The 123010-nt window shown below is 37.2% G+C and overlaps 2 protein-coding genes across 4 annotated transcripts; both read right to left on the bottom strand.

Moving 5' to 3' along the window:
* Positions 1 to 2012: 2012 nt before the first annotated feature.
* GluRIID (Glutamate receptor IID) lies at positions 2013 to 29604 on the bottom strand. The gene is made up of 15 exons (XM_073960551.1): positions 29251 to 29604; positions 29019 to 29179; positions 28742 to 28958; positions 28487 to 28677; positions 24271 to 24574; positions 22591 to 22754; positions 16333 to 16563; positions 16066 to 16269; positions 15831 to 15915; positions 15243 to 15519; positions 14982 to 15183; positions 2837 to 3077; positions 2664 to 2776; positions 2414 to 2563; positions 2013 to 2354 (listed from the first exon to the last, which is right to left on the bottom strand). The coding sequence occupies exons 1-15, from the start codon at positions 29369 to 29371 to the stop codon at positions 2148 to 2150; spliced, it is 2868 nt and encodes a 955-aa protein (XP_073816652.1). The 5' UTR covers positions 29372 to 29604; the 3' UTR covers positions 2013 to 2147.
* A 117-nt stretch (positions 29605 to 29721) lies between these two features.
* Nep4 (M13 family metallopeptidase neprilysin 4) lies at positions 29722 to 95790 on the bottom strand. Of its 3 annotated transcripts, none has more exons than XM_073960547.1 (5): positions 94795 to 95790; positions 54552 to 57203; positions 42704 to 43060; positions 42230 to 42640; positions 29722 to 30095 (listed from the first exon to the last, which is right to left on the bottom strand). In XM_073960547.1, the coding sequence occupies exons 2-3, from the start codon at positions 57196 to 57198 to the stop codon at positions 42735 to 42737; spliced, it is 2973 nt and encodes a 990-aa protein (XP_073816648.1). In that variant the 5' UTR covers positions 57199 to 57203; positions 94795 to 95790; the 3' UTR covers positions 29722 to 30095; positions 42230 to 42640; positions 42704 to 42734. The 3 variants fall into 3 exon arrangements, with proteins under 3 accessions (XP_073816648.1, XP_073816649.1, XP_073816647.1); XM_073960548.1 differs by having other exon boundaries at positions 54552 to 57260; positions 94795 to 95165; XM_073960546.1 differs by lacking the exon at positions 94795 to 95790 and having other exon boundaries at positions 54552 to 58800.
* Between the last annotated feature and the right edge of the window lie 27220 nt (positions 95791 to 123010).

Below are 123010 nucleotides of genomic sequence, written 5' to 3'. Positions count from 1 at the left end.
GAAGGAAGGACTGCTTCCAAATAACCTTTTCCGAAGAAAAGGCTGCTTCCATAAGACCCTTTCTGAAGCAAAGACTGCGTGCATAAGAACCTTTTTGAACGAAAGTCTGCTTCCATAAGACCCTTTCTGAAGGAAAGACTGCTTCCATAAGATCCTTCCTGAAGGAAAGGCTGCTTCCATAAAAGCAAGGGTGCTTCTATAGACCCTTTCTCAAAGAAATGGTGCTTCTATGGACCCTTTCTTCTTCCATAAGAACCTTTCTTAAAGAAAAGACGCTTCCATAAGACCTTTTCTGAAGGAAAGGCTGCTTCCATAAAACCCTTTCTGAAGGAAAGACTTCTTCCATAAGACCCTTTCCAAAGGAAAGGCTGCTTCTAAATAACCCTTTCTGAAGGAAAGGCTGCTTCCAAATAACCCTTTCTGAAGGAAAGACTGCTTCCATAAGACCTTTTCTGAAGGAAAGGCAGCTTCCAAATAATCCTTTCGGAAGGAAAGGCTGCTTCCATAAGACCAATTCTGAAGGAAAGACTGCTTCCATAAGACCCTTTCCGAAGAAAAGTCTGCTTCCATAAGACGTTTGTGAAGGAAAGACTGCTTCCATAAGACCCTTTCCAAAGGAAAGGCTGCTTCCATAAGACCCTTTCTGAAGGAAAGACTGTTTCCATAAGACCCTTTCTGAAGGAAAAGCTGCTTCCATAAGGCCAATTCTGAAGGAAAGACTGCTTCCATAAGACCCTTTCTGAAGGAAAGACTGCTTTCATAAGACCCTTTCTGAAGAAAAGGCTGCTTCGATAAGACCCTTTCTGAAGGAAAGACTGCTTCCATAAGACCCTTTCTGAAGGAAAGGCTGCTTCAATAAGACCAATTCTGAAGGAAAGACTGCTTCCATAAGACCCCATATGAAGGAAAGGCTGCTTCCAAATAACCCTTTCTGAAGGAAAGATTCCTACCATAAGACCCTTTCGAAGAAAAGGCTGCCTGCTTCCATAAGACCCTTTCTGAAGGAAAGACTGTTTTCATAAGACCCTTTCCGAAGAAAAGTCTGCTTCCATAAGATCCTTCCTGAAGGAAAGTCTGCTTCCATAAGAACATTTCTGAAGGAAAGACTGCTTCCATAAGACCCTTTCTGAAGGAAAGACTTCTTCCATAAGATCCTTCCTGAAGGAAAGTTTGCTTCCATAAGACCATTTCTGAAGGAAAGACTGCTTCCATAAGACCCTTTCTGAAGGAAAGGCTGCTTCCATAAAAGAAAGGGTGCTTCTATAGACCTTTCCCAAAGAAATGGTGCTTCTATGGACCCTTTCTTCTTCCATAAGACCCTTTCTTAAAGAAAGGGCGCTTCCATAAGACCTTTTCTGAAGGAAAGGCTGCTTCCATAAGACCCTTTCTGAAGGAAAGACTTCTTCCATAAGACCCTTTCCAAAGGAAAGGCTGCTTCCATAAGAGCCTTTCTGAAGGAAAAACTGCTTCCATAAAAGCAAGGGTGCTGCTATAGACCCTTTCCCAAACACCAAAGAAATGGTGCTTCTATGGACCCTTTTCTGAAAGCAAGGGAGCTTCTATGGACCTTTTCTGAAAGTAAGGTTGCTTATATAGACTCGTTTTGAAATAGTGCTTCTATGGACACTTTCTAAAAGTAAAGTAGCTTCTATGGACCCTTTCTGAAGAAAGGGTGCTTCTATGGACCCTTTTTGAAAGTAAAGGTCCTTCTATAGGCCCTTTCTGAGAGAGTGTTTCTATGGTCTTTCTGAAAGAGTGCTTTTACGAAGTTTTTCTGAAAGAAAGGGTAGTTCTATGTAGCCTTTCTGATAGCAAGGGAGCTTCTGTATACTCTTTCTAAAAGAAAGAGTGCTTCTGCTTTCTTTCAGAAAGGTACTTCTATAGTCCCTTTCTGAAAGGGTGCTTCTGAAGGCGCTAATTCCCTAAAATCTTTGGGAATGCTAAAAAATCTCATATCTTCTAGGAAGAAGATCTTTCGATATTAATTTCCGTATATTTATATCATACGAGTATTTTGCTATAATTATCGGCTCTGCTCGATTTTTTCATTATATCATGATTTTATTGTTATTTATACAAATTTTATTATAAATTATTTATAGCTATTAAAATGGGTTGTTATAATTTCAAATATATTATTCATTAATTCATTCTGGACTTCCTTCTGTTTCCTCTTCACTTATGCTACTACCACTACAATCCTCATCCGATTCGGTGGTAAAGGATTCAATTGCTTCCAAAGATGAATTGCGACTGCGTGAATAAACTGATGCGGCACCTTTCAATACTCGCTCATTGTTTCGAACATCAACAACAGCCTTCAATTCTTCCCAAAATGCCGAACCATAGGATACCTATGAAAGAAGTTTTCATATTTAATTGGCCATGCAATCATAAAATATATAAAACTTACATCATAAGTACGAGCCATTCTCCAGACATGGCATAGCCAGCAAACTATGCCATATACAATGGACATGCCGGAGCCAACAATCAAGACATAGTAAATACCTTCTAAATTATTGACAGCCAGAGGATTGGCTGAACCACTGTCCGATTTTGACTGAACATAATTGTGTGAAAAATAGTTATTATATTGACTTATTGTTATTGAAAATATATGGGTTAAAATGATAAGTTAGCCTCCTTTCTCCAACACTTACCGTACATACACCGGCACCCATTTCATTCCACCATTTTTGTTTGAGTTTCGCCAAAACCCCTTGTTCTTGTAATTCCAATAAGGCATTGTTGAATTTATCACGATAGGGCCAATCTGGAAATGGTAAAATATATTTTAGAACAACCCTAATATCCAATCAAATTGTAAACTTACTCTTCTTCATTGCAATGCCATAACCTTTTTCATCCAGCGGTTCGCCGACCTTTTGCAGTTTACAATTTCTCACTGTGTGATATTCAATGGATGTTGATTCCATTAAAAAGGCATAGGTTGTTCCACTCTTAACATCACTAGCTGTAACCTTGTCCACACCTTCTTGATTACTTGAAGTTAAAAGATCTGTGTTAGCCATCATATATTCGTGCATTTTCATATAGGTGGGTTCTGAGGAGGTCTAAAAATAAGAAATAAATTGTTAATAAAGTGAAAGGTTCAAAATATAGTCCATATACATTACATTAGGGTGATCCAAAAAAATGTTTTTGTTTATTTCCTACCGCTAATTTTTTTCAATTTGATCCGAAAACCTTACATATGAAATTTTATGGCGATCGGTTAACGTTAACCAGTGCCAACCTAGCGATCTTTGTTTCCATAGTAATTTGTATGGGGCCAAAGGCGCATTTTCACGAAAATTCTCTAAATGCCACAATTATGGTGCGATCGATGAAAAAACTTTAACATTTCATTATTGTGGCTTACAAACGATTAAAAAAATTAAAATCGGATGGGATTTTGATATAGCTATATAGGGCCCAAAATCGGCCGAAATACCCAAAATCGGAGTTATATCAAAATCCTGCTCGATTTTCAATTTTTTTTGAAATCGTTTTTTTGCCACAATTGTGAAATGTTAGAGTTTTTTTACCGATCGCACCTTAATTGTGACATTTAGAGGTAGACGTTGGTGACGTAGGGGATGAAAGATACCAAGGAACGGTCCTGACCGACTTGAACATGGCAAAGCCCAGGATTTATTTTGGTCCCTCTTTCATCTCAATTGGACACTGACCTCCCCGTGGTGTCACCTGGGGAACTGCCTTTAACACCCGTTAAAGGTAGTGAGCTAACATGTGCCGCGCGTTCACCCATAAGAACGTTAAAAACTTGGGTTTGGGCGTCGGGTTAGTAACCCTCCCCTAGAAAAAAACAGCCTACTAAGAAAAAACGAAAGAAAAGAAAAACAAATCCCTCAAAAGTTGACGACCCCCGTAAACGTTTTAAGGACCATGATCTGCGAATCTGCACCTGGAATGTTCGCCCTCTATATATAGAAGGTGCAGTTTACGCATTGGCAGATGTACTTGAAAAGTACAAGGCCGACATTACTGCCATACAGGAAATACGATGGATTGGGAAAGGCGTCACAACAACACCTAAAGGTGACGCACTGTATTATAGCTGCCATGACACAATGCATGAGTTTGGTGGGGATTTGTAGTTGGTCGGAGGTTAAAATATCCGGTCTCAAGCTTCACCCTAGTGACTGAAAGACTCGCTGCAATTTGGTTAAAATCAAAATTCTTCAACATCAGCTTTATTTGCGCTCATACTCCCACTGAAGACATGGACGAACAGACCAAAGATATATGTTACGAGCACTTAGAAGAAACGTATGACCGTTGCCCTGCCCATGACATTAAAATTATACTAGGCGATTTTAATACCAAAATTGGAAAGGAGAATATCTTTGGCCAAACAGTCGGTGAATTCAGTCTCCACAGCGAAACACGTGACAATGGTATGAGGCTGATAGACTTCGCAGCTGCAAAAAACATGGTGGTGAGCAGTACCAGATTTCAAAGAACAAGAAATCAAATTGATGACGTTGTGATAGATGGAAGACATGCATCGAGCGTGTTGGATGTACGATTGTTCCGAGGTGCAAACATTGATTCGGACCACTACCTTGTTGCAGCAAGGTGCGAACAGACACAACACGGAAGTTGGACATCGGTAAGCTGCAATCACAACAGATAGCCACAGCATATTCCACTCAACTGACCCAACTGCTTAATCAAAGCACTCCTCATCCCGATAACATATCAGGACAATGGCAAAACATTGCCCACTCCATGCAAACAGCCGCAAAATCTGTACTTGGATACAAGAGACCTCCACCAAATAATCCATGGTATGACCAGGATAGTGTGCTAAGGATATGAAAAGAGCATTTTTCCAAACTGTTGGTATCCAATAGTAGCGAAGTCGACGAAGATACCACAGATCCAATCACAGAAGATGGTATTGAATATATACCACCCGGCCAAGATGAGGTGAAGACAGCAATAAACCGGCTGAAGAATAACAAGTAAGAACGGTGTTAAGTTCGGCCGGGCCGAACTTGTTATACCCTCCACCAATACAGTAAAATGGGAAAAAATAGTTTCAATTCAATTCAATTCGTGAAGAGGACTTAATATAAAATTTCAGCAATTTCGGGAAAACAATGTGAGGCACCGTTCTATCGGGGGTATTTTAAAACGTCGATCTATACCGACAAATATCTGACGGAAAGTTTTTAGACTCAAAGAAAATTCAATACCAAATTTCAGCCATTTTGGTGGAATATTGAAGCCACAATCTTCAAAATACCGAAAATCGAGAGGTACCTTTCCATGGGGGCTAAATGAAGGCGTGGACCTATAACGGCAAATTTAAAGGGAAAGTATGAGTATCCCCAACCAATTCTAAATACCAAATTTCAGCCATTTCGGATGAAAATTGAAGCCACTAACTTCAAAATACCAAAAATTGGGAGGTACCTTTCCATGGGGGCTATATGAAGGCGTGGACCTATACCGGCAAATTTAAAGGGCAAGTTTGAGTATCCCTAACCAAGTCTAAATACCAAATTTCAGCCATTTCGGATGAAAATTGAGGCCACAATCTTCAAAATACCGAAAATCGGGAGGTACCGTTCTATAGGGACTATATGATGGCGTGGACCTATACGACAAATTTCAAGAGGAAAGTTGAGAACCCCCTAACCATGTCTAAATACCAAATTTCAGCCATTTCGAAGGAAAGATGAGGCCACAACCTTCAAAATACCGAAAATCGGGAGGTACCGTTCTATGGTGGCTACATGAAGGCGTGGACCTATACCGACAAATTTATAGGTGGAAGTTGTAGACGGACGGACGGACAAACGGACATGGTTAAATCGACATAGAATTTTATGCTGATCAATAATATATATACTTTATAGGGCCTCCGACGAATATTTGGATGTGTTACAAACGGAATGAAAATTTAATTATATCCTCCATACGGTCGAGGGTATAATAAGCCGAGCTGTTTAAACCGGAGGCGACACTCTGATAAGGTGTATACATCAACTAGTTAGCTGCATCTGGCAGGAAGAACGCGTACCCGACGATTGGAACCTGAGCATCCTGTGTTCCGTCCATAAAAAAGGAGATAAGACTTTATGCCCCAACTATATGGGCATACGTCTTCTCCCTATCGCCTACAAGATAGTGTCAGGGATATTGTGCGAACGACTAAAGTCCATGGTCAGGGAAACAATGCGCTTTAGACCTGGCAAGTCCACTGTCGACCAGAGACCAAGAGATGCAGATCGACACCTACCACCTTTTTGTCGATGATAAAGCAGCCTTCGACAGCCCGCTACGTTCAAAGGTATTCCAAGCAATGTCTGCATTTGGTATCCCCGCAAAGTTCATTCGGCTTTGTAAAATGACACAAGATCTTCAGTTAAAATAGGAACATCTCCGATGAGTTTCTACCAAAAGAGGTTTCAGACAAGGAAACAGCCTTTCGTGTGATGTTTTCAACATCCTGCTAGAAAAGGTTATACGAGAGGCAAACGTCAAAAGAAGTGGCACACTCTACACCAATAGACACATGTTACTTGATTATGCTGATGATATAGACATCATGGGACGATCAGTAAAAGAAGTAACCGATACCTTTATGAAGGTCGAAGGAGAATTTGCTAAAGTCGGTCTGGCGGTAAACGGCGAGAAGACCAAGTTGATGGTGTCGACGCGCAATGCGTCCATTGAGCTCGGACCAACTGGTTCCTATAATTTTGAGGTAGTAAAATACTTGGTATACCTCGGCACCGCCGTAAACACAACAATCGACATCAGTTGTGAAAAAAAGAAGAATTGTATTGGCCAATAGATGCTACTTTGGTTTAAGTAAGCAGTTTAAAAACAAAGCCACATCTAGTCAAACAAAAATAACGCTGTACAAAACACTGATACTACCCGTGCTGATATATGGTTCCGAAGCCTGGGTACTTGCGCAAGCAGATAAGGCAGTGCTTGGCGTGTTTGAGAGAAAAATTCTTCGAAAGATCTACGGAGCAATCTACGTTAACGGTGAATATCGACGTCGTATGAACCACGAGCTGTATCTGCTATACAACGATATCAATATAGTTAAACGTTTCGAGATGCAGCGATTGCGTTGGCTAGGCCATATCATAAGAATGAGCGATAATGAGCCAGCTAAAAAGGCGTATAAATTCGGGCCTCATGGCGGTGCATGCAAATTGGCAGGCCAAAGAATAGATGACGCAAACAAGTGGATGAAGAGATGACAAGGCGCGGTATCCCAGAAAGCGAAGCACTAAACAGAGAGAATTGGAGATCTTTTCTTAGTTCGGTCATGGGCCAGCTAAGTAAGTAAGTAGTCCTAGCACTTTTCCATGAACAATTGCCAACATATGTAATAACATGTTTTGGTAAAGCCCCCAAATATAACAGTACCTCCCGATTTTCCGCATTTTGAGGATTTTAGATACATTTTTTGACTGAACTACCAGTAATTTGACATTTCAGATACTGCGATAGATGAGGAATGTTTTCCATAATTGTTAATGACATTAGTGACCGCATCTGAGTCTTGTGGATGACATCCACTGCAACACTCAATCAATTATTGCAACGAGAGCATGTTTTTGTGCTGAAGTACGGAAAAAATATTGGTCTCAGGAGTCATGAGAGTGGGAGTACTTTTCCAATGTGTTTTACTTGTATTAGCGGAACAGTTCCAAATGATTTCCTCTCCCTGGGTAACATTCTGTTATACTTCTTGTTTCAGATTATTCAACGTGTCGAAAATAACTGACTTATTTTTCCACCCAAGGCCGGCATAAACTCATACACAATCCCACGGCAAAGGGTTCTTTCGTACCGTATTGACTCGGAACCACACAATACACATGTTCCGGCCAGTGGGTGCCTCTTCAGTGTACATATGTTTGCATTTGCATCGTTTTTCTGCGTTGGGAGCAGCATATTCCGGAATGCCTTCTCCGGAATTTGGTACGAGCCGAGACGGAGGAGAACTCAGGCCCAATTTATATGTGCTCATTTTGTCACATCCACCACACTCATAGTTCGGTAAGATGCAATAGATGTCGGGAGTGGGTGCATCTCAGGGGTTGTTGTGGACTTGTCCATGTGAGGGACTGCAACAGGGACTATGTTGCTGCGTGAACATAGTCTGGGGACTGTCACTGTGAGCCCTTGACATCATCAGAATACGTGACTCCCCTGCAGTCCCCACAACAGCAGCCGCACACCTAGCACTTAATACAAGCTGTTGTTGTTGTGGTCTGAAAATGCGTCATTTTTACAATTTAATTGCAATGGACTCCGAGGTAAGATCGAGCGTACAGCGTTGTGATGGTTACAACGTAATGAGAAAGGATCGCACCAGAAGTGGAGGTGGGAGATTAGCTTTTCTATTGCACCAGTCTGTTCGATACAGATCGATCTTGAGCCTGGCTCTAATGACTCGAACAGTCAAGAGTGGAACTGCTGAGGTAGAGTTGCTGAACGTATACATCCCGCCGATAACTAGCTCTACTCCATGCGTGTTCTTTCTCATAGGCGGACCAAGTTCTAAGATAGGCTATATCGGATCATGTTTTAGTGTAATCCCCTGCATTTTATACAAATTTTCACTAAAATATTTCAAATACTTCCATGTTTTGGTACCTTCCCCATATAACGGTACCTCCCCATTTTAGGCATTATGAGGATTTTAGCAACATTTTTTAACTGAATTAGCCATAATTTGATATTTAAGGTTCTTAGTAGTCCCAACACTTCTCCATCTAATGACCCGAACATGGAATGTATGGGGTAGCAGTCAGGTGTGGAACTGCCGAGGTAGAGTTGCTAAACGTATAAATTATAGGCCCAGCAATAGCCCGCTTTCAGAAGATCATAACCGTCCAGAAGGGTATAGTGCTGGCTGAGTAGATTGATAGCACTACGTTTTTCACGGTCAATGAGGCCACCCATACCACAATTAACGAAGAGAGTCACAGTTCGTCAGACATAACCATCGTGTTATCTGGTGTGACAAATGACGTCACCTGGTAACCCGTCGTTTCTCTTGGATCACACCATCTCCCGCCCGATTCATCACCTTTGAACGGCGCACTTTCTCCGATCATGGGAAAGCTAATTGAACCAATTTCAGAGAGTTCAATAATCACCGCTTCAGAGATCTGCCCAACCCTTCTGATGTTCGGATAGCAGAAAGAACGTTCCGAGACATCACTGCAGCAAAAGCTCGTCAATACCCGAAGTGAGATCAAACTTCCCAGACGATGCGACGGTATTAGAAAATGAACGTGATGAGCTTTGCTGTGCCAACTCCAGTTATCCCAGAGTCAGGGAGTTGACATTGGAAGTTTACAGGTTGATCGGTGAGTATAAGCGGAACAAGTGTCTAAATCATATGAAGAGTTACAACATTGGATGCGGAATAAGTAAATTGTTGACAACGGTTAGGTAATTCTCCAACCCTGGTAAAAAGGAAGATAGAACCTCTGTCACGTTTTGCGACTTTACGCTGACTGATGCGAAGAGCTGTGCAAGTTATTTTAATCGCACAAGTTAATTTAATGCGCAAATTTGTCGAGTGACAGGGCGAAGAAAAGAGCACGGGATCGCTTTAGATTTCTTTCTGCCAAGGATGAACCACCACCATTTACAATGAATGATGTTGCGAATGTCATCGGGAACGCTAAACTAAAGCGTTGCGCTATGGTAATGCTGAAGCAGTTGGGTGTGCCGGAAGTCGGGTATCTCACTAAAGTTCTCAACCTATAGCTAGTCACCCGCATTGTTCCCGAATTATGGAAAATGAACGGGGTGGTCTCGCTATTGAAACAAGACAAGGATGTCAGCAAAGTCGAAGGTCACACTAGAGTGTTTCATTGAAACAATTTCATGAAAACAAGGGTTCCTAGGTCGAGCTTCACAGTAGAGTGATATCATAAAGTTGCTGTAGTGGGGAACTCGATCTATAAATACCTAAAACTTTCAATGAAACCACTCTAGAGGGACCTTCGACAAAGGTGAATCATACTGACCGATTTCCCTTTTGTCGCCCATATCAAAGACACTTGAGGCTTTACTCCTCCCCAGCTTCCTGTTGCCAATAACAAGCATTAGTTCCGTAAGCAGTAAAGCTCGATAAAAGCGCAGTACGCCATCTTCACACATATTAGTCGAGGACTCAACCAGAGCAAGCCCTGTGATATAGGGTGTCCAAAACCGAAACCGGTTAACCGGTTAACCGGTTTTGAGTTAGAAAACCGAAACCGGTTTTAGCAAAAAACTTCATTTTCGGTTAACCGAAAAAACCGATTATTTGTGTCGGTTAACCGGTTTTTAAAAAATACTAATATTCTTAATATTTCATTGCAACTGTATTCTTGAAAGTAAATTAACACAAGGTAACGCAAAGTTATGAATGTTAGATACCTTTAAATTTGAAAAATCTTTTGTGTAAAATGTAGAGTTGTGCCAATCTAGTTCACTACCCCCACATCGTTTGTGGGCGAATACGCAATATTCTTCTTCTTTATTTGCCTATTCGTTTTACGAATTTATGGCGATCAGTGCAATTACATAAAATATATTACATTATATTAAGTGATTATATGTATTTATAAGTTGTTTATTATTTCAGCAAAAGATTGTCGATTTCTGCACCTGCTGAGTAGAGTTGAGGCATCATTTATGCCGGTCCATTCCTGAATATTGTTAATCCAAGACTTCTCTTTTCTTCCCCTGGACTGTCTGCCTTCTATTCTGCATCGGATGATGTTTTGAAGTAGTTTGTATTTGCTGTTTCGCATGATGTGTCCAAGATATGCTGTTTTTCGTTTCTTTATTGTACGTATAAGCTCTTTTTCTTGGTGTATTCTTCGCAGTACTTCATTGTTCGTTACAAACTTGGTCCATGGTATTTTTAGAATTCGCCTGTAAGTCCACATCTCGAAAGCTTCAAGTTTTTTCATGTCAACGGCCTTCAGGGTCCACATTTCGACTCCATATAGCAAAACAGACCATACATATGTTCATTCTGCCCGATACCAATGGACGTAAGAATCTCTATTAACTTGTCGTGCTGTACTGTATCGAAAGCCTTTTCGTAATCAATAAAGCATATATATACATCTTTTTGAACAGCTTTGCATTTTTCAACTAGGATTTGTAGGGAAGAAAGAGCTTCGCGGGTTCCCATGCCTTCCTTAAAACCAAATTGGGAAGCACCCATAACTTTTTCACACTTCTCATATATTCGCCCATGAATTATTTTTAGGAAAATCTTCAATGCATGGCTCATTAGACTGATAAGTCTGTAGTCACTGCAGTGTTTCGGCTGTGTTTTCTTTGGTATAGTTATAAACTTTGATCTCAGCCAGTCATTTGGGTATTCCCCGGTCTCATATATGTAATTAAATAGCTTGTTCAGGATATTAATGTTATCTCCGTCTATTAACTTCAATATTTCCGATGGAATCTCATCAGGACCACATGCTTTTTTAAGTTTTAAGGATTTTACTGCTGACTCAATTTCTTGTTTGGTTATAGATGTTCCTTCTGGCGGTTCATTCGTCATCATCACATATGTTGATCGGTTCTGGTCGGCAAAAAGGAGCTTTATGTACTCCTTCCATATTATCATCTTTTCTGATATATCAAAAATGGGTTCATTTTCCTTATTGTATAGAATTTTAGGTATTGATTTGCGGTATACACCTGCCATTTCTTTGATCTTTTTGTGAAGATTGAAATCGTCATTTAATTGTTGCAATCTTTCAATCTCCTGGCATTGCCTGTTTATGAGATTATTTTTCGCAATTCTGATTGCGGATTGTATTTCTCTATTTAATTCGTAATATAATTCGTAGTTTCGATTTTTATGTCTTCGACGTTCCTCCATCAGATCTAGTATCTCCTTTGTCATCCATTCATTCTTTTGTGGTTTTGTTGTGATTCCTAGATTATTGTCCGCTATGGATTTTAGCGTATTTTTAACAGAATTCCACGTCTGTTCACTATCTGCAGCTTCAATTTTTCTAAATTCTTGATCAATGATCTCCCTCATTCTTGTCCTTACCCTTGGTTCCTCCAGTTTTCCAGTATTGAGTTTTCCACGTGTTTTTCTCTTTGCGTTTCTCTTCAATTTTGCTCTTATTTTTGTCATTAACAGGATATGATCCGATGGAACATCTGCCCCTGGATATGTGGATGTCTTCATTACACATGAAGAATAGCGTTTATTGATCAAAATATAATCTATCTGGTTCCGTATTATATTTGTTGGTTTGTCCTGAGGGGATTTCCAGGTATACAATCTTCTTTTTGGCAAGCAGAACATTGTATTTGTAATTTTCAGTCCATATTCTTGACAGAATTGAATAAGTCTGTCACCTCTATCATTTCTCTCGCCTAGTCCAAATTTGCCTGTTATGCCTGGTACAATATCTTGTCCAACTTTGGCATTAAAGTCTCCTTGGATGATAGTTATATCATGGGGTTTTGTCATATTTATTAGGTATTTTACATCTTCGTAAAAATCTTCCACTTCTTCTTTGCTCTTGTCTGCAGTGGGCGCATATACTTGTATAATATTTAGTTTTAAGGGTTTTGTTTCTAACTTTATAAGCATTGCTCTGTCAGATTTTGGTACAAATCCTGCTACGCATTGTGCTATGTGGTTTTTTAAAATGACACCTACTCCGTTTCTATGAGTTCTATTCAGGTTTCCTGAGTAAAATATTTTGACATTTTGAGATGCAAATTCTCCATTATCAGGCCACCATGTTTCGCAAACTCCAAGTATATCAATATTCAGTTTATTCATCTCATTAATGGTGTTAGCTAATTTTCCAGATTCATATAGGCTTCGTACGTTCCAGGTACCAATATTCAGGTTATTTTTTGTTTTACCTCCGGGGATTCTTAGCACCCTCGTTTGGCCGGAGACTGAGGGCCGTTCATTATTTATATTCATAAATTGCATGATTTTCATGGGATAGTACTCCAGGGGTTTCCCGTTGCCTTCTGAAGGGTTTACAGTTTTCCATCTAGTTTTCAGCCGCTCCTCATGGAGTTCAGACGCTGTTTGCTGCCGCTTTACTTAAGGACAGACGCAGCAACCTGTTGGTCCGCGGGACGTATTTGATTTCCGTCCTACCACCCATATCTGGGAAGCATTCCCCTATACGCCACCTGGGGACGCGCCCTATAGGGGTTACAGGTTCCCCGAAGGGCAATACGCAATATAAGACGATTAAAACTAATATTAGTCATTATACAACAAACCGCCGAATTTTCCGATGATGCATAATATTCACTCGGATCAGCTTTATTAGGCGAAGTCTGTGCATAATTAACACAATCTTTAGTCGAATGTCAGGTTATGAAGGGTAACGATAACAAAATGTATGTTTGAGTCAGGCATTTCACGACTATTTTAGTTTGGCAACGCAAGGCAAGAGTTCGGGTGCCACCGTGGTGCAATGGTATGGATACCCGCCTTGCACGCTGAAGGTCGTGGGTTCGATTCCCCGGTCAGTCAACATCAAAATTTTCAACGGTAGCAAAATACCCCTCAGCAATGTTGGCGACATTTCCTGAGTATTTCAGCCATGTAAAACTTCTCTACAAGTCTTGTCTTAAGACACGCCGTTCGGACTCGGCGATAAACAGTAGGTCCCAGCTCATATGAATCGGGGTGCACTCATTGATATTAGAGAAGTCTCCCTTGACTCGTATGAGATGTTTGTGGAACAATTATCTTTATAAGGGCTTTTATTATTCTAAGAGCACAATTTCTGTCTTAATTTCGCTGTCCCCACTTCGAGAATAAATGTCCAATAAAAAGGATATCATGAGGTAATTATATAATAATGACGTCGGTATACTTAATTTATCCCTTGCCGTACATTTTGATTCAAATACTTATCAATTTTGTACCTATTTGACAAAACCGGTTTAAACCGGTTAACCGGTTTTGAAAATTTTTGAAAACCGAAAACCGGGTTTTCAAAAGATTCAAAATGTCGGTTAACCGAAAACCGTTTTGTTTGGAAAAACTGGTTTTTTGGACACCCTACTGTGATAGAACAGTTATGGTGGCGCTTGATTTATCAAAAGCCTTTGCTACTCTGTCAAGCACTCCTGGCTGTTTGAAGACATCGAGCAGACAACCCACCGTCAAAGTTTGAAACTTTGGATAATCAATTATATGTGCAGATGCAAGTCGTACGTGGAATTCTGAAACAAGAAGTCCAAGCCCTGTAGAGTGAAACAGGGAGTTCCCCAAGGTGGGGTGATATCTCCGGAACTGTTCAACCTTTACCCCTCCTGTATTCCGGCCCCTCCAGATGGTATTTACATCGTAACGTATGCGGATGATTTTACGATTTTGGCGACAGGTACCTTCCCTGATGCCATTTGTGAAAGGCTGAGCTCCTATTTGACTGATCTTTAACCACCTTTTCCCATGCGAGGAATACCCAAATATCCGCCACTACATCTACGGTCACTCTGTTCACCACATGGACGGTAATTGAACGGAAATTTTGCCAATTGTAAAATTGTTTCCAAACGTATGTCAAGTTCAGAGATTGTCCATATCGGACAACACCTTCGGGTACCTCCATCAGAAAAGTTTCAAAGTTTTGCTTAAGTACGGTTTAAGGGCATTTCGAGGATCATTTTGAAAAGTTCACGGAAGGTACTCCTTGTGCTGCAGTGATAGTAATATAATGTTTATCGTGGGCAAGTCCATGCATTCTGACTTACTGGTGCAAAAGATCTGAAAAATTCTACGGTGATCGACTAAAATTGCTCGTGGGCACGATAACTATCGAAATGAATGACTCTCAAAATTAGATCCTGTTCCAAGATGAACTATGTCGGTCAATTCACGACTAGTGAAACCTCTTTGAAAAAGAGGGACGTCCATCCCTTATTCATGCCCTTATATTTGCTTTTGGACTTACCGCAAAGAAATTACGTGTTGCACCATTCTTTTTGGCACCATATTGTACACCGCCCTTATTCTCAGCTAAATCTTTGACATTTTCCAAAACTGTTGTTGGATTTTCAATGGTTAAGAAGGCGGCTAAATTAGCGGTATATGAAGATACAATAATCAATGTAAAGAAACACCAAATGGCTGCTACAGTGCGGGTCGATAAAGCTCTGAAATAAAAAACAAAATAAGTTATTTTCACAAAATTTCGAATGATGTAACAACTCACTTGGGTGCTATTTCCGAACCCTGTTGTAAAAATGCACCAGTTGTAAACCACAAGGCACTGTTGATGGTAAATTGATTTTCCAATTCTTCCGGTTCTTCAATGCAGGGATAGGGATTATCCCATTCAGTTGGTGATAGGCGACCCAATATAAAGAAACACAGGGACACGGAGAGAAAGGATATACCCAAGTACTTCCAAACTTGCTTGGAAAAGGGGTCCATGAAGGAGAAGGTTGTGGGTTCGCTTTTCTGCGGCTTTAAATATAAAATTGCAATGCCTGGAAAGAGAAGGACAGTAAGAAGAGCGAGAAAGTGAAAGGTGGATCCATGTGTTTTGAAACACCCACAAAGAAGGAATATTGATGAATTAAGTATAATTTATGAAATTGCAGCCATCATATATTTTGTGGCAACACCATAATGCCGCACAATATATGGTTGATCCACAAATATATATTTTTACATATTTACAACATTCTATGTTGTTTTTCGAATATATTTGTTTCGGCAACATTGCTTTTATGTGTTCAACAAAGCATCATACAAATATTATATCTGTCGGAGGTCACCATGTCATAAAATAATTTACCTGTATTCATGAAGGGAATGGTAAAGTCCACCACTTCTTCTCGTTCTGAGGTAATTGTCAAATCAGTAATGGCCAAATCGGCTTCCTAAAAATATATCGAAAACAAAGTTATTTCCTCAAAATGCAAGCCATGTTTGAGTTTTTATTAGAGAGGTCAGATAAAGTAACCCTATTTTCTTTTTCACTGTTTAAATGTGAAGTAAAACATTTTTACTGAAATTAATTTTCTTATTACCCCATCAATAATTTGTTTCAACATTCCCGTTGTTGTATTTGTGGTCTTATTGAATGATCCATAATCGGAACCACCATTTCTCAGGGTAAAATTAAAGCCCAAAATATCTGCTAATTCCTTAATTAAATCCACACCATAGCCTTGATACATATTGTTGCCACTTAATTTCTTGTGTGATTCCACTAAACTGGCATATGGCGGGTTCTGGAAAAAATTCGAATATTAATATGAAAAATAAACAACTGGATTTCAGATGTTACAACTTACCGGCACAGATATCAATACCACATAAGTTTTATTCACCATGGAATTGTCATCAAGTAAAACTGCTTGTTTTTGTTTTTGAGGTCTTTCGAATGTGAAATTTTTATTTTCTTCCCAGACACCAACTTTTACCAGACCTGTGGGCTGCAGTTCGATAACATCCAGTTTGTAGCCCTTTCTTCGAAATCCGTCAAAGTAAATGCGGCCGGTAAGTGTGTTTTTGTCAAAATCAAGCTGAAATGAAGTTAGGAATACATTAAAAATATATTTTGAAAAATCCGTTGATAGCTAGCGGAAGATTTGATTTGCATTGTGGAAATTCAAGTAGAAATATTGGATAGCAACAAAATATTAGGTCCATGGCGGACAGTCAGAAGATCTGCGGAAAGGTAGAAATAAATACTTGATGTTCAACGACCATGAGAAATCCCCTCCCGCACCCAAATTTAACCAAATAAATATTGTGATGAGTCAATGAGGTGCATATTCCATAAGCTCACTTGGAACAAGCGATGGAAATAACCGTTTTTCCGTAAGATGTCAGTATAGAAAATTGTAGACACGATGTCAGTTAATGTACCTAAAATGTCTTCATTTAAATGTAAAATTACAGATAGTTCGGTTAAAAATTGTATATAAAATCCTCAAAATACCGAAAATTGGGAGGTACCGTTATATGGGGGCTATATCCAAACATGGACCTATGTCGACAATTTTTGATGGAGAGGCGTGGTGACCACTAAAAACTTAAAATGTCAAATTACGGCTTATTCGGTTGAAAATTGTAGCTAAAATCCTCAAATTACTGAAAATCGGGAGGTACCGTTATATGGTGGCTATATCCAAACATGGACCTATGTTGAAAATTTTTGGTGGATAAGTGTGATGACCCCTAAGAACAGCTAATTCGGTTAAAAATTGTAGGTAAAATTCTCAAAATACCGAAAATCGGGACCGATATAGCCCATCATCGAACTGACCTGCCTGCAGACAAAAGACACATTTTCCCAAAATCTCAGCGTCCTATCTCCATTTTTGTTGACGCTAGAGTGATTACCACAGACGGACGGACGGACATGAACAGATTGACTCAGAATTTTACCCTGATCAAGAATATATATACTTTATATGGTCGCAAATGAGTATTTCAATGCGTTACAAACGGAAAAACAAACTTAATATACCCTCGATACTATGGTGGAGGGTATAAAAACATAATCCAAACCCTATGGATTATGTTTTTATGTAGAACATAAGTACCCTCAGTCTATGACTACATAAAAAACAATACCAAGAGTGGGGGGCATAAATTGGAGCGAACATTTTGTACCCTCCACCATAAAATAGTCTTAATAAAAAGGGAATAATTAGTTTCCTTTCACAATTTTAGGTGGACAATTTTTGGACCATGAATACCCCAAATGCCGAATTTTTGTCTAATCTATTCTAAACAAGTAAAAAAGTATCCGTCGGCTTTGCCGACAGAGATATACCCTCAGCCTGTGCAAATTGAAACACTTTTTTCCCAAAAAAAAAAAAACTTATTTATTTAGGGGGTTTTGAGAATTATGGATCGACAAAAATGTGGATTGGGATTAAAATTCAAAAGTGTTGCGGAGGAGGAGAAATGGACCGACATAGTCCATTATGGAAGTGGATCTTATTTTGGGAGTCATATCTTTTCGATAGATATCGCTCCCACTAGTAATTTCAGTTTGGACCAGTATGCCAGGAAGCATGGACTTGTCCACGGAAAACATAATATCGCTGTAAACAGGACCACAACCAACATATTAGGAGATCCAACGTTTGGTCCAAAATGGTTGCCCCGTCCAAGAGATATCGTGCATACCATTTTAGTGTCACTTTTTAAATATTGGGAGGAAGTACCGAAAGATGGGAACCGGTAATGCCCATCTTCGAACTGAAACTAAGTTTGTATAAAATCTGCCGAAGGCCAAATTTTGGACCAAATCGGTTGATCAGTTAGAGAGTTTTCGTGCCGTCTAGCCACTAAATATGGAGCCATAGGGGGTTTCTACACCTTTTGGGCTTTTTTCTAAAGAAGTATGGACTTGCCTCTAAAAAAAAAAACTGTTACCGTCGTATTTAAAACAGCGCATGCAAGTGGCTGCAACAAAAACCAAAGTGATCCGAAAGCAGGTCTTGAAGTGAACTTATCCGAAATTTTGTGAGAGAGTTAGCTGAAGGAGTGGACAAATATAGTCAATATTCGAACCTGATCTATATCTGGTAGATATATTAGGATGCGTAAAGTATGGACCAAATCGGTCATTCCCTTCAAGAGTTATCATGCGCACAATTTTTCCGAACAGTTTTGAACTTTTGTGGGGGAAGTACCTAAAAGAGTGGACTGATATTGCTTATCATCGAACTTAAACTAAGCTTGGGCAAAATATTACGAAGGCTATATTTGGGACAAAATCGGCATATCCGTGCGAGAGTTATCTTGCGCTCCAACCACTACAACCGGTGTCATAGGGTTTTTTTAAGTTTCAGGCTATTTTTCTCAGGAAGTGTGGACTTGCCCCTGATAAATCTTATACCGTCGTATAGAGGGCAGTGAATACAAGTTGTTACGACAAAAATCAAAGCGATTCGAGAGCAGTTTCTAAACTGAACTTTTCCGAAATTTTGTGTGGACTGATAGAAGGAGTTCCGGAGGAGTGGACATATTGGGTCTGGTAGAAATTTTACTATGTGCAAAGTATGGACCAAATCGGTTACTCCATTCAAGAGTTATCGTGCGCACACATTTTCCGAACAATTTCGAACTTTTGTGGGGGAGGTACCTGAAGGAGTTGACCGGTATGGCCCGTCTTCGAACTTAAACTAAGTTTGGACAAAATATTACGGACGGACATTGCTAAATCGACTGCAAATTGTCTGAAACGGATTTCGTCCAAACATACTAGGGGTTTAAAACCATTATTTCGATGAGGCACATTTTGTCCGTATGAAAGTGTATATACCCTCGTTAGCATAAATGCTGAGGGTATAAAAATGTTTTCCATTAGGTGAAAGGGGCTTTATCAAAGTGTCGACCTAGCTTTACAATTTTTGGTGGAAAAGTTTTATAACTGCAGGGAACCTCAAAAGTCAAATTACGGGTAGTTCCAATAAAAAAATGTAGCTAGACTCTTAAAATACCGAAAAGCGGTAGGTACCGTTATATGGTGGCTATACCAAAATAGGCACCTATGTTGACGAATTTCGGTGGAGAAGTTTCGTGACCACTGAGAACCTCAAATATCAAATTGCAGCTAGTTCGGATAAAAATTGTAGACAAAATCCTCAAAATACCGAAAATCGGGAGGTACCAAAACAAGAACCTATGGCCATAATTTTTGGAATATAAGTTTGTTGATCATTAGGAACCCTAAATATCAAATTATAGCTAATTCGGTTTGAAAATGTGACTAAAAACGTAAAAATGCCTGAAATCAGTCGGTACCAAAACGTGGACCGATATAGCCCATCATCGAACTTGACTTGCCTGAAAACAAAAGAGGCATCTTCCCAAAATTTCAGCGTCCTTTCTCCATTTTTGTGTATGCTAGAGTGATTACCACTGACAGACGGTTGGTCGGACAGGCATAGATGGACTCAGAATTTTACCCTGATCAAGAATATATGTACTTTATACCCTCCATACTATGGTGGAGGGTATAAAAATAAATAAATTTTCATATGTGATAAAATAAGTTTTCGGTTTCCAGGGTACATTTTTAGGTTAGTTTAGTTAATTCCACAGGTGACCTTAAACAGGATTAAAGTTGATGAGGAGAGGATCGACATAATCCATCTTAGAACTAGATCTAATTTTAGGAGTCATTTCTTTCGTCACGAGCCATTTTAGTTAGTTACCGTAGGAATTTTTAGGCCATTACGTTAGGTGGCATGGACTTGCCTACGCAAAATATTATATTGATGTCAACAGGGCCAACAGAAGTATTATTGCTATTTAAAAACAATCCTCGAACAGCTCTTAAACTGAACTTAGGTGATAATTGTAAAATTTTGTGAGAGAGATACCCCTATCGGGCAGCAATAATAACTTTCTTGGAACTACGTTTACGTTTGCACATTTTAAGATGTGCAATGTTTTGGCCATACCGGATACTCAATTATTCATTAGTCATTTTAGTTGGTACCAGCAGGAATTTTAGAGCATTTGGGCTACTATCTCTAGAAGGGTGGATTTGCCACCGAAAAAATGTTACTCTTATAATAGGAACCGCGAGGACAACCTGCTGCAAAGAATTTCAAAACGATCCGAGCCATGAACTTGAACTATAATTTTTAGAAAAAAATAAAACCCGTTTAAAGGCATCAATATAGTTCATATTCAAAGCGGATGTTTGAATATTACGATGTACAAAGTTTGGATCAAATCTATTACTCCCTTTGGAAGTTATGAAGTAGGTTCCTGATATGCCACAACATTGAACTTTTTGTAAGTTTAGACAAAATATTACGACTCCAAATTGTCTGACAATTATTATTTCGATGTAGCACATCAAAGTGCATGTACGCTCGCTCCTTAGCCTATAGATTGAGGTTATCAAAAAAAAAAAAAAAAAACAAAAAGTTCGGCCTGGCCGAACTTTTTATACCTTCCACCATTATTTATAAATTATATAGATATAAATTATTATTATAAACCATTTTCCCGCTATTTCGGTTAGATAATTGGGAGCATGTTCGCCCAATCAGTGCACTCAGAAGGTCTGCGGTTTAATCCCTGACCAAAACATCACACATTTTCGGTGGTGGCAAATCTTCTTTTGAATTACATTTCCTGAGTATTTTAGTCATGCAAAACTTCTCTACGTGTGGCGTGGTAAGACACGCCGTGCGGACTCGGCGATAAACAGTAGGTCCTATATCATTGAGTCAAAATGAACTTGCGTGCATTCATTGATATGAAAGAAGTTGAACCTTCGGGGATGATGTGGGAACAAATGTACATTACATATGTATGTACATTTAGCCGAATTACATATGCTACTAAAATCTTAAAAATTTCCATACCCTACCGTATGTCAAAACGTGGATCTGTGCCGATTATTCTCTACGGAAATGATTTATACATTTAGACATGTCAGCATAATAATAATGGGGTATATATGGCAACATGGGGCGCCTTCGCCACTGGGGCGACTACGCCAGCGCCGATTTTCTTGCAAAATGTCTTCCATTTCGGTTGGATAGTGTCTAAACGCTTTAAAATATCGAAAATGTAGATCTACCGTATTATGGGGGCTATATCAATTCTCAGCTGCAATGTTTTATAGTGTTTATAACCTTCGAAATTCTCAAAACTGTGTGGTATATATAAATCAAAACTTGGACCGAAATTACCAAATTTCAATATAAAACATTCTAGGAGTAATATAAACATCTGTACCAAATTATATACCGACTTAGTTTATGCTGATTAAGAGTAAGTATTATTAATTAATTGAATTAATCGAGCTAACATGGCCTAAGGAGTTTGTATGGAAAAATGAATTTTAGCGAAATACCACACACCCAGCCATTATGCTACGATCGTTGGTGGTGGTTTTAAGCCAGCTCATCAAGCTTATTTGAATGTAAAATTTGTAGATAGGAAGTATTTTTAGAAGTCTTTTTCTATATCAAGTCACCCTAGTGTCTTGTATAGGAATAGGAAGTCACTATCAATCTATCATACCAACAAACTTCTTGATATGATATCAACAAAACTTCCGAAATGGAACCCCCCCTTCGATTGTACATGTGTAATGATTCCTAGACAATACACTAGGGTGATTTGATAAATAAAAAATACTTCATATCTACAAATTTGTAAAAATGGTTGTAAAAATAGAGTTTATCAAAATCAGCTTTTTGTCTTCTAGCCATTTTACATTCAAATATGCCTGATGAGCTGGCTTAAAACCACCAGCGAAACGATCGTAGCATAATGGTTGGGTGTGTGGAACTTCGCTAGAATTCATTTTTCAATACAAACTCCTTAGGCCATGTTAGCTCGATTAATTCAATTAATTAATTAAAAACATTCATATATAATGGCCTTCGTCCTAAAAAGACAATAATAAATAAAGAATAAATATACTTTATAGGTCTCTGAGGAATATTTCGCTGTGTTACAAAGGGACTGACAAAGTTAAGTTCACCCTCCATCCAACAAGTCCAAGTTTTTAATATGCCTAATTATTATTTCTATTCTGCAGCTTCAGTTCTCAATCTTACCGATCTCATGTAATTCTTAAACGTCGAACCATCCTCTTGCACATTATCTGCTTCCAGTTTACAATCCAATGGTTGTGGGACATATTGTATATTCTTAGTAGCTTCAGCAAAAGCTATGACAGCATCATATAGTAAAGCCATTTCCAAGGTTATGGGACAGGAGCCTACGAAAAACAATTATTTTGATTACATTAATACATTAAGAAATCATTATTCGTCTTTGCCAAAACAAAAATAAACGATGCAAATAAATATATTAAAAAACGGAGAAAAATTTGCCTTGTTGATAGTGGAAGTTTTCGTATCTTACAGGGTCTTGGAAATAAGTACTCCTTCACCGGGGCAGCTTCTTTGTAAATATACAATTACACTTCTATCAAAAATATATGGTAACATGGGGCGCCTTCGCCACGTTTTTGTTCAATATGTTCTCATATCGACATCATTAAAGTTTTTCCAAATATTATTTTTGGTAAGAATATTAGCATGTCTTGACTATAAGTTTTGATATATAAATGATTATATTTTTGTTTTTAAAATATTATATTTGAGAATGTACAAAGTGTCTAAAAAGTGGCGAAGCCTCCCCACCCATGGGGTAGCTTCGCCATCGACATAGGACATATATCAACGGACTCTAAACTGGCATTCACCATACTTCCTCCCCAAATATCAACATTATGCATAAAATTTGATTGTTAAATAGAAAACATTATTTAATAATCAAAAATGATTCTAAAATTTACAAAAAGAAACATATTCTAGCCGTTAATTGAAGTAGGTACCTTGAATTTAGGCATAAACATAAAATTTTTGCCAAATTAGATAGGTTTAGCACAATATTTGATTTCAACTTCACATTATAGCGTGGTATATCAATAGCATAAACAATTTAAGTTAAACCTGATAAACCTGACACCCCTATCAAGCGTAGCCGCCCCACCCCCTACATAGTTCATAACATGAATATAATGACATTTATAATTACTTTTATCATGCAAATTATTTGGATTTATATTCTTCAGTAGTTGTCTATTAACGGTATAAAATATAATTTTGATATCACAAAATGTATACAAGACATTACAAAATATACCTACCATGAATATTTTTCGCAATACCCCAAAAACATGAAACCGCGTTCACCAGCAATCATATATTTGATAGAAATGCCAATTTTTGGGAGATGAAAGATCTTCGTTAAACTCACAATTTTCCCTTTAACGGCATTTCTGTAGCAGTTATAATTATCAAGAAAATCGGCGCTGGCGAAGGCGCCCCGGTGGCGAAGCCGCCCCGTGTTACCATATATACTTTGTGAGATCTAAATGATTATTTCGAGGAGTTACAAACGGAATGACAGAGGATATATTTGTAGAGGATGTAGCTGAAGGAATGGACAATCAACAATCAATCTTCTAACTTGATCAATTATCTCAGGAAATATTGACATCCTCAAGAAAATAATTACTTCACAAAGACTAAAGTTTCAAACCTACATGAGATAAGCTGGAGATAAGCCAGATATAGACGGACTGACATGGGACTCCAAATGTGCTGAAGGGGATTGGATATTAACATCTATGTGGTCTAATAAGACAGATTTTTTACCGTGTCACATTTTATATACATTCTTTAGCGATAAGACTAAGGGTTAAGTAAAATACACATCTTCCTTACCATTTCTAATAATTTCATTATCAATTTCCCTTTGTCGAATACGATTCTGAGTTTCTACATCATCAACATCAATTTCTGAAGTTTCAATTCGATCGATTTCATTATAACGTTCATCATCTGATAACTTTTGTAAGTAGCCCATTTCACGCATAAGATTTTGAACTTCAGGCTTTTCGGCAGAGAACATACGGAACCCAGTTATATTGGCATCACTATATTTGTATTCTTCCAAATCGAAGGTGTGGAAATCCAAATTTCCAATAATGTAGGTGTAATCCTCGTTCATAATGCCAACTTGTTGGGCCTGCAATACAAAGATTGAAAAATTTGATTAAACAATTTAAAAATAAACAAGTAAAAAAGCGTTAAGTTCGGCCGGGCCGAACTTTTCATACCCTCCACCATAAAATATTCTGAACTAAAATGGAATAATTAGTTTTCATTCCTGTTCCCAACTTTAAGGGCGTACGTTAAAATGTCAGATAATGTACATAAAATGCTTCCTTCGGGAGGCCCTTTTTTATGGTGCCTATATGGTAAAATTCAAATTTCCTTTACAATTCCATCGAGAAAAAAATTAAAAAAATGTTGACAAGCACATTCACGATTTTTGTTACATGGGTTAAGAAAAAAATCGTGGTTTCAAATATGTTCGCGTTCACAAAATTGGATGCTGCGCCCAAAAGTTATGGGGGGTTTTATTCCCTTATAAAGAAAAAATATTTAAAAATTCCCTTTGTGTTGCAATACCAAAATTTATATATAAATCGGTAACAACATTTAATATCTATCCGTAGACGCCTAAATATTAGCTAAATTTATTTTCATTTTCGCGGAAAATCAAAAAATAATGAAGGAATCTTGGAGTAAATTTTATTTATTCTTTCTCAGAGTCCATAAAAATCTCTAAAAAATAAATTAAAAATACGTACAGAATCTTGACAATGTCCAGAAAAATGTGAGACCAAAATTTTATTGATTAGGATTTTAAATTGCATATTGCAGCTACAACAAAAGACAAAAGTTTATTGTTGGAACATTATTTCAAGAATATATTTTTTGGTTTAATACGAAACATTTGAGAAAATTTTTTGGAGTTTTTCTACTATTTCGCTAAATTTCCTAACAAAACCTGAATTATTTTGCTAAAACCTCTTGAAGGAAAATAGTTTATCATCGTGAAAGTATATTTGCATAGTGTGATAAGCAATAGAATTAGGAAATAAAGAGTGATATTGATATTACAATCAAAGAAAAAACATAAAAGTTAAAAACCGTATAACGCGCGAAATAGTTAAAATCAGTTGAGGCGCATGTGCTTTTCGCATAGAGCGAGTGCATCATTGCCAATATGTTTGCATTTTTCCATGTTTCATTTAACCGCAAAAGTGTGCCATCAGTTGCATCTTACTACACCAAAATGCTTCATGTGGGTAAAAATAACGCGATGTTCATATGATTATAAGGCGCATCCGATTTCAGTGACCCCCTGTTAAAAATACGTCAATAAGACAAATTTTATACAGATTCGTCAAGAACCGCGGATGTGCTACCTGATTCTATTTTTGGTTAAATACGAATACTACTCCCGAATCTCTGAAATTCATGACACCCCTTTTTGACAAATATTATAATCGTGCATAAAGGATTCAATTTATGTAAAAAAATTCAAGGGCAATCGCGGTTAAGTATGCGGATTAGTCAAAATAAAATTTTGCTTATTTTCCTATTTTCAGGGTATCTATATCAGCGGTTTTAGTGGATGGATTCGATCGCGGTAGGGCTCATTGAATCCGGCGCGGAAAAAAACTAAAATCACGCGGGGTTCAAGGGTACCTGAGTCATAGTTGTAAATTTTGAAGCCAAAAAATAGGTTTTTAAAGAAAAATTACGCACCAAAAATTCGACTTTGGACTCTTATTACTAGGGAGCTGTGGGGAGCACACTCATGAGATATACATCAAATGACGTGGAATCACGAGTTCTACAATGCAATAAATAGATTAGGTCATTATCTGGTTGCGCCCTCCAATTATAAGAAAAATTCAAAAAACCCCGATTTCAAAACTTCAAAATGTCAGCATCGATTTAAGAGGGATGCACTGTATATATCGAGAAGTCACACATTAGCATCATGTTGCCCAAGGGGTATTCTTCAATCCTTTCTTTGAGCTCAGGTCTGAATTTTCCCTCGTTTGACCAGAAATCAAGAAAAAACACAAAAAAGCTTGCTAACTTCAACACATTTTTACCCATTTTTTTATATTACCACCAACGCAGCTTCCACGAAAATTATTTGTTATGGTCCATATTATAAGATCGTGGCTAAAACACTTCAGTTCATGAAAACATATTCATATTTTATAAAATATATTAACAGTTCGCGACTTATTAAATGGTGAACCTCAACTTCAACGATTGTAAAACATTTTTGAATATTACCATATCTAACTATGTATGTTGACAATTTTTGGGGGGCTAGAAATTAGGAGGTATCGTTATATAGGGGTTATAATAAAACCTGGACCTATGTTGACTGTTTTTGATGGGAGCCTTTGATGTCAAATAACTCCTAATTCGGTTAAAAATTGCAGCTAGAATCCTCAAAATACCGAAAATCGGTACATAACTTGGGAACTTCAAATGTCATTAACAGCTAGTTCGGAGGTATGTGGGCTATACGAAAATATGAACTTAAATGAACAATTTTTGTTACAGAATTTTTGTTGGCTTTTAAATTTCAAATTACAGAAAGTTCGTCCAAAAAATAAAGCTAAGGTACGAAAAATCGGGAGCTTTGTTTTGGGGCTATACCAAAACATTGACCTACGTTGGTTAAACATTTTAAGTAAAATCCTCAAAGTACCGAAAATCGGGAAGTATCGTTATATTGGGGCTATGTTGAAAATTGTTGATGCAGATGTGTGGTGACCACTATAACCTTCAAATGTCAAATTACAGTTAGTTCGGTTAAAAATTGTAGCTAAAATTGCAAAATTACTGAAAATTGGGAGGTACCGTTATATGGGAGCTATATCCGAACATGGACTTATGTTGACAATTTTTGATGGAGAGGTGTTGTGACCACTAAGAACTTCAAATGTCAAATTACTGCTAGTTCGGTTTAATATTGTACCTAAAATAATCAAATTGCTGAAAATCGGGAGGTACTTTTATATGGGAGCTTTATCAATACATCGACCTTTCTTGACAATTTTTGGTGGAGAGGTGTGGTGACCACTAGGAATTTCAAATGTCAAATGTTCAAATTACAGAAAATTCGGTTAAAACTTGTAGGTAAAAATCTCAAAGTACCGAAAATCGGGAGGTACCGTTATATGGGGCTATACCAAAACATGTACCTATGTTCATAATTTTTTCGAATATAAGTTTTTTGGTCACTAAGAACCCTAAATATCAAATTATAGCTAATTCGGTCTAGAAATGTGACTTAAAACGTCAAAATACCTGAAATCGGGCGGGAACGTTATATAGGGGCTATTCCAAAACTTAAGAAATTAAGAACCCTAAATGTCAATTTATAGCTAAATCGGTCTGAAAATGTAGCTAAAAACGTCAAAATACCGTAAATCGGGGGGTACCGTTATATGGGGGCTATACCAAAACGTGGACCGATATAGCCCATCATCGAACTTGACCTGCCTGCAAACAAAAGACGCATTTTCCCAAAATTTCAGCGATTACCACAGACGGACGGACGTGCACAGATCGACTCAGAATATATCAAGAATATATATACTTTATAGGGTCGCAAATGAGTATTTAAATGCGTTACAAACGGAAAAACAAACTTAATATACCCTCCATACTATGGTGGAGGGTATAAAAATATATAAAAAATAATACTATTATTACATATTAATAATAGTGGTAGTAATAGTTGTAATAATAATTGTATCAGAATATTATTAATAATGAATATGTATAATTATAATAGTAATAATAACTATATAATTTTAATAATAAATAATTATAATAGTATTTATTGTAATTGTAATAACAAACATAATAATATTTATAATATTGTATAATAATGAAATAAAGATAATTACATTAATAATTATTATATTATTATAATAAAATAACTAATAATAATTATTATATATTATTTATTATTTTTGTTACTGTTATTATTATTTTATATTATTATATATTATAATTACAATAATAAACAAAAATATTAAAAATTATTTACCTGTTTCAAAACTTCTGCAACAGATTCCGAAGAACCCACAACAACTATACGGCTGTCCACAGATTTTCGCACTCTTCGTAATACCGATTTATAGTTACCATTTAAATTTAAATCATAACGTAAAACGGATATGACAGGTCCATTACTACCATAGATGGTCATGAGAGCATTTAAAATGCTGAGATAGGCAGCTGTAGTAAAGAAGTCATCAACAATTTCTAAGTCTAACAATTAAATTCAACTGAATGTATTTACCATTTTCATATAGAAATATATAACGACTCCATTCAAACGCTGATATGACAGCATGTAAAGCTTGGGCTATATCTGCAGGATGAGGATGTATATTAAAGCCCTCATTGGCCTCACTCATGTGCGCAAAAATATATGGAACATCTTTGCTGTCACAGACATTCATCAAATGCAGACCGGTTGATAAGGCCGAAGGACCAAATATACCACCAATGCCACCCTAAAACAAGACAGACGTTAGATATATTTTTTTATTAGACAAGGTAGTGATTTTACACACCTCCATCATACGACATAGACGATCAACACCTTGCATTGAATTTCCATAATTTATTTCAGCATGCTGTACTTCCAATTGTATTGTCAATTCGGCATTGATAATGTTTGTTGCATTTTCAAAGGTGTAACGCAGTACTTCCGAATTTAGATCGGTAATTAGGCCTGAATGTGAAAAATAGAATACGTGTTTGTTACAAATAACCATGATTTGTGTCATTTTGTGCGATGCTTACCAATAGGTATACGACCACCACTTGCTATTCCAGCATAATTATAACTATCTCTTTGTCCTTTTGTAGGATATAAAATAAATAAAATTGTGATTAAAATAAAAAACAAGATTTCACGAAACATTTTCTTTTCACAACAACATCAAACGTTTTTTTCGTAAAACATTTCACATTCTCCGTTTTGATATTTTCTAAATAAAAAACTATTTTTAACTTTGCCGACAATGGAGGGAACAACAACAAACAAACGATAACAACAACGTGTCAAATCTCATGCAACGATTTTCGTCAACAATATCGCCCGTGTTCCGTGGCAGTTCCCACACAAATGCATGGGCGAAGAGTTCAATAATGACTGATCTCAAAAGAAAAATTCACGAAAAAAGAGACAGTTTTTCCAGTGACTAAGGAAAGAACTCAACAAAAAGCTCTTTGGAAAAGTGAAAGTTTTGGAAATAAATTTTTAAACAGTAGTTGGTTTTCTTTTGTTTTTTATTTAAAAATTATCACAATAATAAAAATTATGTATTAAAAAAAAACTAAAACTTAAATATAAAATATATGTATATATTTGTGTAAAATACTTGAACATTATTTCAAATAAAGGTTTTCTAAATTATAAACAAGAAAACTATTGTTGTTTACAATTTATTCTAATGTAGTGGAATACTAACTAATAGTTGCAGTTAAACTAAATTTTTATAATACAATTTGTGGCACATTTCTTTGTAGTTTTGTTCTGTATTGTAATGTGTTTTGTGGAGATATTTTGATGGGTTTTAATCTTCCTCTCGCTTTGGTCTGATACGTGGCATTAATGTTAGTGCTGCAAATTTTCTATTGAAGACCTTAAAATAAATAAAGAGAATTTTAAATAATCAAATTTAAACAAAATTTGTATATTGTAAAAACTAGTTTAAAACAAATTTAAATATAAACCAGTAAGGAAAAGACCAAAGTCGGGCGCGGCCGACTATGTAATACCCTACACCAGTCGAAGTATGTAAAAATGGAATAATTAGTATACATCCTAATACGCAAATACTTAGCTTAGCGATGTACCGATTTCGATATAATTTGGCATATTTATCTATAAATCTAATTCCGTCACACATTCCAAATTTCATCAAAATCTGGCAGATATGGCGTGTTTGGTGCATCAACTACCAAATCGGCCGATAATATATATGGGAGCTATATCAAAATCTGAACCGATTTCGATATAATTTGGCACATTTATTTATTTATAGATCAAATTCAGTCACACGTTCCAAATTACATCAGAATTGGACAGATATAGGGTGTTTGGTGCAAAAAATACCTTAAATCGGCCGAAATTATATATGGGAGCTATATATAAATCTGTACCGATTTCGATATAATTTGGCATATTTATCTATAAACCTAATCGGGCAGATATGGCGTGTTTGGTGCATCAAATACCTCAAATCGGCCGAAAATATATATGGAAGCTATATCCAAATCTGAACCGATTTCGATATTATTTGGCACATTTATCTATAGACCGAATTCCGTCACGTATTTCAAATTTCATCAAAATCGGGTGGATATGGCGTGTTTGGTACATCAAATACCTCAAACCAGCCGGAATATATATATATACTAGCAAATGCCCGCTACTTCGTATGCGGAAAGGGAACAAAATATATATAAACAATATTTAATACGGGAATGGTGAATACTGGAGATTCTGTTGTACTAAGACCTATTTTTATTACCAATATTTTTTTCGATTGTAGTCAGAAGAAAAAAATCTGAAATATCGCATCCCTACACAACTACCATATTTTTTATTTCGAATTTCCAAAACTACGTATCATATTGCAAATTTCAGATTTGACTCCTGGTTTTAACCTTTCACTAACACAGCATTCTCTTTCAGTACGAATTTCCAAACACTAAACTTTATCTCACGCCTTCACAACAACAATCACGCACATTTACAATGCACGGTTCTAGCTTTAGCGGTTTCGCCCAGAACCCGAATAGGTCTGTTAAATTTTCGGCATTCAAAATGGCCATAAAACTCCAAAATGACCATAAAAATCCACCTTTTCGTATATCCCCATATAACGGTACCTCTCGACTTAGTGTATTTTAAAAGATTACTTCCTAATATTCAACATATATCCTAACCCCAATGCACTTTTCCAGCTTTATCTGTTCTCCTGAAACCCATTATAGTACTATTTAGTACTTTTTGTATAAATAAGTACGAATTTTCAAAACCTCCTCCCTACCTCCACTCTAAACACCAATTGCTAATCTAGTACCGAATTTCAAAATTCCAGTTCTACCCTTTACAAAGTCACAAATTGTACAAAATTCTCTATCATATAGCAAATACCAAAAGGTACCAAATTTTGTACCATTTAGCACTTTTCGTACACGATTTTCCAAAATGTACTTTGATATCTCAGCTCTATCCGTTCACCTAACCCCAATTTATAGCCAATGTAGTTCCATTTAGCACTTTTCCATAAGTATGAATTTCCAAAACTACCTCAATCCTCACTCCAACAGTAATCTGTTCACGCAAATACAGCGAATTCCGTACCAGTTAGTACTGCTTCGTTCGCATTAGTACCATTTTCCAAAGCTTCCTCCATATCTCAAATCTATATTCTAACAGTAATCTTAGTTCCAAATTTCAGGATTCCAGCTCTTCAAATCCAAATCATACTAAACTCACTACCATTTAGGACTTTTCGACCTTTGGTACATCTTTCTTACTCTTAATCAGTGACCCCCATTCCAAATTTCAGGATTCCGGCCCTATTCGTTAACCCATATTTAAATTGTACTATATTTAGTACTATTTAGTACTTTTCGTATAAGTTTAGTTCGAATTCCAAAAACCTTTCATTTTTACTCTTCAACAGTGATTCTCATTCCAAATTTCAGGATTCCAGATCTATCCCTTCACCCAAATCCAAATTGTACTAAATTTAGTATCATTTAGTACTTTTCGTGCACTTATAGCTCGAATTTCTAAAAACCTTTCTTTGTTACTCTCCATCAGTGACCCTCATTACAAATTTCAGGATTCAAGCTCAATCCGTTCACCCAAATCCAAATTGTACTAAATTTAGTACCATTTAGAACTTTTCGTGCACTTATAGTTCGAATTTACAAAAACCTTTCTTTGTTACTCTCCACCACTGACCCTAATTTCAAATTTCAGGATTCCAGCTCTATCCGTTCATCCAAATCCAAATTGTACAAAATTTAGTACCATTTAGTACTTTTCGTACCCTTATAGTTCGAGTTTACAAAAACCTTCATTGTTACTCTTCATCAGTGACACTCATTCCAAATGTCTGTATTCCAGTTCAATCAGTTCACCCAAATCAAAATTGTATTAAATTTAGTACCATTTAGTACTTTTCGTATCCTTATAGTTCGAATTTCCAAAAACCTTTCATTGTTACTCTTCATCAGTGACCCTCATTCCAAATGTTTGTTTGTCCGTTCACCCAAACCCAAATTGTACTAAATTTAATACCATTTAGTACTTTTCGTGCACTTATAGTTCGAATTTCTAAAAACCTTTCTTTGTTACTCTCCATCAGTGACCCTCATTACAAATTTCAGGATTCCAGCTATATCCGTTCACCCAAATCCAAATTGTACTAAATTTAGTACCATTTATTACTTTTCGTACACCTACAGTTCTAATTCCAAAAATCTTTCATTTTTACTCTTCATTAGTGATCCTCATTCCAAATTTCAGGATTCCAGCTATATCCGTTCACCCAAATCCAGATTGTACTAAATTTAGTACCATTTAGTACTTTTACCCTTATAGTTCGAATTTACAAAAACCTTTCATTGTTACTCTTCATCGGTAACCCCCATTCCAAATGTCTGTATTCCAGCTCAATCCGTTCACCTAAATCAAAATTGTACTAAATTTAGTACCATTTAGTACTTTTCGTACCCTTATAGTTGGAATTTTCAAAAACCTTTCATTGTTACTCTTTATCAGTGACCCTCATTCCAAATGTCTGTATTCCAGCTCTATCCATTCACCCAAATCCAAATTGTACTAAATGTTGGACCATTTAGTACTTTTCTGCACTTATAGTTCGAATTTCCAAAAAGTTTTCTTCGTTACTCTACACAATTGACCGTAATTTCAAATTTCAGGATTCCAGCTCCATCCGTTCACACAAATCCAAATTGTACTAAATTTAGTACCATTTAGTCATTTTCGTACACATAAGTACGAATTTCCAAAATCACCCTCATGTCTCAATCATACACTTCAACAGTAATCTTAATTCCAAATTTCAGGATTCCAGTTCCCAAATATAATTTGTACTAAATTTAGTATCATTTAGTACTTTTCGTACACATTAGTACGATTTTCCAAAAACATTTAATTACATCAACACCACTTCCCAACCTTGATTTCCATGACAAATTCCATGATTCAAGCTATATCCGTTCAAAATATACAATTGGTACTAAATTTTGTAAATTTTAGTACTTTCCGTACGCTTAGAGGTCGAATTTCTAAAAACCCTTTGGTACATCTTTCTAGCTCTCCATCAGTTACCTTCATTCCAAATTTCAGAATTCTAGCTCTTACCGTTTGCCTAATACAAAGGATACCATATTTAGTACTTTTCGTACACTTCTAGGTAGAATTTCCAAAAACCCAGCCTTATCTCACCCCTACACACCAACAGCAACCTACACCCAAAATTTCAACTTTCTAGCTTCAGCCGTTTCGCCAGGGCGTTGATGAATCAGTCAGTCAGTCAGTCAGTCAGTGAATACCTCACCTCACTGCTCTTTTATATATATATATATATATATATATATATATATATATATATATATATATATATATATATATATATATAGGGACGTACGCAGGATTTCATTTCGGCGGGGGCCCAACTTGACCAAAAATCATGAAAATTGAAAATGGTGTGTAGGGTTACGTATAGCCTTTTTTAAGGTTTTGCTGTTGATTTTATATGAAATATTGACACAAAGTATACAAATTCAGTAGAGAAAGATCACAATATTAAGGATACAATTTTAACTTTTTACAGAGTATTAAATATAAGTTAAATATAAGATATTTAGATTTGAAATTGAAACCACGATTGGTATAGTCGCCATATAAAAGTTGCGCCCCGTTTTCAGTATTTTGGACCTATATGATTAAAAACAAGTAAAAAAGTATCAGTCGGCTTTGCCGACAGAGATATACCCTCAGCCTGTGCAATTGAAACACTTTTTTCACAAAAAACTTATGTATTTAGGGGGTCTCAAAATTTTTGTCGTATGAACCCACAAAAATGAAAGCACACAAAAAAGGTACTTAAAGGAAAAGTTGGACCGACATAGACAATGGGGGTGCAATAGGGGGTTTTTACACCCTTCGGGCTATTTTTTCAGAAAGTATGGACTTACCCCTGAGGAAACTTGTACCTTCCTATAGGGGACAGTGAATACAAGATGTTACAACAAAAACCAAGGCGATTCGAGAGCAGGTCCTAAACTGAACTTTTCCGAAATTTTGTGTAGGAGGTACTCGAAGGAGTTTACCGATTGACTCCATATTGTAACCTCATCTAAGTCTGGTAGAAATTTCATAATGTGCAAAGTATGGAAAAAAACGGTTACTTCCTTCAAGAGTTATCGTACTCACAAATTTTCCGAACATTTTCGAACTTTTGTGGGGGAGGTACCGGAAGGAGTGGACCGATATAATCCATCTTTGAACTTGAACTAAGTTTGGGCAAAATATTACGAAAGCCAAATTTTGGACCGAATCGGCAGATCCGTTCGAGAGTTATCTTGCGCTCCAACCTCTACACACGGAGTTATAGGGTTTTTTGTAACTTTCAGGCTATTTTCTCAGGAAGTATGGACTTGCCCCTAATGAAACTTACAGCGTCGTATAGAGGACAGCGAATACAACTTGCGTAAACAAAAAACAAAGCGATTCGAGACCAGGTCTTAATCTGATCTTTTCCGAAATTTTGTGTGGGGGGTACCCGAAGTAGTGGACCGATTGAGTCCATATTGGAACCTCATCTAAGTTTGGTAGAAATTACACGATGTGCAAAGTATGGACCAAATCGGTTATTCCCTACAAGAGTTATCGTGCGCACAAGTTTTGCGACAATTTTTGAACATTTGTGGGGGAGGTACCTGAAGGAGTGGACCTATATGGCCCATCTTCGAACTTAAATCGAATCTGGACAAAATATTTCGATACCCAAAATTTGAACCGAATCGATTGATCCGTTCGAGAGTTATCGTGCGCACCAGCCAGCCAGACAGACAGACAGACAGACGGACGGACATTGCTAGATCTACTCAAAATTGTCTGAAACGGATATCGTACAAACATACTTGGGGTCTAAAACCATTATTTCTATGAGGCACATTTTTGGTCGTATCAAAGTGTAAATACCCTCTTTAGCCTAAAGGCTGAGGGTATAAATATAGGTCAACGTTTTGGTATATCCCAGAATTTTAAAAGTACAGAGAATTGCCATTATTTCTGCTATCGCAAGATTTTCAGTATTTCAAAGCTCTTAATCTAATTTTGAGAATATCAGCTGTAATACAGATTTTGGGATTCCTTTTTGTGAAAGAGCCTCCATGCAGAAAGTGGTTAAAATATATCCACGTTTTAATCCAATCCCTACTTAACTATATTCGCGAGTGGGACGAATTGAGTTATACAGGAGTTATGGGGTATAGGGGTATAGTTCGACCGGAACATAACGCCTCATTTTTTTAATTACATATCGAATTACCTTTAAAAAGAAGAATAACACGAATCTGCGAGCACAGATTGGACTTCTATATCTAGCTATTGTGTCGATAACCTAAGAATAAACTATATATATAAAAACACCAAATTTGATTAATTAAAAACTTTAGAAATTTAAAAACGGACGATACAGACTACGATTCATAGACTCCAAATCCTTCTCAGAGTACTGTTTGAGACTACAAAACTCATGTTTGGACTAAACCCCAGCATGGTCGATCAAATATCTCAGAAACCAATTGGCAAACTCTAGCTAAGTCGTGACAAAATAATATAAGTCGAAAATTTTCATGATTGTTGTTCCGGCTGCATTCTTTACTTTTGGTATAATGTTAAAGAACGCCTTAACTAACTTTAATTGAAAGGTGCTTACACTTGGGAAGTTTTTGCAGTTTCTGAAACTACAATGTTCATAGATGAGAAAAATCCAAAAACAAGAAAAAAATCGCTGGATGGATTTTTAAATAAATCGCGGTCAAAGTTCACATCTTTAGGTGTCTTTTAGGTTTTCACGGTTTTGCTTGGAAATTGCAAGTCCTATCGTAATGGGACTAACAAATGTTGTAGCTGTAAAAATTCTCTACAAGATTGGCCTTTACTAATTTTTCCTAAGTTTTACCATTTTTGAGATATAAAAGTTCAAATTGGGACAATGCGCTGACTGTATCGCCTCCTTATAAAACAATGCCATGTATGGTGGCCTTAACTAACTTTAGTTGAAAACGGCTTACACCTGGGAAAATAGATGGAGGGGTTTTTAAATAAATCGCGGTCAAAGTTAACATTTTTAGGTTCATTTTAGATTTTCAGGATTTTGCTGGAAGCGGCAATCCTATCGAAAGGCAACTAAGGAAAATGTTGTATCAGTGAAAATCCTCTTTAACATTTTCTTTAGTCCCATTTCGATAGGACTTGTCGTTCTCACGCAAAACCATGAAAACCTAAAATAACCCAAAAAAATGTGTACTTTGATCGCGATTTATTTGAAAATTCCTCCGGCGATTTTTTTTTTGTTTTTTCTCATCTATGAATAGTTACTGCGCCCACAAGCCATTTTAGTTGGTCTCCGTAGTATTTAGAGCTTTGAAGCATGGACTTTCCCCCTCAAAATTTGATATCGCAGTAAACAAGACTACAAATGTCAAAAAAGTCCAAAGGATCAGTCTTAAGCTGCACTTATGTTGAATTTTGAGAGGGACGAAGTTGTTGTACATTTGGAAAAAAAAATTATTTGAATAACTGGACCGATATAATCAATTTTGGGTTCGATATATTTCTGGAAGAAATACTGCTATGTGCAAAGTTCAAATCGAATTGATTACTACCATTTTAGCGAAATTTTTTTCTTTAAGAGATCCAAAACTTTGATCAAATCGGTTGATCCGTTTGAAAGTTATCATGCGCTCCAGCCTGCCAGAAAACTGAGATACAGACGGACGGGCTGTCCGTCCAAACATATCGCTCATTTACTCAAAGAGTGGCATAACTCAAAACGGGTTTTTGAGTTAGCAATTTCTATTTTTTCTACGACTTCTATTTTACCTTGTGTCAAATTTTCATGTTGATATCTCTAAAAATCAACGAGTTATTTGTTTTCTAGGAGTTTGGCATAAATCAACAAAAAGGTTTTTTGAGGTTATAAAGCACTAAAACAATTCGAATCATGCTTGATCTTGCACAGAAATTAAGCACGAATATTTGGCAAGATCTGTACAAAAGATGATCCCAATAGTTATTTTATTTTTTGTGTTTTAACCTTTTTAAGTTGGGAAGTCAAATTTCATTCCGCAACTTAAAACGCGTTGTTCTCGAAACTTGATTTTTTGAAATATAAATGAGCGATATGTGCAATTATAGGGAAAAAATGCAAGTGAGTATGCTACATATAGCAGATTTTAGCAGTTTTTGACGAACACAAATTCATTTTTCTTCATAATGTTCTCCTCTAGTTTAGCAACAAGTAAAAAAAATGTTGGTGAAGGCAGCGAAACAAATTTCTAATTGGCTTTCAAAATATAGTCCACGAAGAACGCTTCATACATTTTGTCCAATAGACATTTTTCATGCACTTCCATTCCCACAATACTTATTTTGGATTCAGGATGAGTGTAAAGCCTCGAGACCTCAATATAGCTTGAATAAGACATAACAAATATGGAGCATATTCATTACAGAATTCGTATTTAATAGTGGAATGATGTGGCATGAAGACGTAATTCATATTTCATTGGAAGTTTCTCCCAAAAGGAGTATACAAACAAAAAATTTGAAAAAAAATCTTACATAACTTGAATTGATGTACATTTTCTGTACAGAAACTTCATATATATAAGATAGATATATAAGTTTTCATTTGAAATCTCCTAACATAAAAAATGTTTATGACAAAGAAAAAAATTTAATAATTAGTTACAGTAGCTTAATAAATTTTGTTCGACCAAACCATTTCGGGGGGGGCTCGGGCTCCCCGTGCCCCCCACCCCTGCGTACGTCCCTGTATATATATATATATATATATATATATATATATATATATATATATATATGGGAGCTATATCCAAATCTGACCCGATTTCGATATAATTTGGTACATTTATTTATAGACCTAATTCCGTCATAAATTCCAAATTTCATCAAAATTGGACAGATATAGCGTGTCTGATGCATCAAATACCTCAAATCGGACGAAAATATATATTGGAGCTATATCCAAATCTTAACCGATTTTCACCAAAGGCAATTGCGTTCTTCCGACGGCTAAAAAAATTTTCAGCCAAATCGGGCAACAAATGCGACGTGTACGATGCGAACGGACGGACGGACGTACATGCATAAATCGAGTCAGAAAGTGATTCTATGCATACCCCTAGAAGGAAATATGGGTCTATCTCTTTTCCTTATGCATGCACTAACACATAATACCCCTTACCACAGTGTGGTGTAGGGTATAAAAAAAGTAAAAAGGCTATAATCAGTACGGAGTCGCCTCTATAGCATGCTTATACCCACACACAGAAAAATATATGTTAGAAATATGTTTGCATCCAAACAAATATATGCTTGGAGCTGATTGCAAACAAATATATGTTTGCAACATTTTGTAATATATGTATCTCAATTTTATTTGTTTGGGTACCAACATATTTTTTATGTTAGAACATATTTTTTATGGGTGGAAAGTGGATTTTTGTCAAAGAGCGTATCAACAGGGCTCTGGCTTATTTTATAATAAAGAGCTGTGTTGTGTATGGTGCAATAGAAGACGTAGAAGCGACGACGGGAGGGAAAAAAAGTTTGTTTTTGCTTTGGTGGTGTGTATGCGATAAACGGCCAAACACGTGTATTCCACTCTTTGTTGTTGTTGCGATTTATTCATCCACAAGCAGTCACTTTTTCTGTTACATTAACCAACCTAGCAAGCAAAGAGGAAAATCAGAAAATGGTATGAGTTATTATTTTTTCTTCAGTTTCCCCAAGGCAGTCGTTGAGTAAAGACGGTAAAGTGAGTGAATAAATCAGTGTTTTGTGTTACATTATATAATAATTTGATTTCATATACCGATTTCTTGTTGATGATTTACATTTTGAGGAGAATGTGTTTTTTTGCAACTAGCAAGTAGCGTTCCACGATGTTTCCATATTTTAGTCACTTTTTCTGTTACATTAACCAACCTAGCAAGCAAAGAGGAAAATCAGAAAATGGTATGAGTTATTATTTTTTCTTCAGTTTCCCCAAGGCAGTCGTTGAGTAAAGACGGTAAAGTGAGTGAATAAATCAGTGTTTTGTGTTACATTATATAATAATTTGATTTCATATACCGATTTCTTGTTGATGATTTACATTTTGAGGAGAATGTGTTTTTTTGCAACTAGCAAGTAGCGTTCCACGATGTTTCCATATTTTATAATTAAAAGTTTTTATTTGTTGTTCTTTCGAAAATATTTACACTATTTGTTTTATTTGGAATTTTGTATGTATCTACGCGTCTGTTGTTGCTTGTGTGTATGGCATTTCTATGCATTTCAATAAAAGAAAAACCAATACCGTTCATAAATGTGTGTATATTTTTGTGGATTTGAGGTTTGTATTTATATTTCATATAAACAAATATTTGTTTGCGACCAAACAAATAAGTTGCCCTAAATAATGGGGCAGGGCAGTTGAAAGGTGTCGTGGGTTGTGCGGGCCTGTGCCGCATCCTGGGCAGATGTTTTGTACATGGTCATCCATCCTTGCCCGAGCGTATTTGAGCATCTGTAACAACGTCCGTATGAATGTTATTCAAAACCGCTTGATATGCTTGTTGATCTAGATGTTCTCTCTCGTAACGTTGGACCTCTTGTATGAGATTATGAAGATTTTCCTTGACCTGCCTGAATGGGCGGAGTCTATCCACCATAAGGCAATTGGGATGGGTCACCCGATCAGGTATTGCAACGAAAGCATATCATTGTGTTGCTGTACCGAAAGATTCTTTGTCTCCTCATGTAGATGGACCACTGAAGACAAGAGGAGGCATCTTGTTGCACTTCTCAGGGCAGCATACAGGAGAGGTAGAGGTTAAACAGTTCCGGGGATATAACCCAGGCTTGGGGAAGTACCTGTTTCACTTCTCGACTCCGGGCTCATTAAGCTGTTTCAGCATTACCATGGAGATTCCATTAGGGCCAACCCTTTACATGATTTAGCGTTCCTGACATTCGCAACATCATCCATTGTAAATTGTGGTGGTTCATCCTCGGCAGGAAAAGATCTGATGCGATGCACCTGTCAATCCCGGGGTGCTTGACAATCTGTTGATTAAAATAACTTTCGGATTAGTCAGCGTAACGTCGCCAAATGTCTCTGAGGCCCAATCATCCTTCTTTCCAGGGTTCGAGAGTTACAAGGTTGCAACCACTTGTTCCGCCTATGTTCCAGTGTCAGCTGTCTGACTCTGGTGTCACTGGGGTTAACACGATAAAGTTCATCACGCTCATTTGCCAATCCCGATCTTTCTGCTACCCGAACATCACAAATGTTGGGCAACTCTCTGAAACTCGGCCAATTGTCTTTTCCTTGATTGCTGAAAGTGCGGCGTTTGTGTTCGCGCAGCATAGTAGCATATCGTATTCTCTCGCATCGACCCACTCCCGGCATCTAGTGCATCTCACCAAAGGGTGAGTGTGGTGGATGCGGATGTGGCAAACAGAGCACATCCATATTGGTCCTGGGCTTTTCTCCGTCCTGGCGCGGACCAAGACAATCAGGAGCAGGCATACCGGGATATTATGCTCTCAACACAGAAAAATGAAACAAATACAAACATGTGTATACCGAGGTTGTAGCCGCTGGCCTTCACACGGATTTTGTGTGATTCCGGGTCAATCCGGTATCGGACAACCCGCCGCCGTGGGATTGAAGTCATTTGGTATAAAAGGGTGGCGAATATCTCCCTAAAAGAAGAGTAGTGGTGTAGGGTAGAACATAGGCGACGCCATCCCGGCTGTATCATTTCCTTACTTCTTAGAAATACTAATACGAGTAATCCGTCTGGTTTGTTAATATTCAAGTTGTAATGGCCTAATTGTTAACACAATACATATTGCATTTTTCCTTTCTTCCTTGCTGAGAAATGACATGATTTCTGCAGTTGTATTTTTCAGTGAGTAATATTGCAACAGCATCACACATACATACAAACATGTGTACATTGTAGTGTAATGCTATCATGTTCACTTGTTATGGATTCAAGAGTCTAAAACAATGACAAATGATAGCACGCACGCACCACTAGAACGCAGTCTAATTGAGAAGCACGGCATATAGAAGGGGAAATTAATTGATGAATGACTGAATGAATGAATAACCAACGCAACTCCATTACATTAATGGGTTAGAGATGATGAAGTGGCGACAGCATAGCGTTTACAAAACAACAACAACAACTACAACAATTTGGAAAAGAGGTTTCGTATTATTTTGGATTATAAATTTGGGCAATAAACCCAATTTAAGAAGAATTGAGGCTCAAAGAATAATAAAATTCTTAGACGAATTTTAAGGCAAGATTATTTGCCCTCGGGTTTCTCTATATATTTAATGCTTTATAACAAATTTCCCCTGGACAAGTTTATAATTATCATATACCCCTCGTAAAAATGATTTATACTTACACATGGAGAGATTTTTTTATTTCGATATGCGGTTGAATGAGAACTTAACAGACATCAACAGCACTGGTGCCATCATCATCATCGTCGTTGTCATCATTGCCGTCGTCAAGCATCAGCAGCAAAGGCAGTAGACAGCAACCAATTTAAATTGACAATTTAAATGAAAATTCAACCTCGGCAGTCCAACACGAGAGCCAAACACTTCAATTTCCATTTTAACAGCAAAACAAAAAAAATCCTATGACAATTAGAACGAACTCGCATGGCTTTAAGTATGGATGATACGGATTGGGATGATGTTGGTGATGATTGTGGTGTGTTTTTTTGTTCATTCTTCAAAACAAAGCTTGATTGTTTTGAATTTAACGGCTGGTTGAAGTATTGCATAGTAGATGATATCAGTTTTAAATGCTGCAAAAAGAATACACATGTGTATCTTAAGATACCTTTTTATAAATTGCTCATTTGTTTTACCTGTAAACCTTAACTAAATTTCAAATTTCTTCTACCACACACTACATTTGTTGAGTGGATTCATGGGTGAACCCAATGGACAGTTGAACTCTTTGGCAAAATCAACGGAATTGGATAATGTTCCTATTACTCTAAATTTACCAGGACTATGGATGGCTGTATTGAGTTTATTGCGCACAGCTTCGGGCCGCATAGCACCACACCACACTTGACCGAAATTTAGGAAGAATAATTGCTCTCCCGTCATATCAATTCCCGGTAAATATTCATCTTTGGCATCTTCGGGATTATCTTGTAGCCATTTTTTGTAGGCATGAAATGCTTGTCGTATTCCACCATTATCGGCAATATTTTCACCTGAAAATAGAAAGAAAAAAAGGGGAATTAGGTAATTATACTCGTATGCACATTAGGGTTATGACTTTTTTCTTTTTTCTCAAAAAAGAAAAATTATAAAATAACGTTTATTATGTATTAAAATAAGGTACCGCATAAACCACTTTGAAATTATATTTTTGTGAAAAAATTCTATGAAATGAAAAGAAAAGAATTTTCTTTACAATTTTAAATGTTTTTTTTTTCGAAAGGAAAAAATGTTATCGTAGTAAAATGTTGTAGATTCTTGCATTATATTGGTACAAATCAAATAAAGAAGTTGTAGAAGTATATTTTTGGTTAAACTGAATTATTTTTATACACTCAGCCTTTAGGCTAGAAAGGGTATATACACTTTGATACGACCAAAAATGTGCCTCACCGAAATAACGGTTTTAGACCCCAATGAAAGCGAAGTTTAGAAGCTCCTCTCGGATCGTTTTGTTTCAGTAAGTTGTCCTTGCGGCTCCCTTTACGACGGTACAATTTTTTTTCTTGCACAAGTCCATACTTCCTTAGATATTGTCTTATAAGTTCCAAGAAACCGCGGCGGCACCAACCAAGATGGCAAATCCACAAGTAATTCTCGCAGGGAGTTTTTGATTTGTGTAGACTGTGACATCATATTATTTCATCCGTCGGGTTGGAATATGGACTATATCGGTGCACTCCTTCGGGTACCTCCCACACAAAATTCGAAAAAATGAAATTTAAGAGCTCCTCTCGCATCGTTTTGATTCTTTTTAGTAGGTTGTTTTAGCGGCCTCATTTTCAACGGTACAATCTTTTTCCGGAGTAAGTAAATACTTCCTGAGATAGTGGTCCAAGCATCAAAACCTTCCGGCACTTACTAAAATAGGTATTGTGCAAGAGTTATCTTTCGCTCCAAACACTACACACGGTGTCATAGGGTTATTTTTTGCACCTTTCAGGCTATTTGCTCAGGAAGTATGGACTTGAAACTTGTGCAGAGGATACAAGTTGTTACGCCAAAAATCAAAGCGATTCGAGAACAGGTCCTAAACTGAATTTTTCCGAAATTTTGTGTGGGACAGAACCGATTAAGTCCATTTCGGAACCTCATCTAAGTCTGGAAGAAATTTCACGATGTGCAGAGCATGGACCAAATCGGTTACTCCCTTCAAGAGCTATCGTGCGCACAAATTTTACGAATTTTTTCGAACTTTTGTGGGGGAGGTACCGGAAGGAGTAGATCGATATAATCCATCTTTAAACTTAAACTAAGTTTGGACAAAATATTACAAAAGCCAAATTTTGGACCGGTTCGGTTGGATCGGTTTATCAGTTCGAGAGTCATCGTGAGCTCCAGCCAGATAAACAGAAGGACGGGCATGGCTAAATCAACTCCAAATTATCTGCAACGGATTTCGGGTCTAAAACGATTATTTCGATGATGCACATTTTGCCCGCATGAATGTGTATATGGAGAAAAGACAACAGTTTTTAGTTTTCCATCGAAAAAAAATTTAAAAAATTTTTTAAGCTACATGAATGATTTTTGGTACATGGATTGAGAAAAGATTCCCATTCTCAAATCTGCTCGAGATACTAATTTCGGTTATTGCGCGCAAGAATTATTACGGTTTAAATTCTGATAATAAGAAAAAGTCTTAAAAAATCGCTACTCATTATATAGAGAAGTACTGTTAATTAATAACTTCCAACGTACTATATGATTACTGAGGTTCCATAACTTTAGTAAAAAAATTTTACATTTTCGCGGAAAATAAGAAAGAATTACAAAAAATTGGTTTAATAAAATTCAAACTGTTTATGATGTGATGTTTATTCATTTACGCGGTCATAACTTCCACGCAAATTAAATTTGGTTGCTAAATTTTTGAGCAAAAACACTTAATTTTATCAATAGTTCGCGTATTATACAAGTGCAAACTTTGGCTTCATGGAAACTAAGTTTTTTTGTCCTTTACTCATATACCCTCGTTAGCAAAAATGCTGAGGGTCTAAAAATTGCTCTATTTTAACAGACGGACGGACAGACGAAAAGACGGTGTGTTACAAACGGAGTGACAAATGTAATTATATCCTAAATATTATGGGGAAGGGTATGAATATATAGCGCTTTTAAAACCTTACACCATGTACAACGTCCGTTCGCCTGTGCATGTATTTTTGTGATCATACTACAGGTCGCATTTATTGTCCTATTCAGCTGAAATTGGGGAATATCATTTTTTAGCCATTGGAAGAACGCTTTTGCTTTTGGTGAAAATCGGTCCAGACTCCCATAAACCCCATGTTCGGCCGATTTCATGTATTTGACACACCAAACACGCTATATATGTATGTCCGATTTCAAAGAAATTTGGAATGTGTGACGGAATTCGATCTACAAATAAATGTGCAAAATCACATCGAAGTGAATATTCCAATGTGCTACAAATGGAATGAAAATTTTAATTACACACTCGAAATTATAAGGAGGGTATAAAAATTAAGGCTTTTAGTTTTATTAGTAACAAATTTGGAAAATTTTGGTAGAATTTTATTTCAAAACCACATACAGTGGTGTGAAAAATAATAAGGACAGCGACATTCACAACTTTTGGTCGCTCCTAAAATGTGTAAAATGGAAGAATTTGCGATGGAAATTTGTTTTTAAAAATTTGCATGTATTGCAATAAGAAATCCCGTTATGATTTTGGTTTCTTTCTGTTTAGTTTTTATACAAAACAAATATAATCCGTAAAATCCGTGATTTCTGCTGTGAAAAATAATAAGGACAGTTTTTCGTTTTAGTAAAAATAAATTGATATTATTTTTTTGTGATTCTTTCCTGTAAGTAGAAGTTTAAAATTAATTATTTTCTATTCATTAAATGTTAGATCTATCGGTATTTTTTAGTTTTTCTTTGCAATTATGGGTAAAAATACGCACTGTTATCACGCTACTCGAGAAATCATTAAATGTTTACGTAAAGAAGGAAATTCATACAGAAAAATTACAGAAAAAGCTTAGAATCTTTAAAAACAATGGTGGAGGATGCAGCTAAGTGAACTTCAAAGATAAAAGTCGTAGCAGAAATCCAAAAATTGCACCTGTAATAATAAATGCGTTATTCGATGATTAAAAGAAGATCCTTTTACCACATCTTTACAAATAAAAAAACTAATTAAATATTAATTTTGACGCATCAACAACTCCTAAAACCCTCTGTGGTGGCCACATTAGAGCTCACAGTGTCAGAAAAGTATCATTTTAATCGAAAAACTATACACTTCCCGCGTAGTGGTGTAGGGTATAAAAATATTCAGCAAATAATACAGTTTGCTAGAAATCACATCGCTTGGCCTAAGAAAAATTGCGTATCATTCTTTGGTCTTATGAAACCAAATATATTTTTTTGTTCCGATAGAGGAGTTTATCAGGGTTGAAGACCTAAAAATCAATAATATAACCCAAAATATACTCTAAAGGCGGCTTAATATGGCAGAGGTAACAGCATGGTGTGGGTCTCATTTTCTTACTATGCTGTGGGGTCTCTATACAGTATTCAAAGTGTTTTTGATATAACCAGATTGCATTGAAATTTTGAAAAATATATTTCTTCCGTATGCTAAAGGGGGTGTGCCTCTCAAATGAGTCTTCAGCAAGGTTAATGACCCAAAAATGACGGCAAAATAAAAAAAGGTGTTCCAGGATAATTAAGTTAAGTTGTTAGAATGTCCTATACAATCTCCTGATTTGAATCCGATTGAAAAATGTTGTGGAATGAAGTTAAAGAATCAAGTAGGGGAAAGTGTCCATCAAATTATGACGACCCTTGGCAACTTATACAGGTTGCGTAGGACGCGATACCAGTAGACAAGTGCCAAAATTTGGTCGACTCGATGCCCAGACGATGCGCTTCCGTTTTAGAAAACATAGGATCGTCTACAAAGTATTAATGACACTGAAACACTTTATCTACCATTATTTAGTAAAAACCTGCATTAATTTCTTTCAAGTTTGGTCCTTATTAAAATATGTCATGAAGTGTCCTTATTATTTTTCACACACCAAACTACGACAATTCGCATAAAATATAAAAGATAAATAAAATATGGTTACAAGCTATCAAAATATTTTTATAATACTTTTCTTGACATTTTAAGAAAACAATAAATTTTATAAACTAATGTAATTTTCACTTTTTTAGTCAGTTTTCAATGTAATCTTGGTTATGGATTGAAGTGTCCTTATTATTTTTCACACCACTGTATAAAAAAAATAATTTTCGTGTTTAGTATGTTTAGTACGATTTTTAATAGGTAATGTATCGACCCAAAAATTTGGAACGATCGAGACCAATCATCCTGATCGTGCTAAATCCAGTCATACAAAAAATACAATCACTCACGGACAGACAAATATTCCGGCACGACACGCACAAACATGTTTTTTTTTCGAGAAGACACGCGCCAACCTCCAATAAGTACACGCAAAGAAAAAACGGTCTCTCTAACATATGTCCCAAACATATTTTGCAGCAAACATATATACATATGTTTGCAACAGTCGCAAACATAATATATGTTTGGGTCTGCAAACAAATAAATGTTTGGGTGCGAAGATATATATGTTTGGGTGCAAACAAAGATATGTTTGGGTGGAAACAATTTTATGTTTGGGTGCAAAAAAAATACAAACACAAAAGGCACAAAAACAAGTAAAAAAGTATCAGTCGGCTTTGCCGACAGAGATATACCCTCAGCCTGTGCAAATCGAAACACTTTTTTCACAAAAAACTTATGTATTTAGGGGGTTTCAAAATTTTGGTCTCGTATGAACCGACAAAAATGTTGTTTAGGATTAAAGTTCAAAAATTTTGCTGAAAAGGTACTTAAAGGAATGGACCGACCCTTCGGGCTGTTTTCTCAAGAAGTATGGACTTGGCCCTGAAACAACTTTTACCATCGTAATTGAGGCAGCGAATGTAAGTTGCTTCAACAAAAATCAAAGTGATTCAATAGCAGGTCTTAAAGTGAACTTATCCAAAATTTTGTGTGGGAGGTACGGGATGGAGTGGACAAATATAGTCCATATTTGAACCTGATCTATATCTGGTAGATATTATGAGAATGTACCTTCGTATATGGGACAGTGGATACAAGATGGTACAACAAAAACCAAGGCGATTCGAAACAGATCCTAAACTGAACTTTTCCGAAATTTTGTGTGGGAGGTACTCGAAGGAGTTTACCGATTGAGTCCATATTGGAACCTCATCTAAGTCTGGTAGAAATTTCATAATGTGCAAAGTATGGACCAAATCGGTTACTCCCTTCAAGAGTTATCGTACGCACAAATTTTCCGAACATTTTCGAACTTCTGTGGGGGAGGAACCGGAGGGAGTGAACCGATATAACCCATCTTTGAACTTGAACTAAGTTTGGACAAAATATTACGAAGGCCAAATTTTGGACCGAATCGGCAGATCCGTTCGAGAGTTATCTTGCGCTCCAACCACTATACACGGTGTCATAGGGTTTTTTGTAACTTTCAGGCTATTTTCTCAGGAAGTATGGACTTGCCCCTAATGAAACTTACAGCATCGTATAGGGGACAGCGAATACAACTTGCGTAAACAAAAATCCAAGCGATTCGAGACCAGGTCCTAAACTGAACTTTTCCGAAATTTTGTGTGGGAGGTACCCGAAGAAGTGGACCGATTGTGTCCATATTGGAACCTAATCTAAGTTTGGTAGAAATTACACGATGTGCAAAGTATGGACCAAATCGGTTATTCCCTACAAGAGTTATCGTGCGCACAAGTTTTGCGACAATTTTTGAACATTTGTGGGGGAGGTACCTGAAGGAGTGGACCTATATGACCCATCTTCGAACTTAAATCGAATCTGGACAAAATATTTCGATACCCAAAATTTGAACCGAATCGATTGATCCGTTCGAGAGTTTTCGTGCGCACCAGCCAGCCAGACCGACAGACAGACAGACGGACGGACATTGCTAGATCTACTCAAAATTGTCTGAAACGGATATCTTACAAACATACTTGGGGTCTAAAACCATTATTTCGATGAGGCACATTTTTGGTCGTATCAAAGTGTAAATACCCTCTTTAGCCTAAAGCAGGGACGAGCTTCTTTGCTTAGATCGTATAGCGCCCACTGAGTTGTTTTTGCATTTGCTTCTCTCTCTCACGTACAGTGTAAATGAATGAAAACAAACAAAAACATAATGTGGTTGTTGCTTTTTTCACTCATACGTTCATACATGTCTTCGCTTTGGTTGTATTTCTGTGGTCGTCGCTGGCCTAAAGCAGTGTTCACCAGCGAGCTGCTACTGAGAGCAAATTATTGTAACTTTCAATCCAAAACAAACTGTAATGTATGCTCAGTTGCTCTCCGTACGGGCTCGCTGGTGAACACTGGCCTAAAGGCTGAGGGTATAAAAACAAACACATGCACGCACCAGTGGGCGCTTACTGAGAGCAAGGGAGCGTAAAATTCAATGTAAAACACTTTAAAATGTGTGCTCACTTGCTCTCAGTAAGAACTCACTGGCTATCTCTATAGTATACACACAAATGTTGTGGTCAGTGTGACCGTTGTGCCACTAAAGTATCAATTTTGACACTTTTTTCGGCATTGATGCTTCTGTGCCACTTGTTTAACAACATGCGGCAAGTTTTTCTATTCGTTTGTTTTTATGTAATATTTGCATCTGTAAAACCCAGGTTTAGGTTGATAGGAATGAACGAAAATGTTTGGTAATGGTAGTCAGTCAGTTTGATTCGCAAAACGGCTAAAGACTCTTTCTTCTTAGAAAGTGCAGATATTTGTAATGTCATCTTCTATACATTAGAGTGCCATAACCTTCCTTGGAATAATTTTGTGGGAACTTCTACGGATAATGCATTTAGTATAATTAGAAAAAAATAGTTGTATGGCTTCGTTATTATAAGGAAAATAACCAACAGTTTGCAGGCAATTATTAATTAAATGTGATTCAATATTATTTTTGTGTTATTAGCCCTTAGAAGTTCAAAGAAACTGTGTTTTAGTGTATTTTTAATATATTGTGTATTAGTCCCGATTTAGATTAAGCCATTTTCCTTGCAGCAATTTTTCTCGTTCCCTTTTAAACTTCCCTCTTGCGTTTATACAAGGAATTCTGTTCCGGCAAATTTTGTTTTCAAAGCTATGTAGACTTCGAAAATTATCAAAGGAATTGCCAGTGTATGCAAATTTTTCCTTTTTTATTTCCCTAAAGTGTCTCTTCTACAAACAGAGAGATATTTACTACTTAAAATTGGGACTTACTACTTATAAACGAATTGTTTCTGTTAAGCTTCTATATTATGCCTGTCCGTGTACTCGATAATTTGTAATAATTATTAAAAAATTTTCTAAAGTTGACAGCTGTATAATGGAAAAGTTGCTGAGTACGAGAACGAACCTATTGTTTTCCGTTTTTAATAATAAGAAAAATGTGTGCCACTTTTTGTGCAGAAATTATATTTTTTGTGATACTTTTTGAAATTTTCCAGCTGTCACGCTGGTTGTGGTTTTTTATTGAAAGTCAAAAGAACAACAAACACATAGGTACATACAAAATTCAAAAGAAATACATAACACACTTTAATAAAAGAAAAACTGATTGAAATAATTTGTAAATAGTCACACTTTTAAAAAGGAAAAATATATAGAAACGTAGTTGAACGCTTCTCCTTAGTTGTGAAATAAAACAAATTGTCCTCATATTTGAAATCATCAGCGGGGAATCGGCATCTAGAATCAAATGATTATGTAATGTAATAAATAAATATGGATATGCCATATTTCAAATATACATAAGTATGTATGTAATTACCAATATTAAATGCGATTTCTTCCTTGTCCAATAAAATATTTCCTTTCACCTTATTGATTCAATTACAAAAATTTCCAATTATAAAATGTATTGGACATTTAATTTACTAAAACACTGATTTATTCACTCACTTTACGTTCTGGACTCTACAAAGGCAACTAAAACACTGAAGAAAGAAAAAAAAATATAATTCATATCATTTCTTCTTCGCCAGCTAAGTTGGTTAACAACAACAAAACAAGAAACACACGAGTTTGACGCATACATGCCACCAAAGCCCCCTTCTTCGCTTCTACGTCTTCTATTATACAATACACACAACTCCTTATTATAAAACAGCATTCCACAGCCGCGAGAGCACTGTTATTACTCTCGTTGACGAACATCCTCTCTCCACCCACGAAAAAAATGTTCTAACATAAAAAATATGTTTTACCCAAACATATCAAATTGAGATATGTTACAAAATGTTGCAAACATATATTTGTTTGGACCCAAACATATTTCTAACATAAATTTTTCTGCGTGTAGGAATTTCTTAAACTACCTTCATATCACAATCCTACACCTACCTAATTCCAAATTTCAGAATTCTAGCTCTATCGGTTCAACCAAATCCAAATTTTTACAAATATAGTAGCATTTAGTACTTTTCGTCCACCTAAGTACGAATTTCGAAAATTATCTCAATCCTACACACCAACAGTAATCTTAATACCAAATTTTAGCTCTATTAGTTCACCCAAATACAAATTGTACCAAATGTATTTCGTACTTTAGGTACGAATTTCCAAAACTACTTCCACATCTGAATCCTTCACTTCAACAGAAATCTTTATTCCAAATTTTAGGATTCAAGATTCCAGCTCTACTGTACTACTTAGTACTTTTAGTACACATAAGTACGAATTTCCAAAACCATTTCCTTATATCAACATTTTCCAGCCACGATTCCCATACCAAGTTTCAAAATTTAAGCTATATCAGTTCGAAATATGCAATTGGTAAAAAATTTTGTAACTTTTAGTACTTCTCGTATCCTTCTAGTAAAAATTTCCAAAACCTAGCCTTATTTCACCACTACACATGAACAAAAGCATACACTCAAAAATTTAAAGTTTCCTTGGCGATGATCTGTCATTCACTTATTGTCACTAAGCTTCCTTATCACTAAGCTCTTTTAAATAGCCTTTCGGCTAGATAGGATAAAAAGACTTTGATACAACCAAAAATGTGCCTCATCGAAATAACGGTTTTAGACCCCAAGTATGTTTGGACAAATTTCGTTTCAGACAATTTGGAGTCGATTTAGCCATGTCCGTCTGTCTGGCTGGAGCGCACGATAACTCTCGAACGGATCAACCGATTCGAACCAAATTTTGTGTATCGTAATATTTTGTCCAAACTTAGTTTATGTTCGAAGATGGACCCTATCTATGGGTCCACCACTTCGGATGCCTGACCCAAAAAAGTTCAAAATGTTTCTGTAAAATGGTGTGAACGATAACTCTCGAAGGGAGCAATCGATTTGGTCCAAACTTTGCACATCGTATTATTCCTTCCAGAATGTGGACTATATCGGTCCACTCCTTGTGGTACCTCCCACACAAAATTCGGCTTCTCTCGGATCGTTTTGATTTTTTTTTTCAGCTGGTTGCCTTTGCTGCTCCCTTTACCACGGTACAATTTTTTTCTTCCGCAAGTCCATACTTCCTGAGATATTGGCCTAAAAGCTCCAAGAAACCCTGACTACACCATCCAAAATGGCAAATCTGCAAGATAATTCTCGCAGGGAGTTTCTGATTGGTACAGGCTTTGCATATCGTATTATTTCATTCAATCATATAGCTGGTTGGAATATGGACTATATCGGTCTACTCCTTCGGGTACACCCACACAAAATTTGGAAAAAAATGAAGTTTAAGAGCTCCTCTCTCATCATTTTGATTCTTTTTTCAGTAAGTTGTTCTAGCGGCCTCATTTATAACGGTATAATTTTTTCCGGAGTAATTCAATACTTCCGGAGATAATGGCCCAAAAGCTCCAAAACCCTTGCCGGCACATATTAAAATGACTAATATGCAAGATAACCCTAAAACTTTTTCAAAAATTTCTTCCAAACTTATTTTAACGTAATTTAATATTTTTATTCCTTTATGGTTACTAAAAATGTTTGGTATATCGCCGGTGTCATGCTTAAGTGTTCCATACGTCATTTTTGACTTTTTGAGATACAGGTGGTTTCTGGGGTTTTCCGGTACGCACTTTCTGAATTTTTTTTCCTATCTGCTCTAGTTTCCGAGATACCCAACCTTCGACGCCAAAGCTTAAACTTTTTATACCCTCAGCATTATGCTAACGAGCGTATACATATACACTTTCATAAGGGCAAAATGTGCCTCATCGAAATAATGGTTTTAGACCCCAAGTATGTTTGGACGAAATGTGTTTCAGACAATTTGGAGTTGATTTAGCCATGTCCGTCCGTCCGTCTGTCTGGCTGGTGCGCACGATAACTCTCGAACGGAACAACCGTTTTGGTCCAAAATTTGGCTATCGTAATATTTTGTCCAAATTTAGTTTAAGTTCGAAGATGGGTTATATCGGTCCACTTCCCCCGGTTCCTCCCTCAAAAAAGTTCGAAAATGTTCGGAAAATTTGTGCGCACGATAACTCTTAAAGGGAGTAACCGATTTGGCCCACACTTTATACATCGTTAAAGTTCTACCAGACTTAGATGAAGTTCCAATATGGGCTCAATCAGTCCACTCCTTGGGGTTGGGGAAAAGTTCAGTTTAGGACCTGCTCTCGAATCGCTTTGATTTTTGTTGTAACAACCTGTATTTGCTGTCCCCCATACGACGGTACAAGTTTCATAAGGGGCAAGTCCATACTTCCTGAGAAAATAGCCTTACAGGTGCAAAAAACCCCTAGGACACCATGTGTAGTGGTTGGAGCGCAAGATTAATCTCAAACGGATCTGCCAATTCGGTCCAAAATTTGGCCTTCGTACAATTTTGTTCAAACATAGTTTAAGTTAAGGTACCTCCCCCACAAAAGTTCAAAAATGTTCGGAAAAAATTGTGCGCACGATAACTCTTGAAGGAAGTGGCCGATGTAATCCATACTCTGCACATCCTAATATATCTACCAGATATAGATCAGGTTCGAATATGGACTATGTCCACTCCTTCAGGTACCTATCACACAAAATTACGGATAAGTTCACTTTAAGACCTGCTCTCGAATCACTTCGATTTTTATTGAAGCAATTTGTATACGCGGGCTCCATTACGACGGTAAAAGCTTTTTTAGGGGCGTTTGACTCGTTTTATTTTCAAAAGTCAAACACCCTGATGATGATCGTAGATTACGATCGAAATATAGGCTAAATAAAAATCTGAAAACTTAAAACCAAAATGTTGTTTTTATTTTACATGACCTCGAGCCGAATAAAGTTATAAAAAGATGAATTTTATGTTAATTTTTATGTTAAATCGTCGTATATCATTCCTTAAGAAATAAATTACTTCATAAATCAACACGTTTTTCCTAAATTCCTTTTCATACCTGTTACATACAATAGTAAGTGCTTCTTTTTTTTTCTTCTACTTACCCTGTGTACTTTCGCCATTCAACGCTATACCAACTTCATTGACTGTGTAATTGCCATATTGCGATATAATACATCTGGCCCGTTCATCGAAACCTTTAATCGATAAATCTGTCCACCATTTGTGAATGCTGCCGTTGCGATCAAAGAGACGTCCCTTGTCATCGAAGCCGTGTGTCAGCTCGTGGCCAATGACGACACCAATACCACCAAAATTTAACGCTCTGGGAAAATGACGATGATAAAATGGTGGCTGTAAAATACCAGCAGGAAACATTATTTGATTTTTATTACGGCTATAATAGGCATTAACAATGGCCGGTGCCGTTTGCCATGTGGTTTTATTGACCGGTTCGTGGAGTTTATTCTGTTCGGTGCGTGTTGTGTGCAACAGGACATTTAAAGTGTTTTCAAAATATTTCTGTGGATCAATTTCAATGCCGGCATATTTATCATTCAGTTCCTCGGTGTTGAGTATGAAATCGGGATAGCCAATTTTCAAAGACATGGCATTGACTTTTTGCTCTGCCAAATGTTTGGTTTGTGGATCTAACCAATCGGTGGTTTTGAGTATTTCACGAAATGCTTGCTGTAGTTCATGGGTCATTTTGAGGGTGTCCTTTTTGCTGTTTTCATCAAAGTATTTGCGTACAAACATTGAACCCAATGCCATGCCCATGTTGGTATTCACCTGCGAGATGCATACCTTCCAGCGGGAGGGTGTCTCCTCACGGCCGAATAAAGTGTGATAGAATGTCTGCTTGGTATCATCGAAACGATCATCGACATTATTGATGCGATGGCGAACAAAACGCCACAGTAAATAGTTGGCAATTGTTTGGGCATCGGTGCGATCCAGAAGATTTACCAATTCCTGCATATATTCGGTGGCATAGATAACAACCTCTTCGGAATCTTGGACATTGCGTTGCTGCAGAATGGTCAGATAACGCAGCCAGTCAATTTGTGGTATAACCGAGTGAAGATCATTGAGAGTCATGCGTTTGTAGAGTTTGGTAACATTTAGCCTCTTTTCGGCCGGCGCTGTGATTGAGGCCAATTGTGTCTCAAAACTTATCAAGTCGGCTGCAGTTTTTGTGGCCTGCTCCTTATCGGCACCCAGTTTATTCATAATATCGGCCATAAAACGTTGATAGGCATTCAAATATTTGGCATTAATATCCTGTAGATAATAGTCACGGGTGGGTAAGCCCAAATTAGTTTGATCAAATTGTATGATATTTTCATCGGAATTTTTAATGTCAGGACCAACCCATTGCACAATGAGAATGTCATTGTTGTAGCGGCGCAAATGCGCAGTGAGATTAAGCCAATGAAAATTTTCCGAACTCCAGTTTTCATCCAACACCGGCCAACCACCAAGACTTTGAATCAAATCCAATAGAGGTTGCACACCCCGCTCTTCAAGCAACTTAATATTGGTACATGACTGATAAAGTTGACGGGCCTTGAGATGAGCATCGTTGGAGTCTTTGTGAGGCATTGCTGTGGGCTTAAAGGTGACCAATGGCGACGATGGATAATCTGACTTTTGCCTATACAACGAATATGTCAACAAAGCTTCTGATGAATTTAGGTGCGAGGTAAAACGTTTGCGTTTTGTATTTGTAAATATCCATGAATTACGTTTGTAGCGCCGTAGTAATTGGTTGAGGACATCACGCTCGTCCACCAAATGTTGCACCAATTTTTCTTTTTCCAATTCTTCGGTATCTTGCGATTGGACAGGTTTAACGATGTCAGCTTGAGTAATTGGTAGCTGTTCATAGGTATTGGCCACAATATGTTCCACTTTCTTGGGAGCATCATCATCATAATCCTTTGATTCCAATAACTCTTTTAGAACAATATCCAAATTCTCTCTTAACATTTCAAAGGTATCAAAACCGGCTTTATCCTTTGGTATTGGATGATGTTTTTCCCAGTTGCCACACACATATTGATAGAAATCATCACAAGGATCCACCGTGGTATTCATGTAGAGTTTCATTGTTTTGGCCTGGGTCTCACGCATACTCTCTTTGGTCGTTTGATCACTCCAAAAAGCCTTCAAAATGGAAATAGATTCCTTCGATATTGTAGCCGGTACGGCCTCGGCTTCTATCTCTTTTTCCTCCTCCTGCTCCTCCAGAGAGGGAGCTTCTTTTTCTCTTTCTTCTACTTCTAAATTGTCACGGCGTATTCTCCGCCTGCCATAGGATTCCAGTAGGGCATTCAAATCAAACTCATTATAATTAATGTGAGTATTTATATTGAAATTTTCCAAACATTCCCGGGGTATGACGGTGGTATCTCTGGGTAAAAATGAGGTACGGGCATCTTTCATTAAATCTCTATCCTCCCAATCCAGTGATTCACTTAATCCAAACCGAAATGATATGCAACGTTTTATTCGTTCCTCCTCACTTAGGCGCACCTTCTTATCCCTCGGTATCAGCAATTGTTCACTAATCATATCCTGATAGGGATCGTTATCCATGCCACCACCTTCATAATCTTCCAAATATAAAGGTGGTTCCTGATCGCCATATCCCTGGTGCGAGTGGCGATAATGTTGGTGCATCTGCAATGCCGTTAGCATGCCATCCATGCGCATCAGCAAAACCAAGACCAAGGTAATCGGCAGCATTATCACTGGAATGATAATCAAAAGTTTGCAACATGTAAAGCCCGGACACCATTGAAGACGTCCTGTTTGGGCATTAACACCCAAACCCAACTTTGGTTTAGAACCGAACGTTTGTGATCCCGATGCTGTGGAAAGTGTACGACTACCATAGCTCAACGTTTGGCTGTGTACCTGGGGCAATGTAATTCTGTGGAAGTCACGTTTTTGTGTCATTTCCCCACTTGTCGTCGTCAAACGCTCATGATGGGGCATGTCGTGTTTTTTTTGCGCTGTTTGAATTTTTAGTATCAGTGATTTTTCTTTCTCCCCTCCTCTTCCTCCGGTGGGGGATTCTTACTATTTTTCACACACAAATGAAATTGTAACTCGCGTTTTATATTAAGGCCAATTAAATTGAATGACTACAACAACGACAGCGCCAACATTTGACCATTTAGCAAATTATGACTTTGAAACTGGCTTTACGTCAACGCGCTGCCCTCCGTATAGCCGATGATGTGCGATGTGTGCAAGTCGAATTAATTGTAACAATGAAACCAATTAAGATCGAGAATTGAATCACAACAGCGAAAACCCAAAGAAAAAGAATAATTTGGAATCAAAACTGTTATCGCGGCCGTTTTGGTTGACACACGGCTGACGACCGCTTGAATTGCCTCACGTTCACTAACTGACTGACTACTGATGACTTTTGCTAAAGTGACATTTCACAGACTGCGGCTAGAAATTTGGGGATGGTCTCTGACAGAGTGAAAAACATTTTCTCATCTTTAATTGAAAAAAAAAATGAAAAACGCTGATTGTACGCAAACCAACAATGAGAATGGGAGAGTGATGTATGGAACATTATCGTTCTTTCTCTCAATGACGTTGAGAAGATTTTTGAAGATACATATGTATCTCATGTTGGTTATGCTTGAATTGTGACATAATACCAATGCATATAGGGTTCGATTTGATTTTGAAAATTTGTCTTGATTTTCTTTCTATGGAATGGTTTGCCGACAGAGATATACCCTCAGCCTATGTGAATTGAAACTATCATCTACGGACAGATCGAATGTAATTAGGGTCTTTTCAGAATTTTGTGGCCCTTTTTGGACATTTTAACTTGCCGACAATAATGCGGATTAGGATTAAAGTTAAAAAGTGTTGCGAAGGAGGTACTTAAAGGAATGGACCGACATAGTCCATTACGGAAGTGGATCTTATTTTTTATAGATATTGCGCCCACTAGTCATTTCAGTGGGTCAATGTATAAGTTTTGGACCAGTATGCCAGGAAGCATGGACTTGTCCACGGAAAACATAATATGGCTGTAAACAGGACCACAACGAATAGCATCGGTATACATTTCCAAAGAATCTTCGAACTGACCCCAAACTGTACTTATAAACAAATGTTGAACTTTTGTTGGGGAGGTCCAATAAGGAGAAGATAGCTATCGGCCTTTTTGGAAGTTAAACTAAATTTGGACAAAATATTAGGAGATCCAAAGTTTTGAACAAATTGGTTGCCCCGTTCAAGAGATATCGCGCATACCATTTTAGTGACATTTTTTTAAATATTGAGGGGGAAGTACCGGGAGTTATTGCCCATCTTCGAACTGAGACTAAGTTTGGACAAAATATGACGAAGACCAAACCCCATAGAGGTTTTTACACATTTCGGGCAGTTTTCTCAAGAAGTATGGACTTGCCCCTGAAAAAACATTTACCGCCGTAATTGAGGCAGCGAATGCATGTTGCTTCAACAGAAATCAAGGTGATTCGAGAGCAGGTCTTAAAGTGAACTTATCCGAAATTTTGTGTGGAAGGTACCCAAGAGAGTGGACAACTATAATCCATATTCAAACCTAGTATACATCTGGTAGATATATTAGGGTGTGTAAAGTATGGACCACATCGGTCACTCTCTTTAAGAGTTATCGTACGCACAATTTTTCCGAACATTTTTGAACTTTTGTGGGAGATGTACCTGAAGGAGTGGACCGATATGGCTCATCTTCGAACTTAAACTAAGTTTGCACAAAATATAACGAAGTCCACATTTTAGACCGAATCAGCCGATCCGTTCTAGGGTTATCTTGCGCTCCAACCACTACACACGGTATCATAGGGTTTTTTGTACTTTTCAGGATATTTTCTCAGGAAGTATGGACTTGCCGCAGATAAAACTTGTACCGTCGTATGGGGGCGGTGAATACAAGCTGTTACAACAAAAATCAAAGCGATTCGATAGCTGGTATTAAACTGAACTTTTTTTTGACAAAATATGACAAAGGCCACTTTTTGGACCGAATCAGCAGATCCGTCCGAGGGTAATCATAGGGTTTTTTTTTTGTACTTTTCAGGATATTTTCTTAGGAAGTATGGACTTGCCGCAGATAAAACTTGTACCGTCGTATGGGGCGGTGAATACATGCTGTTACAACAGAAATCGAAGCGATTCGAGAGCTGGTCCTACACTGAACTTTTCCGAAATGTTGTGTGGGTGGTACCCGAATGAGTGGACCGATATAACCCATTTTCGAACTTAAACTTAGATTGGACTAAATATTACGAAAACCAAATTTTGGACCGAATTGTTTGATCCGACAGTTATCGTGCGGTCCAGCCAGACAGACAGACGGACTGATATTGTAAATCGACTCCAAACTGTTTGAAACGGGGTACTTGGGGTCTAAAGCCATTATTTCGATGAGGCACATTTTGCCCGTATGAAAGTGTATATGCCCTCGTTAGCATAAATGCTGAGGGTATAATAAGATTACATTTCCTTCTGAGGACACTGATCTTCCGCCGGAGTCACCTTGCGCACTGAAGTAAATTATTGGCATCATAGGAAGGATACATTTTTTTCAGTGTAAATTGTTGGGGGTTTGTGGGCCCAATAATTCCACTGAATCAATGCAGTCTACACGGACCGGTCTTTTTATACAAGCCACCACGAACTGTGCTGAAGCAAATAATAATAACACTGTACAACAAAATTGAACTTTTTTAAAATTACAAGAAACTAGAGTTGGGTAATCTAGTTCATAGTTCCTTGTACTAGTTCCAAAACGTATGAGTAACATCATGAAATATAACGTGTGATGTTAAGTATACGCAGTTTGTTCAAAGAAAAAATGTGGGCCTTTGGAACTGCGAAGTGAACTAGATAGTTCCATATAGTTCCTTTGGCACAACTCTACAAGAAACCCCGCACAGATTATGAAAGAGGACCAAAAAAAGAAGACACGTGTATCGGCGTTTTGAAAGTTTACGTTGTGAAGTAACCTGAATAGGCGTGGCAAGTTCCGCCCATTTCTACAGGTTTTGAAATATTCGACATCAGATTCCTTGCATTTTAGGCATAAAGTGTCTTTTTAAAATAACGTCATCAGGATAAGTCAAAGTTTGTGAAAATGTGGGGATAGTCTACGGATATTGCCCAGTGATGAGCCTGGCTTAAACCACCAGGCGAAACGATCGTAGCGTAATGGTTGAGTGTGTGGTATTTCGCTAGAATTCATTTTTCAATACAAAACTCCTTAGGCCATGTTAGCTCGATTAATCCAATTAATTAATTAAATACAGCATTAACCCTAAAACGTGAGTTTACTTTGGCAGATTCCTGGCATTTAGGTACGATTTAGAGTTTTGGTGTATTCGGGGACCTATAGTAAAATTTTATGACAAATAATTTTGTAGAATATTTTGATCTGATACCATCTCATTTTAAAGGAAGCTTTAAACTTTTTTGAAAAAATGGACCAAAAAGACCCCTTTAGTGACTCGCATGAGGGTTAATTTTTTTTCATAAAAAGATACCCCGCATTGTTGTCAGTAATATTGCCAAACACATTTTATACCTAAAATGCAAGGATTCCAAGGAATCTGATGTCGAATATTTCAAAACCTGTAGAAATGGGCGGAACTTGCCACGCCTATTCAGTTAAGGCCATGTTTATATTATAGCCTTTTGCAGGGTTAACCTTCTTAATGAGGATTTATTTGAGGTATACGCAAAGGAATTGACATTTGAAACCCAGTGGGTTTTCTAAATCCGTTTATATATAAACGTACTATTACTTCTCGACGTAAACGTTCATAACGCCGATACACGTGTCTTCTTTTTTTCGGTCCTCTTTCATAATCTGGCCGAATTATCTTGTAATTATTTTTTGTGTTGTACAGTGTAATTGTTCAACAAACATCCCAAATTGGACAAGGGAGACTTCTCTCATATCCATGAGTGCACCCCGATTCATATTAAGCTCAATGATATGGGACCTACTGTTTATCGCCGAGACCGAACGTCGTGTCCTAAAATACCACTTGTAGAGAAGTTTTACATGGTTGAAATACCCAGATAATCCCGCCATTGCATTACTGACGAGTATTTTGCAATCGCACATTGGTTCAGAATCGTTTTTTCCTGGTCAGAACTCTGTAACTTTTGAACGGAAGGAGATTTTCCATATTTTTTATTTTTCGACGGATAATATAATCCGCTTTCCAATGCTTTAAAAACATTCGAATTCGAGTTAGTAGTTGCAGAGGAATTCAAGGTCAAAGTTAGAAAATAAAATAATATTCAAAACTCATAATAGGATTATAGAACTCGTGATTTTACGTCGTTTAATGTACATCTCATGAGTGTGCTCCTTAAAGTATCCTAATAATTGGAGTCTGATGCGTGATTTTTTTTAAAAACCCTATTTTTTGCGTTTAAAATTTACAAGTGTCATTCAATTTCCTTTGAACACAGCGTGATCTAATGAGCCCTCGCGATCGAATCCATCCACTAAAACCGCAGATATAATTACCTTGGAAATAGGAAAATCTGCAAAAATATATTTTGACAAATCCGCGAACTAAACCGCGATTTTCTTTGAACATTTTTACATATATGATATCCTTTATACGCGATTAAAAATATTTGCGATTAACAGGCTTTTTAATGTTCATATATTTTTAATGATTTTAATTTCAATATTACTCTTAATTTCCTATCCTTATAAGTTATCGCAGTAAGCAGTTAAGCTCTCGCGTTGGTAAATCATATTTCTCGATGAAGTTTTAGAAGTATACAAGAATTATTTGTATGGGATTTTAGGGAAATAGTTGGAGAACTCCCAATTATTTTTTTTTCTAATTTTTCTAATTGAACAAAAAAATATGTATATATGGAATACTATTTTAACAATAAGTTTTTTCGCTTTTGTTTTAACTTTTAATTTATTTTTTATTTATTTGATTTTTTTGATTTTTCGCGAAAGTAAAAACAAATTTTTGAGATTATGATGCATCCATGGATGGATGTCAAATGCTGTTACTGATATATCCATACATTTTCTCAATACAACAAATAAGATATTTTCAAATATTTTTTTTATAAGATAATAAAAACCGCTTTAACTTTTGCGCTCATCGGCCAATTTTGTGAACGCGAACAGATTTGAAACCAGAATTTTTTCCTTACAAAAAATCGAAGACGTGCTCGCAAATTTTTTTTTTAATTTTTTTTCAAATGGAATTGCAAAGGAAATTTGGTTTTTACTATATACACTTTCAGACGGGCTAAATGTTTCTGTTGTAACAACTTGTTTTCACTGCCGCCCATTCGACGGTACAAGTTTCATCAGGGGCAAGTCCATTATTCTGAAAGGTGCAAAAAACCCATATGACACCGATTGTTGGTTGGAACGCAAAAAAACACTCGAACGGATCTGCCGATTCGGTCCAAAATTTGGCCTTCGTAATATTTTATCCAAGCTTTGAAGATAAGCATATCGGTCCACTCTTTCAGCTACCTCCCCCACAAATGTTTAAAAATGTTCGAAAAAATTGTGCGCACGATAACTCTTCAAGGGAGTGACCGAAGTGGTCCATACTTTACACATCCTAATATATCTACCAGATATAGATCAGGTTCGGGTACCTCCCACACAAAAATTCAGAGAAGTTCACTTTAAGACCTGCTCTCGAATCACTTTGATTTTGCAAAATGAATTCGCTGCCTAAATTACGACGAATTATTTTTTAGGAGCAAGTCCATACTTCTTGAAAAAACAGCCCGAAAGGTGTAAAAAACTCTACGGCACCATATGTAGTGCCTGGATAGCACGATAACTCTCGAACTGATCAACCGATTTGGTCCAAATTTGGCCTTCGTCATATTTTGTCCAAACTTAATTTCAGTTCGAAGATGGGCAATACCGGTCTATAACTTCTGGTACTTCCCTTCAATATTTAAAAAAATGACACTAAAATGGTATGTAGGATATTTCTTGAACGGGGCAACCAATTTGGTCCAAACTTTGGATCTCCTATTAGTTTGTCCAAAGTTAGTTTAACTTCTAAAATTTCCCATATTAGTCCTATCCTTAGGACACCTCCCCCACAGAAGTTAAACATTTGTGTTTAAGTTAAGGGCCCTTGGAAATGTATACCGATGCTGTTCGTTGTAGTCCTGTTTAAAGCGATATTATGTTTTCCGTGGGCAAGTCCACCGCTTCAAAAGTTATACGATGACCCACTCAAATGACTAGTGGGCGCGATATCTATCGAAAAGATATGACTCCCAAAATAAGATCCAGTTCCCTAATGGACCAAGTTGGTCCTTTCCTTTAAGTACCCCCTCCGCAACGCTTTTAAACTTTAATCCTAATCCACATTTTAGTCGGCAAGCTCAAATGTCCAAAAAGGGTCACAAAATTCTGAAAATACCCTAAACACATTCGATCTGTCCGTAGATGGATGTTTATATTCAAATAGGCTGAGGGTATATCTCGGATGCAGATTTCTATGAAGCTGTGTATATTACATTCACGACACATACATCAAATAACTCAGAATCGCGAGTTCTACAATAATATATACGATATTTTTTTGAAAAACATGTTTGGGGAATGAAAATAAAAGAAAAGTTCCAAAAACACTGTAAATCTGGCTTCAAAATGTCAGCATCATTTCATGATGGACGCAGATCAAATTTCGAAAAGTTATACATTGGTGAGATGATCCCTATTTAGTTGACTTCTACATTTACTTTGACAGGAATATCGAGAAAAGTTAGGTTTAATCACAAATCGAGAGAAAACAAAAGCAGAGGCGATGGCTACAACCCATTTTTAACATAAACGTAGCCACAGCTCCCACGCAAATTAACTTTTAAGGCCAATATTTTTACCAAGTCTAAACATATTTCATTTTTGTATAATATACAGCCATAATTCGCGAATTATAAAAGGGTAAACCTTGGATTCAGCTATGTTAAATTCTTAAAAATATTGCCCATAAATGCTGAGGGTATAAAAAGTTTAGTTTTTGTTTCATATTTTGCATCAAAATATGCGTGCTCTTGAGTTTTTCATATGCGTTGTTTAAGTGTTAAACAGATGGAGCGGTTACAAAAGTATATATGGACATTCTCGGGCATCATTCTGTGAAAACGGAACTTTGTTCCAATGAATTTAGAATTACACTAAAATTTAGTACCTGAGCAAAATAAAATAGCATACTTAGTGTGAAAGCTACGGTAATTTATTGAAATAGTTATTAAAGACAATCCTACCTACGTAACAAGAAACAATGAACACAATATCTGTTATAGTTTCCAAGAAATCGCAATTTCTTTCTCCAGAAATTTCAAAATACCAAAAAAAGGGTACCACCCTCCTAAGGGGGTTATATGAAAAAGTGAACCTTTACCGCCAATTCACAGCAGGAATATTTTGTACCTCCAGCGGAGACTAAGTAACAAATGTGAGCAATTTAAGTTGGATAATGAGGCTAAAACCTTTAAAAATCACTAAATCGGGAGGAACCGTTGTAGAGGGGCTAACAACGTTGACCTATACCTACGAAGAAAACATTATTCAACAGAAACGGCTGATATTTATTTGTAAACATACCGAAAACCGGTGCGATCAAAAATATATGGACATTTCTGAGTGAAATCGGACACTTTTTCAAAATGTGATTTTTGATTGCCTTCAAGTACCTCCCCCACAAAAGTTCAAAATTTTTTGCTAAAGTGATGCATACGCGAAATCTGTCGGTATAGGTCTTAATATAGCCACATAGAACGGTACCTCCTGATTTTCAGTATTTTGAAGGTTTAAGCTATATTATCGAACCAAAATGGCTGAAATTTGGTATTTAGTCCTCCTTTGGACTAAAAAATTTCTCATGGAAATTTGTCGGTATCGATCCACGTTTTGATATACCCCCCATATAACGGTACATCCTGATTTTCGGTATTTTGAAAGTTTTAGCCTCATTATCGCACCGAAGTTGCATGAAATTTGGTATTTAGTCTTTTTCGGGGCAACAAAAATTTCCCTCGAAAATTTGTCGGTATCGGTTCACGTTTTGATGTCCCACCCATAGAACGTTGGAACGTTAGTCTTCTTCGGGATACAAACATTCCCCCTCAAATGTGTAGGTACCGGCCCACGTTTTGATATACCTCCAACAGAAGCTACATCCCGATTTTCGGTATTTTCAAAGTTTTACCCCCAATGTACCACTAAAATGGCTGGAATTTGGTATTTAGCCTTCATTTGTAGTATAAAACTTTCCACCTGAAATTTGTTGGTATATGTCCACGTCTTCATATAGCCCCCATATAACGGTACTTCCCGATTTTCGGTATTTTGAAGGATTTAACCTCAATATCCCACCAATATGGCTGAAATTTGGTCTTCGTTAGGAGTATAAAACTTTCCGCCAGAAATTTGTCTGTATAGGTCTTTATATAGTCCCCTAGAACGGAACTCAAAAATTTTCGACATTTTGAAAGTTCTAAAAATATTATAATAGATACAAAACATTCCAAGCTGCATTTTGGTGGAAAGCTAGGGTTTGCGATTAGAAGTAACGTTCTAAAAGTTCCCATCGATCCCATGTGAGCAAACGAAGTTATTCAGGGTTAAAGGTCACTTTTTTGATTTTTTTTTTTCAAAAACGGTAAGACCCAATAGAAAACGACAAAAGTAGATGTTGTAGGCCTACAAGGATGATCTCTATGACTTTCCAGAAGGAGTCACCATTCTTGAGATATCGTGGCATATGTAAGTGTCAAATTACACATGTGAAAAAGTAAGCCGCGTAAGAACATCATGAGGTGGACTCGTTAAAATAGTAATACCATGTGTTAGGTATATCCATAAGCTTTCAAACGATACCCACTTTGCAGTAACCGGTTCAGTAGAACCGGGTCTAACCCGTTTTTTAATCTGGCCTTACGGATCAAATAGACCGCCAACCGAATCCATCGCTCGTGAAAATGATACATTTCCGTATTCAGCGCAACAAACCCCACCTTTTGACAAAAATCAATCTGGATCAATGGTTTTCAATAGAAACTATGGCAGAACTCGGCAGTCTGAGCTGTTACGAGTAGCGAGATGCAGATTTGAGATCACAAAACAAAGAATTGGTTTTGCTGGACCAAGTGAGTTCAACGATTTACCTGAAATCTTAAAGAATTACAATAGTATATCTTCTTTTAAATATAAATTAAAGAAGTATTTATTAGATCGTGTTGATCGTTATATATATAAATTTTGTTTGTAATTTATGGTTGTCGGTTTTGCCCCTATAAAGCCTTAAGGCGCTGGGGATTTATAATAACAATGAATACAGAATTAAAAAAAAAACAAGTAAAAAAGTATCATTCGGCTTTTCCGACAGGGATATACCCTCAGCCTATGTTAATTGAAACTTTAATCTACGGACAGATTTAGGGTCTTTTCAGAATTTTGTGGCCAGAGAAGGTACTTGAAGGAATGGACCGACATAGTCCATTATGGAAGTTGATCTTATTTTGGGGGTCATATCTTTTCGATAAATATCGCTTCCACTAGTCATTTCAGTTGGTCAACGCATATACTTGTCCACGGAAAACATAATATCGCAGTAAACAGGGCAACAACGAACAGCATCGGTATAAATTTCCATATGACCCTAAACTGCACGTAGACACAAATGTTGAACTTTTGTGGGGGAGGTACCCTAAAGAGAGGAACGACATGGACCATTTTAGAAGCTAAACTAAATTTGGACAAAATATCAGGAGATCCAAAGTGTAGACCAAATTGGTTGTCCCGTTCAAAAGATATGGTGCATACCATTTTAGTCACATTTTTTAAATATTGGGGGGAAGTACCGGAAGTTATGGAACGGTATTGCCCATCTTCGAAATGAAACTAAGTTTGGACAAAATATGATGAAGGCCATATTTTGAACCAAATCGTTTTATCAGTTCGAGAGTTATCGTGCTCTCCAGCCACTACATATGGTGCCATAGGGGATTTGTACACCTTTCTGCTTGTTTTCTCAAGAAGTATGGACTTGCCCATGAAAAACCTTTTACCGCCGTAATTAAAACAGCGAATGCAAGTTGCTTCAACAAAAATCAAAGTGATTCGAGAGCAGGTCTTAAAGTGAACTTATTCGTAACTTTGTGTAGGAGGTACCCGAAGGAGTGGTTAAATATAGTCCACATTCGAACTTGATCTTTATCTGGTAGATATATTAGAATGTGTAAAGTATGAACCAAATCGGTCACTCCCTTCAAGAGTTACCGTGCGCACAATTTTTATGAACAGTTTTGAACTTTTTTTGGGGAGGTACCTGAAGGAGTGGACCTATATGGCTTATCTTCGAACTTTAATTAAGTTTGGACAAAATATTATGAAGGCCAAATTTTGGACCGAATCGGCAGATTCCTGCGCTCCAACCACTACACACGGTGTCATAGGGGTTTCTCGAATCTTTCAGGCTATTTTCTCTGGAAGTATGGACTTGCCCCTGATGAAGCTTGCGCCGTCGTTAGGGGGGCAGTGAATATAAGCTGTTACAACAAAAATCGAAGCGATTCGAGAGCAGGTCCTAAACTGAACTACTCCGAAATTTTGTGGGGAGGTATCCGAAGGAGTGGACCGATTGAGTCCATATTGGAACCTCATCTAAGTCTGGTAGAATTTTATGACGTGCAAAGTATAGACCAATCGGTTACTCCCTTCAAGAGTCATTGTGCGCACAAATTTTCCGTACGTTTTCGAACTTTTGTGGGGGAGGTACCGGAAGGATAGACCGATATAACCCATCTTCGAACTTAAACTAAATTTGGACAAAATATTACGAAAGCCAAATTTTGGGCCGAAACGGTTGATCCGTCCGAGAGTTATCGTGCGCTCCAGCCAGCCAGCCAGACAGACGGACATGGCAAAATCAACTACAAATTGTCTGAAACGGATTTCGTCCAAACATGCTTGGGGTCTAAAACTATTATTTCAATGAGGCACATTTTTCCCGTATGAACGTGTATATACACCCTCTTTAGCATAAATGCTGAGGTTATAAAAATCGGAGAGTTTCCGTTGGGGTCCTTCCCGTTGGGCTTTCGATTACACCTTTGAGTTATTTTGTCATATAATATGACTCTAACATGGAATAACTCTACTAAAAAGCTCCGATTTTGTTGGAATTTTTTTTAAAAGACAGGTATAATTTCGGTCTTCAAGGAAACACGTATTTTTGGGAGGACAGGCCTGGTTATTTCGGTTATGTTAGCCGTTTCGCCTGACTATGTGTGTATTTCCCTTATAAATTATGTGTTTTAGAACCGCTATATTTCAAGAAGCTATACAAAGACATGGATATAGTTAAACGTATCGAGATGCAACGATTGCGTTGGCTAGGCCATATCATAAGAATGAGCGATGATGAACCCGCTTAAAAGGCGTATGAATACATGCCACATGGCGGTGCATGCAGAATCGGCAGGCCTAAGCTTCGATGGAGCATACAAGTGGATGAAGAAAGGAAAAGGCGGGGTATTCCAAAAAGTCAAGCGAAAAACAGAGAGGAATGGAGATCTTTTCTTAGTTCGGTCTATGGAACAAATGTTCTGCAATGGGCCAACTAAGTAAGTAAGTAAGTAATATTTCAAGAATGGTTTCTTCTAGGAACGAAATATAAAGCCCAAACTTACAATATTTGCTCTAATTACTTTTAGGTTAGACCCACCATTTTCAAGAAAAAAACTCGAAAACCTAAAAAATCCCTAAATATTAACCTTCGACACCGAATAACTGTTTTGGCACACATGGGATTGATGGGGATTTGTAGGACATTGCTTCTAATGGCAAAGCACACCTCTCAACCAAAATTGATTCAAAATTTATTTCGACTAGACTATTTTTACAGGCTGAGGGTATGCTCTGTCGACAAAGCCAACTGATACTCTTTTACATGTTAAATATTACGTATTATTAAGATATGACCCACTGACTCTTTCTTTTTGATACAAACAAATACGTGTATGTATAACAATGTCACAAAAACAAGGCATCAAATTGAAATCAAAATCAATTTCGGTCATAACTCAATTATGTAAATATGTAGTTTAAGGTTATAGGCGCAATTGAAACAACAAAACCAACAATAACGACTAAAAAAAGAAAATAAAAATAAATAAATCGCATGCACGGGAAAGAGTTCTCAGGCAGACAACAGACAGTAGCATGCATTTGTTTGAAATACAGATTGAATCAGTTTTACTTAGACGGTAGGGAAATTCTTTTTTAAGAGTTTATAATCCTTTAGAGTTGTGCCAAAGGAACTATATGGAACTATCTCGTTCACTTCGCAGTTCCAATGGTCCATATTTTTTCTTTGAACAAACTGCGTATACTTAATATCACACTCCATATTTCATGATGTTACTCATACGTTTTGGAACTAGTACAAGGAACTAGATTACCCAACTCTATAATCCTTAGAAAGTAGTCCTTTAGGTGTTTCCGGAAAAAGGAGACTTTTTAAATATTTAAAAGCCTAATAGTATTTTGAATGTTTTGTTTTAAATGCTATTATTTAATTCCAAATCTTTAACAATAATTCCGATTTCGAAGATGCGCACTATATTTGCATTGGCATTTGTTGCACATCAATTAGGAAAAGTGAATAAAATAGGCATCAATCAAATCGGCTGGATTGTGTGATTTTATTTCTATAGCTGATATGGAAGATTTATTGTGGGTATTTTGTTTTGTTGTTGATTTGCTTTCATGTCGTGATACTGTCTGTGCCGCTCGTGCATAACAATGTGATGATGACGATTTTTGTGCTTACAAAAAAAAAGTAGTGAAAAAAACAATGCCGCTGATGATGATCACTTGCACCATTACCAGCACAGGTTGGTTCATTGGTGTGGATTTTTGTTTACTATCAAAATTATATCAAATTAAATAATACAGGTGCAAAAAAGCGGTATTTGAAATCTTTTTAAAAGGCCTATGGTATATTACTTGATTTTTATAGGCTTCAATTACATTTAAGGCTTTGGGATTTGATCAACGAAACATTATAATTTTTTACAGATTCCATCTACATTTTGTAACGAACGAATGTGTCTCATTGAAATATGTTAAGACTAAATGAGTTTTAGACAATTTTGAGTCGATCTACACCTTTTTCGGATGTAATTCGAATTATTTTAATTGTAATTCGAAAGATTTTATTTGTAATTTGAAATAAAATAATTCGAATTACAAATGGAATAATTCGAATTACAAATGGAATAATTCGAATTTCAAATGGAATAATTCGAATTACAAATGGAATAATTCGAATTACAAATGGAAAAATTCGAATTATAAATGGAATATTACGAATTACAAATGGAATGTTACGAATTACAAATAGAATTCTCGAATTACAAATGAAATGTTACGAATTACAACTAAAATGTTTCGAATTACATGTGAAAAAGGTGTAGTCACAAAAAAATTAAAAATCCATCCGCCGTTTTTATACCTCCATATGGTGGAGGGTATATAAATTTGTCATTCCGTTTGTAACACACCGAAGTATTCATCGGAGACCCTATAAAGTACATATAAATATTCTTGATCAGGGTAAAATTCTAAGTCGATATATCCATGTCCGTCTGTTGAAATCAAGATACAACTTACAATTTTCAAGATAGAGCTTTGTAGTTTGGTATAGAAGCTTATATTACTCCTAGGATGTTTGGTATTGGACCGATATGGCCCACGTTTTGATATAGCCCCCATAGAACGGTACACCCGATTTTCGGTATTTTGAAGGTTTTTAGCCTCATTATTACACCGAAATGGTTGAATTTTGGTACCTAGTCTTCATTGGAGGTATACAACTTTCCATATGAAATATGTCGATATAGGTCCACGCCTTAATATGTGGCCACAATAATACATCGAAATGGCTGAAATTTGGTATTCAGTCTTTGTTGGGTGTACGAGTATTAAACTTTCCCCTCCAAATTTGTCTATATAGGTCCACGCCTTCATATTAGAGTTGGGCAATATAGTTCGCGGAGCGGATCGATCTTTCTAGTCCCTTTTCCCAAAAGGAACTAGTTCCTTAAAGTAGTTCCATAGTTCCAAATAGTTCCGAGATCGATATAGTTCAACGAATCTTTCTCTTTCATCGTTCTTTTCGTTCCAAATAGTTCCGAGACCGAAATAGTTCAAAGATTCTTTCTCTTTCGTCGCACTTTTTTTTCGTTCCAATAGTTCCGAGACCGAAATGTTTTCATTGTTTGGCGGATGAATTGACATAAAAATAAATAAATTGCAGCGAACAAACAGCAACAACGAACGATCACCGTAGGCGCTAAATTGAAGGAACGAGAAAAACGGAAGGAACTATATGAACTAAAGGAACTATATAAACGCAAGAACTGGATATAGTACCAATAGTTCCTTGACCGGAATAGTTCCTTGGAAATAGTTCGTTCCAGAACTACACAACTCTACTTCATATAGCCCCCATAAAAATGTACCTCCCGATTTTCGATATTTTGAAGTTTGTGGCCACAATAATCGACCGGCAAAATTCTAAGTCGATATAACCATGTCCGTCTGTTGAAATCAAGATACAACTCACAACTTTCAAGATAGAGCTTTGTAGTTTGGTATAGAAGCTTATATTACTCCTAGGATGTTTGGTATTGGACCGATATGGCCCACGTTTTAGCCTCCATAGAACGGTACCTTCCGATTTTCGGTATTTTGAAGGTTTTATCCTCAATATTCCACCAAAATGACTGAAAGTTGGTATTAAGTCTTCATTGGATGTATGAAGCTTTCCATATGGTCTACGCCTTTATATAGCACGCATAGAACGGTACGTCCCGATTTTCGGTTTTTTTAAAGTTGAAGGTTGTGGCCATAATAACCCACCGAAATGGCTGAAATTTGGTGTTGGGCCTTCGTTGGGGTTATTAAACTTTCCACCAGAAATTTGTCGGTATAGATACATGCCTTCATATAGCCCCCAGAGAACGGTACCTCCCGATTTTCGGTATTTTAAAGGTTGTGGCCACAATAATCCATCGAAATGGCTGATATTTTGTACAATATATGACAATTGTTTAAGGAGAGGTTTGTGATCACAGGAGACCTCAAATGTCAAATAACAGATAGCTTTGCTGACAGAGGTATACCCTCCTCAGCTTGTGCGAATTGAAACGTCCATCTATTGTTAATATCGAACCTACGGATTATAGACTTTGTGGCTCTTTTTGAAATTTGCCGACTTAAAATATATTTGGTTTGAAGCTCAAATTTGTTGCGGAAGATGTACTTAAGCTTCCATTTTGGAAGCGGATCTTAGTTTGGGATTCATTCCTTTTGATACATTTTGTGCCCACCAGTCATTTCAGTCGGTCACTGTATAATTTAGAGGTTTTGGGCCACGATGTCAGGAAGCATGGACTTGCCCACGAAAAACATAAAATCGCTTAAACAGGACCACAAAGAATAGCATCGGTATAATTTTCCAAAGGTTCTGCGAACAGGTCCTAAACTACTCTTAAACAAAAATGTTGAACTTTTGTGAGGCAGGTACGCTACGAGCAAAATGTGTCTCATCAAAATAATGGTTTTAGACCCCAAGTATGTTTGAGCGAAATGTGCTTCAGTCAATTTGGAGTCGATTTAGCAATGTCCGTCCGTCTGTCTGTCTGGCTGGCTGGTGCGAAACTCTCGAACGGATGAACTGATTTGGTCCAAAATCTGGCTTTCGCAATATTTTGTCCAAACCTAGTTTAAGTTCGAAGATGGGTTATAGCGGTCCACTTTGCACGTCGTGAAATTTCTACCAAACTTAGATGAGCTTCCAATATGGACTCAATCGGTCCACACCTTCGGGTACCTCCCACACAAAATTTTAAATAAGTTCAGTTTAGGGCCTGCTCTCGAACCGCTTTGGTTTTTGTTGTAACAACTTGTATTTGTTGCCCCCCCCATATGACGGTACAAGTTTCGTCAGGGGCAAGTCGATACTTCCTGAGAAAATACCCTGAAAGTTGCAAAAAAACCCTTTGACACCGTGTGGAGTGGTTGGCTCGCAAGATAACTCTCGAACGGATCTGCCGATTCCCTCCAAAATCTGGACTTGGTAATATTTTGTCCAAACATAGTTTAGGTTCGAAGATAAGCCATATCGGTCTACTCCTTCAGGTAACTCCCCCACAAAAGTTTAACATTTTCGGAAAAATTGTGCGCACGATAAGTCTTTTAGGGAGTGACCGATTTGGTCCATACTTTACACATCCTAATATATCTACCAGACATAGATCAGATTCTTCGGGTACCTCCCACACAAAATTTGGGATAAGTTCACTCTAAGATCTGCTCTCGAATCACTTTGATTTTTGTTGAGGCAACTTGCATTCGCTGTCTCCATTACGGCAGTAAACGTTTTTTCAGTTTTTTCTTGAGAAAACTGCCCGAAAGGTGTTAAAACCTCCAATGGCACTTTATGTAGTAACTGGAGAGCACTATAACTCTCGAACTGATCAACCGATTTGGCCCAAAGTTTGGCATTCGTCATATTTTGTCCAAACTTCCCCCCAATATTGAACGGGGCAACCAATTTGGTCCAAACTTTGGATCTCCTAATATTTTGTCAAAATTTAGTGTAACTTTGAAAATTGCCCATATCCTAAGTGCAGTTTATGGTGTGCTCGAAGATCCTTTGGAAACGTATATCGACCACAAGGAAGGTCCTGCTTACAGCGACAAGCCCATGATTCCTGGCATACTGGTTCAAAAGTTATACAATGATCCACTGAAATGACTAGTGGGCGCGATGTCTATCGAAAAGATATGACTCCCGATATAAGATCCGCTTCCATAATGGTCTATGTCGGTCCATTTCTTTAAGTACGTCTTCCTAATCCACATTTTTGTCGGTAAGTTCAAGTGTCGAAAACGGGCTACAAAATTCTGATGAAAGTTTCAATTTACATAGGCTGAGGGTATATCTCTGTCGGCAACGTCGACTGATACTTTTTTACTTGTTTTTCCTTGCTGCATTACTGCAAACTCGATAACCATAGGAAAAACTTTCATTTTGTGAAGCTTTTTATACCCTCAGCCTTTAGGCTAAAGAGGGTATTTACACTTTGATACGACCAAAAATGTGCCTCATCGAAATAATGGTTTAAGACCCCAAGTATGTTTGTACGATATCCGTTTCAGACAATTTTGAGTAGATCTAGCAATGTCCGTCTGTCCGTCTGTCTGTCTGTCCGTCTGTCTGGCTGGCTGGTGCACACGATAACTCTCGAACGGATCAATCGAATCCGTTCAAATTTTGGGTATCGAAATATTTTGTCCAGATTTGATTTAAGTTCGAAGATGGGTTATATCGGTCCGCTCCTTCCGGTACCTCCGCCACAAATGTTCAAAAATTGTCGCAAAACTTGTGCGCACGATAACTCTTGAAGGGAATAACCAATTTGGTCCATACTTTGCATATCGTGTAATTTCTACCAAACTTAGATGAGGTTCCAGTATGGGCTCAATCGGTTCACTCCTTCGGGTACCTCCCACACAAAATTTCGGAAAAGTTCAGTTTAGGACCTGGTCTCGAATCGCTTTGATTTTTGTTTACGCAAGTTGTATTCACTGTCCTCTATACGACGCTGTAAGTTTCATTAGGGGCAAGTCCATACTTTCTGAGAAAATAGCCTGAAAGTTACAAAAAACCCTATGACACCGTGTGTTGTGATTGGAGCGCAAGATAACTTTCGAACGGATCTGCCGATTCGGTCCAAAATTTGGCTTTCGTAATATTTTGTCCAAACTTAGTTCAAGTTCAAAGATGGATGCGTACGATAACTCTTGAAGGGAGTTACCGATTTGGTCCATACTTAGCATGTTATGAAATTTCTACCAGACATAGATGAGGTTCCAATATGGACTCAATCGGTAAACTCCTTCGAGTACCTCCCACACAAAATTTAGGAAGAGTTCAGTTTAGGTCCTGCTCTCGAATCGCTTTGGTTTTTGTTGTAACATCTTGTATTCACTGTCCCCTATACGAAGGTACAAGTTTCCTCAGGGGCAAGTCCATACTTCCTGAGAAAATAGCCTGAAAGTTGAAAAACAAACCCTATGACACCATGTTTATGGCTGGAAGCGCAAGATAATTCTCGAACGGATATGCCGATTCCGGCCAAAATTTGGCCTTCGTAATATTGTTTCCAAACTTAGTTTAAGTCCGTGGGTAAGCCATATCGGTCCACTACCTCAGGTACCTACCCCACAAATGTTCAAAAATGTTCGGAAAAATTGTGCACACGATAACTCTTGATGGGAGTGACCGATTTGGTCCATACTTTACACATTCTCATAATATCTACCAGATACAGATCAGGTTCGAATATGGACTATATTTGTCCACACCATCCGGTACCTCCCACACAAAATTTTGGATAAGTTCACTTTAAGACCTGCTATTGAATCACTTTATTTTTTTGTTGGACCAACTTATATTCGCTGCCTTAATTACGATGGTAAAAGTTGCTTCAGGGGATTGAGAAAACAGCCCGAAGGGTGTAAAAACCCCCTATGGCACCCCCATGGTCTATGTCGGTCCATTTCTTTAAGTAACTTTTCCGCAACATTTTTGAACTTTAATCGTCGGTTCATACGACCAACATTTTGGAACCCCCTAAATACATAAGTTTTTGGTGAAAAAAGTGTTTTAATTTGCACAGGCTGAGGGTATATCTCAGTCGGCAAAGCCGACTGATACTTTTTTATTTGTTTTATGGCATGTAAGTGGTATTTAAGTGAGATTGGGTTATATTTACTGCTGCGGGCTGTATATCTTATGTAGTCAGTTTTCTTGTCAAAACTGTCAGGGAAAAATTCGCATTAAACGGTAACAATCCTATTTTTGGAGCATGTTGACGATTTTTGACGATTTCCGAGCAAAAACTGTCGGCAACACTGCCTCTCACACATCGATTCAAGCCAGCGCCTGTTTAACCAGACAAAACGTGGAATTGATGGGTCATCCGCCGTACAGCCCTGATTGAGGATACAATGACTTTATTTTATTCCAGCATATAAAGAAAAAAGGCGTGGTCAACGATTTTCGTAGCCAGAATCAAGGGCGTAGCCAGGATCAAATCTAGGGGGGGCAACTTAATTTTTTTTTATTTTATTATTTTTTTTTTGTGATGTGTACGGTTTTTACATACAAAATTGTAAACCCTTTTTTAGGTACATACCTAATGAAAAACAAGTAAAAAGCTTCCGCCATAAAATATTCTGAATTTATGTGGAATATTTAGTTTTTAAACAACTTTTAGTATGTATATTAAGTCTTCTCTGTCAGCAAATAAAAAAAATCTTCCCTTGAAAACTTCCCCTCCTCCTCGATGGTAGGGGTGAATTTTCGAAGCCTATACTTTCGGATACTTCTTTAAATTAATTTTAAAAAATTAAAAAAAAAACATGACATTTAAAAAGTAATCATGGTTAATTATTACCAATACATAAAACCGTTTCACAAAACATAAAGAAGATGATTTAGATGCACAACCAGGACTTTACATACATACATATGTGCAAAGTTGACTGTTGGAAATTGTCATAAATGTCAGGGCTATATCAAAACGTGGAAATGTATGGACAAATTAGGGGGAAGAGTTATTATAGCCCGTTCTAGTTTGGCTACATAAAACATGAACCAGTGCTCACAAATTTCTGGATAGAAGTTTAGTAGGCCTAAAGAAGACAAAATATGTATTAAATTACTTTCGTTTCTATATGACAATGCAGCTAAATCTCTGAAAAATCGGGGTAATCCAAAATGTGTTCCAGCACTGACACATTTCCGGGAGAAAGTTTTGTTAGCCCAAAGAAGACTCTATACTACTCTTTAATTATTTTTTCGTTCACTCTGGTCCATACTTTGCACATCGTAATATTTCTACGCGACATAGATCGTCCAAACATACTTTACATTTTGATATCACAAACAATTAAGAGGCAGTCTCACTTGTATTGAAAGGAGTGCCAAAAATAGTTCTAATCGAGCTACCGCCTCGAAATTTTAAACATAGTCTTACAACGAGGCAAGATGATAGAGAAAAAATTTGAGTGGATGTAGGTCCACCACGGTGCTCCTGAATCAATTTTAAATGGAAGGTGCTTACACCTGGGAAGTTTTTGCGGATTCTGAAACTACAATGTTCATAGATGATAAAAATCAAAAAACAAAAAAATGGCCGGAGCGCTTTTTAAATAAATCGCGATTCAAGTTGACATTTTTAGGGGTTGTTTGCTTTTAAACCGCAAGTCCTATCAAAATGGGAATAAAGAAAATTTTGTAGCTATCAAAATTCTCTACAAGATTGACCTTAATGATATTTTCGTAGGTTTTACAACTTTTGAGATATAGAAGTTGAAATTGGGACAATTCAAATTCAATTCAATTTTGTATCGTCTCCTTATAAAACAATGTCATGACTGCAAATCCCCAACTTAAACTTATATATCTAAAAAAGGTACAACCTAGGAAAAATTACATAAGCCAGTCTTGAAGAGAATTTTAACAGCTATAAGATTTTCTCAGGTCCCACGCCGATAGTACTTGCCGTATTCAAGCAAAATTGCGAAACCCTAACAAAAAAACCTAAAAATGTAAATTGAGCTTCTTTATGTCAAAAAAGGTACAGCCTGAGAACAAATCCTGTAGAGAATTTTCACAGCTACAACATTTTCTTTAGCTCCATTTCGATTGGACTTGCGGTTTCTAAGCAAAATCGTGAAAACCTCAACAACCCCTAAAATGTCAACTTGAATCGCGATTTATTTAAAAACCGCTCCGGCCACTTTTTTTTGTTTATTGATTTTTCTCATCTATGAACATTGTACGTTCAGAACCAGCAAAAACTTCCCAGGTGTAAGCACCTTCCATTTAAATTTGATTCAAGAGCACCGTGCCACATTTAGGTATAGCCCCCTTATAAAGGTAATGCCTGATTTTTAGTATTTTGATGAATTTAGACACAGTTTCCAATTGATTTGGTTGAAATTTCGCATTTTGAGTTCTCATTGAACAAAAAAAAAAAATCCTCGCAAAAAAATGTTCAATATAGGTCCACGTTTAGATATAGCCCCCATATAAAGGTGGCTTAAAAAAAAACACGGAGTCCCCCAAATACTCCCAACATTAGTAAAACTCAACATAAATTTTAGAAAACTATGTATGAATATCTTTTTACGTAAAAACATTGGCCATACTATCAACTATAAGTTTAAATCTGGAAATTGTACATTTACCTCTTTATTTTTTTATAATTTCACTCATAAGCTGCGAATGCTTTTCAACTTTTTCGACTTTACTTGACATATTACCGCTGTAAAATGGCAAAAATTGTACTGGATATTAACAATTTGATGTGTTTAGGTAATGTTTATTTCAATCGGAATCAAATTTGTTGGCATAACTTTTCGATTTTTGTCCACGGGCGGAACCACAGTGCGACATGGCCCTCTTCGAACATAAACTAATTTTGGACCGATATAATAAAAACTTCTTTAACAACTTCTTTAACTATATCAGTCAATCTATAATATATCGACTCAGAATTTTATCCTGATAACAAATATGTATACTTTATAGTGTTGCAAATAAGTAATAAAATAAGTAATAAGTAATGGTGGAGGGTATAAAATTGCATAATAATTATTGTTCCAAAAACATACCAGAACGGACAAGGGAGACTTCTCTCATATCAATGAGTACACCCCGATTCATATTAGCTCAATGATATGAGACCTACTGTTTATCGCCGAGTCCGAAAGGCGTGTCCTAAAACACCATTTTTGAGAACTTTTACATGGCTGAAATACTCAGGAAATGTCATCAACATCACTCACAGGTATCTTGCCACCGTTGATGGGAATCGAACCCACGACCTTTAGCGTGCAAGGTGGGTGTGCATACCATTGCACCACGGTGGGACCCACGGTTAGATATAACTTACTTTTATAAAAATTGGGTGTTATGTCGATATTTAACGCTTTCAAATATGAGATATAAATTTAATTATAAATATTACGTTTATATAAAGTCAGGGATTTGTTAGGAATGTAGTAAGAGTATTTTCTCAATCAAAAACCAAGATATTGGCATGTACGAATACACCTATATTACCCTTCACAATTTTCAGTACTGTTGAAAGAAGGTCCGATTGCAGGAAAACTGTACGTTTTAGCGATTTTTTTTTTAAATTCTTAAAAGGTCTCCAAAGTATAATTTTCAAACAATATTTTTCCCACAAAAAAATCTCGGTGTTAAGTCGATTAGAAAAACGGCAATTTTTTTTTTGGTCCCAACAGACATGAAGGCGTTATGGCTGGTCATTGTATGTGACGGCATTTCCATGCTTATACCGTAAACAGTGGTACACCCTACAACTTGTTGGAGTTGAGTATAAAAAAAGAGGCCCTTTCAGGAAAAAAATGTTCTTCATTTTTTACATCAAACGTTACTATTTGTTATTTTGTGTGTGTGGGCAGCATGTCATCAGATTCATAACACTCAATGTAGGATAAAGTGCTTGATAAAATGGCCAGGCAAAGTAGGCAAAGTGGTCATTCAAACAAGTCAATTCAAGTGGCAGTGACACGATAAATAATTTAAATGAGACTAATTTGAATACACTGCCAGTCATCAACTTGAGAGCAGCTATAAATGTGCCCACTTGGTTGGTTGGATGTATTGGATGTATGCATGTTCGCCGCATTTACCCCTTATCTCTAACGTAATTGATTCACACGTTGTAGTAGTTGTTGTTGGATTTGCAATATATATTTATATGTAATATCGAAATGTATTTATATGTAAAAAATATATTTATATGTAATATAGTAAACAACGGATTTCCCCGCTTCCCATATTTTGTTGTTGTTATTGATACTATTGTCAAGATCAAAAGGTTTTATACATTTGTTGTTCACAATTAATTTTGCTTACAATTAATCAAAGCAAAATTAATTGTGAACAACACAAAAAAAGGGCTGGGCTTCGAGTCATTGATTCCGATAAGCGATTGAAATGACGCATGAAAATAAATAACTGTTAATTAGTTCTACTAAACTAAAGTATACATTTTACATAAATTATTAAAAGGTATGAAAAGGGGGCAAATCATTTGATACCCTCCATCACATCACATGGGTCGACATTTCGTCGGTGTCATGCTTAAGTGTTCCATACGCCATTTTTCACCTTTTTAGATAAAGGTACTTTACAAGGTTTTGAACCATGCTTTTTCAGCTTTTTTGGTCGGTTTTTCTCTATCTCTTATAGTTTCTGAGATATTCAGATGCCAGTATGTTCCATATCCGCTTTGTGACCCAAAAAAATCTTGTCGTTTTGTTCCATATCCATAAAGCCTGGCGTATGGAACAAAACAACTTTCAACTTTTTAGTTCCATATCCATGTCGTTTGGCGTATGGAACAAAAATAGACAAAAACGAATTGTTCCGCACCAAAAATGATGGCGTTTGGAACAAAAAATTTCCCATTTTTGCCAAGTTACGTTAAAATGTGGCGTATGGAACAAATTGTTTTAAAGGACTTGGTTTAAAAACTGAAGAACAATAGTTTCTAAATCCAAATATTTTTGAATATTGGATTGTTATATGAAAACGAAAATTTATCAATCGTTTAAACAATAAATTCCTAATTTAAAGACAAAATTTTGATGTAAGTCCACAAAAATATACGCAAAAACGTCTATTCGACTTGAAGCTAGTGTCGACACCGACTACAAAAATGGTATTATAAGAAAATCACGTTTAAATGTTTTATGTTACCTTAGAAATGCAAAATATCAATCCGTTTTGTCCGATCGAAATTTTTACCACGAAAAATAGTGATAAGTGGAGGAAATCCCTTAAATAAATGTTAAGGAAACCTATAATAATGGTCCTTATTGTATTTAGGGTATGACGTAGGGGATGGAAGATACCAAGCAACGGTCCTGACCGGTTTTAACATGGCAAAGCCCAGGTTTTATCTTGGTCCCTCTTTCATCTCAAGTGGACACTGACCTCCCCGTGGTGTCACCTGGGGAACTGCCTTTAACACCCGTTAAAGGTACTGAGCTAACATGTGCCGCGCGTTCTCCCATAAGAACGTTAAAAACTTGGGTTTGGGCGTCGGGTTAGTAACCCTCCCCTAGAAAAAACAGCATACTATGAAAAAACGAAAGAAAAGAAAAACAACCCCCTCTAAAATTGACGAACCCCGCAAACGTTTTAAGGACCATGATCTGCGAATCTGCACCTGGAATGTTCGCACTCTTTATAGAGAAGGTGCAGTCTTCGCATTGGCAGACGTACTTGAAAAGTACAAGGCCGATATTACTGCCATACAGGAAATACGATGGATTGGGAAAGGCGTCACAACAACACCTAAAGGTGACGCACTGTATTATAGCTGCCATGACGTAAAGCATGAGTTTGGTTGCGGATTTGTAGTTAGTCGGAGACTAAAACATCTGGTATCCAGCTTCACTCCAGTGAATGAAAGACTTGCTGCAATTCGAATAAAAGCTAAATTCTTTAACATCAGCTTTATTTGCGCTCATGCTCCCACTGAAGAAAAGGACGAACAGACCAAAGATATATTTTACGAGCACTTAGAAGAAACATATGACAATTGCCCTGCCCATGACATTAAAATCATTCTAGGCGATTTTAATGCCAAAATTGGAAAGGAGAATATCTTTGGCCCAACAGTCGGGAAATTCAGCCTCCACAGTGAAACATCTGACAATGGTATGAGGCTGATAGACTTTACAGCTGCAAAAACATGGTAGTTAGCAGTACCAGATTTAATCATCTCGATATTCATAAGGGCACCTGACTGTCTCCAGATCAGAAAACAAGAAATCAAATTGATCATGTTATTATAGATGGAAGACATTCATCGAGCGTGTTGGATGCACGATCGTTCCGAGGCGCAAACATTGATTTGGACCACTACCTTGTTGCAGCAAAGGTACGCACCCGCTTAAACGTAGCAAACAAAGTACGAACAGACACAACACGAAAGTTAGACATCGGTAAGCTGCAATCACAACAGATAGCCACATCATATTCCACTCAACTAGCCCAATTGCTTAATCAAAGCACTCCTCATCCCGATAACATATCAGCGCAATGGCAAAGCATTGCCCACTCCATGCAAACAGCCGCAAAATCCATACTTGGATACCAGAGGCCTCCACCAAGGAATCCATGGTATGATCAGGAGTGTCGTGCTGCCACCGAAGAGAAAAATGCGGCATATAGGGCTACTTTACAATCAGTAGCAACGCGTAGCGCACGAAAGGGATACAGGGAGAAAAGGAGAGAGGAGAAACGTCTTTTCCGCAGGAAAAAGAGAGAGAGAGTTGGAAAAGCGGGAGTGTGAACAAATCGAGATGTACGGGAGCCAGAATGAAGTCCGAAAATTCTACCAAAGAGTCAAGCATCAAACTGATGGCTTTGGTACAGGCACATCCTCCTGTAGAGACCAGCAATATAATTTGGTAACTGATACAGATAGTGTACTCAGGATATGGAAAGAACATTTTTCAAATCTGTTGGTATCCAATAGCAGCGAAGACGACGAAGATACCACAGTCCCAATCCCAGAAGATGGTATTGAATGTATACCGCCCAGCCAAGATGAGGTAAAGACAGCAATAAATCGGCTGAAGAATAATAAGGCAGCAGGAGCCGATGGCTTACCAGCCGAGCTGTTCAAAACCGGAGGCGACACGCTGATAAGGTGTATTCCTCAGCTAGTTAGCACCATCTGGCAGGAAGAACGAGTACCCGACGATTGGAACCTGAGTACCCTGTGCCCCGTCCACAAGAAGGGAGATAAGACTGTATGCTCTAACTATAGGGGCATAAGTCTACTCCCTATTGCCTACAAGATCGTGTCAGAGATATTGTGCAAACGACTAAAGCCTATGGTCAACGAGATAATTGGACCATACCAATGCGGCTTTAGACCTGGCAAGTCCACCATTGACCAGATATTTACCCTGCGGCAAATCCTGGAGAAGACCCAAGAGATGCAGATCGACACCTACCACCTTTTTGTCGATTATAAAGCAGCCTTCGACAGCCCGCTGCGTTCAAAGGTATTCCAAGCCATGTCTGAATTTGGTATCCCCGCAAAGCTCATCCGTCTTTGCAAAATGACTTTAACTGACACGAGGTCCTCAGTTAAAATAGGAAAGAACCTCTCCGAAGAGTTTGGTACCAAAAGAGGTTTCAGACAAGGAGACAGCCTTTCGTGTGATCTCTTTAACATCCTGCTGGAAAAGGTTATACGAGAGGCAAACGTCAAAAGAAGTGGCACAATCTACACCAATAGTCACATGGTACTTGCTTATGCTGATGATATAGACATCATAGGCCGATCAGTAAAAGAAGTAACTGATATCTTTATGAAGGTCGAAGGAGAATCTGCTAAAGTGGGTCTGGCGGTAAACGGTGAGAAGACCAAGTTGATGGTGTCGACGCGCAATGCGTCCATTGAGCTCGGACCGACTGTGGAAGTTGGTTCCTATAATATTGAGTTAGTAAAAGACTTCGTCTACCTTGGCACCTCCGTAAACACAACAAACGACATCAGTTGTGAAATAAAAAGAAGAATCATATTGGCCAACAGATGCTACTTTGGTTTAAGTAAGCAGTTCAAAAACAAAGCCACATCTCGTCAAACAAAAATAACGCTCTACAAAACACTGATACTACCCGTGCTGATGTATGGCTCCAAAGCCTGGGTACTTGCGCAAGCAGACATGGCAGTGCTTGGTGTGTTTGAGAGAAAAATTCTTCGAAAGATCTACGGACCAATCTGCGTTGACGGTGAATATCGACGTCGCATGAACCACGAGCTGTATCTGTTGTACAACGACATCAATATTGTTAAACGTATCGAGATGCAGCGATTGCGTTGGCTAGGCCATATCATAAGAATGAGCGATGATGACCCCGCTAAAAAGGTGTATAAACACGGACCGCTTGGCGGTGCACGCAGAATTGGCAGGCCAAGGAATAGATGGCGCAAACAAGTGGATGATGAGATGAAAAGGCGCGGTATTCCAGAAAGCGAAGCAACAAATAGAGAAAATTGGAGATCTTTTCTTAGTTCGGCCTATAGAACAAATGTTCTGTAATGGGCCAGCTAAGTAAGTAAGTATTGTATTTATATGGGAAAAATAAATGTTTAATTTAAAGTCCTGATTTTTAAACTCCACAGTAGCACTTCATATAAGGGAGGTGGAACACGATTGATAAAAAGTGTTTTGGTTTAAATGTGACAAAACGTGTTCCATGTGACACAAACAGCCAAAAACATGAAAAAAAGATTCCATGGAACAATTCAGCAACTTTTTGGAATTATAAAAATTGGTCATAACTTCTAGACTATCGCAGATATCTGACTAAAATAAACTACTGATATATTCTATGAGAATAATAAGAACTGAGCTCTTAAAGTATTGGATTATTGCACCATTTTTATCCTGTATGGCCTTAAACATTAACTTGAGTTTTTCTCGAATCAGGCAAATGGCGTATGGAACACTTAAGCATGACACCGACGATTTGTTGGCTGTAGTTTGTTGTTTCGTTGCTTGGAATGCACCTACATATGTGCGAATTTGAAGAATTTTTTCAACAATTTTTGAAAATTGTAAGAAAATGAAATATTTTGGATCTTGGAAATTCAAAATTAAATTCAATATGTCCATTAGGGTTATGACTTTTCAAATTTTTTTCTCAAAAACGATTGAACGGATGAATGAACTTTTGCCTAAAATAACGTTTATTCCATTGATATATAAAAAAGTTCAGGCAAAAATAGTTGTTTTTCAAAAATTATTTAATAAACTTAAGCCTACTAATAACTAAACTAACGTTTATCCCAAATAGCATTTAGAAGACTGTTTTGTCAATGGTGATCAAAAATTGATTAAGTCGCTTGTGTGATCAGAAAGGGACTCGAAAGTGACTCCCTGTAATGATTAAAAAGAGTTCAATTTAAAATACAACAACAAATGTGTAGCAATCACAAATAAATCATTGAGGTGTTTAAAATGTGACAATCAAAAAAGGGTCATGCAGGTGTTTGAAAAGTGATTATAATTATGTATATTCTTATCATATTTTGAACAGTTAGGTAATTAAAAACTGATTGTTTTGTTTTATTTTTGTTTGGTTGTAAATAATTCTCATATACACTTTCTAAAAAACTTTGATATTAATGTAACGTATAATATTAAGTGCATAGAGAAACACAACACATGTTCAGGTTTTGCCAAGTGAAATGAAGAAGCAGTATAGTACCACCGCGCAACATAAAGAATAATTAAAAGACATAACAAAGCAGAAAAGACAACAAAACTAAGGAAAGAAACAAAAAAGAATAAAGAGAAATTTCTTTTAATTTATTTCGTCTAATAAATGACTCCCTAAAGACTCATAAACGATTATAAACATGAACCAAAAAATACTCGAAAAACAGTCCCAAAGCAATCAACAAATCACCAATAAATGATTGAAATACGACTCGAAAAAGACTTTATATACTATCAGAAAATGGGCAAAAATGACTCGAAACTAATGCAGAGCAAGACTCATTTGTGATTTGCTTAGACGAGTCGCCTGAGGTTATGTTTTCCTACCGACAAAGGAGTCATTTATGATCAGAAAATGAGCTCATATTCCAGCTTTTTAATCGTGCAGTCGGATCAAAAAAGACTCGAATTTGATTAAAATTTTAAAAAAATGCTGGCTGGGATTCTATTCAAATATTGAAAACGGTCATGCTCAAACCACATTGAATTTTTTTTTTGATTTTTTTTTGTTTTTGTTAATTATATATTTATATAAATTATATATTTATATAATTATTTCCTGCGATTTTTTGACTTTTTGCCATTTTTAAGGAAATATGCCAATTTAGCACAGGATGCTTTTTAAAGTTGAATTTAAATAAAATGACGGTTTTAGAAAATGTTTTGATATAAAATCTCGGATATCAGTTGGTATTGATCATAGCATAGCAGATAAGAAAATAAAAAGTGAAAATGTCCGTCCTGCGGCACCTAGGAAATGGGGGAAGTACGAAAATGAAAGATTTACAGGGCTTCCAAACAAACTGCTAAATAAAGTATTTATTACTTAAAAGAGCATGTTGGAGTGATTTTAAACTTTTATTATACCTTCCACCACAAATTATGTGTATTCAAAGCAGATTTCAGCCGTTTCGATTCGATGATGTTACTGAAGCTTTAAAAATACCGAAAATTGGGCGGTGCCGTTCTATGAGTCTATATAAAAGCGTGGACCTGTACCGATAATTCTCTGTCGGAATGTTTTATACTCCCAACGAAGACTAAATGCTAAATCTCAGCAGTTTAATGTGGAGAATGTGGCTATAACCTTCAAAATTACCAAAATCGTTCTATGGGGCTATGTCAAAACGTGGACCTGTACCGATAATTCTCTTCCGGAGTTTTTTATATTCCCAACAAAGACTAAATGCCAAATTTTAGCCGTTTTACCAGAATCTTCAAAATACTTAAAATCGGGAGGTACTATTCTATCGTAGGTATCTCAGAAAAAGTATTAAAAAATTCATATATCCCCAATATATCAATAAATAAAGTAAAATTGTCAATTTAAAGCTGTTCTTATTTAAATTATGGATAAACATACAATAAAACATCGACTTTTATTTTCTGCACGCTAGATCTGTATTTTTCCGACTGTGCGGTGACTTGAAAAAATTCGGATAAATTCAAATTTTAAAATCATTTTGTGCGTGAGGGTTTTCACCCATTCACCTTATAATTAATATTTTATGTTATCTTATGTAGAAACTCATCACGCTATGATACAGAGATATGAGGTTGTAAAAAAGTCATAACCCTAATGTCAATCCTTTGCGAGACTGTTCTTTGTTGTCTTTAGATACTATGGTGCGTATAAGTTATATTTCACCAAAAAATAAGCATACGTATACGTGGAAATATGCACTCGAGAGAGAGACTTCACTCATAACAATGAGCGCTGTCATAGCCTAGAGAAGATATAGACCAGTGTCGAACATACGGTTGTCGCTGGTTATGAAGTTTTTCGGCAATTCAGACAAACGACCCAAACGCAAAGAAAAAGCGTACGAAAGAGTGAAACAATTTTATTTGTTTTGTAGCATAAAAACTTACTAACACACTGCTTTAAATACATTTACATTTTTGGCTGCCCTCTTCTTGTACGGCACTGATATAGACGAAGAAACGTCGGTATACGAACGGTGAGTGAGACATATAAGTATTTAGAGAGATTAATAAAGGGAGAACTTTGTAGAACACATTTTTGATCACTATTTCTCTATCCAATAATCGACCATTAGAAAGCAATGCTGGAATGCTACCGATGCACAGTGGTGGCACTTACATGAGAAGGTGTGATAAAAATACTTCTAGATAATATATAGAACTTAAATGCTCATCAATGGGTCCTAGTGACCTAAAAACACTCCAAATATGAAAGCAGGAAATCCCATCTTTACAATGATATAAAGCAGGTTGGCGTAGGTGCCCAAATAACGGAGATATCGCAATAGTCGGTAATACATCCCATTTTTCCATTTTTTTGTAATCACGCTACAGGTCGCAATTTTGATCGGATCGTTACGAAATTTTGGGGGTTAATTGGGGTTCTACAGAGGAAGAAGCCTATTGATTTTGGTGATGGTCGGTTCAGTGGTCGAAATGGGCAAAAAACTTATTTGGAGAAAAAAATCAACATTTTATTTCAAAGCGAATATCTCTCTTCTGTAGGATGTATGTCGAAAGCAAAACCTGGAAAGGAAAGTAGAAAATATCACCTTTACAACGATGTGAATTAGGTTGTCGTAGGTGGTCAAACAACAGAGATATCGCAATAGTCGGTTATGCATCCCTTTTTTCCATTTTTTGTGCAATCACACTACAGGTCGGAGTTTTGATCGGATCCTCACGTTGGTGTACATCCCACTTTTCCATTTTTTTTATTTGAGTTGTACTGACGATGCACTTAAATGCATTTCAACAAAATTTACCTGTATTAATGAAGGCATTCAGAGCAAAGGCGCTAAGCTATCCCAATTTTAATATTAAGAATTTTACCAATAAAAAGCTTGTGCAAAGGGGTAGTGGTGTATGGTATCGCGTAGCCGGCCCCGACCCGACTATAGCCTTGGCTCACTTCTTTTCTCTTGTAGTTGTTTCGTTAATTGTTGTGTTTCAGATAAGTGTGTGATCGGCCCTCTGTATCCTATGATGGTGTTGGGGTTGCCAACTATAGACACCATTGCCGTACCGGTTGACTCAACCTCAGCCATCCAATGATATTAAGGAGCCAGCTGCCTCTCCTTAAACTAGGTTTTGGTCGCCCCCAGGTATTTAATTTTCCTGCTACTCTACCTTTCGGCAAGAGGGAGGGTCCAATTCGCCAATGGGAGGGTCCCGATGGTGGGCCTAGCTATGCCCACACGGATTGATCAGCTTATTAAATACATACATAAAAATATCGTCTTTAAGAAAGATAGATTTTTGTTAATTTTTTTGTCAGATTTTTGGACAGAAAACGGTAATTTTTTCTTAAAATCGAAATTTTGACATATGTAGACATTCAAACTTTTTAAAATATATTTTTTAATTTTTTTTTGGTCAAAGACAGGATTGCTGTGTTCTTAAAATGCCCACAATAGGATTTCGCAGGTAGACATTTATATATTATATATAATATTTTTGAACAACAAAAGTTCGAACAGGTAGCTTCAGGTGTGTTCTTGCAGATGAAAGAAAAAACTGTGTTCTGAAAGAAAAAACCATGTCTTCGCTAAAAGCGAAAGGCGTATCTATGAAATTAAATAAAATCATCCAAACCCTATACAATAATGCTTCAACTTGCGTTCTACACAGAGACAGAAAATGCGAACCCTTTTATACAAATGCAGGGGTCAAACAAGGATGCCCTCTCTCACCTCACATATTTGCAGAAGTCCTCCATGAAATTATGATTAAAATATGCGAAAAGAAACGTGGCATTGTATGGGGTCTCAGCAATCGCCTTAAAGATCTAGACTTTAGCAAATTGGACGACCTGACTGTGCTTGCAAGCAAAGCTGGACTGAAAATAAACATCGAAAAAACAGAGCCAATGCGAATAAACACCACCAGCGATAATGCATTTAAAATAAAATACAAAACTTTAAAATATGTAGACAATTGTTGCTATCACGGGGTCACTATGTCAACAGAAAATGGCGTAGAAGAGGATGTTGACAACAGACTTAAGAAAGCTAGATCGGCATTCGGAAGACTCAACAAAACCTGGTGATCAAGTCAGATATCGTACAAAAGAAAAATGTGTCTATGTAATGCATGTGTGAAGTCCACATTGTGTTACGGAAGCGAAACTTGGCCCGTAACAAACACCATAACACAAAAACGCCAAGTATTCGTGAATGAATGCCTCCGGATAAGCAAAATATTTTGGCCCAATAAAATCTCAAGCACTGCACTACACCAGATGGCAAATGACGAACCAATAGTCCGGCAGATTGCAAGGGGAAAGTGGAAATGGATAGGGCATACGTTGCGAAAACAACATAATATCATTTCCAGGATGGCGTTGTAATGGAACCCTCACGGAAGCAAACGTCCTGGCCGTCCAAAAAGTAGTATGTATATGGCGCAGAACTATACTAAATGAGCTGAAGAAAGCAAACACAACTTTTGATGATATACAAATATTATGTAATAATAGAATAAGTTGGAATAATCTTGTTGAAGCCCTATGTTTCCAAGTGGAATAATAAAGGAAAAAAGTAGGTGATCAAAATAAATTACGATCGGTCCATTCGTTTGAACCGACTTCAAAAATGCAATTTCAAGAAAAATGAGTTTTAAGTCGCGCCTCCCCGGAAAAAATTCGGATCCGTTAGTCATTATGTAAGCCATTACAAAGTAATGTAAACAAAAAGAACTACTTATTTTACTCCTTACTTAGTTATGAGTACGGTGGCACAGAGCGTGTGCTTCCGATAACAAATCCTAGGGTTGTGTGTACAACGCTCACCGTCGGCCGGGTACGTTTTGTTAAAAAAACAGTTGGTGGTGCACATGTAAGCGTTTAAACAACACTTAATGTTCGTTCAATACCATTTTAGAGATGCTGATGAGTAGTATGGATCACATGATTAGACTTTGATTGACTTCAGCTTATTACTCCTTACACCGATTTATGCTACGTTAGTTTAATGACGAAGGCTACTAAGTAAGCTTCTGACCTAAGAATTGTTTTTAAAATTTTTTATTCAACTTGCTTTGTTGTCTGTCTGTTTAGTTCAAATCTAGTAACTATTTTTAAATACAATTGCGGTTGCAACTGGGTTCCAATATGAGCCCATTTTTTCTATAGTCCACATATAGCAGTACCAACCGATTTTAGTTATTTTGAGAATTTTATCCTCATTTTTAGGCCGAATTGGTTGTAACTTGGCATTTGGAGTTTCAATGGTACAGAAACTTCCCCACCAAAAATTGTGAACGTGGGTCCAGGTTTTAGTATAGCCCACATACAACGGAACCACCCGATTTCAGGCATTATAAAGTTTTTATCTACATTTTCGGCCTAAATAGGCTGTAATTTAGTCATGGGGTTCTCCGTGGTAAAAAAAATATATATTTGCTAAAAAGTTAAAAAAATTAAAAAATTAAGGTACAGTGTTTTACTTATAAAGGCACTAAAAACAAGCAAATGAGTTTTTTTCAACATTTTTTTGCACCAGTTGTCAAGAGCCTTTTTACAGCGATTGTCAAATTGTGCTGGATCCAACGAGAACAAATCTTTTTTGCGGCCAGGTGTTCATGCTACATCAAATGTAAGCTGGTGGAAGAAATGTCCAAGGATGCCTTTATATCACGTTTACAACATGGCAATATTGCATTATCATTTCACGCACGACTTTAATGTTTTCTAGCACAACGGTCGTTTTTGGACGACATTCACTGCCTTTGGCTACGATTGAATTCATTAAACCCGGTTTTCACAGTGCTAGAGAATGGTGTGCACTCTTGCCGTGATAATCCACTTCGAAAGTTGTGAAAAACAAGTAATAAAGTATCAGTCAGCTGAGCCGACGGATATATACCCTCGGCCTCGGAGATATACCCTCAAATGTAAACACAATACTTCTGAGTTTTTGGGCCAATTTTCAGAAAATATAAACTTGCCTGCGAAAGAAATGTACAGTCATAACTAGGGCCGCTTATACAACATGTTGCTAAAAATATTAAAAAAAAGATCCCAGGCGAGTCCTTAAACTGCCCTCTTTCCAAACTTTGTGTGGGAGGTACCCGAAAGAGTGGTCCTATGTAGTCCGTATTCAGACATAATCCTAGTCTGTAAGCTTAGCTTTCTTGGAGCTTTTAAACCATTATCTCAGGAAGTATGGACTTGCCCGTGAAAAAATTGTGCCGTCGTAACAGACCCGCAAGAAGAACTTGTTGCAAAAAATTTCAAAACTATCCGACATGAGCTGTTAAACCGTACTTTTTTTCAAATTTCGTGTTGTAGGTGCACGAAGGAGTATACCGAATTAGTCTATATTCGAAATATCGTTAGGTAACAGTCAGCGCAAAAAATGTAATAACCAACGAAGAGACCAAGGTGATGTTAACACACAAAATGTCCCGTGGATTCTGGATGCTGGTTTTTCCCTTCAAGGATTATCTTACGTATTCCCCAGTTTAGTTGGTGCAGGCAGTTTTTTTTTTCAGTTTTTTGTGCCAATATCCCAAGAACTTGTACCGCCGTAATGGGGAAAGCGAATACAAGTTTTTACAACAAAAATGAAAGGGATTCGAAAGAGTACCTATATAGGAGTGAACCTATATAGTCTATATTGAAACCTGATCTATGTTCCATAGAGATATTACGATATGAAAAGTATTGACCAAATCGGTTACTGCCTTCAAGAGTTATTGTGCGAAAAGTTTTAAACTTTTATGGGGGAGGTACCTGAAGGAGTGGACCGATATGGCCTCTCTTCGAACTTAAACTAATTTTGGACAAAATATTATGAGCGCTAAATTTTGAACCGAATCGCCTAATCCGTTCGAGAGTTACCGTGCGTTCCAGCCAAATATGGTGCCATAGGAGCTTTTGGGCTATTTTCTCGTGATAGTATGAACTTGCCCCTGATAAAACTTGTACCGTAATGGGGGCAGCAAATACAAATTGTTACAACAACAAGTAAGAACGTCGTTAAGTTCGGCCAGGCCTAACTTGTTATACCCTCCACCACGAGTTGTATTAAAGTAAAATGGAACAATAAGTTTCCTTTCGTTTATAAAGAAGACTAATGCCCAGTTTATGTATTTCGAAACGAAAATGTGTGCGCATGAAAAACACCCAAACTTTAGTTTTTGAAATATTATTGCATTTGCTTTTGCTTCAAAACAAAAAACAAATTTGAAAAACACACTCAAATTTGGTAGTTTTTCTTGCGCATTCATTTTCTTATCGACATACATGAACAGGCCCTAAATACCAAATTTCAGCAAGTTCGGTAAAACAATGTGCCTAACCTTCAAAATGCCGAAATTCGGGAGGTACCGTTCCATGGGGGTTATATCAAAACGTCGATCTATTCCTACGAATTTCTGGCGCAAAGTTTTTAGACACAAAAAAAAAAAAAATAAATAAATACCAAATTTCATATATTTCGTTAAACCTTCAAAATACCGAAAATCAAATGGTACGCTTCTCTGTGGGTTATAGGAACCCGCAAACCTATACTGATAATTCTCTTCTGAAATATTTGATAACCCCATGGCAGACTAAATAACAAATTTCAGTCTTTCGATGGGATATTGTCCTCACAACCTTTAGAATTACGAAAATCGGGTGATACCGTTCTATGGGGGCTATATCGAAACTTGGACCTGTACCGACGAATTTCAGTCAGAAAGTTTTTACCTCCAACAAAGACTAAATACCAAATTTCAGCCATTTCGGTGGGTTGCTGTTGCCACAACCATCAAAATACCGAAAATCGGGATGTACCGTTCTATGGGGGCTGTATGAAGGCATGGACCTATACCTACAAATTTGGGGGAGAAAGTTTTATACCCCCAACGAAGACTAAGTACCAAATTTCAGCCCTTTCGGTGTGATAATGAGGCTAAAACCTGGAGGTACCATTCTAGGGGGGCTATATGAAGGCGTGAACCTATACCCAAAAATTGTTGGGGAAAGTTTTATACCGCCAACGAAAACTAATTACCAAATTTCAGCCATTTTGGTGCGATAACGAGGCTAAAACCTTCAAAATACCGTTCGTATCGGTTGTACCGTTCTATGGGGGCTATATCAAGAGGTGGACCGATATAGCCCATTTGCAATACCGACATTTTGTGTGAGACAAAATATTACAATACCCAGTGCCTAGGCCCACAATTTTAAGTGGAGAAGTTACATGACAACTAGAAATCCTAAATGCCAAATTATAGCTAATTCAGCCAGAAAATTTAGTTAAACCGTCAAAATAGCTGAAATCCATACCAAAGGTAGAGCTATACCAAAACGTAGACCTATGACCATAATTTTTGGTGGAGAAATTTCTTGATCACTGAGAACCCTAAATGCCAAATTATAGCTAATTCGGCCGGAACATGTAGCTACAACCGTCAAAGTACCGGATATTGGGAGGTACCGTTATATGGGGGCTACATCAAAACTTGGACCTATGTCCATATTTTTGGTGGAAAAGGTTTTGATCACTGAGAACCATAAATGCCAAATTATAGCTAATTCGGCCAGAACATGTAGCTATAAACGTCAAAGTACCGGAAATCGGGCGGTACCGTTGTATGGGGGCTATAACAAAACTTGGACCTATGTCCATAATTTTTGGTGTAGAAGTTTTTTGGTCACTGGGAACCCTAAATGTCAAATTGTAGCTAATTCGGTCAGAATATATAGCTAAAAACGTCAAAATAGTTGAAATCGGGCAATACCGCTATATGGGGGCTATAACTTCACTCGGTTTTTAAGATTTTCTAACGTAAATCGATATATACACACGCGAAAATCTCTCTGCAGCGAACCATAGAAAAAACGCACAGTCACACAAATTCCACAGCAACAGTTTTCATCATTTACATCTTACCAATATTTAATTTCTAATTCTTATTAATTTCCCCTTGATTTGATTTTTAATTCCAAACACACACGCACACAATAGTAATCCTTTAATGCGTAATGATGGTTGTCGATTTCAGGACTTCGTTGAAGTGTTTGATGTTTTGCCAGCCACAATAAATGATGAGATGCTATTTAGCTTTGTTTTGTAGACAACGGCTGCGTTTGACAACCGATACTAAACGGATGGTGTTGATGGAAAATAATACCGATACCGATTTAGAAAAATAGAAATCAATCCAGATGATGAAAATGCAAATACAACAACCGATTTCAATTCCAAATGCGCCGCGGACGAGTTTGTGCTCGAAACGACCGCTGGATGTTACTGACACTTTTACAATGAAGTGCGGAAAAATAGCAAAATGACCAAACAATGGGGATGATGATGTCTGATTTGCTTTGTTTATGAGGTTGGCCAAAGGGTGTAGCGAGCGTCTGTAGATACGACACAAGTTTGTAACTGACGTTGAAAAGTTCAATTGCACGGTGATAATTAAAAAGTAAAAACAAATCACACGAACACACAAACAAACCCGGCGACACGACACACGTTAGAACTGTAATTTATTTGCGATTCCCTTTGTTCAACAATTCATCATTTGTTACTTGGTAGGGGTGGGGAGTTGGTTGTATATTAATAAATTAACATCGTCTATGCCGTATTAATTGGAATAGTATATAATTTGCAACTTGTATGATGACGTTTAATTTAGTGCGCTGCTGGTTTCTTCTGGGCGGGGAACTTTTTTGATGTGATTTAAAAAATTCCAAAATGTGATTAAATAAATAAAATAATTTTGTGGTAATTATATATGATTGCAGGATGATGAGTTGTTGTTTTTTGTCAAATAATAGTTGTTGCTTCTTTTTTGTTGAAACACCGATTTGTTTAATTGTTTTTCCGGCATTGATGGGTTTTTAATTTTTATTGTGTACAATAATTTCTTTCCGAAAATGTCAATGACATAGAGTACACTGAGAGAAATAAAAATAAACTATTTCAAACGAACATTCATATCATTAGATTAGTGATATGATATGGTGGCGACGGTTATAATTGCATGCCAATAGTTGCCGCCTCAGTCGACACGGGATAGCAGAGAGAATTTACGAAACCCGCATGCTGCTAACGTTACCTCAGCAGGTGGCTCCCAGCGACAAAACAAAATAGAAGGGATCAATGTCCAAATCATCTTCGATAATCTAGAATTGAGGGTGAATTTTTTACTTATGACCGACGCCACAGAGGATCTGTGGTTGGACTTTTTGAGAAGAAGCGAGACTTGTCTAACATGTTCATAACCGGGTCATACGACGGTAAGTGAGCTTAAACCTAAGAACAGTCGAAGATAAGTTTTAAGTTTACACATACATATTATAGTCGAAACTTCAATTTTTTCGAACTGACACTTGCATGTGTAAACGTTCGGAAAAAATTTGAAGTTACTTTCAAAGCACTTACATTGATTACTGACAGAGAAATTTGATCGGCAGTGAGGTTGTTAGTTGGTGTGGCAGTGAATACGTGTGAGTGTATTGGTATTTTTCGAATTGTCACTTGCATGTGTAAACGGGGGGTTAGAAACTGAACTGCAGTAGTTCAGTGATATCCACAACACTTCCACAGCTGCAACCCATCGGATCACAATCAAAGATGACCGACCATTTAAATTCCGATACGCTTCCTGGAACCCATCTATGCAAGCGATGAGCAATGAGCGGCTGGCACTGATTCCGGCAGCTAAATAGTAGGTCAAAACCAGACGCATATACCCTTCCCCGTTTTGATACCATTCTAGACCTGCTGCCGAAGCCAGATGGATATAAAGGAAGAGGACAACAGGAGATACACCATTTTTTATCGTCTTACTTAGTTTTGCCCTCTATAGAACATTTGTCCTTTAAGCTGAAATAATTTATCCTATCTATTTGTTGCATTACTTCTCCAATTGTTTTCCGATCTCAACTTCTACTTGTTTACTCCATCGAAGGCTTGGCCTTCCATTTCAGCATGTACCGCCATTCAGCCCGCATTTATATACTAAGGTGGTTTTAAAAAATCGATGTCGGACTTTTTTATGCGGCACCTAAAGTGTTTAGTTCTGTTAGATTTTAGGATAAGATTAAAGGCCTTTAGAGCTTCGTTTCGTTTAAATTCACCTTTGGTACAAATTACTATGGAAACTTTGATGTCCCAGTGGCACGTGTTAACATATTCCGATTGAGCTCAAACTTTGGCAATCTTAAAATCTAACAAAACTAAACACTTTAAGGGGGTGCCACATAAAAAATCCTACAGCTTTTTAGCGAACTCATAATCGCTCATTCTTACGACATGGTCTAGCCAACGCAATCCTTGTATCTCGATACGTTTAATTATACTGATGTCGTTGTATATCTGATACAGTCTTTAACTACGAACCAAGTTCCACAGTTGTTCCGAGTTCTATGTACGCATTGCGCGTCGAAACTATCAAATTGGTCTTGTCGCCGTTTACTGCCAGATCCACTTTAGCACATTCTCTTTCGACCTTTTCAAAAGTATTATTTACTTCTTTTACTGATCAACCCATGTTACTATTGACGTATTTTGTGCCACTTCTTTTGACGTTTGCATTTCGGGTAACCTTTTCCAGCAGGATGTTGTAGAGATCACATGAAATGCCGTATTCTTATCTGAAACCTCTTTTGGTACTGAACTTTTCGGTGCTGAACTGACGACCGGATATTAGTTAGTGTAATCTTACAAAATCGAGTCAACTTTGGGGCTGTCCAAGGCTGCTCTATAATCGACAAAAATATGGTAAGTGTAGATCTGCATCTCTTGGGCCTTTTCAAGGATTTGCCGCAGGGTAATTATATGGTCAATGGTGGATTTGCCACGTCCAAAGTCGCATTGAAAGGACCCAATTATTTCGTTTAGCATTGGCTTTAGTTGTATTTCCTTAGTTGTAGACGGAACACATGATGCTCAGGTTCCAGTCGTCGGGTACGAGTTCTTCCTGCCTGATGCTAACTAACTAGCTGATGGATACACCTTAACAGCGCGTCGCCTTCGCTTCGGCTGCCTTATCTCATCTTCGCTGGGCGGTATACTTTCAATACTAACTTCTGGGATTTGATCTGTGGTATCCCCGTCGTCTTCGCTGGTATTGAATACCAACAGTTGGGAAAAAATGCTTTTTCCATATTCTGAGCACACTATCTCTATCCGTTGCCAAATTACCCTGTCGATTTTTAAAGGAGAAAGTGTCTGTACGAAAGACATCAGTTTGATGTTTCAATCTTTAATAGAAATTTCGGTCTTCATTCTGGCACGGTGCGCCTTAACTAACTTGACATAAAAACCGCTTACACCTGGGATTCTGAAACAGCGCCAGAGCGCTTTTTAAGTAAATGGCGGTCAAAGTTCACATTTTTTCACTGCTACAACGTTTTCTCCAGTCCCATCTGTAAAGATGTGGACTTTGACCGCGATTTATTTAAAAGGCGCTCCGGCGCTGTTTCAGAATCCCAGGTGTAAGCGGTTTTTATGCCAAGTTAGTTAAGGCGCACCGTGGTACTCGTACAGGAGCCATAATGAAGTCCAAAAATTCTACCAAAGAGTGAAACATCAAACTGATGTCTTTCGAACAGACACTTTCTCCTGTAAACATCAGCAATACTTCAAAAATAGTAAAACCTACGACAATAGTATAAATGTCAATCTTGTAGGGAATTTTCACTACAACACTACATTTTCTTCAGTCCCATTTCGATAGGACTTGCAGTTTCCATGTAAAATCGTGAAAACATAAAAAACCTAAAAATGTGAACTTTGACCGCGATTTATTTAAAAATCTCTCTGGCGATTTTTGTTGTTGTTTTTCATATTTGTACATTGCAGTTTCAGAATCCGCAAAAATTTGCCAGGTTTAAGCAGCTTTATTTTAAAGTTAGTAGTACATTTAAATTTTTTCATCCTCTCCCTTTTTCATTTCTCTGTGGCTGTTTACATGGTGTGGGCAATACTTTGGCACTGTGTTGGGCCACAGCATAGTGGCTATCTGTTATGTTTGCAGCTCACCGATGTCGAACTTCCTTTTTGTTTCTGTTCGTACTTTATTTGCTGTATTTGCTCCTCGGAACGACTGCATATCCAATACGGTCGATGAATGTCTTCCATCTATGACAACGTGATCACCTTGATTACTTGTTTTTATGGTTTGAGACAATCAGGTGACCTTATGAATGTCGAGAAGCTTGTCTTCAGTACTGTAGCAAGCTTTCATTTACTGGGGTGAAGCTGGAGACCATATGCTTTAACCTCTGACCAACTGCAAATCCGCAACCAAAACGTAAACTTCACTATAAAGCGTGCGAACATTCCAGGTCCATAAAGCGCTTGCGGGGTTCGTCATCTTTAGAGGGTTTGTTTCTCTTTTTCTCTGTTCTTATACCCTCAGCATTTATGCTAACGAGGGTTTATACATTTTCATACGGACAAAATGTGCCTCATCGAAATAATGGTTTTAGACCCCAAGTATGTTTGGACGAAATCCGTTTCAGACAATTTGGAGTTGATTTAGTCATGTCCGTCCGTCTGTCTGTCTGGCTGGCTATTGCGCACGATAACTCTCGAACGGATCAACCGATTTGGTCCAAAATTTTGCTTTCGTAATATTGTGTCCACACTTAGTTTAAGTTCGAAGATGGGTTATATCGGTCCACTCCTTCCGGTACCGCCCTCACAAAAGTTCAAAAATGTTCGGAAAAATTGGGCGCATACTTTGCACATAGTGAAATTTTTACCAGGCATAGATGAGGTTTCAATATGGACTCAGTCGATCCACTCCTTCGGGTACCTCCCACACAAAATTTCGGAAAAGTTCAGTTTAGGACCTGCTCTCGAATCGCTTCGATTTTTGTTGTAACAACTTATATTCACTGTTGCCTATACGACGGTATAAGTTTCATCAAGGGCAATCCTACTCTTCCTGAGCAAATAGCCTGAAATTTGCAAAAAACCCCTATGACACGTGTGTAGTAATTGGAGTGCAAGATCGCTCTCGAACGGATCTGCCGATTCTGTCCAAAATTTGGCCCTCGTAATATTTTGTCCAAACTTAGTTTCAGTTCGAAGATGAGCAATACACACAACTTCCGGTAATTCCCCCCAATATTTAAAAAATGTCCCTTAAATGGAATGCACGACATCTCTTGAACGGGGCAACTTTGGATCTCCTAATATTTTGTCCAAATTTAGTTTAACTTCAAAAAGTTCCTCTGCTTAGGGTATCTCCCCCACAAAAGTTAAACATTTAGGGTCTGTTCGAAGATCCCTGGGAAATGTATACCGATGCTGTTCGTTGTCGTCTGTTTTATGCGATATTATGTTTTCTGTGAACAAGTTCATGCTTCTTGGCATACTGGAATGACTGGTGGGCGCGATATCTATCGAAAAGATATGACTTCCAAAATAAAATCAACTTCCACAATAAATCAAGTCGGTACATTCCTTTAATTATCTCCACCGCAACAATTTTCAACTTTAATCCTAATCCACATTTTTGTCGGAAAGTTCAAATGCCCAAAAAGGGCTAAAAAAAAAATTCTGAAAAGACCCTAAATATATTCGATCTGTCCGTAGATGAAAGTTTAAATTCACATAGGCTGAGGGTATATCTCAGTCGGCAAAGCCCACTGATACCTTTTTACTTGTTTCATAATATGTTGCTTTTTTAAGGGATGGGTTACAAGTCCAACGCCCAACCCATGTTTAAACGTTCTTATGGATGAGCGCACGCAAATGTTAACACACTACCCTTAAACGGGTGTTGAAGGCATCTCTCCAGGTGACAACACGGAGAGGTCAGTGTTCACTTGAGATGAAAGGGTGACCAAGAGGGGTCCTGGGCTTTGCCATATTAGAGACGGTTAGGGCCGTTTCATCCCCTACGTCACCTGATTTTTCAATATACTCTGACATTTTCAGGAAGATCGGTTCAACCGTTTTTATACCCTCAGCCTTTAGGTTAGAAAGGTTATATACACTTTGATACGACCAAAAATGTGCCTCATCGAAAAACGGTTTTAGACCCCAAGTATGTTTGGACGAAATTCAATTTGGAGTCGATTTAGCTATGTCCGTCCGTCTGTCTGGCTGGTGCGCACGATAACTCTCGGACGAATCAACCGACTGTAACCAAATTTGGTTATCGTAATATTTTGTCCAAACTAAGTTCAAAGTTCGAAGATGGGCCATATCGGTTCACTCCTTCGGGTACCTCCCCCACAAACCATTTTTTTCTATAAAATGGTGAGAACGATTCGAGAGTTAGAAGGGAGCAATCGATTTGGTCCAAACTTTGCACATCGTATTATTTCTTCCAGATATATATGGGGTTCGAATATGGATTATACAGGTCCATTCCTTCGATTCCCTCTCACACTAAATTCGGATAAAGTGAAGTTTAAGAGCTCCTAACGGATCGTTTTCAAATTTGTTTTAGCAGGTTGTGCTTGCGGCCTCCTATATGACGGTGCAATTTTTTTCGGGCACAAGTCCATACTTCCCGAAATAATGGCCTAAAAGCTCCAAGAAATCCTGAGGACCCCAATCAAAATGCTAAATCTGCAAGATAATTCTCGCAGAGAGTTTCTGATTGGTCCAAACTTTACACATCGTATTATTTCATCCAGTCATCTATCATGTTGGAATATGGATTATATCGGTCACTCCTTCGGGTACCTCCCAGACAAAATTCGGAAAAAGTGAAGTTTAAGAGCTCCTCTCGCATCGCTTTGATTCTTTTTTTAGTTAGTTGTTCTAGCGGTCCCATTTACAACGCTACATTTTTTCCGGGGTAAGTCCATACTTCCTGAGATAATGTCCCAAATGCTTCAAAGTATGGTTTGGTTTGTTGTGTTTTTTTGTCAGTGACTGAGGGTATATCTCCGTCAGCACAGCTGACTGATACTTGTTGTTATACATATGTAGATGTATACAAACATTCATTGTTTTGGTAGTAATTTTAATGTTGTCTTCTAGATTTTAATTGACTACTTGAAAATATCAGAACGGAGCAGAACAATGGACATGAATGCAGTAACATTTTGTTCTATTTTGTCAATTTATTAATGAACAACAATGAAAATGTTGTTTTACACAATTAATCCATATCAAAGTTGTACAACAATGCATGGCGTTACTTATTTATTTTTTTGTCGGAATAATGATATGTCATCGCTTGCATACTGCTGAGAAAATATATAAGAACAGACCACATTTTAATGAAAGTTGCATTGGAGCGGCAATGTAGGACTGCTGGCTTTTACCAAAAAGTTCCCGATGTTATCCTTTAAGTGAACTGAAGATTTCGAAAATTACATGTAGTAGGAAGTATTTTTGCAAAGATAATATCACAACTCTTAATTTAAAAAAAAAAATCCTTACGCGATTTTCAATTCTACTGCATTTTAATTGCTTTATTTATGCATTCAACCATAATCAGTCATTCGTACATAAATAATTCACATTAAAATGAATTCTTGTTGCTGGTGTTTAACGCTTTGTCATTTAGCAAATAGATTTATTATATTGTTCGGTCTGTCGGTTGGCGGTCGGTCGATTGTTGCGTTGCGTTAATTTGCTTTAATGAATGCTGACAAATGTTGTTGAAATATTATAAATTTATTCGCTTAATTAAAGCGTGCACATTATTTCAGCCTCAGCTACTCTTTTCTATCCGCGTGAAATCGTATACATACATACATACGACGAGAATGCATTTGAATGGACACAATTGGTGGTGTAATAGATAAATATGTCCAGCTATTGATTCTGACAACTTAATTAAATTCTTTTTACACTCGATTAGTCGGTTCCAATATCAATGCGTATTTATTACATTTCACTCTAAAAGTAAAAGTGCTAATTGAATGTAGAAAATGGCATATAAGAATATGTTGTATTAGATTAAACAATTCCGACACTTTTTCGTATTCAATCATAATTAAGGGGGATATATTATATTTTACCAAATTCACCACACAAATAAAATTTTAAAAAAAGAAGTCGGTAGTAGGATCTTTTCTCTGTATACAAATTGTAACCTTACAATACACAGTGGATCCACCCATTGGCCAAAAATAAAAAAATTAATGTCAAAATTTTGGTACAACATCTGGCAACTCTGATAGCTATGACATGGACCTTTTTAAAAATATATTAGTTTTTGTTTAATTCGAACGCGATCTTCTTAAGAATAGCTTCAAAAGTCGGAACATTTGACTAATATTTTATGTTGTGAGTACAACCTATATTTTAAGTGCAAGTAAATATATTCAAAATATCGCGAAACTAATACGTATAGCAAAATATTATAGTGGATTTTGAAGGAGGGGTTGATAGCTTAATTTTCATTAAAAAATAGTGTTTTAGCGTGTTGTGGAATTCTAGTTAACTGCATATTTTCTTATTGTATTTTGTAATGCCAATTCGATCATATACTTAAATTTGATCTAAGGTTTTAGTCATGATGCCCACCAGTGCCCACCTCGGGAATAGTTTTCCAAAGTAGGTCATGGGTTAAAGATTATTCAGTATTAAAATCAGCTGCCATCTAGTGCCAGACTATAAATGGTGGGTTCCTGACTAAAGCTGCCCTAGAATAGGGTTTCTCTGGATATATTAGCGTATAACTCTGTTATCTGACCACGTACATTAACATAATTGGCATCAGTGGCAAGATGAAGAAATCTTCTTCCAAATTTGTCTTTCGTTGGCTGTAGTTGCCTTTCAGGAAGAGCGCTATTAGATCTATATTAAAAATTTTACCAATTTTCAGACAAAAATTTTGATTTTTTAATCCGCTAAATTGTTTGGATTTTATGTTGTTTTGGAGATTGTTTTGTTTCCCCAAGCCTATTTTTGCATCTTAAGATAATCGGGACCTTTGTACATGTCATTCTGTATTAACATCATTAAACAATTCTTACCGTATACCCCCTCCAGAGGGGAAAGGGGGGAGAATGTTACGCTCATGGTTTCTTAAAACACTCTTCGCAGCAGCTTAAAGCTGTAACCGGCGCATTGGCTTGATTTTTACACTCTAAATATTTTTGGCCACTTTCTCCATACAAGTGGATCCACTGTGCAATAGGTCAAACTACTTTGCTATGATAAATTTGTTCTAAGAAATATGTATGTTAAGAAACCTTTATTATTTCATTGCAAAGAAACAAAAGATATTTGTGTAAAATATTTGTTAATCATAGAATGATTTCCTTAATTTTTTTCTTATCTATAAAAAAAACATTTCACTTTCATTAAATTATGATGCAATTTCCATGGAAAATCTTATCATACTCAAAGACAAATTATTGAGTTCATCTTCGAAGTAAACATATGTATGTGCTTATGTATGTATACAAGTGCCGTAGTAATACCCCGGATTAACCCAGTGGGTTTGGATTTAAAATGTAAATTCCATAGCGCAAACGTCAAATAAATCCTCTCGAAGTGGGCTAACCCGGCAAAAAACTGTAGTGTAACCGTACTATACGACAATTTCGTTAAGTGATGTTTTCCACCAGACCAATTGTCGTCGAAAGATGTTTAGATCGATTGCAATATTAGGCCAGACATATCGCAACAATAACAACAACAATAAAAAATATTTATTAAATGCCAATAAAAATTAAAAGCAAATCTCAGTTATGCTTAATTGAAGACAAATCAATTGGCAGATGCATTTATTTTTTCTGTTTTGAATGATGCAGGCAATAAAGAAAGTCTCAATTTCATATGTAGTATTGAGATTACTTGACCAATGTTGAGTTGAAAGAAAAATAGACGAGAGTCCAAAACTTTCACGTACAACTTTAGACAACTGTAAATATAAAAAAAGGAGAGTTTCTAAAATGTACACATAGCCCAGAAAGTCTGCGTTCACCTTACTACTTTTCAAAAATGATACTAAAATAATAAATGGGTAAATGAGAACAGCTTTTCTTTCATAAATATGTAATTGGCACTCCATAGTACCAGAATAAAAAGAAAAATTCCAGAAAGTATATTACTATTACGAAGATAACGGTATAAATAATAATATAAGAATTTTTAAGTCAAAGCGCTGATCTGGACGGTCAAAGCCCAGAATTGGACGGTCAAAAATATTATCAGAACGGGAGGAGCGTAACATAATTACTATATGTAGTTAAAACAAACCGTCCGATAACTACTTCGAAAATTGTTGAAAATGTGAAACTGGCATCCAAAAAAAGTATTTGTACAGAAACCTCCAGAAAAGTACTGCATAAAGCTGGATACCACGGTAGAGTCGCACGGCGATAGTCATACATATCACTAGTGAACAAACAGAAGCATATTGAATTGGCTAATGAATACATAAACAAGCCTCCAGAATTCCGGAATCAAGTCATATTTTCGGACGAAAGCATGTTCTGTATGTTTGCAATGAAAGGACTTCAAATTGTTTGGAGAAAAGTTGGAACAGCGCTTAAAAAACAAAATCTTGGGGTGTATAACAGCTTCTGGAGTGTGCCAACTTAAATTTATTGAATAGACAATGGACAAGTATGGTTACATAAACATCATGAAACATAATTTGAACCAAAATGCAGAATAACTTATGACATTTTGGTTGCAACATGATAAGGTTTCAAAGCATACCGCTGAGATTGTAAGGCTTCGGCTTCTATATAATGACCAGATCAGGACTGACTTAAAAATTCCGGTTTGTTTTTAGTTAATTATCACTCTCTGTATGAACTGATATGTTCTTCATACTGTTTCGCCAATATTTCGATAGCTACTTCCAGATTTTAACCAGAATTTTCCTTTTATTTTTCTTTGTCCTTGTTTTCCATTCTTGAAATAATTTACTTTTTCAAGTTAAGTGAGGTGTGACAATATTGACTAAAAATGGGAGAAAACTGCAAACAAATTCAAAAAGCTAACGGTATTATTACGACAAACAAAATGAACGCAGACTTGTTGGGGCTGTAATTTGGCAGTTGTAACACTTTTATACCGTTATCTTCGTAATAGTAATATATTTTCTGGAATTTTTCTTTTTATTCTGGTAGTAAAGAGTGCCTACTACATATTTATGAAAGAAAAACTGTTCTCATTTACCCATTTATTGATGTTTTAGTATCATTTTTGAAAAGTAGTAAGTTGAACGCAGACTTTCTGGGCTATGTGTATTTGCAGCATGGTAGGACAATAACAGGTAAAAGCAATACCCAGCTGACTGAACTGGGCTGTCAAATTCCATACGACATTTTATATATTTACCAGCTGACCCAGTCCGCGTTGCTGGCCCGTTTTTTGGGTTTCTACACCGTTTTCAGTTGTAATTTGAATCATTTTAGTTGTAATTCGGCAATTCCATTTGTAATTTGAAACATTTCAATTGTTATTCGAATTATTCCATTTGTAATTCGAATTTATCTATTTTTAATTTGAATTATTCCATTTGAAATTCGAATTATTCTATTTGTAATTCGAATTATTTCATTTGTAATTAGAATAGGTTAATATAGCGATCTCTTTCAACTGAAATCAAAATACAGCTCGCAATATTTAACATTGAACTTTGTAATTTGGTACAAAACCCGATTTTCGATATTTTTAATGTTTTAGCAGCATTATCCTACCGTTCAGTGTTCGTTGGGGATATGTCCGCATAGAATGGTCGGTACATGCCCAGGGTATCTCCCGGATTTCGGCATTTTCAAGGGTTTTAGCTAAATTAATCAACCGAAACGACAATAATTCGGTATTAAGTCTCCTTTGGAGGCATGAAATATTTATACACAGAATTATTGGTTTAGTTCCACGTCCTGATATAGCTCCCGATTATAGATATTTTGGAGGTTTTACTTTCATTATCCTACCGAAATCGCTACAATTTTGTATTTCCCCCATGGAATATTTCGTACAGGTCCACGTTTTATATATAGCTTCCAAAAAAACAGTACTTCCCAATTTTCGGCATTTTCTATATTTGGTATTTAATTTAATCTCCCTTCGAGGTATAAAATATTTTGGCAGAGAATTGTCGTTATATGTGGTCCAAGTTTTGATATAACAATACCTCCCTACACACAAAGTTTCATCAGCCGATTCGGATGTTTAATTTAGAACATCAGTCTTAAAGAATTTTAAATACATTTAGATCGATTATATTTACACCGCATTGCTGGACCGTCGTTTTAGTGACCAATGTACAATTTTTAGAATTTGTAGTTATTTAACCCTCTTTAAAATTACCTTTTGTCGGTTTCAATAAATTTTTTGGAATTTAGATTAAGCGACATTTTACATTATCGGGGTTGTACTGTATTCCAAACTGTGGAATTAATCGCGCTTTCCATCTTATTGAAGCCAGTGTTTACAGCGTTTTTATAGTCACGCTTACTAAAATTAAGGGTATTATCTATAAATATATAATTCTGAAAAATTGGACTGACCGCGATATTCCAGTTCCGAGATGACCATTCAGGATCAAGACAGTTATTACCATAGTATTGCAAGCAATTTTTGAAAAATACGTACAAAAATGTCTTTGATTTCACGTTTTCTTAAAAAAAATTGTGTAGGAGGTACCCTGGTCACTCCACTGACCAGTGAAAAAAAAATTGCTAAAACCCTATTCTCAGACCTACAAACCTCACATACAAAATTTCATCAAATTCGGTCTAGCCGTTTCAATTACGAACACCGTGTCAGGAGAATTTTATATATAAAGATATCGCATAATTTTTGAATTTTTTTATTAGGGAATTCAAAACTTCTCAAGGAAAAATTTTGAATATTGGTTCAATTGTGTGTTGTACAGTTTATTTTATCAATTTGTAATAAGTTCTGTGTAATCAAGGATTATTGCATAAAAGCGTAAAAATTCTTAAACATGTGGTAATTTTTCAATCCGGATAGACGTTCAATTTGTTTGCAACAAAAATCGCAAAAGTCAACTGTAATGTAACATGCATGTTTGTACAAAACTGTTGCTGTTGTTCGTGTTTGCCAAAATACATTTACTATTCAATTCTGTTGTTTTAGAGGTTAATAAACTTCGTGGTGCCTAAATACCAAGAAACTAAGCTACCCAGCTAACAAATTTTTCCGAGGGCTCTGATTTCCGTTTTTTTCGCGAGATTTTCTGAATATTTTTTGAAATAGTGCCGGTTTCTCTAATATTTTCCTACAAATTGTGCCGGTTTTCTAAAAGTTTTTTTTAATAATCACTGCACATTTTCTGAAGAATCTTAAAAATCTTCGTTCCGAACTCGTTCCGACTTCTAATCGAATTTTATACCCTCCACCATAGGATGGAGGGTATATTAAGTTTGTCATTCCGTTTGTAACACATTGAAATAATCAGTTGCGACCCTATAAAGTATATATATTCTTGATCAGGATAAAATTCTAAGACGATCTAGCCATGTCCGTCTGTCCGTCCGTCTGTCCGTCTGTTGTAATCACTCTAGCGTCCGCAATAATTGAGATAGAGTGCTGAAATTTTGCACCCGAGGGTCTTTTTTTCATAGGCAGGTCAAGTTCGAAGATGTATCGGCCCACTCTTTGGTATAGCCCCCATATAACGGTACCTCCGGATTTGTGGAATTTGACGTTATTCGCCACATTTGCAGACCGAATTAGCTATAATTTGGCACTTAGGGTTCCTAGTGATCAACAAACTTATATCCCAAAGGATATGGGCATAGGTCCATGTTTTGGTATAGTCCCCATATAACGGTACCTCCCGATTTTCGGTATTTTGAGAATTTTAGCCACAATTTTTAACCGAACAATCTGCAATTTGACATTTGAGGTTCTCAGTGGTCATAAAACATCTCCATCAAACATCGTCAACATAGGTCCATGTTTTGGTATAGCCCCATATATCGGTACCTCCCGACTTTCGGTATTTTGAGCATTTTAGTAACAATTTTTAACCGAACTAGCTGTAATTTGCCATGTGAGGTTCTCAGTGGTCATGAAATATCTCCACCAAACATCGTCAACATAGGTCCTTGTTTTGGTATAGCCCCCATATAACGCTACCTCCCGATTTTCGGTATTTTGAGAATTATAGCCACAATTTGTAACCGAACTATCTGCAATTTGACATTTGAGGTTCTCAGTGGTCATGAAGCATCTCCACAAAACATCGTCAACTTAGGTCCATGTTTTGGTATGGCCCCCTTATAACCGTACCTCCCGATTTTGAGCATTTTAGTTACAATTTTTAACGGAACTAGCTATAATTTGACATTTGAAGTTCTCAGTGGTCATAAAACATCTCGAACGAAACATCGTCAACATAGGTCCATGTTTTGATACAGCCTCCATATAACGGTATATCCCGAGTTTCAGTATTTTGAGAATTTTGGCTGCAATTTTTAACCGAACTAGCTGTAATGATCGGTATTTTAAGAATTTTAGCTACAATTTTGTCTATTCAAAAATATTCGTCAATATACATAGGTGCATGTTTTGGTATATCACCCCATATAAATGTGCCTCCCGATTTTCGGGAATTTTCAGTGGTCACGAAATTTCTTCACTAAAATTCGTCAACATGGGTCCATTTTTGAGGGTCTACATTGTTTTGATGAAACTACCCTCAATTTGACTCTTGAGGTTCCCTGCAGCTATAAAACTTTTCCGCCAAAAAATTTAAAGATCGGTTGACTCTTTGATATAGCCCCGTAGGTGGTACCTTTCACCTAGCTGAACACATTTTTTATACCCTCAGCCTTTAGGCTAGAAAGGGTATATACACTTTGATACGATGAAAATGTGCCTCATCGAAATAATGGTTTTAGACCCCAAGTATGTTTGGACGAAATGTGTTTTAGACAATTTGGAGTCGATCTAGCCATGTCCGTCCGTCTGTCTGTCTGTCTGTCCTGCTGGCTGGAGCGCACGATAACTCTCGAACGGATGACCCGATGCTGTTCAAAGTTTGGCTTTCGTAATATTTTGCCCAAACTTAGTTTAAGTTCGAAGATGAGCTGCATCGGTCCACTCCTTCCGGTACCTCCCCCACGAAAGTTCGAAAATGTTCGGAAAGTTTGAGCGACCGATAACTCTTGAAGGGAATGACGGATTTGGTCCATACTTTGTATAGCATAAACTTTCTACAATAGTTATATGTGGTTTCAATATGATCTCAATAGGTCCACTCCTTCGGGTACCTCCCACACAAAATTTCGGAAAAGTTCAGTTTAGAGCCATCTCTCGAATCGCTTTGATTTTTATTTTAGCAACTAGTATTCACTGTCCTCCATACGACGGTACAAGTTTCATCAGGGGCATGTCCATACTTCCTGAGAAAATATCATGAAAGTTGCAAAAAACCCCTATGACACCGTGTGAGGTGGTTGGAGCGCAAGATAACTCTCGAACGGATCTGCCAATTCCGTCCAAAATACGGCCTTAGTAATATTTTGTACAAACATTGTTTAAGTTTGAAGATAAGCCATATCGGTCCACTCCTTCATTTACCTCCCCCACAAAAGTTCAAAAATGTTCGGAAAAATTGTTCGTTCGGTAACTCTTGAAGGGAGTGGCCGAATTAGTCTACACTTTACACATCCTAATATATCTACCAGATATAGATCCGGTTCAAATATGGACTATATTTTTCAACTCTATCCGGTACCTCCCACACAAAATTTCGGATAAGTTCACTTTAAGACCTTCTCTGGAATCACTTTGATTTTTTTGAAGCAACTTGCATTCGCTGCCTCAATTACGAATTTAAAAGTTTTTTCAGGGGCAAGTCCATACTTCTTGAGAAAACAGCCGAAGGGTGTAAAAAACCCCTATGGCACCATATGTTGTAGCTGGAGATCCACTTCCATAAAGGTCAATGTCGATCCATTCCTTTTAGATCTTTAATCCTAATCAAATTTTTTGTCGGTTCAAACGCCCAACATTTTTAAAACCCCCTAAATACATACGTATTTTGGAAAAAAACTGTTTCAATATACACAGGCTGAGGGCATATCTCTGTCGGCAAAGCCGACTGATACTTTTTTACTTGTTTAGATTAGATTAGATAACACTGTGCAACAAAATGGAGGTGAAAGACTGGGGCACGGAAAATTCCTCTTGGGGAAGAAAGGCCTTGGTGAGTATATTATGAACCCCGAAGGACAGATGCGCCGTGATTCGAACTTCCGCGTTATGGCGTGATGAAATTTTTGTTAGAGACCCTGCGGGCCATCAGGAATTAGCGTTATATCTTTGTTCACTGTTGCTTAAGTGCTCTACAAAAACAAGAAACAAAGATATAATGCTAAGTCATGATGGCTTACTGGGTCTCTTGCAAAAACTTCATCACGCCATAACGCGGAAGTTCGACTCACGGCGCATCTGTCCTTCGGGGTTTTTAATATAAACACACCAAGGGCTTTCATCTCCAAAAGGAATTATCTCTGCCCCAACATTTGTCTTCTTTCTTTCTTTTTACTTCTCTAAGGATTTTTTTGTTCGATTGTTGTCGAAAAACAAAGTGATTGGTAATAAAATTCGCATATACAAGTTTTAAATTTTTTTATATAAGTGCAAAATATAATAATTCAAGCTAATGTTAATAGCTGGTCGGTAGTATAAACATCTAGTATCCAGCTTCACCCCAGTGAATAAAAGACTTGCTGCAATTCGATTAAAAGCTAAATTCTTCAACATCAGCTTTATTTGCGCTCATGCTCCCACTGAAGACAAGGACGAACAGACCAAAGATATATTTTACGAGCGCCTAGAAGAAACTTATGACCGTTGCCCTGCCCATGATATTAAAATTATACTAGGCGATTTTAATGCCAAAATTGGAAAGGAGAATATCTTTGGCCCAACAGTCTGGAAATTCAGTGTCCACAGTGAAACATCTTACAATGGTATGAGGCTGATAGACTTTGCAGCTGCAAAAAACATGGTAGTTAGCAGTACCATATTTAAGCATCTCGATATTCATAAGGGCACCTGGCTGTCGCCAGATCAAAGAACAAGAAATCAAATTGATCACGTTGTGATAGATGAAGTTGGACATCGGTAAGCTGCAATCACAACAGATAGCCACAGCATATTCCACTCAACTGGCCCAATTGCTTAATCAAAGCACTCTTCGTCTCGATAACATATGAAGACAATGGCTAACCATTGTCCACTCCATGCAAACAGCCGCAAAATCAGTACTTGGATACCACAGACCTCCACCAAGGAATCCATGGTATGGAGAGGAGTGTCGTGCTGCTACCGAAGAGAAAAATGCGGCATATAGGGCTACTTTACAATCAGTAGCAACGCGTAGCGCACGAGAAAGGTATCGGGAGAAAAGGAGAGAGGAGAAACGTCTTTTCCGCAGGAAAAAGAGAGATATGGAAAAGCGGGAGTGTGAACAAATCGAGATGTACAGGAGACAGAATGAAGTCCGAAAATTCTACCAAAGAGTGAAAAATCAATCTAATGGCTTTGGTACTGGCACATTCTCCTGTAGAGAACAGAATGGTAATTTGGTAACTGATACAGATAGTGTGCTAAGGATATAGAAAGAGCATTTTTCCAAACTGTTGGTATCCAATAGTAGCGAAGTCGACGAAGACACCACAGATCCAATCCTAGAAGATGGTATTGAATGTGTACCACCCGGCCAAGATGAGGTAAAGACAGCAATAAACCGGCTGAAGAATAATAAGGCAGCAGGAGCTGATGGCCTACCAGCCGAGCTGTTTAAAACCGGAGGCGATACGCTGATAAGGTGTATGCATCAGCTAGTTATCTCCATCTGGCAGGAAGAACGCGTACCCGACGATTGGAACCTGAGCATCCTGTGTCCCGTCCATATGAAAGGAGATAAGACTTTGTGCTCCAACTATAGGGGCATAAGTCTTCTCCCTATCGCCTACAAGATAGTGTCAGGGATATTGTGCGAACGACTTAAGCCCATGGTCAACGAAATAATTGGACCTTACCAATGCGCTTTAGACCTGGTAAGTCCACCATCGACCAGATATTTACCCTGCGGCAAATCCTGGAGAAGACCCAAGAGATGTAGATCGGCACCTACCACCTTTTTGTCGATTATAAAGCAGCCTTCGACTGCCCGCTACGTTCAAAGGTATTCCAAGCAATGTCTGAATTTGGTATCCCCGCAAAGTTCATTCGGCTTTGTAAAATGACAAAAGATCTTCAGTTAAGATAGGAAAGAACTTCTCCGAAAAGTTTGGTACCAAAAGAGGTTTCAGGCAAGGAGACAGCCGTTCGTGTGATCTTTTCAACATCCTGATTGAAAAGGTTATACGAGAGCAAACGTCAAAAGAAGTGGCACAATATACACCAATAGCCACATGTTACTTGCTTATGCTGATGATATAGACATCATGGGGCGATCAGTAAAAGAAGTAACCGATACCTTTATGAAGGTCGAAGGAGAATCTGCTAAAGTGGATCTGACGGTAAACGGCTAGAAGACCAAACTGATGGTGTCGACGCGAAATACGTCCATTGAGCTCGGAACCACTGTTGAAGTTGGTTCCTATAATTTTGAGGTAGTAAAAGACTTCGTATACCTCGGCACCGCCGTAAACACAACAAACGACATCAGTTGTGAAAAAAGAAGAATTGTTTTGGCCAACAGATGCTACTTTGGCTTAAATAAACACTTTAAAAACAAAGCCACAACTCGTCAAACAAAAATAACGCTTTACAAAACACTGATACTTACCGTGCTGATGTATGGTTCCGAAGCCTGGGTACTTGCGCAAGCAGTTAAGGCAGTGCTTGGCGTGTTTGAGAGAAAAATTCTTCAAAAGATCTACGAACCAATCTTCGTTGATGATGAATATCGACGTCGTATGAACCACGAGCTGTATCAGCTATACAACGACATCAGTATAGATAAACGTATCGGCCATATAATAAGAATGAGCGATGATGAACCCGCTAAAAAGGCGTATAAATACATGACACATGGCGGTGCAGGCCAAAGAATAGATGGCACAAGCAAGTGGATGAAGAGATGACAAAGCGCGGTATTCCAGAAAGCGAAGCAATGGACAGAGAGAAATGGATATCTTTTCTTAGTTCGGTCTATGGAACAAATGTTCTGTAATGGGCCAGCTAAGTAAGTATGTAAGTTGATAGCTTCAACATAGTTGTGCACATTGTTCTACTATTAGTCGTCAGCGCCCAAGATTTTTTTAAGAAAATCTAGACATTTCTACGAATTTTCCGATTTTCTTCAAAAAAATTTAAATTTTACACCGAATTTTCTAGAATTTTTTTCCAAATTCGGACCGAAATCTCTCAGAAAATCTAAATTTTTCTCTGAATTTTTTATGAGTTTAATTCCGAATTCGGACCGAATTCATCGCGAAACTCTAATATTTTTCTAGAATTTCCTTAGAAAGTTCTTTCCGAATTCGATAACCACGTCCATACAACTTTCGTAAATTTGTTCACAGATTCTGTCCGAATTCAGACCGAATTCTTCGCGAAACACCCAATATTTTTCTAGAATTTCCTTAAAAAATTCTTTCCGAATTCGGTGACTACGTCCATACAACTTTCTTACCGAATTCGCATCAGAATTGGAAATTTGTTCACAGATTCTGTCCGAATTCGGAAAAAATGTTAGCTGGGTATACACATATTGCGGAATGCCGCTGAATACGCTTACATAGAACCACCAACAACGTCACATAAAACAACACCGCCTTTCAATATATAGAGGCAAAGTTTCATGATTTTCTAAATACAAGTGGAAATTCTTCAAGACAACGCTGAAAGAAAAACAAAATCAAACCAATATAAAATTTGGAAACAAACTAACGGCATATAGCACTACTCATCCATTGCCACCACCACCGTCAGCAGTCCAGTCAAAAGTCCAGTGTAGTAGGAGTTCTCATACGGTAAAGATTTACAAAGGTGTTGAATTTTGAAGTGTGGCACTTTTTGGATACAAGGACAAGGGAAAATCTATTATATTACAGAGAAAATTAAACTAGAGCCCCATTTCTATTTTTAAGGGGTTTACTCTCTGATCCCTTAAAAATATAAATGGCGCTCTAAACCAATTACAAATATCGAATAATTTTGCTACCTATTTATAACAGATATAATAGATCTGTGTTTTTTGTTCCAGGATTGGTATATATTGCAATTTGTATATATATTGATAAAAACAAACGACTTGTTCATAATTAGTTTCTAATAACTTATATCACAGGAAGACAAACCGAAATCAATTGCATTGAGTATTCCCATAAAATGCTAATGGTTTTTAAATTATATTTATTTTAGGATATTTTAGTTTATCTATAACCCCAATTTAAGAATCTCTGCTATAAAGTTTCATTTTCATTTAAACTACACATTTTCTTTGTTAATTTTGTTTGGGTTTGGTAGTTCCCCTCCTCTCCTTAAAAAATAGGAACAAAAAAAAACACACACACCGAAAACAAAAAAGTTCATTTACTTTACAACAATCATTGCGCATGCGCGAAGGTGTTGTTTTGTTGCCGTGTTTTTTATTTGTTTTGCCAGTTATTTTTGGACTGGCTAACTTGGTCATTGCCCGTTGGCTTGGGAAATTTTGGTCAGTGAGGTGGTGGTATTCACCTTCTTTTTTCGTTTGGCTTTGTCTATTGGACTGACTATTAGGTTACATACGAGTGAGTACTCGTTTAAACAACAAACACACATTTTTGGTGGCTTTTTCGTGGCCGGTTTTAATCAAGATTTAATGAATTATTTTGAACTGAAGTCGAAGTTTGGCAAACAGCAAAAAAAAATGGACTCTGCCATTCTTGTTTGAGCTACGGATGAAAGAAAGGCATTTTACGTGAAGCATATGATTTGTATCATTAAGAAATTTGAAGAAAAACGTTTGCCGGCAGATAAATGTTCTAAACCTATGATTGTACAAAAACAAAACAAATAGTATTAAAGGGTAGACCTAAATGTTCTATAAAAAATTCATAAAGTAGATAGATCATTTCACAATAAAAAGAAAAAGCCAAAAGTTGTTAAGTTCGTTCGGGCCGAATTTTGTATACCCTCCACCATAACATATTCTCAACTACGGCCACGGATACCCCAGCATTTATCTAACAAGTGAGAACGGCGTTATGTTCGGGCGGGCCGTACTTTTTATACCCTACACCATAAAATAGTCTTAATTAAAATGGAATAATTAGTTTCCTTTCACAATTTTAGGCGGAACCATTTTTCGACCCTGGATACCCCAAATGCCTAAATTATTAAATCTAATCTAAACAAGTAAGAAAGTATCAGTCAGCGGTGCTGACGGAGATATACCCTCAATCACTGACGGATTTGCCATTTTGGTGTTACCGTCAGGGTTTCTCGGAGCTTTTAGGCCAATATCTCAGGAAGTACGGACTTGCGCAAGAAAAAAATTTTACCGTCTTAAAGGTAGCCGCAACGAAAACTTACTGAAAAAATTTCAAAACGATTCGAGAGGAGCCCTTAAACTTCACTTTATCCGAACTTTGTGTGGAGCTACCCGAAGAAGTGGACCGATATAGTCCACATTCCAACCTGATACATGACCGAAGGAGTAAACCGATGTAGTGCATATTCGAACCCAATCTATATGTCGAAGGAATAATACGATGTGAAAAGTTTGGACTAAATCGATTGTTCCCTTCGAGGGTTATTGTTCATACCATTTTACAGAAAAGGTTTGAACTTTTGTGGGGGAGGTATCCGAAGGAGTGTACCGATATGGCCCATCTTCGAACTTAAACTAAGTTCGAACAAAATATTACGATACACAAAATTTGGTTTGAATCGGTTGATCCGTCCGAGAGTTATCGTGCGCACCAGCCAGACAGACGGACGGACATGGCTAAATCCACTCCAAATTGTCTGAAACGAATTTCGTCCAAACATACTTAGGGTCTAAGACCGTTATTTCGATGGGGCACATTTTTGGTCGTATCAAAGTGTATATACCCTTTCTGGCCTAAAGGCTGAGGGTATAAAATGTGTTCAGCCAGGTAATAGGGCTACGGGGCTATATCAAAGTGTCGATCTATCTTTACAATTTTTGGTGGAAATGCTTTATAACTGCAGAGAACCTCAAAAGCCAAATTACGGTTAGTTCCGCAAACAATGTAATTAAAATCCTCAAAATACCGAAAATAGGGAGGTACTGTATATGGGGAGCTATACCAAAACATGCACCTATGTTGAGGATTTATAGTGAAGAAATTTCGTGACCACTGAAAACTTCAAATGTCAAATTACAGCTAGTTCGATTAAAAATTGTAGCTATAATCTCCAAAATACCGAAAATCGGAAGGTACCGTTATATGGGGGCTGTACCCAAACATGAACCTATGCAAATAATTTTTGGAAGATAAGTTTTCTGATCACTAGGAACCCTTAATGTGAAATTATAGCTAATTCGGTTTGAAAATGTGACTAAAAACGTCAACATGCCTGAAATCGGGCGGTACCGTTGTATGGAGGCTATACCAAAACGTGGACCGATATAGCCAATTATCGAACCTGAACGGCCTGCAAACAAAAGACGCCTTTTCCCAAAATGTCAACGTCCTATCTCCATTTTTGTCGATAAAGCATAGATCGACTCAGAATTTTACCCTGATCATGAATATGTATATCACCAATATTTTTGAAAATTTAACATAGCTGAAGCCAAGGTTTACCCCTTTAGAATACGCGACTTGTGGTTCTATATTATACAAACTAAATATTTTTGGATGAAATGAAATGTTGTTGGACGTGGCAAAAAATATTGGCCTTAAAAGATAATTTGTGTGGAAGCTGTGGCTATATTTATGTTAAAAATTGGGTAAAAATGGGTTGAAGCCACCATGTCTTTTTTTGTTTTCTCTTGATTTCTGAGTAAACCACACTTCTCTCGATTTTCCTGTCAAAGTAAAAGTAGAAGCAAACTAAATAAGGATCATCTCACTAATGTATTACTTTTCAAAATTTGAACTGCTTCTACCATTAAATGATGCTGACATTTTGAAGCCAGATTTACAGTGCTTTTTGAAATGTTCTTCTAATTTCATTCCGCAAATAGGTTTTTCAAAAAATTATATACAGGATTGTAGTACTTGCGATTCTGAGTTATTTGATACGACTAATGTGAATGTAGTCTGCACAGCTTCACAGAAATCTACATCCAAATGCGGAAATTTTGTGCGAACATTTTTGTAAAAAACATATTTTTCGGGCCTAATTTTTACAATTGTCATTCGATTTCCTCGTACTTGATTGCACATTTAGTTTTTTACATTCCGGATCTAATAAATCATTCCCCGTGAAAATCCATCCACTAAAACGCGAGTTACAAGAAAGTCCAAAGTAGAAAAATCACCTAAAATTGTTTGTGGAAATATCGCGTAATTTATAGCGTTTTCTGCGATTCGTTTCTACTGCAATGAAACAAATAATACAGCATCTTTGTTTTAGCGGAAACAGAGAATTGAAGACTTCACTGATAAGGGAGCTACATTAATTTTATCCCAAAAAATAGTGTGATGCTACATCCACGGTTCTTAATTGATCGCCTTGAAATAGATATATATATCGATGTAGATTTTCATGGTGGACATTGAAATCGGCTGCGGACATAAATTGTATGCACTTTGCGCAAATTAGCGATATTTTATAGGTATTTTAATGCTAAGATGCAGCTGATGCTACATCTTAGCCTCCAAATTAAATTTCGAAAAATATATACAAATTAACAGATATGGTCTTGCTGTACATGAAAAGCACATGCGGACAAAATGATTTTGATAATTACGCGATTTATACGTATTTTAAAATGCATATAAATAAAAATGGGTTATTTGACCTCTATTTCCATTTCAGAAGCTTTGACATATATCCTCATCAACCCAACTAGCTTCCCTAATGGGAAAGCTTTAATATGAATGTCAATAAAGCAAAATCTGTCTATTATGTTGGGAGATTTAAGCAAAATGAAGGAAGTATTCCTATAAATTTTTACAATATTTTCTACTACATAATGCATGGAAAAAAATATTTTTTAAAACAAAAAATTATTTTTTGACCAAAATATGTGCTTATTTTGGCTCTAACATCCAAACTATAACACCAATCTGTATGATTGCAGTCTCATTTGATTCGCCATGAAGTTTTGATCCACAACAATGTTTGTAACAATTGTGCTCATTAAAATAATTAGCGTTTTTATAATATTTTCTTTCTTAGAAAGCGAAATAAAAGCGCCATAACTTTTGTCCGCAACAACCAAAAATTGGCTCGCGACCAGATTCGTACTGGGAATTTTTTTCTTAACCTACATATCAAAAATCTTTGATGTAGGGCGAAAAAAAATTATCCTTTTTTTCTGAAATGGAATATGAAATAATTGACAATATTCGTGATATACTTACTAAGATGGCTTTTATATTAAACAGAACGTCTTGTTCCATAAGCCGAACTAAGAATAGATTTCCAAACGCACCGATCTTTTACTTTACTTCTCCAATTTTTGTGATATCTTCTTCAACTTGGTCTTTCCATCGGAGTTTTGGCCTTCCCTTGGGGCGTATACCGTCGAGTGGTTCGTATTCAAATGCCTTTTTTTTATCGGGGGCATCTTTATCCATCCTGCTGACATGGCCAAGCCAACGCAATCGTTGTAGTTCGATACGTTTTACTATATCGATGTCGGTCGGCTGGTATAGCTCGTGGTTCATCCGACGTCGGTATTCACCTTCAATGCATATTGGTCCATAAATCTTTCGAAGAATTTTTCTCCCAAACACACCAAGTTCTGCCTCATCTGCTTTCGCAAGTACCCATGCTTCAGATCCATACATAAGAACGGGTAGTATCAGTGTCCGGTAAAGTGCAAGTTTTGTTTGACGAGAGGTGGTTTTGCTTTTAAACTGTTTATTTAGACCAAAGTAGCATCTGTTGGCCAATATTATTCTCCTCTTTATTTCAAGGCTTATATTGTTGGTTTTATTTATGGCGGTGCCGAGGTAGATAAAGTCATTTACTATCTCAAATTTATAATTATCAACATCCACAGTTGGTCCGAGTCTACTGGACGACTTGCGTGTTGATAGCATAAACTTCGTCTTATCGCCGTGGACTGTAAGACCCACTTTGGCAGACTCTTTTTCAATTTTTGCAAAGGTGGCTGTTACGGCTCGCGCTGATCTACCTATTATGTCTATGTCATCTGCGTATGCAATAGGCCGGGGCGATTTGAAAACCTTAATGGGCCCTTCGCGTTTCTGACTCCTGGGATTGAACTGAGCAAAAAAGTCCATTGGACCATATATCTACCGTGAAAATCGAGCCTCCCGATTTTGACTTTAAGTTTTTTATTGAAGTTTTTTGGATATTTTGGCATATAACAGCCAAACCATTGGGGTTTTCGATCCAACACAAAGACAAACATTGTAGCCAAGACAGTAATTGAAAACTCTCTAATACATCGCAAAAGCATTGGAACGCTCCTACAGGCAGTTTTGGCCTTAAGAATGTGCAAACTTTTCGGAAAATGTCGATAAATGACATTGTGCTACAAAATTTGACCCGAAAAATATTCAAGTGTTCTGATGCAAAATTATTTCGTGTTGGGATCCATGGACAACGACAATGCCTTTATTTCGTTTGGGCCACTTCGTTTTATTTTTTTATAACGGTAAAAGTAGTGAAAATCTGGGTTTCTTACATTTTCAAATTTAAACGGGCATATCTTATTTTTTCCACAACGGATTTCTTTTGATCCTTCTTCCTTTTAAAGGGGTGAATAATGTCTTTTGAATAAGCTATTATTGTTTTAAATCGGTTAACAAATGGCTAAGTTATAGTGGTTTATGTCTGAAAAACCCCACAAAAAACCTATAAAGGAATTTCTCATAATTTTCAAAATAAATATTGAACAAAACAAAAAAAAACATTATATTTTTGAAAATTATCAGAAATTCCTTTATAGGTTTTTTGTGGGGTTTTTCAGACATAAACCACTATAACTTAGCCATTTGTTAACACGATATAATTTTGCATCAGAACATTTGAATATTTTTCTGGTCAAATTTTGTAGCACAATGTCATTTATCGACATTTTCCGAAAAGTTTGCACATATTTAAGGCCAAAACTGCCTGAAGGAGCGTTCCAATGCTTTTGCGATGTATTAGAGAGTTTTCAATTACTGTCTTGGCTACAATGTTTGTCTTTGTGTTGGATCGAAAATCTCAATGGTTTGGCTGTTATATGCCAAAATATCCAAAAAACGTCAATAAAAAACTTAAAGTCAAAATCGGGAGGCTCGATTTTCACGGTAGATATATGGTCCAGTGGACTTTTTTGCTCAGTTCAATCCCAGGAATCAGAAACGCGAAGGGCTCATTAAGGTTTTTTTGCTTCCACACAAATCGCCCCACCCTAGTATGCAAGCAACATTACATCTTTATTGTATATCGTGCTGTTTTTGTATCTGGCCGTATATATATATTCGCATCTCGTATGACCTTTTCCAGTAGGATATTAAATTGGTCACACGATAGACTGTCACCTTGTCTGAAACCTCGTTTTGTCTTGAAAGGCTCGGAGAGGTTCTTTCCTATTTTAACCGCTGATCTTGTGTCCGCCAATGTCATCCTGTATAGTCGAATTAGTTTTGCAGGGATGCCAAACTCAGACATGGCTTGAAACACCTTTGCTCTAATTGGGCTGTCGAACGCGGCCTTATAGTCGACGAATAGGAGGTATGTATGTGTCGATCTGTCTTTCGTGGGTCTTCTCCAATATTTGGCGCAGTGTGAAGATTTGGTCAATTGTCGACTTACCAGGTCTAAAACCGCATTGGTATGACCCGATTATTTCATTGACCATGGGTTTTAACCGTTCACACAGTATGCTCGACAACACTTTATATGCGATGGAAAGGAGACTTATACCTCGGTAATTTGCACAAACCGTTTTGTCTCCTTTCTTATGTACGGGACATAGTAGGCTGAGGTTCCAATCGTTGGGTATGCTTTCTTCCTGCCAAATTTCGCAAATTAGCTGATGCATACTCCTTACCAGCATTTCGCCACCGGTCTTGAACAATTTGGCGGGAAGTCCATCAGCTCCTGCTGCCTTATTGTTTTTCAGCCGATTAATGGCTGTTGTAACCTCGCTTTGGCTAGGTGGTAGACATTCAACATTGTCATTTACGATCGGTTCTGAGGTATCTTCATCGCCATCCATATTCGATACCAAAAGATTCATAAAGTGCTCCTTCCAGATCCTCAGTACGCTATCTGTATCAGTTACCAGATTCCCTTGGTCATCTTTGCAGGAGAATGTGCCTGCACCATATCCTTCAGTCTGGTGTTTTACACTCTGGTAAAATCGCGCTTCATTCTGACTCCTGAACATCTCGAGTTTCTCACGCTCACGTTTTTCCTGCTCCTTCTTTTTTCTCCTGAAAATACGCTTTTCCTCTCTCCTCTTCTCCCGATAAGTTTCTTTCGTTCTTCGTGTTGCTACTGAATGCAGTGTTGCTCTATATGCCGCGTTCTTTTCTTCTGTAGCTTTACGACACTCCTGATCGTACCATAAATTTTTAGGCAGTCTGAAGGGAGTGGGCTATTCTTTGCCAACGTGCTTCTACATTATCGGGACAAGGAGTGCTGTTTTCCAGCATGCGAGTCAGTTGAGCGGAGTAGGCTTGTGCTGTCTGTTGTGTTTGCAGCTTCTCGACATCCAGCTTCCGTCCTGTGTTAGATCGCACTTTTGCCGCAACATTAAGACGAGTGCGTACCTTGGCTGCTACAAGGAAATGGTCCGAATCGATGTTCGCACCTCGAATCGATCGGACATCTAAAACACTGGACGAGTGTCTTCCATCTATCACAACATGATCAATCTGATGTTTTGTTTCCCGGGGATATCCGCGTAGCCTTGTGTATGTCGAGGTGTGGGAATCTGGTGCTACTCACTAACATGTTCTTTGCCGCTGCAAAATCAATCAGCCTCATTCCGTTGTCGGATGTTACCTCATGAAGGCTGAATTTGCCGACCGTGGGACTGAATATATTTTCCCTTCCAATTTTAGCATTAAAATCTCCTAGAACAATCTTAATGTCATGGCCAGAGCAGCGGTCATATACTCTCTGT

Source organism: Musca autumnalis, unplaced genomic scaffold (assembly GCF_047663935.1).
Source record: "Musca autumnalis isolate F117 unplaced genomic scaffold, ASM4766393v1 scaffold_1, whole genome shotgun sequence".
NCBI classification, from domain to species: domain Eukaryota; kingdom Metazoa; phylum Arthropoda; class Insecta; order Diptera; family Muscidae; genus Musca; species Musca autumnalis.
This window is presented reverse-complemented; position numbering and strand designations above follow the sequence as displayed.

Coding starts and splice junctions, on each gene's coding strand:
- GluRIID (XM_073960551.1), bottom strand. CDS start 29,371: ATGTTTCGTGAAATCTTGTTTTTTATTTTAATCACAATTTTATTTATT. Junction 24,575..28,486: donor TTGCAGAAGTTTTGAAACAG/GTAAATAATTTT, acceptor TTTGTATTGCAG/GCCCAACAAGTTGGCATTAT. Junction 16,564..22,590: donor TTAAGAATTACATGAGATCG/GTAAGATTGAGA, acceptor ACTTCATTTCAG/CTTGATTTTGACAAAAACAC.
- Nep4 (XM_073960546.1), bottom strand. CDS start 57,450: ATGCCCCATCATGAGCGTTTGACGACGACAAGTGGGGAAATGACACAA. Junction 43,061..54,551: donor GAATGGCGAAAGTACACAGG/GTAAGTAGAAGA, acceptor TTCTATTTTCAG/GTGAAAATATTGCCGATAAT.